This window comes from Mesoplodon mirus (genome assembly GCF_964341445.2).
Source record: "Mesoplodon mirus genome assembly, chromosome: 15".
Lineage (NCBI taxonomy): Eukaryota > Metazoa > Chordata > Mammalia > Artiodactyla > Ziphiidae > Mesoplodon > Mesoplodon mirus.
The window spans coordinates 1,586,560-1,712,345 of NC_138991.1; the positions used below are offsets into that span (position 1 = coordinate 1,586,560).

The following is a 125,786-nucleotide window of genomic DNA, read 5'->3' on the forward strand; positions in this document are numbered from 1 at the left end:
TTCACATGGAGAAGAGGCAAGAGACCCAGAATGGTCAACACAATATTGAAGGAGAAGAACAAGGTCGGAGGGCTGACTACCCGACTTCAAGACTTACTAAAAAGCTATAGTAATGAAGACAGTGTGCTACTGGGGAAAGAATAGACACATAGATCAATGGAACAGAACAGGGAGCCCAGAAATAGACCCACACAAATACCGTCAACTGACCTTGGACAAAGGGCCAAAAGCAATACAATGGAGCAAAGGCAGTCTCTTCAACAAATGGTGCTGGAACCACTGGACACCCATCCACAAGCAAAAGATGAATCTAGACACAGACCTTACACCCCTCACGGGAATTAACTCAAAATGCATCCTAGACCTAAATGTAAAGTGCAAACTGTAAAACTCCAAGAAGATAACAGAGGAGAAAACCTAGATGACTTGGGCCTGGTGATGCCTTTTCAGATACAACACCAAAGGCACGATCCATAAAAGAGAAAATTGACAGGTTGAACTTCATTAAAACTAAAAACATCTGCTCTACAAAAGACAACTTCAAGAGAAGACGACAAGCCACAGACTGGGAGAAAGTATTTGCAAAAGACACATCTGGTAAAGGACTGTTAACCAAAATATACAAAGAACTCTTAAAGCTCAGTAAGAAAACAAACAACCCAACTGGAACTGGGCCAAAGACCTAAACAGGTGTCTCAGCAAAGAAGATATACAGATGGCAAATAAGCACATGAAAAGATGCTTCTCGTCGTATGTCACCAGGGAAGGGCAAATTAAAACAGTGAGATACCACGATATCACTCTCAGAATGGCCACAATCCAGAACACTGGCACCACCAAATGCTGGTGAGGATGTGGAGCAACAGGAACTCTCATTCACTGCTGGTGGGGATGTGAAATGGTGCAGCCACTTTGGAAGATAGTTTGACAGTTTCTTACAAAACGAATCATACTCTTACCATGTGAACTAGCAATTGTGTTCCTTGGTATTTACCCCAAAAGAATGAAAACTTATGTCTACATAAAAGCCCGCACACAGATGTTTAAAGCAGCTGTATTCATAGTTGCCAAAACTTGGAAGCAACCAAGATGTCCTTCAGCAGGTGATGGATGAAAAAACTGTGGTGCATCCAGACAGTGGAATATTATTCAGCCCTGAAAAGAAATGAGTTATTAAACCATGAAAAGACATGGAGGAACCTTAAATGCATTTAACTAAGTGAAAGAAGCCAATCTGAAAAGGCTACAGACTGTGTGATTTCAATTCTATGACATTCTGGAAAAAAACAAAATTATGTAGACAGTAAAAAGATCAGTGGCTGCCAGGGCTTGAGGAAGAGGGGTGAAGAGATAAAGCACAGAGGATTTGGGGGGCAGTAAAAATACTCTGTATGATACTGTAGTGGTGGATACAAATGTCCAAACCCATAGAAAGTATGTCACCAAGAGTGATCCCTAATGTAAACTGTGGACCCTGAGTGGTGATGAGGTGTCAATGTAGGTTCATCGGTTGTAACAAATGCACCATCTGGTGGGGGGTATGGTTAATGGGGGAGGCTGTGAACATGGGGGCAGGGGGTATATTATGGGAAATCTCTGTACCTCGCTCTCAATTTTTTTGTAAATTAAAAATTTTTTTAAAAAATAAAATCTTTATGTTAAAACAAACAAACAAAACACTATTCAGAGGTGAGCTATATAAGATACTGAGATTTTATTTTCCCTTTTTGCACAATTTTTGAGCACTCTGCGGTTAATGGTTGTCTTTTTTTTTTTTTCATTCTATATTCTTATCAGTACATAATTCCCAAACGGATCAGCCTTTGTCTACATCTCTTCTCAATCCAGCCGAGGCCTCTGGGAGACCTCCCGCCGGGCCACCCGGCTGCACCCCTGTCCCTGGTGACCCCGTGGGGACCCCTTTCTAGAGCCCAGCCCCGCACTCCCTTGGCTGACGCCCTGTTTGCTACAACACAGACCCTGCAGCCTGCCTAGGGAGCCCGCCTCGCCCATAAGAACTCGAGTCCACCTTAATGCCTGGCAACAAGCGCCTAGGTAGATGCTTCCAGGCTTGAAGTCACGGTCTTGGGAACGCAGACTTTGCTCCACCGCCCTCCAGCCTCCAGAGTCACTGAGGAGAATTCTGAAGCCCTGCTGCGTCCTGATCCCTGCCTAGGACCTCTCCTTCCTTTCTGGAAGCTTCCAGGATTGCCTCTTCACGCCAGGTGCTTGGAAGCGTTGCCCCAAGATGCCCAGTTGCGGGGCTTGCCCATCGCACAGTTCTGGCCCCTCAAGGTCCTTTCCTTGTGGACACATGCATCCTTCCATTTGGGGAAATTTTCTTATATTATTCCTTCAACTGTGGACAAAATCTGCCAAGGTTGGAATCACTTTGGGATCGCCCTGTTCATACATCTGTTTAAGAAATGTGTGTGTATGATCCAGCAATCCCACTCCTGGGCATATATCTGGAGAACATTCTAATTTGAAAAGATACACACACCCCAGTATTCACTGCAGCTCTATTTACAATAGTCAAGACATGGAAGCAACCTAATGTCCATCAACAGATGAATGGATAAAGAAGATTGGGTACATATATACAATGGAATACTACTCAGACATAAAAAAGAACGAAATAATGCCATTTGCAGCAACATGGATGGACCTAGAGATGATCATACTAAGTGAAGTAAGTCAGACAAAGACAAACATCATATGATATCACTTACATGTGGAATCTAAAAAAATTATACAAATGAACTTACTTACAAAACGGAAACAGACTCACAGACATAGAAAACAAACTTATGGTTACCAAAGAGAAAAGAGGGGGAGAGATAAATTAGGAGTTTGGGATTAGCAGATACACACTACTATATACAAAATTGATAAACAACAAGTTCCTACTGTATAGCACAGGGAACTACATTCAATATCTCGTAATAAACTATAATGGAAAAAACGCTTAAAAAAAAAAAGGAAATGTGTGTGGAGCACCCACCACGTGCCCAGTGGTGGGACAAGGAGATGGCATCCTGAAGTTACCCGGACCATCAATAGGCCACTGAGACCTGCACCATGTGAGACTGTGAGAGAAGGGTCTGACCCAATCTGCAGTCCAGGAGGGCTGCCCTGAGGAGGTGGTGCTTGGGCCAAGACCTCAAGGATGCCCAGGAGTTGGCTAGACGGAGGGGGAGAGCTGGCCACAGAGGATTCCCGTCAGGTGGGCATCAGTGGGCCCGTCCAGGAGGGATCAGACCTCAAGGCTCTGAGGGGGCTGCTGGCTGGCTGGGCTGAAGAAGCAGGAGTTTGGACCAGGGAGCCATTAGCAGCAGGCGGAGAAGAGGAAGGGTCCCACGGAGGGGACAGCCCGCGCTGGCCGGCCCTGGGCTGTGTGCCTGAGCTACCCCATCCTGAGAACAATCTGGAGAGGCGGAGTGGGGCCAGCCTCTCTGCAGATGAGCAAAGGGCTCACTGCCCCGAGGGGCCTGCAGCAGATTCCACCCTGAGTCCGTAAAACCCTGAGAGCAGGCACCTCCTTCCCCTCACCCTTGTCCTGTCTTTATTTCAAATGTTGATAATTTGTCCATCATGGGATTTCTTTCCTATGAATTTTGATCTTTTAAAATAGTGTATCAAAATATCATTGGCTGGGCTTCCCTGGTGGCGCAGTGGTTAAGAGTCCGCCTGCCGATGCAGGGGACACGGGTTCATGCCCCGGTCCGGGAGGATCCCACATGCCGCGGAGCGGCTGGGCCCGCGAGCCATGGCCACTGAGCCTGCGCGTCCAGAGCCTGTGCTCCGCAACGGGAGAGGCCACAGCAGTGAGAGGCCCGCGTACCGCAAAAATATATATATATATATATCATTGGCCATTTCTTTAAAAACTAAACATGCAACTGCTATACGAACCAGCCATTGCATCTTGGGCTTATATCCCAGAGCAATGAAAACTTGTGTTCAGGACTTCCCTGGTGGCTCAGTGGTTAAGAATCCACCTGCCAATGCAGGGGACATGGGTTCGATCCCTGGTCCTGGAAGATCCCACATGCCGCAGAGCAACTAAGCCCATGCGTCACAACTACTGAGCCCGCGTGCCACAACTACTGAAGCCTGCGCACCTAGAGCCCGTGCTCCGCAACAAGAGAAGCCACCGCAGTGAGAAGCCCGCGCACCTCAACGAAGAGTAGCCCCCGCTCGCCGCAACTAGAGAAAGCCCACGTGCAACAGTGAAGACCCAACGCAGCCATAAATAAATAAATAAATAAAAGAAAATTTGTTCACAGATACTTATGTGTGGTCACCCACACAGGGCCCAGACGTCCTTCAAGGGGGAATAAATGGACATGTGCAGCCTGTCCACACTGCAGAGCTCCATCATGCAGTGGTAAAGAGGAAGAAGCCGCTGCATAAGTGCCAGTGACTCAGGAGGACCTCAGGGCGTTATGCTGGATGCAAAAGCTAGTCCCAGAAGGTCACACACAGTATGATCCCATTTATAGAGTATTTTTGGAATAACAGATTCTAGAAATGGAGAACAGATTAGTGGCTTCCAGGGCTTAGGGACAGGGGCCGGAGGGAGCGGGTGTGTTTATAAAAGGACAAGCGTAAGGTCACAAAGGGTGCTGGGAATGTTCTCTGTCTCAGCTTTGGTGGTGGGTCCAGGAAACTACAGAGGAGATAAAACCATGAAGAATTTAAGACACACACCAGTGCAGGTAACGTATCACCAATGAAGGCAGCCATGCCTTCCATGTAAAGGGCACACAGGACCTCTCTGCATTATTTCTTACAGCTGCATGTGACTCCACAACCATCTTGATAAAAATTTCATTAAATCAAAACCCAGAAATGTATGTTACGTCTCTTGTTTGCTGAGCTTGTGGTGTGCCTTAAGTTTTGCACCCTCTCCTCACCCAGATCCAGCCCTGGTGGGACCCTGTGACCACACAGACACCCCTCCTCTCCTCCTGACCCAGACCTATGCAGGCCCAGCTGGATCCTTCGCCAGGTCTCCTGCGCAGCCCAGCTCAGAGCCAGGGTGCAGCCCTTCAGCCTGGAGCACGTGGGCGTGGAGCCCACTCCACAAGCCCACTTCTCATCTTCCTGCAAGAATCAGTTGCACCCAGACTCAGGGAAGATGGCCCTCCAGCGCTTTGCCGCAGTTGAAAAATAAAACCAATCTCAGAAATGGAAGCAATGTGAAAGTCTATGAGTAGAAATGGCTAAATTCAGTGAGTTCACTCGCAGGGAGGGATGCCCTGGAGCTGTCAGGATGGATGAGGGGGATCGGGCTTCTAAGACTCGCCTGATCCTACAAACTGCCTGAGCTTTGCTAAAACTAGACTCCCCGGCTTCACCTCTGACCTGCTGGCTCCGAGTCTCCACACCAGCCTGGACATAGATCCATCCATCTATCCACCCGCCTATCTGTCCATCTATCCTTCTATCCACCCATCCGTCTATCCATCCATCTAACTGTCCATCTACCTCTCTATCCGTCTATCCATCCATCTCTGTATCCATCTACCTCTCAATCCATCTATCCACAGATGCATCTATGTCTCCGTCATTCTGTCTACCTGTTCCATCTGTCTGTCTACCATCTATCATCTCTTGACCTTCCTTCCATGCACTACAATAGACACAGAAAAATTTGTTTTCAATAAGGACCCCAGATGACTCCAACATCAGGGTGTGCAAAACATGCTGCGCTAAAGACTGTGTGTGCTTCTCATTAGCTGTGCTAAAATGCACAGGTAAGTGGTTACACAGAGAAAGATCTGGCAAGAAACAGTCAGCCCAAGCACAGGTTACCCTGGGAAGGGGACGAGAGGTGACAATAAAAAGAGACTTTGGTCTTGTTTGTAGTGTTTTACTGCTTTGCAAGGTGGGTCATCCTTACAGTTCTTGTGTTATCAAAAGGAATTTTAAAAATAGGGTGCCAAGTGTTGAGGCCAAGTGGAGGGAGGGCTGGGGGTGCCTCACCTTCTCCCTCCCCCAAGAAATCCCAGGCACCCTTCACCCTCCCAACTGCCCAGGCCAGGCCTACCGCCGGCCGCCCCTCCCCCAGCCAGGTCATCCAGAGCCTGTCTGCAGTGAGGGTGGGGACCGCAGCCCCAGACATCACAGAAGCCCCACCACCACAGGGCCATACTAATAGGTGACCCATTTATCTGGGGGCCAGTGCCCCACACCCGGCTCCCCACACCACCCTCCCACCCCATCCATCAATCCAGTAACCCAAACAGCAGGCAGAACAGGCCCGGCTTTTGAAGGTACATTTGCAAAAGCCTTTGAAGCCTTATCTCCGACCCCTCCCAGCACAGGGATAAAAGCGCAGGAGAATGCCTCACCTCTGGGCCAGCATTTTGCCTCCAGCTGTCTGCTGGGGAAGCTGGGCCAGGGGCCCGGGAGCCCTGGTTCGCAGCTCCAGCCCCCAGGGGTGAGAGGAGAGCTGTCTGGTGCAGAGAACCCCTGCGCTGGGTTCTGGGAGCTGCTCCTGACTCCCTGCTCCCCTGGCAGGGACGGCCCTACCTGCTCCAGCCTCGATCTCAAGCTGAAGACTGGGGGGCCGTGGAGCAGCCCCCGAGCTCCGACACCTGAGTTCCGACACGGCGGCAGTCTCCTGGACAACATGCCCTCCGAGGGGCGGGTGACGCTGGTTAGATCATCCCATTCCCTAGCTCCTAGCTCCCTAGGGCTTCAACTTTGAATGAATTCATGCATGATGTCAGGGTACAATCCCACCTAATCCTCACATCCACCTGCAAAGTGGGCATCTTTGTCTCTGGGTTACAGACAAGTAAACTGAGGCTCAGAGAGTGCTTCTGGGCGCCCGATTCTGCCAGCCAAAAGTCTCCTAAGCAGGAGGGAAGTGTTAGCATCAGGGTCACGACCATGTGTGCCCAGAGCCCAGGACAGAGCTCTGTAGATGGTGAGATGAAGAAATGAGTGAATGAGTGAACAAACGACTGGGCAGTAGCTGGGTACCTGCCCCCACCCCCAAACCCTCTCCCCAAACCCTCCCCCAGTCCCCCACTCCAGACCCTCCCCCAGACCTACCCCCCAGACCCTCCCCCAGACCTCACCCTCAGACCTCACCCCCAGACCCTCCCCCAGACCTCACCCCCCAGACTTCCCCCAGACCTCATGCCCAGACCCTCCCCCAGACCTCACCCCCAGACCTGACCCCAGACCTGACCCCCCAGACCTCTCCCCAGACCCTCCCCCAAGACCTCACCCCCAGACCCTCCCCCCAGACCCTCACCCAGACCCTCACCCCCAGACCCTCCCCCAGACCCTCACCTAGACCCTCCCCCAGACCTCACGCCGAGACCCTCCCCCAGACCCTCCCCCCAGACCTCCCCCCAGACCCTCCCCCAGACCCTCCCCCCAGACCCTCCCCCAGACCCTCCCCCAGACCCTCCCCCAGACCCTCCCCCAGACCTCACCCCCAGACCTGACCCCAGACCTGACCCCCCAGACCTCCCCCCAGACCCTCCCCCCGACGCCCCTCCTCAGGCTGGACGGTGCCCCCAGCTGCCCTTGCTCTTCCTTCCCCCTTCTTCCGCCCACGGCCCCAGAGGCAGAGAAGCTTTGCCTGCTGCTCCTGGAAGCTGCTGGCCTACCCAGTGGTGCCTGCACCTGAGCCCTGGCCAGCTGCGGCTCTCCCGATGGCCCCTCAGTTGCGGCACAGCGGGACGGGCGCCCCAGACCTCACAGGGCGTTTTCCTGGACTTTCGTGTCCAAAGAACTGATCCAGCCTTCCCAGGCAGGGCCTTGGCGGCGGTCGGTCAGATGAACGGAGAAACTAAGGCCTGAACCAGGGTCCCCCAAGCTGCCGGCCTTGGGAAGGGACCACATCACCCCTCCCTGACCTCATGGACCCCGCCACCCCGCGGGCACTCTCCAGCCACTCAGCTTCGCCCCCCTGTTCCCACCCTACGTCACCCTTCAGCCCTCTCCTCCCTCAGGTCTCAGCGGAGGCGTCCTGCTCTGCACCCGATCTCAGGGTGCCCTCACCCTGTCACAAACAGGCCTTTGCTTCCTTTTCCCCACGGCACTGGCACCAGCTCCAGCTCACGTGACCAGGGCGATCATGTATCACCAGGGCCCACACTCAGCGGGGCTCTGGAAAGAGGTGCCTCCCTCCTGTCACAGCCTGCAGACAGCGGTGCTCTGTGAACAGCCAGGCGGGACCTAAGGCTGCTGTGTCCTCCCAGCTCACCTGCACCAGGCTGGCCCCACCGCTCCCAACCCACGTGGCCTGTATTAACACAGGAACGAATGTCATATGTTCGGTGTCCGCACACGTCTGGGGCGGAGGGGGTGAGCCGGAATGAAGCTGTGCCCCCCCCCATCTCCCCTGCCCCTGGGGATTACTGGTCCCTGCACAGTGGCGGCAGCAAGGGCAGGAGGTGTCACCTGGGAGTGTCAGACTGATGTGGCCGTTGGCCTGGCTGGACAGTGAAGCTTTATTATCTTCGGGTCTGGGTGCCGGGCAGGTGTAGGGCTGGGAGAACAGCCAGCCCACCTGCCCCGGCAGGGTTTCTCAGGGGGCACTCACTGGGGCCCTGTATGTTCTCCCCGACACCCGCAGACTCTGGGCCCTGACAGCTCCTCAGGTCAAGGTCGCTTCCCCAGAACCGCAAGGCCCGTGGCTGCAGTGCATGAGCTCCTGGTCTCCCAGGGGCAGTGGGGACCGTCCCAGACTCCTGGATCAGCCCCCTGCCCGCTGCCCCTTTTCCGGGCTCACAGGCTGCCAGGCCCTCTGCGGCCCCCTGTGGGCTACCCCCTGACGATGGTGGGCAATGTCATCACCTCCATCTTCAAGGTTGGGGTGGGCCACACGGGAAGGGGTGGGAGTGAATACTGACTGTGCAGCCCAACCCTCCCCTGAGATGGGGGCTCCCCGAGCCCCCCACTATGTGGCCAGAAGAAGACAGACATGTTTCTTCCCCTCAGGGCTGCAGCACCCTGGGGGAGCAGGGCCTGTCACCTCTGACCTGCAGACAGGGTGCCTGGTGGTGGGTGCCAGGGTTGCCTTGGAGGCATAGGGGGGCTCGTCCTGGCAAGGCATCCAGGAGGGGCTCACCTGGGCATCTGAGCCAGGCTGTAGCACTAGGAACCTTATCAACAAAAGAGCAATGTTTATGGCGCACCGACTGCATACCTGACCTGTGTGAGTGCTGGCTCTGACCAGGTCTCCATCTGGGGGTTCAGTCTAGGAGGAACTGAGCCCTGAAGGGGGGTATGGATCCCCGAGGGGACAGGCGGTCTGATGGGACCAGCAGAGCTTCCCAATGTCACAGCCAGACGCCTCCCAGACTCTCTTAGAAACAAGCACACCCACAGTCTCACCCACTTCAGAGGGTCTCAGACCCTCCGCCCCTACCTTGCAGACCATCATGGACCCCAGTCCAGGAGCCCCCAGGCCAGACATGAACACACAGAAGCGGGGGGAGAGGTTGAGAAAGAAGCTTGTGGGGGGGTGTACGAGGCGGGGAGGGTGCAGCCTGGGACCCCACCCAGGAGAGGCCCGCCCCCCAGGACCTGACTCCCCATGTGCACAGAGGGGCTGCATCGTGGTGGGAAGGCTGAGGTGCTGCTCTCAGACAAACCTGGGTTCAAGTCCTTCAGCGGGTGATGTCCTGGGCTGGGCACCTCACCTCCCTGGCCTCAGTTTCCCCCTGAGAAGAGAGGGCAAAGGTGCTGCTACAGGAAAGCCCTTGGCCTCTGGCCCACATTCAAGGACAACTGTTGTGATTCCAGCAGGACGGGGGGAATAGGGGGCCCCGGCTGCAAAGCCGGAAGACACCTATTCGTCCTCCAGCCCGCACCCGCCGTGCAAACAGGTCGGCCAGAGGGAGGGGACAGGACCCCCTCAGGGATGTCAGGTCCAGCTGCTCGCTTCCCCAAGACAGGTTGGGAGCAGTGGCCTCTGCGCAGCCCAGCGGCCACGCCAGAACCCAGACAAGGCCCAAAAGAAATCAGGGCACACAGCAAATGAGGCCAGAGCCCAACGCCGGTGCCCTGCCCCAAGGCCAGGCTGGGGCTGGGGCTGACCGGCAGGCAGGGCAGGAGCCAGGGGCTGGAGCTGCTGGGCAGAGCGTGGGCAATGGATGGTCACACCCGGCCCCCGGCCCTAGAGAGCATTTCAGCTTTTTAAAAATCAACTCTATTCTTACGAAACTAAACATGCTCTTACCATACCATCTAGCAATCACGCTCCTTCACACTTACCCAAAGGATTTGAAAATTATGTCCACACCAAAACCTGCACATGGATGTTTATAACAGCTTTATTCATAACTGCCACAACTTGGTTGCAATCAAGATGTCCTTCAGCAGGTGAATGGATGAATAAACTGTGATACACCCAGACAGCGGAGTATTGAATAATATTCACCTGAATAGCATTAGAAAGAAATGAGCTATCAAGCCATGGAAAGACGTAGAGGAAATGTAAATGCATTTTACTAAGTGAAAGAAACCAATCTGAAAAAGCTACAGCCTGCGTGATTCCGCTCTGTGCCATTCTGGAAAAGGCAGAACTATGGAGACAGTGAAAAGATCAGGGGTTGCCAGGGGCTGGGGGGAGGGAGGGGTGAACAGGTGAAGCACAGAGGATGTTTAGGGCAGTGAAACTACTGCGTACGACACTGTAAAGCTGGATACATGCCATTATACATTTGTCCAAACCCGTAGAATGTACGTCACCAAGAGTGAGCCCTGGTGTAAACTGTGGACCCCGAGCGGTGATGAGGTGTCCGTGTAGGTTCACCGGTTGTAACAAATGCACCATCTGGTGGGGGGTGTGGATAATGGGGGAGGCTGTGTATGTGTGTGGGTAGGGGGCATATGGGAAATCACTGTGTCTCCTTCTCATTTTGCTGTGAACCTAAAACTACTCTAATAAATAAAGCGTATTCATTCTAAAAAAACTTTATTGGGGTATCATTTGCATAAAACATAAAACACACTTTTTAAGTGTACGTTGATGAGTTTTGCCGAACAGGCACTCCCTTGTAACAACCACCACCACAATAAGATACAGGACTAGCCATCAGAACTGGGAAGTTTCTGCTGCTCTTTGTCCACCCCGACCCTGGACCCTGGCAGCCTCCCACCGCCCCTGGCTGTTCCCTCCTGGGCTCTTGTCAGCGGAGTCAGGCGGTGGCCCCCTGCTGAGCAGCGCCCTGCCCCGGGCGGCGGGATGCCTGACATTCACCGCATTGCTCGTGTGTCAGAGGTGTTCCTCCTCCAGAGCCACAGTGTGGATGGCCCGAGGATCGCTCATCCACGCGCCCGTTGAGGCACGGTTGCATAGTTATGGACACGGCGCTGTGAGCACCTCAGGGCCCTGGGTTGTGGGGTAGCTGTGAGCTTGTCTTTAGGAGACCAGAGCTTTTGCTCAACTACTAACGTGGTCCAGGCGGAGCCCCTGCCCCATCCACTGACCAACATGGTGAGCACCTCCTGGGGCGGTCCCTGGCCCGGCCGCCATCGTGAAGACGATGGCTTTCATTTTCATGAGGCCGTGGCTCAGGGAGTTTGGGTAACTGGCCCAAGGTGGCCCAGCTCTCAAGGGGCAGAGTCGGGATTCAAACCTGGCTGAGGTGGGGGCAGGGGAACAGGGCTCAGTTAGGCTGACCCTGGCTGGTCTGAGGGTTGGCCCTGCCCTTGCCTCTGCCCTCCCCATAGGGACACCCAGACACACACACACGCAAAGCGACACAGCCCACACTCACGTCCACAACCCCTACCTTGCCCGTGGCATACCAGCCACACAACAGGAACACACCAGACACATGAACACACAAGCCAAGGGATGAGCACACACATGCACATGGGCCCTAGGGCACAAACACCCCTCAGCATGCAGACACCTCTCCTGAGGGCCCAGCCAGGAGGCATCAGCAAAGCTCCAGGGCCCAGCTGGAGCCTGCGGGGTGCCCGGCTGACCGCTACTCCCCTGAGAGCCCGGGTCCGGCCAGCAGTGGCCAGCAGAGGCCTCACCAGGGAGCAGGAAGTGCCTCTGGGACCTCACCAGGGCGCTGGTCTGGAGCCTGGGTCCTCCCCCACTGAGCCCTGAGCACTCCCTGGGGTTCCCTCAGGCGCCCTTGGGGGAGGGCTCCTGCGCAGAGCTGAAGATGGGGGGGAGGGGAGCACAGGGCAGGGGCTGGCTGGTGGAGGGAGCAGGGGAGTGGGGGAGGGCTGTGGGCGAGCGGGGGAGGGGCGGTCAGCGGCTGCGGCCCTCGGAGGCCAGCTCTTTTCCGCACGAGTGTGGCCACAGTGTCGCCAGGCGGAGGACAAACATGGAAAACCGAAAGGCCTGGCTCCTCCTGCACTCACCACCCCACAGGGCACCCCAGGCTGCCCTGAGACCCAGAGGTGCCCACCCACCTGGGCCACCTGCCTGCTCCCCTCTGGGGTGGGAGCGCGGAGGGGGCAGCGCCTGACAGGGGCCTCCAATCTGGCAGGGCCACTGCCAACCCCACTTCTGGATGTCCATCTACAGAGCTCTGATAGGGACAGGCCTGCCGTCATTATCCCCAGTTTACAGACAAGGAAACTGAGGCCAGAAAGGTCAGCCTGCGGGAGCCAGGGGGAGAGGCAGGAGGCACCGCTGCCGCCCGCCTCTGCCCCAAGGTGACGACTGCTCCCTCCTGCCCGCCCTGCCTGCCCCCGCCGCCCTGCCCCTCGCGTCCGTGTCCAGGCCCTGGATTCTCCTTGCTGCCCGGCCCACTCCGGCCAGAGGCACGGACCAGGCGGTAATTATGGGGAAACAATCCCATCTCTATGAGGGTTCAGACCCGACCCGTTTTGCCACTTTCTGTGCGACGGCAGAACCCGTTGGGCGGCTTTGGGCAGTCTCTGCCTCCCTTCTGCTCCTGGCCGGGGGAATCGAAAACCTGTCAAGCGGGTTTGGCCAAAATTATGTCTTGTTCTCAAGCAAGTTCACAGTGCTGGCTTCCATCTCTCGGGCGGGACATTCCGGATCGGAGCGGAGGTCCACGGAGGTCCATGCGGACAGGGGGCCCTGTGAGTACCTGCAGCAGGTTGGGGGCAAGGGAAGGGGGTGCATGAGCTGGGGTCACTGTCGAGGCGCCTGCCACGAAGGCAGAGGCCCAGCCCCTGCTGGCTCGGCAGGAGGTGGGCCCGGCAGCGGGGCTGGCCTAGGGGGCACAGCCACCTGCTCTGGGGCACCTGGTCCAGGGGACCGCGTGGGGGCAGGGGCCTCAGTGGGCTTCCTGGGCAGGGGGGCTGGGTGAGCCAAGGCTGGGCCTGGCACTGCCCGTTGTCGGGTGAGGGTCTGGGGGCACCAGCAAGGGGCCAGTGGTCTGCCACTTCATCCGGGACCTGACTCACTGCCTAGACCCTCCCGGGTCAGAAAGGGTGCAGCCGAGGAGTGCGGGGTGGTGCGTGGTGCAGCCAGCCCCAGCTCAGAGCCGGGCACGGTGGGACACTTGGCTGCCCTCAGCTTGCTGTCCCCTGGGAGGCAGCGACAATGGCTCCTGGGGCCTGGGGTCCTGCTCAGCTGCCCCAGACAGGCCTCTGGGAGGCAGCCCACAAAGGCACAGTGGCCGTGGGGCCGGCCCATCTTTCTTTTTCTTTTTTTTTTTTTAATATTTATTTATTTACTTATTTGGTTGCACCAGGTCTTAGTTGTGGCATGCGAACTCTTAGTTGCAGCATGTGGGATCTAGTTCCCTGACCAGGGGTCAGACTTGGGCGTCCTGCATTGGGAGCGTGGAGTCTTAACCCCTGGACCGCCAGAGAGGTCCCCCGGCCCATCCTCGAGGAGTCGGGTTGCACCGGCTCGCTGTTACCTGAGCCACCCGGCGACACCTCGGCCTCGCTGAGCGAGCGCGCACCTGCCTTGCGCCTCTGTGCATGTGTGTACACGTACGTGCAACCCACGAGTATGTGCACACACGTGCAGGCAGCTCTCCCCGTGCCCGTGCAGTATTGTGTGTGCAGCGGGGGAGGTGGCTGAGGGCGGCACCCACGTGCTTGGCGTTTCTCTGGTGTGTGCATGCATGTCGGGATACTGTGGGGATACTGTTGTGTCTGTATGTGTGGGTGTGGGCGTCACACATGTGTGCACGTGTGTTATGGCTCTATGTGTCTGGCGATGTCAGAAACCATCCCGGCAGTGGCACCTCTGTGGACTCAACCTGCCATCTGAACTTGCCCAGGAGGTTGCCAGGAGGCTTCACTGGCCATGTCCCTTGCAAGCTGGTGACTGTGGACAGGTGACATCACTCTGAGCTGCAGATTCCTCATCTGGAAACTGGGGACTGCCGGGGCCACTCCGTGGGCAACATGAGCCCGGTGACTCACTGCACGTGACACTCCTGCCGGGCGCCTGGACATGGGGGCTGGCAGGCGGGCCCCTGACCACCTGTGGTCGATGGGCACTGGAAGCCCACCACATCGAGGAGACCCAACGGCCCAAGGTGGTGGCGCAGACTCCCTCCAGCCTCCAGGAGCTGGGCCAGGACACCCCACTGTCTGTTTTGTGGCCCAGGACACTGAGGCACAGCCAGGACAGTGACTTGGCTAAAGTTGCCAGGGAAGGGGCTTCACCCATCACCACTGAGGCCACACAGAGACACTAGAGCCTCTTACCTGCTTCGAGCCTCAGTGCCTGAATCTGTAGAATGGGACAGGCAGAGCCTTCTCAGAAGGCCGGGCGAGCTCCAATCACATGTGTGGGCCGAGCCTGGGCACACAGCAGGTGCTCCATAAATGCTCGTGCCAAGAACATTCAAAGGGCTTGGACGGTGTGCCTGGTCCTGCATGGTCCCTTGGTGACAGGCAGGCTGAGTGTCCCTGGGGTCACTCCGCTTCTTCAGAGGAGCTCTGGGACGTTGCAGGGCCCCTGCAGTAGACGCCACATGGCGTGCAGAGCCCCGGCCCAGTGCTTGGCTGACTGGACGCTCCGGAAACCGAGGCCACTGCTATGGTTACTGCTGTGTCATTGTCCTTGTGTTACGGGAAGGTGGGTAGACAGATGAGTGGCAGAGAAGGAGCATAATCGGGGGCTGGGTGCTCCTGCACCCGAGGGACCTGCTGGAGAAGAGGCTCCAACAAGGGAAGGCGGCCAGGCACTGAGGAGTCTGGGGCCCCGGCGGACCCAGGAGCAAGGCAAGAGCCTCACCGCCGTGGGCTTTGCTGCTCAGCCAGGCAGAGCCCGGCCCAGGGCCACAGCTGGCGCTTCGGTGGCCTCCTCTGTGCAGGGGGTCCAGGGGGCACCTCCCCCAGACACGGCCACCAAGACCCAGCGGACCCTGTGAGTGTCCGCTCAGTGAACGAGTGTGTGCCATCACTGCTGGAATCTGAGGCCTCTGCCCTGGACTCAGGGTGAGGGGTGTTCTTGTCCTCTTGCAAAGGGCGTCTGTGGCAATGGCACTTGAACTTGTCCGAGGGAGAAGGGGCTCCTGTAACCTGCACCGCTGGACTCCTGGGGCCGCCTGCGGGGGAGGTCTTGGTGGGGGCACTGCACGCGGTGGACGCAGGGTCTCCACCCGCAGTTAACTGAGCACCTGCCTGTGCTGAGTACACGTCACCCGGACACGTGTCACCTGGACACACGTTACTTGGTGGAGCCTAACAACAACCTGATATGGGGATGGAATTACCCCCCAGATGAGGAAACTGAGGCTCAGAGAGGTAAAGCACTTGTCCCAGTCACGCAGAGGGTAAAGGCAGGACAGGGGTCTGTGGGCTTGGAGGTCCTCTGCCCTGTGTGAGTGGCAGGTGGGCAGGGTCACTGGCGCAGCTGACCCCCGGCCCTTGCCTCCCACCTGCTCCTTCCGGGGCTCCTCCCAGCCTGAGCATCCCAAGTAGGAGGGGCTGGGATCCCCGCAGGACCCTGGGGAGCAGCTCTCAGGCCTCTGCTCCCAGGCCCACCCCCAGCCCAGCCGGCAAGTCGGGCCACCCTCCCCTGTACGCAGGCCCCCCCGGCCCAGAGGCAGCAGCCTGGAGCCCCACCCACAGGCCTGGGGGAGAGCCCTCCTGCCTGGAGTTCCCTGAACCCCCAGCGCCCCACCCGGCGGCTCTGCACACCCGGCAAACACAGCGCAGCCACCGGGGAGGGCTGGGCCCCCAAGCCCTGGCAGGAGACCCTGTGCACTTCTCCAGAGGGGATTCTTCCTACTCACAGCCACCACATCCACCTTGGGTGGGGGCCCGCCTCCCTCCTCCTCCTGCCGCTTCCTTGGACCCTCCCCGCACCGAGGGTGGGGCTGGGACAGGGGCTGCCCCAGGAGACTGTCTACTTCACAGGCCAAACGCCCTTCTGTCTCTTGCCTGCCCAGGGAAGTCACACCACCCCCATGGCACTGTCACCAGGGCCTGGATGGGAAATGCGGGGCTCCCAGCAGGATGCATCCCTTCCAGCTGTGCCCCCAGCCTCTTACGCATCCTGCCCAGGACCCATGTCCATGCTGCTTCCCTGCCCACCGTGGAGGAGGGTGTCTCCCCCTGCCCATCAGAGACCCCGAGAGGGGCAGCCAGGCGGGGCCCTGAGTGGCTGGGGATGGTTTGGATACAGAGAGGAGCCGGGGTACGGGGGACAGAGGGTGCCCTGGGCCTTTACCAACGGGGCCTCCACACCACAGCGTTGGCATAGGGAATGGTGCTGCTCTCTCACTCAGACCTGGTGTCCACAGGGCCTCTCCCAGCCCCAAGGGCACTGCAGGCTCCCCGGGGCGGCTCCTTTCCGAGCACTGGCCCAGCCCACATGCAGCAGCAGGCAGCAGGCTCCGGCTCTGATGGGGAAGAACCACCTGACAGACAGGTCTGGGTGGAATTTCAGGTGCAGTGGCTCGGCCCCTCCCTGGCCAACCTCCCCCAGCCTGCAGGGAGCCCGAGCCCACGGTGGGAGGGGGTGGGGGGGGTGGGCCCTCACAGTCTTATCTCCCAGAAGCCCCACCGCAATATAAAGAAGTGCAGAGCCGGCAGAGCAGGGCCACCTGGAGTGCGTACCTGCTCCACGGTGGTGAGGGCACATCCTCAGCACCAGAGTGAACTCAAGCCCCGACCACCGCTTCCCACTGGGTGGCCAGGGAGCGTGACTTGATCTCTCTGGGCCTCAGTTTCCCCATCTGGAAAGTGGGCTCCTTGCAACATCATCAGGGTTAGATGGGTTCAGGAAGTGGGGCCGGGATTATCACGTATACCCCGCTCGAGCCCTGGTCTCCCCCAGCTTCTGCAATTCAGCATCTTTTCCCCTAACCTGCCAGGACATCCCTCTGGCTCCTGGCCTCGAGGAGGGGGACCCTCCCAAGCTCCCCTTGCTCCCAGAGCCCTCACCCACACGACACAGAGCCGTCAGGCAACGCCCCCACTCCCCTGGCTGTCGCTCGGGGGTGTCCCAGAAGCCAGGCCGGTCTACAGTGAGTCTGGGGAGCTCCACCTTCCCGCCGTTCACCCACCCCCAGCACACCCCATTTGGCCCTGCCCGGCAGCTCCCGTGGCCAGCACGGGACACAGGACTGCGCTCTGTCCTCTTGCTGGTCCCAGCCTCGCATCTCGAAGTCGAGGCTTCCCTGGTACTCTGACCTTGACCTGGGGTTCGAGGACCCAGTTGAAAGCCAGGCTCCACTGTCAAGTCTCCCCTCAGGCAGCTCGCCCTGGCCCCTGGCTTCTCGTGGGATCACAGGGCCTGCTCGCCTCAGTTACTGATCCCACCTCCCCAGGGTGCCCGCTACCTCAACTTCTGAGAGCCCAGAGCAGTTGTGCCTCTTCTGCACTCCCGGTGAGTGAATCCCACAGCGGGCACCCCCCACTCTGTGGTGTCGGAACCGTAATGGCATGGGACATTACTGCTCCTGCCACCATTTGAGGGTTTCCAGTTTGGGGACTGTTGCTGCAAACACTCCAGTCCTGGGGCAAACTGAAATGCAAGCGAGACCACGCCTCTCCCTCAGTGTGCCCTGGGGGAATCAGGCATGACCTCCCGCAGGGAGCTTTGAGCAGAGGTCCCCAGGGCTTGTGCAGAGAGTGCCTCCTGGGGAGAGGCATGGAAGGTGGGGGGCCAATACAGAGCCGGCAGTGCACCAGAAGTGGGGTGGTGGCTTGGGCCAGGCGGGCGCCGTGAAAGAAAGAAAGGTGAGGTTCTGGGGCAGGTTCCGGGAGTGTACAGAAGGCAAACCAAGAACCGCTGCTGACAGATGGGGGTAGGGTGCCGGCAGGTGAGTCGGGAGTGCCAGGACCCCAGACGCTCATTTTCAGGGTCAGCTGACCCCCAGGGCTCCTCAGGCTGAGGACAAGGAGGGAACAGAGGGGCTGCCACCACCTGGCCTGGAGACAGTGATGGTGGGGGTCTTTGCTGGTGGCATCTGCGCTGATCTGGCTCTGTGAGCTGTGCGTCTGACTCCCAGCTCTGTGACAGATGGTGACACAGAGCTGGACAGTGGCGGGCAATGGTGGCCTCGGTACCCACCACCAGAGGTCTGCCACAAGGACTGAAGGGCTCTCACCTGGTGGAGGGTGGTGCCTGGCACCACGGTAAGGAAGCTGTCACTGGGCTGAGCCCTGGCCTCACACCCAGCTCCAAGGAGCTGGACCCCATGGGACCCCGCAGGATACTCACCAGTGCCCACTAGAAAGGCACCGTGGCCACTGCCAGAAGGAAGAAAGCGTGGCTCAAAGGGGCCAGAGCTCACGGTGGTCACACTGCGGGCAAAGTTTGTCCAACTCCCAGCTTAGGCTCTCAACCCCACACTCTTAATTTTCAGCAAACACTTCATGGAGGTGAAACACAGGCAGGAAAAAGGGCCCAGGCTACAAGGGGCGGCTGGGTAGACTTCCACCTATGCATGGTCACCAGCTCCTGCAGGAAAAACAACCAGCCGGCCCCCAAAGCCCCCGCCATGGCCCCACGGGGCCATCCATGTCACTGCGGGCACCTGGATCCCACTGAGTGGGCTCTCCCATTGGATGAACGCACCCTGGCTGACTGACCCGCTGGCTGGGGGCAGGCATGGGCATCTCCAGTCTGGGGCCTCATCAACATGCATTGCATGCACCTTTGTAGCCCCAGCACCAAGCGGGAACTGATGCCTTCAGGCATCTGCTTTGCTGTGAGGACTGGATTAGGTAGTTGAGATTAAGTGAGAATGTCCCATCCCTCTATGTGCCCCTCAGGTATGGACATGACCCAGTGGGTGGTCACCAGACAGGACTCCCACACCCACCGGGACCGGCACCCACCTCCTCTCCAGGTTACTGCTGGACCCTACATCCCACAGGCCCTTCCTGAGCTAATGTGACCGTCTCTGCACTTTCTGCTCCACAGGCTGGAAACGGAGGGGCAGTAGAGGCCAAGGGGCCACCCCTACACCTGGAGCACAGAGGGGCCTGGGCCAGGGCCAGGGCCACGGGAAGCCATGGAGACCTTCATGGAGTCGCTAAACAGGCTGAAGGACGTCCATGAGAATGAGATCACGGGTGAGCGGCTTGGGATGGACAAACCCTCACCCGGACAGCAGTCTAAGGGCCAAAGCCAGGCCGGGGGTCTCCCACACACCACTTCCAAATCTCGCCAAACCTGGGGACCTTGCCTTCCAGGCCCAGAAGGAGAGTCCTGACCCAGAGCCCAGAGCTGCAAGCGGTCAGGAGCCCAGCCTCAGACCAGCACCCCCAATCGCAGCCCTGGATGGGTGGTCCCTGAAAGGTCAGCTAGCATCAGAGCAAAAACAAAAAGCCAGCCTGGTCACAGAGAGCCGAGAAGCTCTGGCCAAAACCGGCCCCTTTCCCAAGGTGGGGACCTCAGTGTCCCCCAAAAGGAAGATCACCTACTTCCCTACTAGCAATGGGATCTCAAGGCTCCAGAGGCCTGTCTAGAGCTTTCCAGGGTGCTGAGCCGAAATCCCTCTACTCCCCTCCAGGACACCCAGGCTGAGGTCTGCCCGGGCGACACATCTGTCCGATTTTCCCGCCGGCAACAGGGCTGCAGCCAACACCACTCCCTTCACTCCAGTGCCCGGGCCAGACCCTCCCGAGACCTTTCTGAGAGTACTCACAGACACCCTGAAGCCCGAAAGGGCCTGGGTCACCTCCCCCAGAGACCCAGAGGGGCAGGGGCTGCTTGGGCTAGCCTACGGCCCAAGCCAGACCACAATGAGGTGGGGAAGAGGGGGTCTGCTGGGGTCTCCCCCAAGGGCCCATTTTATTTCAACTCTGGCAGCACCCAAAAAACATTCCTCTTGGGACTTGGCCAGGTAGCTGGTCACTCCCAGCATCAGGGTCCCTCCTCATCTCCAGCCAGACACCAGAGCCAGAGACCTCGGGGAGGGGCGAGGCTGGGCCCGGACAGGGTCCCAGGCAGCCAGGAGAGGGGGCAGAAGCTGTCAGCAGGTGCAGACTGGGAGCCCGCCGAGGGGGCGACCTCAGGGAGTTAGTGAGGGGACCCAGGCAGGCGGCAGGCGTCTGGAGAGGGCCCTGCCAGACAACCGGGGACAGGAAACACCCCAGCTCTGCTGCAGGGGTGGCAGCACGTCTGGGCCTGACCCGCTGCTCCTTTCCTCGCTCCTCCAGGCCTGCAGAACAAGCTTCTGGAACTGAACTCAGAGAGGTGCCGGTGAGTGAGGACAGGCCCTGGGCCAGCAGATGGGCAGGGCAGCGGCTCCCCAGCTGCTCACGCGCACGCCCGCAGCCCCAGGGCCCCCGGAACGGCCACCAGCTGTGATGCAGAAGCAGACACTGAGGCTCGGCTTGGGGGGTGGGGGAGTCTCTGGTCCAAGGTCCAAGCCCCTCCCCCACTGAACAGGGACCCTCCAGGGGGCTGGGCAAGCAGCATCCATGCAGGGCGCCTCCGGGACCAATCATTATCAACAGGAGGACTCGTCGTGAGTCCGAGAGACCCGCTGGCCGGCTCCCCAGGTCCCCATTGCACAGATGAGGCTGCCGGTGTCACATGGATGAGACAGGGTCCCCAGGGAGGCCGCCAACACTCTCGCTTGGGCGTGCTGGCATTGCCCTCGCGAGGCCCCACTTCTCAAGGCAGTCCCAGGCCACGGGAGAGGCTGGCGGGGCAGCGCGGGGCCCCGGCAGAGCAGCACGCGCACCGTGGCTCATCCCCCCCCAACACACAGGGACGCCCAGAGGGCGGAGGAGCTCTGTGCCAAGAACCGCCAGCTCAGGGAGCAGCAGAGGGCGCTGAAGGAGAACCTGCGGGCGCTGGAGAACAGGTGGGGGCGCCTAAGGCCGCGCTCACGATGCGGGCAGGGCGCACAGGGAAGCCCAAGAGGGTTCTGCGGAGAACGCATAAACTAAACCACCGCAGGACGTCTCAGAGCCTTAAGTCAATTGCATTCTCAAGGTTCCTTCCCAAACTCAACGGCGCACGGAGCACTTAGTCCCCACGGGAGGGGTGAGGCGGGGCTTCCACGGAACACACTTTGGGAAAGGCAGGGCTCGTCCAGGGACGGGGGCAGTGCGGGTCCCAGGCTCCCTGCTCAGAGCGGCCTCTCGCCTCCTCGCCCCCGCAGGCTGCGGGCCGGCCTGTGCGACCGCTGCATGGTCACCCAGGAGCTGGCCAGGAAGAAGCAGCAGGAGTTCGAGAGCTCCCTGCTCCAGAGCCTGCAGCATGTCTTCCTCCTCAGTGAGCCTGGCCCCCGGGCGTCCCTCCCATGGGGGCCGGCGACCCCCCAGGGCCCGCTCAGCCCGACGAGGGGTCTCGGGGAAAGGGGAAGAGGCGATCTGGGCTGCGCCATCGGTGGGGGGGGACACCCACACCCCAACTCACAGACAAATGGTGCAAAGTGCCCCGCTGGCGCCCACATGCCCCCCACTGGTCAGTTACCCAGGCAGGGGGCGTCCCTGTCCTCTCGGGGCCTCAGATCCCACCTTCCCATGATGAGGAGGGTCCTGCGGAGCCCTGACGTCTCATAGGGTCTGCCGATGAGGACACGCCCCTTTCTCTCGGCGCGGGGAGGGGGTGTCCCTGGGGTCTGGGGCCAGGACAGGAGGGACTCCTGGAGGCTGTGAGGGCCCCACCCTGCCCTGCTTCCCCTCCCCCAGTCCCTCCTAATCAGCGCTTTCTGCAGCAACCGAGCTGACCCGGCTGCAGGAGGAAAATGATGCCTTGAAGGAGGAGGTGAAGCAGCTCCGGGGCCCAGGGTGAGTGGGGGAGGCACCAGGGCCCAGCAACCCTTACCCCGCACACCTCAGCCACAGCAGGCACCCAGCACGTCCACGGGCCCCGGGCACGCGGCACAGAGGGGAGGGGCTCCCGCAGGCCAGCTCCCCAGAGCAGATGCGACCTCCCCTGGTCTGCAAGCACAGGTCCTGGAAGCAGAGCTGGGCCCCAGCACCCACGGCAGCTCTGATGCCTGGGCTCCACGGGACATCGGTGTGAGCCGACCATGGTGGTCTTTCCTGGTCACCTGGGTCCCCAGGAGGGTGCCCTGGCCTTTCTGATCGCCTCTGGGACACTGTCCTCCCTTACCCACCCTGTCCTTGCCTCCCCTCTCGAGACAGGGCCAAGCCCCAGTTCAGGGAGGGCGCCCCAGACCCCACGTCACCCCTGCTGTTCCCCTCCCTGGGCACCCGGAAGGCCGTCACTGAGAAGCCACTGGAAGGCCATGAGGAGATGGAGGATGGCCACGCAGGTGCGGGTCCACGGGGAGGAGGGGCTGTTGGGGGGCGGGGGAGGCCAGGAGGCTGGAGCCCCAGGACCGGGGAGCCCTCTGCACTGAGCTGGCCCCTCTGAGCACCTCCCAACCGTCCTGCCCTCTGTTTCTCCTCCCACAGAAAGGCCGGTGGGGTACGGGACGTCTCCAGTAGCCAAAATCTCCCCGGGTGCCAACCTGCCTGAGCCCCGGGCCCCGGACATGGTGAGGGAGAGGGACACGGAGCCCACTCCTTCCTCTCCCCGGGCAGCCCGAGGCAGGAGGCTGGCAGCCGCCAGCACTGCTGTGTGCCACGCACATGGCCCGTGCCAAGCAGGGACCCCTGAGCTCCTTGTGACATGGGTGGAGGCGAGGCTCAGAGTGGGTGGGTGACCTGCCCAAGGTCGCACAGAGAAAAGGGCAGAGGGCAGCAGCCAACCCCACCCAGGCTGACCCATCCACCCCGTGCAGAGCCCCCAGCACATCTCCAACCAGCTACACGGGACCATCGCCGTGGTGCGGCCAGGGTCTCGGGCCTGCTCCGCCAACCGGGGATCCGTCAATGGGACGTCCCCACTGCCGCCCCCCAGGAGCAGCCCCCCAAGCCCGCCTGGAGAGCACAGCCTCCCGCTGGACAGGTGAGGCCCAGCCCACCGCCGCCACCAGGAGCAGCCTCAGTCGGGCGCCCAGTCTCCTACTCTGGTCCCACCTTTGGGGAGGGGTCAGTAGCCCAGGGGAGCCCCTCCCTTTATCCCTTCAGGAGCCCCACCCTTCCCTGGCTTGGCCCTCCCAGCTACCCTGCCCGGAGCACAGTTCCCACGTGGCCATCTCCTGAATGGCCAGAGCAAGACTGGGGGTACATGGGGGTTAGAGATGGGGACCGAGAACCCCCGCAGAAGAGCCCACGCAAAGGCTCTCATCCTGGTCTGAGACCACTCTCAGCGTCTGAGAGGAGACTGGGGGCGGGGCTGCAGTGGGCCCACGGGTGGGCTGGGCACTCTAGGGGACTGGGCAGGCAGCTGACGCCCAGAAGAGGGAGAGGCCCTGGTGGCCGGGTCCCTCCTCAGAGCCCCCAGACCCCCCAGGTCAACTCTGCCGGTGGGGGCCCGGGCGTTCCCCTCCCCACTACCCACCGTGTGACTGGGCGCTCGCCTCACCTCCCTGGGCCCCGGTCCTCCCTGTGAAACGGGGGTGACCGTGGGCCGTGGTCAGCGGGCTCCTCCTCGCCCACAGCTTCCTGCAGGCTTCTCTGCCCTCTGCCAAGCCCTGCGAGTCCCCGAAGCACTCCCCCCAGGCTGACCACCTCTGCCACCTGAACCGCCAACTGGCCCTACCCCGTAGGAGCCCTCACAGCGGCCCCCAGACCCCGGGCCTCAAGGCCAGGGAGGCGGAGGCCTGGGAGGAGCCCGCGGGTCTGCTGGCCCTGCCAGGCACCCTGGCGGGCGTGCGGGACCCGCGGCTGGAGGGAGCACTGCACCTGCTCCTGGCCCAGCAGCTGTGGGCACGGGGGCGGGTGGGCGGTGCCGGGCTGAAGGGCCCACCAGTGCCGGGGAAGGCGCCACCCTCCCCGCCTGCCGGCCCCCGCTCCGAGGGTCCCGGGGTCGGGGCGGCCGGGGCAGCCCTGCCCAGAGGGCAGCACCCACAGCCCGCAGGCCCAGGCAGTCCCGGGGCAAAGGAGGCCTCGGCCACACAGGACTATGTCCCAGACAAGCCCTTGGACCTCTCGGAGTGGGGCCGGGGCCGGGACGGTGCCCCCAAACCTTCCAGCCAGGCAGGATCACTCAGCCCCACAGGTGCCCACACGCCCAGCCCCAAACCACCCCTGGGAGTAGAGGCCGCTGCACAGCCTGGGGTCCAGGGACGCGGCAACGGCCCCGAGGGCGCCGAAGAGCCTCCGACCTCCACGGTAAGGGGCCAAGCCCTGTTCCCGGCCTCCATGCGCCCCACCCAGAGCACCCAGCGGCCCTGGGCTGCTCTCCTCCCTCTGTTCCACCAGCCGGTTCTCAGGGGGAGAGCCTGGCCGCCTGAGTCACACCGCACGGGAGACGGCTGACCCTCCAGCCCCGGCCAGGGTCCCGCAGGCTGCGCCCAAAGCCGGGCGAGGGCAGGGAAGTTGCTTCGTGTGAACTCAAGTCACTTACTTGCTTCCCCCCCAGGAGCCCTCACATTCTCTCCCAGGCCCCAGCCTGCCCTCTCCACGTGGGCCAGGAGATGAGGACACAGGGAGGCCGAGGCCGCCCCCCTGCCCGCAAAGGCCTGATGGAGACGGCCACCCGGGTGAGGATGAGTACTGACGTCACGAGACCACAGGAAGTGGTACCACAGTGGGGAGGGAGGTGCAGTGGTCAGCATCAGCTGGGGGCCCCTGTCCCGGGATGGCTCAGCCCCCTGGGCCTGACCAACCAAACCCTGGGTCTTGGACTTGGTTACCCCCACCTACAGACCCAGAAAGCAGTTGGGGGCTCAGGGAGGGCATGTTTCTGACCACAGGCAGTGAAGGGAAAGCATCTTAACAATTAGGGCTTCCGTGCAGGTAGGGAGTTCACCGTCACCCAGCAACCAAGCCAGGGGACACCCCAGTCAGTGGGGTCATTGTACGGGTGCTGGAGACACTGGGCCTGGATTCGACCCCAGGGCAGGTTCCTCGGTCCCTCTGTGCCTCAGTTTCCTCATCTGAAGAGTCATTGCCACTGGTCCTAGTACAGCAGGTTAGAGGCCTGTGCTTCCGCTAGACTCCCAGGCCACCTGCCTGGCCTGACCCACACCCTGCCTCCTGCAGAGCTCAGCAAAGCCCAAGGACAGCGGCCAGAGTCGGATGAGCTAAACAAGCCAGACACCTCGGACAGCGAGGTGGGTGCCCGGCCACACAGCGGGGTGGGGTGGGGGCATCAGGGCTGCCCCAGGCTTCGGGGACGGTCCTCAGCATGACCACACCCCCACCCCATCAGGTGGGGCTGAGCACCGAGGCGGGGGCCACGCGGAGCTTGCCAGCCGAGGGACCCAGGGGGTTCTGCGCCACGGAGCGTGGGCGGGGCCCACAGAAGAGGAAGCGGGCCTCAGACCAGTGGAGCAAAGGTGGGCGGCCATGGCTGGGCGGGGCGGCCACAGCACTGATGCCCCCACCCCACCTTTCTGGCTACTTGGAGCCCAGCAGCCAGCCCTGGAGCCTCTCCCGGAGCAGCCCCATAACAGAGACCCGGGTCAGGCCTGCGTGAACCCTGACTCCACTTCCTCCTCCTCGCGGGCTGGCCCTTTCACCCCCAGCATGTTTCCCTCTGGAAAAGGGGCGATACCAGGGTTAGCGTGAGATTCCAGGGACACAGCCAAGGATGGTCGTATCGTCTTCGTTGTCACAGGGGAGAAGGGGCGTCCTGGGCCACGAGCAACCCCCAGGCCTGGTGGTCCTGAACCCCTCCCCCTCTCCCAGTCCCACCGAGATGGGGTGGGCACTCCTGGACCCTCTTGTGCACCTTCCAAGAGGAGCAGCAGCAGAGGGTGCTGCCCCAGGGTGTGGGTGTGTTTGTTTCCTCTGGGGGTTCGGGGGCCGCTCGTGTGCTCGCCAAGGGTGGTACCTCTGGGCTTCCCCCACCCCCCGCTCCAGCCTCGGGTATCAGGACATCCTCCCACTTCCTGCTCCGGCCACAGTGGCAGCTCAGGCCAGGCCTCCGGGCGCCCACGAGAGCCTTAGAACGCCTGAGCTAGCTGATACTGCATGCTGCCTGGTGTTTGTCCAAGCAGGCCTGCGTCGCAGGCTGGGCTGTGGCCGCCACAATGCGCCACTGTTGCCGGGAAGGTGACCGCAGCCTGTGTTTGTCGGGTGAGCGGTGGAGGAGGCCAGCACGCCTGTGTGATCTCGTGGCACATCCCGCTGGGCATTTTTGGAAGCTGTCCTGGTGGGCGCGGTCCGAAGGGGTGCGCCGTGTCCGCCCCCCCCCCCCGCCACTGAGTCAAGCCCACTCCCACCCTCACCCCCCAACCCGGGCCAGGGCAGGGCCTCCCCAGCAGGCACCCACGCCCCCGAACACCCACAGGGGTGATCAGTGAGAACAGGACCCTTGCCCAGTTTGTGCCACATGGCTCAGCACCAGGGGCAGCGGCCTTGCATCTTGTGCACATGGAGCGGTTCAAGACAGCGTCCAGTCGTTACTGCCTTTGGGCCTCATGACCCAGCCCAGTGATGAATCAACACTGTTTCACAGATGGGGAAACTGAGGCTCAGAGATGGGGTAACTTGCCCAGGGTTACGGAGCTGGTACGTGGGGTCAGGATTCCAACCTGTTCTGTCTGACCTAGAACCTAGAGCTGGTTCTGCATCAGAGATGGGCCTGAAGCCCAGCATCTCGGCAGGTCCCACCTGTAAGGGTCTCAAGGACCAGATGCCCCTTCCCTGTGGCCGCAGAGGCAGGCCCATGGAAGCACCTAGCCCATGTCTTGGGGATTCTGAGAGCATTTCCCTGTGAGCTCGGCTTATCCAGAATGTCCCAGACCCTCTGCAAGGTGGCAAGGGAGGCATCGGGGCCAGGCTGATTCTAGGATCACACACCTGGAGAGAGGGTCTGTGCTTCCACCAAATTCCCAAGGCTCACCCTCCAATCGGGCCACCCTGCCCCGGTGTCCGTTGCTGTTGCAAACAAGTGTGGGCTTTTGAGTTCCCAGAAACTGCCCACGAGGCCCTGGGTGAGAGAGCCCAGTGTTGCTGCCAAAGAGGACACACAAGGCCACCACTGCGCCTCCTGGTCTAACCTCGGTCCACTTCCCACAGCCTCGAAGAAGCCGTCCTGAGGAATAAGGAACCTAGGGGAGCCAGGAGCCCGAGGGACCCCAAGGACGGCAGCCCCTCACCCAGCACCAGCAGCTGGGAAGAGAGACAGGGGCACCCCAGCCTGCCCAGCCGTGCTCCCCACCCGACTGCCCGCGGCCAGGACAGCCCACGCCGCCAGCCAGCAGACGGCCCCAGCAGCAGCGTAGTGGACTGGGTCCTGGCCCACATCCAGAGGGGTTGGGAAGGCCAAGAGGGCTGGTCTTCTGAACCCCTCCATCTCAGAAATGGTCTTGCGCCACCCTCAGCCCAACATCTGCTCCCTTGCAGGCAGTAGGGGCCTGGGAGGCCTGGGTGGCTCAAGCTCCAGCCCAGCCCCGCCCCCACCCCTGCTGTGCACAGCAGCCCTTCCTGGACAGTGCCCCCTCCTCCCACCAACTCCACTAGCATCCTGGACTCAAGGGGCTGCGAGCCTGGCCGCCCACTCCTGACGGCGCATGGAGCTCTGGGCAGCGGTCTCGGGCGCCCCCTCGTGGAGTCCCACAAACGGGTGCTGGGCAGTGAGGGCGCAGGAAGGCTGACGGCAGCACCTGGAAGGGGCGGGGGGCCGGTCCCGGGGCACCCGGAGAATAAAGTGTCATGAAGGATGGCGTGTGCAGCTGGCAGGGTCGGGGGTCATCCGGGCTTCCACCTGCCTGGGCAGGTGACGCAAGAGGCTCTTGAATGTGCCCAGGGCTGGGAAATCACTCCCTTTCTGAAGGGCAGGATCAAAACCAGCCCCATCTGCAGAGCATCACAGGGAGCAGGGCAGCCTCTGGGGAGGGCTGTGGGAACACAACAGCGAATGTCCACCAGGCCCCGCACAGAGCCCCTCCACACTCTGGGTCCCTGGTCCACTGGCCTGTGAGTCACCTGCACCACCACAGGGCACACAGGGCAGCTCACCCAGGCTCCCACCCGACACAGAACCTGGAAGAAGACCACGCCCACTCCCCCCGCCCCCACCGCGTCCCTGCGGCACCACCAAAGTTTAACAGAATGCCAGTTGGCAGAGGAGAAAAGTCTACAGGGCCCAGCTCCATTATCGGGCAGCAGACAGCATGGCTTTGGAGCTGAGGGCCAATAACCAAATAACAGCCCTCCATCGCTTCATCCTCCCACCGCCCCTTTTCATTTCCCTCATCTGCCATCCGCTTAACTATTAGCTACCAGTTTGGCAGCCCGCCCCCGCCCCAACCTGCCAGGATCCTCCTACTGGTAACAGCTGTCCAGCAGGGTCAGGCCCTGGGGCCCTGATCCATAATGAAGATACTAGCCTCCCGCCCGCTAGGAGGCGCTCTGCAGGCCAGGGCTGTGCCTGCCCCGCCCCCCGACACCTGCACGGAAGAGAGAAATGCGTGTGCCGTGTATGGTCCCACGCAGGAGCATTCACAGCTGCGTGGGCAAACCACACGGCAAGTGCCGGTCTCCAGCCGCCGGGAAGACCCAGCGCTTGGTGACAGCCCCGGGCTGAGCCCACTCAACCCTGACCATACCCTGAGGTGTCCCCCACATGAAGGATAAGTAAGCCCACAGGCACACAGCCGGACAGAGCAGGCCAGTGGCACAGAGGTGGCTGCAGGACCCTGCCCCCCAAGACACAGGTGGGCTCCTGGGGTTCCCAGAAGGCAGCACCTGAGCATGAAGCCACCGGCTCTGAAGTTGGGGGTCCTGGTACAGAAGAGGAAACAGGCCTGGCACCCCCCAGACTCAAGGTCGCTTTGCTGCTGACGGCCGTTTAGGACTCTGTCTGGGGCTGAAGGCCCAGCACCGCCTGCCTGCCTGCCACCCCAGGCAGATGCCTTCTCCCCTCGGACTCGCGGTGTTGTCTTCAGTCACTGGGGGAGGCCAGGGGGCACCGCTGGCCATTCCTAGGGCTCCCGGCGGGTGGTACAGCTCCAGCGCCCGCACGTCAGACCGCCGCCCCGGCAAAGACACACACCCCAAGAGGGGAAGTGCGCTGGAGCCTAAAGACGAGGCTTTAAGAACGCTGACCACGAACGCCACAGCCCAGCAAGTGGAACAGAGCACTGGCGCCCCGGGGCCGCGACTTCCGAGTCAGGGACTCGAACCCGCGGCACCTCCTCCGCTCGCCCAGAGCCAGGCCTCGCGGGCCCGGCCGGCGGGCAGAGGCGCTTCTCCCGGCTCCCCGTTGGCCGCCTCGGAACCCGTTCCAGGACCCAAGGGAGCCGCTCCCCCTCCGCCCCCGGGGGCGCTGCGCTGGCCAATGGGCGGGCGTGACGGCGATGTATTTGCATACGGGTGCGCCCCGGCCAATGGGCGGCGGGCGCGGGCGCATGCGCGAGCGGGAGGGCGGTGGCGGGCGGGCGGGCGGCGGGCTCAGTCGGAGGATGGCCGCGGCTGCGGCGGGTGGGTCACAGGGCCAGTCCCCCGGCCCCGCCGCCCGGGCCGCGCCGCAGGCGCTGCGGCGGCGAGGGGATTCGCGGCGCCGCCAGGCCGCGCTCTTCTTCCTCAACAACATCTCCCTGGACGGGCGGCCCCCGAGCCTGGGCCCGGGCGGCGAGAAGCCCCCGCCGCCGCCGCCGCCCGCCGAGGCCCGCGAGCCGCCCGCGCCGCCGCCGCCACCGCCGCCGCCGCCGCCCGCGCCCCCCGCCGGCCTGCCCCTGCCCGGACCCCCGGGCAGGGCCTCGGCGCCCCAGGGCCTGCTCAGCCCCGCGCCCGCGCCCGCCGGCTTGGGCCTCGGCCTGAGCCTGGGTCTGGACGGGCAGCGCCAGAGGTGAGTGTGGCCCGGGTCACCTGGGGCCTGGGGGGCGGCGGGGTGGCCTGGGGCTGGGTCACCGCGGGGGTCGGGGTCACCTGGCGGAGTCACCCAGGGCTCAGGGTTGGGGGCCTGACAGCCCGGGACACAGGGTCGGGGTGACCTGGGGGCCATCAGCACAGTGAGCAGGGTGGCAAGGTGGCCCTGGGCTGGCTCAGCTCATAATGGGGTTGAGGTGACCTACAGAAGTTCAGGATCAGCTCGTGACACAGGGTTTGAGTGACCTGTCAGCATAGGACTTGGAGATCGGGAGATGACCCTGATCCCCTGTGAGCCCCAGACACAAGTTGGGGTGTCCTGGGCCCTGTCAGTGAGGGACAGAGGGTTGGGGTGTCCTGCACCTTGCCAGCCCCAGAAGGGAGTCTTGACTGGGCCCCACCATCCTAAGATGTCAGAGTCACGAGTCATCTGCAAGCTGTCAACTCCCTGGACACGGATGTTAGGGTTTCCTCGGGCCCCGTGAGTCCCCAGACTTAAGGGTCATGGTCCCCTTAATTCTGCCACCCCTGAATACGGGGTCAGGGTCCTCTCAATCTTGTCAATCCCCTGAACATGGGTCTGGGGTTCCCTCAGCCCCCAGACACAGAGCCCTGTCAGCTCAGGACACACCCCCCTCCCCAGCCCACTGTTACCAGTCCCGCTGACACAGGGACTCACAAACACCCCCTCTGTGTTCCCCTTCGTTCTCTAAACTGGGTGACCCCCTCCATGTGGGCCAGGGATCTTCCCTGTACTGTGACATCTAGCCCCAGAGTCTCCCACACCAGGCCAGACCTCCCAGCCCCCCATCCCACAGCTACTGGTCACTGGAGGCCCCCCATTACCCCTGCCTCCTTTGTCCCCTCTGAGCTCAGGGCCCCTGGGCCTGTCACATCCCAGATCACAGGCACTCCCCCTGCCCTGATTTCATTTCTAGGAACGCCTTAGCCCATCTCAGGGCCACCCCACCCCTAAGCTCTGCCCCTCTAGTCTGTGCCCCCTGCCCCAAAGCCTGCTTTCCTCAGCCGGCAGACTCTCGCACAAAGTGGTCCTGTCTCCTGGCAGCCATCAGCCCGAGGACAGTCCCCGCTTCACGCCAGGTCCCATTCGAGTCACTCCGACACTCCAGGGCAGAACGGCAGGGACATCACTGTGTGAGGCCTCGAGGGTCCCACTCACCTACAGCCAGGCCTGCGCTGTGCCCTCCTCTCCCGGTCCCGCAGCCCTGTGTGTGGTGCTGGGCAGGCCGTGTGTCATTCAGCAAACAGTTCAGGCGCCCTGGTTGGGGGCCAGGCCATCCCTGTGAACCAGCCAGGCCAGCAGCCTGGCCCACGAAGCTGTTCGAACAGGAGGATGCAATGAAGCGCCTGTAACCAGGAGCCTTGCCTGGCGATGGTGCTTGATGGCGCTTGCGCTGCTTCTGAAGAGCGTGTGCAGGGGCCCAAGCTCTGGAGGACACAGAACAGGCTGGGATGTGGCACAAGTCAGGTGCCCTTCGGTGTTCCCGCTGCACCCTCCACGGCCCCTGTGTCCCTCCTCCCCTGATCTGGCCCGTGCAAGGAGCCCTCTCCTGCTCCTCCCTCCCCTCCTTCAAATCCCCGTTCAGGGCTTCCCTGGTGGCGCAGTGGTTGAGCGTCTGCCTGCCGATGCAGGGGGCGCGGGTTCTTGCCCCGGTCCGGGGAGATCCCACATGCCGCGGAGCGGCTGGGCCCGTGAGCCATGGCCGCTGAGCCTGCGCGTCCGGAGCCTGTGCTCCGCAACGGGAGAGGCCGCAGCAGTGAGAGGCCCGCGTACCGCAAAAAATAAAACCAAAAAACAAACAAACAAATCCCCGTTCAGATGTCGCAGGGCCGCGCCTGCCCACCCAGACTCTGTCCCTCATCGATTTCTGCTGCCGAGCACAGGGCCCAGCCCTTGGGCCTGAGAGTCACTGACCCTCCCCTGACAGATGGCAGGCTCCTGGGGTGGGCACTGTCCGTTTCTCTCTGTGCTTCCTGGGCCCAGAGGCAGGGCGGCAGATAGTCGCTGCTGAGTAGCAAAGGGGGCTGCCAGCTATAGGCTGTGGACTTCTAGGGTAAGTTGTTCTGGGGAATGGAGAGAATCCTGAGGGTCTTTTCCCAAAGTCTGTGTCATGAGTGTGGTGGTCTGACCCAGGCTTTGGGGACAGACCTGGTTGGAATTCCAGCTCCACCTCTCAGGAGCTCTGTGACTCAGAGCAGGTGGCACAGCCTCTCTGAGCCTCAGTTTGCTTCTCTGTGAGATGGGTTTGTGTTGGGTACTTCTGTCGAGGGGCTCTTGTGAGGGGCTGGATGCCAGGGCTCAGCGAGGCCGGCTGGGGAGTGAGGGCTCGGGTTACATCCCGGCTGCCCAGGGTGTGCTCACAGCTCAGCCCACGGTGGGGAGTTGGTGTTTCATGCTCAGGGCACAGTCTGGTGTGGCTGTTTCTGCTAGGCCAGTGAGTGAATCATCAGAATCCTTATCTTCCTCCCTAGAACTTTGCTTTCATTTCAACACTGTGGTCATCTAGCACTTACCGGTTTCTGGGCTTCTCCAGATGGGTCAGACACAGGCTTGCAGGTCGTCTGCCTGCCCCACCAGACCGCTGTGCCCTCCTCTGTCATGTTGGCCCTGCTCTCTCCAGGGGGAGGCCTGGGGGCTTCAGACAGCAGCAGGGTTTCCTCTCACAGCCCTGGGAGTCACAAGCCTGAGTCAGGGTGTGGGCAGGGCCTTGCTCCTGGGAGGGCTCCGGGGTAAGGGTCCCCCAGGTGTCCTGGGCTTGTGGCCACAACCCTGCAGTCTCTGACTCCGTCCTCACACAGCTTCTCCTTGGTGTCTCTGTCTTCACCTGGCGTTTCTCTCTGCTTATAAGGACACCCTGATCCAGCTGGTCATTGGATCAGGGCCCAGCCTAATGGCTTCATCTTAACTTGATCACACCTGTGAAGACCCTATTGCAGATGTGGTTGTAGTCACAGCTGACAGGGGTGAGGACTTCACATATTTTGGGGTCACTGTTCAACCCCCAGCAGTCATCATTAGTGTCCAGGGCACTAACAAGGGGGAAGGTGAGCCGGGGGCGTGGCCGGCTTAGCTGGGAACAGAAACCCTTGCGCTTCTGAAGGGTTTGCGCAGGGTTGGCGCCGAGAAAGGGCCTGGGATTTTAGCTGCCGTCTTAGCCAGGAGCCGCCTAGCGCTCTGGAGGCTGCCGAGCGCCTGTCCAAATTAAAGCGATTTTGGTGGAGTGTCTGGCAGTCTGTTCACATCACTGATTTGGGGGTTTCTTGCTCTCCAGCTGGAAAACGGCTGGAGGTGGTCACCGAGGTTGGAGCCTAGAGGGGGTCCAGAGGCCTTGCTGAGATGGAGGCCGGCCCAGGACCGCACATGGGTCCTGTCACCCGGGGAAGCTGGCAGGGACTTGGTGAGACAGGGTACCTAGGATGACCCACTCACTCAACAAGGATGCACGACGGCCTGTGATGTGCCAGGCCCCGTGCTCAGGCCGGGTTGGTGTGGTGGGCCGGCCGGACAAGACCCCTGCCCACGCTCTCCTGGCAGGGGAGGGTTCAGTGTCGTCGTGCTGGCCCCTGTCAGCGGCCTGCCCGTTCTCAGACCGTCTGAGCCCACGTACAGCAGCCCCTGCACGTGGCCCCTGACTCGGACTGAGTGGTCTCCCAACTAGGCAGGAGCCCTTCTTTTCTCAGCTGGGCCGTTTTTTCAGTTACAAAGTGAAGGAGTTTATCAGACAGTGGAAACAACGTCTAAAAAGTGGCGATTTCTCTTCCTGCCTGTCTCTGGGGGAAGGCGAGTATGGGTCACCAGTTTGTAAAGGGGCAGCTGTGAAAGTGAGCCAGTGGGGTGGTCGCCTGTGCCATATTGACAGCCTCCCCTGTGCCCCCGACCCCGTCTTCCCTACAGAGTCCAGCGCAGGCGGCCTCGGGCCAGTCACCGCCATGTGGGGGACACCATCCTGTGTGCCTTGGACAGCTTAGCCGCGAGGGCCTCCTGGCTCCCTGGGACTTGCATTTGCCCAGACGTCAGGGAGTGGGAGGGTGTTAGCTGAGGTGGCAGGAGCCCAGACTTTGTTCTTTGTAGTTTGTTTGTAGCACTTTTTAAACAGAGGAGTAACGGGTGTACAGGGAGAGGCGCGCACAGCCTGACCACCGACCACCAGGACTCGGGGCGTGGCACCGCCTGTCGCCCCGCAGGTTCTCAACCAGGCCCTGCACACACCGTTTCCAGGGGCCTGCTCCCAATGGGGCCCATGGCGGGATTGCTCCCAGTGGGTGTCGTTTCGGGTATAGGTGCTGGAACGTTGCTGTCGTGCCTACAGGCCCGGGCCGGCATGTGGTCCGCGTTGGGATTCTGAGCTGTTTCCAGAGCGGCGAGTGCTTAGGGGTGCTGTCCTCCCAGGGCCACGTGGGAGACCGTGGAGGTCCCGCCTCGGGACTCCTGAGAGGCTGCCTCCTTGGTCGACCGGCCAGCAGTGGGTTTAGAAAGGGCGCCGCCTAAGGAAGGGGCCGGCCGCCAGTCCCCGTCCTGGGACGAGCGAGCCTGCAGCTGCCTGGCAGCCCCCGGAGTGTCCCCATCCTAGCGGGGCGCTCAGCCTCCCTCGGGCCGCGGGGCCAGCTCCTCTGGGGTGGGAGGTGGGAAGGGGGGGCTCGAAAGCAACGACCCCTCACTTGGCCAGCCTGGTCTGTGCTCAGAATTCAGGGTACCCTCGTCAGCGTTGTCCCTATCTCTGGACCCAGACCCAAATAGCATCATGCAGACACAGGCGAGTTCAGGAAAGGAGCCCTGAGAGCACGGAGCAGCCTTGATTCCAGCTCCCCCAACGCGGTCAGGAGGGCGGCACGGGGGCGGGTGGCAGAATCCAGGGGCAGAGGCAGCGCCGGGGGGCAGGGCGCAGCTCCCAGCCCATAACCCCCGCCAGCTCTGTGCCTCAGTTTCACCACCTGTACGCTGAGGGCTGTGAGGACTGAGTTTACGTATAAAACGCTTACAGAGAAGGAAATGTAGAAGAAAACCACAAAGACAGAGATGTACGAAACCAGCTGGGATCAGGTGTTGAAGCTTGGTGGGCTGAGAGAGGTCTCCTGGAGCGAGCTGGGCCAGAGGTCAGGCAGCCGGGGAGTGTGGGTGCTGACTGTGCCCCTGGGTTGGCCCCCAAGGGCTCCTGGCTGCCTCGGTGGAGACTGCCGCTGGCCTCTGGGCCCTGTGAGCGAGGTCCCAGGCACGCAGGAGCTGTCGGGCCTCACCTGGGAAATTACCTGAGGAAGCGAGCCTGAGAAAGCCACAGGGGACTGCTGCCCGGGGCCTCTGAGGCCAGCCGCGGGGCAGGACACACACACCTGTCTGGGGCGTTCCCGCCTCCACCAGGCCGGCTTCACTTCCCGGCACGGGTCCTGCAGTGGGGCACCCTCTCAGGGCAGGGCCTGCCCCATCGCCCACCGTGGGACCGGTGCTCACCGGCCCCTACCCCAGGCCTCCTTGGTTGCTGGGCGTCTGCCTGACGCACCCCTCCTGCTGCCCCCTTCCCACCTGGCCTGAACTGGGAGAGGTGGCCTGACCGAGCCAGGCCTTGTTTGGACGCCAGGGGTCCTGCTGGGGGGAGGGTCCCGTGAGATGCTGCAAGGAAGGCGGCATCTGGGCAGGCTGCAGCTTCCGGCAGCGGCTCAGCAGCGAGGCTCAGCCTCTTAGGAAATGGCTGCTGTTGACACCTGGGCCCTGGGCACCTGCCCAGCCCAGGCTGAGTGTGAGACCCGTGTTCCTCCATCTCGTAAACCACGGCGACCTGAGCTCCAGGAGGAGTGGGGCAGCAGAGCCCGCCTTCTTGGCTTTGTCCTGAGCGGTCCCTGCTGGTGGCCTTGGTGGCAAGACCCTGGGAGTGTGACCTTGACCTGAGGGTGCAGCCTGCGCAGGGTTTCTGGGCCCAGTGCCAGGTGGGAGGCTGCCCTCCCGAGCTCCCTGTGTGCTGGGTGCTGGTAAGGCCTCCTCCTGGGATGGTTTTAAACCAGACCAAACACCCGGTTTGTCTCTGGAACAACCCCAGCGCTGTCAGCACCTCAGAGGGCTGGGGGGAGCCCCCGACTGTCATCGGGCTGCTGGTCTTTGGTTCCCTTTTGTGGTCACCAGGACACACTCCTCCCCAACCACCCAGCATGTCTGGGGGTCTCTGGCCTTCAGCCTCAGGCCCGACCTAAGGCCATTTGTGTCCCCTCCCGAGGAGTCGCTGAGGCCATCTCCCCAGCCCAGGGGGCCTCCTGACCACGCAGCCACACATCTGGGTTCAGACTCCCCTCTGCGTGGGTCTAATAGAAGCACTTTCCTCCCTGTCCCTGGGCAGGGCTCTGTTCCGGGAAGAGCTCTGGCCGCCAGGCCTGGACGGTGCTGAGGAGGGGCTGCGGGTTGATGGGTTTCTGGCTCCTTTATGCTCCCAGGGGTGAGCTGAGAGGCAGGAGGCAAGGGCAGGGGAGCACCGCGAGCTCAGCACGCCCACTGTGCTTCAGCCAGGCGACAGGCCCAAGCAGACACCTCCCTGACAGGCATACCAGGACTGCTGCTGCCCTGGGGAGGGGGAGGGCCACGTGTGAACTGAGCCTCGAGTCAAGGGGGACGTAGCCACGGGAAGATCTGGAGAAAGAAGGTTCCAGACTGAGGGAACAGCCCCTGCCAGGGCCCTGAGGCCGGGGGCGGGGGGCTGGTGCAGGGAGGGCGGCCCAGCCGAGTGGGCAAGGCTTCTAGGTGTCCTGGGCCGGGGGCAGCACTGGCGGCAGCTCCACATGCTGAGGTGGGCGGGAGAGGGTTGGCAGGACGTGTGCTTGTCTGATGTCCAGCCCCACCACGTCCCCTTCCCGGGACCCCTGGCTGAGCTCCGGGAGGCGGTGGGCACACCAGGGCCCGGCCAGCCATCCCTCCCGGTGCCACGTCCCCCTCAGGTTCTTCTGGCCTTGGGTGGCCCTGCCCAACACTCAGACCTCACTGCAGACCTGCTTCTGGCCCATGGCCTGGGGGCCCCATCGGGGCCTGAGAAGCAGGCTGGGCCTCTGGGAGGAGGGCCCATGAGGCAGCCTCTGGACAGTACCCTGAGGCCCTGCCGTGTCCTCTTTACAGAAGGCGCGTAGGCTCCCAGCGCTGCTCCCTCGAGTTTCTGGAAGACACGGTGGGATGTGCCTCGGTTCAAAGGTAAGGAGCCCCGCGTGCCGCTTGCACCCCCGTCCTTTCTCCTGGGGCCAGAGAGGCTCCCAGGAGGGGAAGAGTGACCTGCTTTTCACCTGCAGAACCAAACATGCCTCTGGATCCCCGAGACACAAAGGCCTGAAGAAGACGCACTTCATCAAGAACATGAGGCAGTACGACACCAGGAGCAGCAGGTGCCAGCGTGTCCCAGCCCAGCCCAGCCCTGGGGCTGCCCACTGCGTCCTCCCTCGAGCCTCGTGGGGTCCGGGGCCCTGCCCTTGTCAGCAGCCCTCCCTTCAGTGCGCTAAGGAAGCGCTCGGCCACACGGCCCAGCCCATGTCCCTTCGGAAGTGGACCCTCTCCCCATCCCACCCTCTGCCCTCCATGTTCACCAAACGCTGGGGTCCTCAGCACGTCCTGGGGGAGGAGCCACCCGGCCACCGCAGCCTGAGTAGCAGCAGGGACGCTGGAAACCCAGCGGGAACAGGCAGAGTGGTGGGCTGTGTCCGGGAGAGAAGGGAGCACGGAGGGCATCTGGCTTCCCTGAACCGGGCTGCAGGGTGACAGCCAGTGCCCAGCACAGCCCTCCGAGGCCCTACGTCTGTAGGAGCCCCGTCCCTCATGCCCCGTGTCCCTCACACTCTGCCCTCCTGGCTTTGAGGCCATCGTCCTGACCCAAAGCGTCTCCAGACCGTTCCCCTTCCTGATGGAGGCCGTGCCCAGGCACCTACCAGGCAGCCCTGGTCAGGCAGTGCTGCGTCTTCCCTGCGGTGGCTGTAGCTTGGACAGTCCGGGACCCCCCAGCATGGTCCCCAGCATGACGGGCTTGGCCCAGGAGCAGGCCCCCGGCAGACTGAGCGCCGGGCTGGCTTCAGTGGGCCCTGGGTGCCCAGGGTCCCAGCCAGGGGAGGGGGTCTTCCACCGTCATCCTCTCTGCTGAACTGGGGCCGGGCTGGGCAGAGCCACGCCCAGAGGAAGGAAAGGCCGTCCTCCCTGCCGTGCGCCCCACACAGCGGCCCCTCTCCGGCCACTTTGTCTCGGGACATGGAACTGGGCGCTTTCTGATGCTGTGAGGCTCCTGCCCCGCTGGGATGCCTGAGGATGGGCTTCCCTGACCAGCCATCCTCGGGCACGCGCCTCTGCCTCTGGTGTCTGCACGGCCTGGCCTCTCTTGTATGAACCGCTGAACCACCATCCTGGGCGTCCCCTGATGCCTGGGGCAGTTCCCGTCTGAGTCCAGGCGGGAAGGGAGACGCCTGCCGCCCTGCCCTGACCCCGTCCTTCCCCGCAGGATCGTGCTCATCTGCGCCAAGCGGTCCCTGTGTGCGGCCTTCTCGGTCCTGCCCTACGGAGAAGGCCTGCGTGTCAGGTGAGCGGCTGGCCCCCACCAGCCGGGGGCTCCACACCGTCACAGCCTCACACGGGGCCAGCAGACCAGCTTCTGCCGAAGCTGCTTGAGAGCTTGAAGGCCATTTGGGTCCTGGTCCTCGGGGAGGGGCGCGTCCGCACTGTTACCTCGTTTGAGCTGCTCAACGTTGGTGCCTGGGATGTTCCTCCTGGCGGGACACTGCTGTGCATCCCGTGACCAGTCCAGGCAGCTGTGCCCAGCGCGGAGCCCCGGGAAGAGGGAGATGGCTGTCAGGGTGGGGACGGCGCGGCAGGACCTGTGTGCCCGAGGGTGTGGCTGCAGCTGGAGGGCGCACCCCTGAGAAGTGACTTGGGGTGAAGCCGAGGTTGGCCCACCACCAGGGAGATTGAACAGGAAGGGCCTGGGACCCGGAAGGAGCTGAGACTGAGCCGGCTCTCACAGCGGGAGTCCTCGTGACCCTGCTGAGGCTGCTACAGGGCCTCGAGGGTGTAGAGGTGGGGCGCTGCGGGCCCCTGGGGCTCGGCTCCCGCCTGCACGAGGTCGGGGGCGGGGCCGGCAGCTCTGTCCCGTCCCGTGCGTTGCAGTGACCTGAGGGTGGACAGCCAGAAGCAGAGGCATCCGTCCGGCGGCGTTTCCGTGTCTTCCGAGATGGTTTTCCAGTTGGAAGGCGTGGAGCTGGGGGCGGATGGAAAGGTAGGAGCAGACGCCAGGTGGGGGCATGGGCCTTACGTGTGTCTGTCAAGGAAGTAGACTCAAAGTTGTGTTTCACTTGAGTCCTCCAAAACGTAAGGTCCCACCAGAGGAAGCCACGCAGCCTGTGCAGACAGGCCGGTCGCCTCGTGGGGGCCCCCGAGGCAGGGAGGAGCTCCAGCTGCAGATCCCAGATGAGGGGTGGGGCATTCTGGAACCTGCAAGGGGGGAGCAGCGTCAGCCCTGGGCGGCGGGAGCTGCAGCGGTCAGGAGGGACCTGGCTGGACCTCTGGTCCTGGACGGGGCGGCGGGGCTAAGTCCAATGCACTGCCTGCCAGGTCGTGTCTTACGCCAAGTTCCTGTACCCCACCAACGCCCTGGTCACGCTCAAGCCGGACAGCCACGGCCCGCCGCCTCAGCCCCGGCCCAGTGCCCCCCGCGCTCTGCTGGGGCCCAGATGCAAACCCGTCCCACCCAGGGCGGCGCCAGCTGGCTCGGAACTAGGTAGCCCAAGGGCCCTGACCGGGGGCAGGGCAGGTGGCCCAGTGCATCCCATCCAAACCCACAGTCCTCAGCCCAAGCCCGGGGAGCGGGTCCGCCGCAGCCTCTCAAGAGGGGGACCCCAGAGCGCACGCCCTGCGCCGCGCCTGAGCCCAGCCGCAGAGAACCTGCACCCACTGATGGCTCTGGGCGGGGACCCCTCCTCCTCAGGACGTCCTCCCCGCCCCCGGCCCCCGAGGAGGGGGGCCACGCCTGGAGCCCCTGATCCCCCTCTCCTTGTCCCACGATGACACCCTCAGCACAGCTGCTGCCTGGCACTAGGCCGGGGTTGGCCGAGCCGCTCACCGGGGCTTGTGGTGGGTCAGGGCTGCCCTCTGCTCGCAGGGGCCGACGCAGGGGATGCCCTGGAGTACAACCCCGACCTCCTGGATGACCCTCAGTGGCCCTGCGGCAAGCACAAGCGCGTCCTCATCTTCGCGTCCTACATGGTAGGGGCGCCGCCCAGGGCTGGGCTGTGGGCCGGCACCGGGGGCAGGGGCAGCTACGCACCCTGGGCCCAGCCTCACCCACGTCTCGGCACCGTTCTCGGGGGCCCGGGCCTCACGGTTGCAGGCCCAGGTGGCGTGCAGACGCCCCTGGGGCTGCATGGGGACGGTCCTTATCCGTTGCAGACCACAGTGATAGAGTACGTGAAGCCCTCCGACCTCAAGAAGGACATGAACGAGACCTTCCGAGAGAAGTTCCCACACATCAAGCTGACGCTGAGCAAAATTAGGAGGTGAGGAGGGCTGAGGCGGGCGTCCTCAAGCCCGCTGCCCGACAGGGCCTTCCGCGAGCTGCTGCCAGGCCAGGTCTGCGCAGATTCCTGAGCTTGATAAAGGGATGCGCCCCTCCTCAGCCCCCTCCCACCATCCAGCCAGGCCAGTGCCAGCAGCTCCCCTGCCACCTCCTTGGTCAGGTGCCCTCGGTGCTTCTCATACCTGCCCACACCTGCAGGGCTCCTCCTCACTGGCGCCCACAGCCCCTGAGCCGGGCCCTGTGACCGTCCCCGCTTGATAGATGAGGAGGTTGAGGCCCCACAGCCAGAGGGCCAGACTCTGCCTCAGCACGGCCGCACCTCAGGGCCTTTGCACTGCCCTCCCCTCCCCACACGGCCCCCTCACTGCCACGGGAGCACGGGGACTCTGTCCTCCGGGGGGTCCCCTTGAGGACAGTTGGGTGCCGAGGGCCCAGCCGAGGGCTGAGTGGAGACCAAGACCAGCCTGCTGCCCGCCCACCAAGCCGTGGGCTCTAGCGCCGGGCCACAGCCTCTGGGAGGAAATGGCGCTTTTCTGGTGGCCCAAAGGCACACCCCTCAAGCAGGGACGTGGCCGCCTCCTGGCCCCAAAGCCCTTGGCTCCCGTGTAAACCCGCAGTTTGAAACGAGAGATGCGGAACCTGTCTGAGGAGTGTGGTCTGGAGCCCGTGACAGTGTCCATGGCCTACGTGTACTTCGAGAAGCTGGTCCTGCAGGGCAAGCTCAACAAGCAGAACCGTAAGCTGTGCGCGGGCGCCTGCGTGCTGCTGGCCGCCAAGATCAGCAGCGATCTCCGCAAGAACGACGTGAAGCAGCTCATTGACGTGAGTATGCGTGTCCCATCCCCCCCTCCCGGTGCGGCGGCGGGCCGATCACCACCCACGCCCAGACCCGGCCGCCCGGCCACCTGGCCGGGAACCGGAGGAGGGGCTGCAGCTCAACCCCTCTCTCTTCTTCAACACAGAAGTTAGAAGAAAAGTTTCGGTTCAACAGACGGGATCTCATTGGGTTTGAGTTCACGGTGCTCGTGGCCCTGGAACTTGCTCTCTACCTTCCCGAGAGCCAGGTGTTACCTCATTACAGACGCCTCACGCAGCAGTTCTAGCCTGGCCCGGCCCCTGCGGGCGCTCCTGGCATGTCGGCCGGACACGCGGCCCTCGCCGGCTAGTGCCACTGCTCCCCCACGCCCTCGCTTCCCTGGAGGGACACGGCTTCCATTCCAAAGCACACCACACCACCGCGGTGTCTCGGAGAGCCCTGCTGCGTTCCTCCGTGAACAAAATGTGGGGCTCTGTCGTTTCTTTTTTTCCTGCGCCTGGTCTGGCACCAGGACTTCGATGCGCGCTGGTGGATCCTGACTTCACAGCTTTTCTCCTCTGCATCACCCAGCCGTCTGCTACCATCGTACCCACTGCAGCAGCATCTCACGGAGACCTGGCTCTCCAGACCTCACTGCCCGCGCGGGAGTGCTAGCGTCAAATTGTTGGGGCATTAATCTCGGCTGTTCGGGGTTTTCGGACGTGAAGACCGCACTGTGGAATCCCCACTCCCCGCCTCGGCCCGGCTCCTTCCCAGCCCAGCACGGCCCCCTCGGGGGCTGTGCACCCACCTACCCACGTCCACACACACAGCTCTGGCGTCAGCCTAAGCCAAGGAGAGCAGACCCCTGGTTGGTTTGGGTCTCATTTTTTTACTCTCGGACTTCTGTTCTTCCAAGGATCACATCACTGTGAGGTCCTGATGCCCTGTTGGGGGTCACACACCCCAGCAGGCCTCTGGGCACAGAACTAGCCCACCCCACGCAAGGATCCGTCTCACCGGAAAGATCCCCCTTGCCCGCGACACTTGGACCTTCAGGATGACTGGATTGCTGGCTCTTGATCTTCCTAAGCAATATTGTGGAGAAACCGTGTTTACTGTCGTGTAGGATTTGGTTCTGTGGGTCTTTTTTTCCTGAGGGAACAGAAACTGGTTAAATGGCGTCTGCTGAAGTTGTGACTTGAATCACACCTGATCCTCCAGTGGGGAGGAGACTGACCACTTCACAACCCTGCCTCCCCGCAAGGGTCAGGCCAGCCTTCTTCCTCCCGGCAGGAAGTGGGAGCCGCCTTGGCCGGAGGAGCCGCCACACCAAGCAGACCCCAAGGGCTGGTCGTTGTCCTTCTGGGCAGGTGTGTGCCCGGCACGCCAGCTTCTCTACGCTACACGTGGCCCAGTTCATCCACTTGCTGCCCCACCAGAAACACTGAAGACCGCGGGCTGGAGCTTCTCCTTCACGGGTCAGCTGCTCTCAGAAAGGACCGTGTTGGCTGGGCCATTAAGCTGCTTCCCTACTGCTGTCCCATCAACCTGTCACTGGAGGGGCTCCGGGACAGCCCCACCCTGCATCCTACGCCTGTGCACTGGTGCTTTTGCGGAACGGAGAGGCCAGCCCTCATCAGAGTGCTCAACCGCCAGCAACTTGAGACCCCAGCAGGGGCGCAGGACGGCGACTCCCGCCCTGCTGGCTGCTGTTCCTTCTTCCTCAGTCAGTCACTTGGGCTGAGGGAGGAGAGGAGGCAACTGCAGGATGGAGCGCGAAGCCCAAGTCTGTATTCTGACCTTATTTATTGAGGAGTGCCTCTTCCCTGTCTTCCCCAAGGTGGCTCCCAAACCTGACGTGCACCAAGGAGGGCGTGAAGGATGAAGCTGCTAGGCCCCAGGCAACTGTTCTGCAAAGTGACCTGTCCAGCCAACACAGCGTCTCAAGGACACTCCTGTTACAGGCACTGCAGGGGACCGACTTAGGAAACGTACGTCCTGGTTTACAATTAGCCTTTAGGGACACGTCTTCCTGGAAATTTCTATACAGATGTTAGAATGGCTGATACAGTAACTTTACAGTAAGTTTGCCTGTTTATGTAGTGAGAATTAAGTCATTCACCAGACCCGTCTGTAACCTTCCCTTTAGTGCATTGTGTCCTTTTTAATGTCAACAGCTGCCACTGTGTGGTACTCAAATGAAGCCAGTATTTAAGGCATTAAACCTCAGACTAAAATGTCACCCCCTAGAACCAGCCCAGACATCTGTATCCAAAGGCCTGGGGCCACTCCCTCAGTGCCTAGGAGGCGCTGTGGACTTAAACGAGCGCTTAAGTGGCCATGTGACCTCACCGTCTAGTCAAGTGTCATGGATCTGTTTGCAAAAAGTAATGTATTTGTGCTTTAAGTAAAATTTGGTTTTGCAACATGTGTCATAGGCTGCCTTCAGCCGGCCCCCCCCTCCCATCACAGCAGAACACCAGCCCGGACCCTCCGGAGCCCAGAAGAGCCCGCCCCCCCAAAGCACAGAAGTGAAACAACAGAGAGGCTTTCACTCTTTATTTATAACACACATTCCACATCCAGGATCCTCTCTAGTCAGAAGTTCCTGGAACAAAAGGAAGAACTTTAAAACCTGGTCTCCAAAGACATCCTGGGCCTCTGTGCCCAAACCCCAGTCCTCTTACTTTGAGACGATGCCGTCAGCCTTGGCCAGTCGGAGAATGGAGTCATCTGACTCGCCCTAGGGGAGAACGCACATTGGGACCAAGCGCCCTGCTGACCAGAGGTCCAGCCACGCTGCCGTCCAAACCGACCCAACGTAGACACGCTAGCACCAGGCAGACCCCTGGGGCCCGAAAGAGCTGTGATAACTGGGAGGCTCCACGGTCGTCGCCTGTTTTCTCAGGGTGGGCCCTTTCCTGGGCCCCCGAGCACCCTTTTCCACCCCCAGGAAGGGGCTGGCAGCCAGCACAGTACAGTGCAGCAGGCTGCAGTCTTTTCTGCCAACAAACCTGCTCAGGTTGGGAACAGGGAGGGAGATGCCACTCCGGCTCAAAGGCCCGCTGACCAAGGCCGGGGAATACTCACCATCCTGCGAATGGCCCCGCAGATGGCATAAGTTTTAAACTGGCCGTTGAACCTGCCTGTCACCTTGTCAACCTATGAATCGAGAATGAGGGGGGGTCACAAAGAGGTGCACCCAAACGCCTTCAGGTCTCAACCTGGGGTTTGGGCCTCGCCCCCTCCCCAGAGGACAAGCCGCCCCGCCGCCCGGCTCACCTCGGCCACGTTCATCTGGATGGACGCGTGGTCCTTGGCGCCTATGATGCGGTTGCTGGCAGAGCTGCGGGGGGAGCGCAGTGAGCGGGGACGGGGCTCGGCGGGCGAGGGGCGGCGGCGGGGGGATGCAGGGACCGGGGCAGAGGATGCTCACCATTTCCGCGGCACGTACAGGTCCACGAACTCGCCGGCGTCGTTCTGCATGTTGAGGGAGCGCCTATGGAGGCCCCCGCGGCGCCGTGAGGGCGGGCCGTGTCCGCGCGCTCGGGTCCGTCCCCGCCCCGCACCGACCCCGGGCCCCGGGCCGCCCCCCCGCCCAGGCCCCGACCCCCGCACGCCCGAGTCCGTCCCCGCCCCGACCCGACCCAGGCCCCCGCGCCGCCACCCAGCCCGGGCCCCGGTCCCGACCCCGACCGCGGCCGCGAGACCTACCTGGTGGCACCACAACGAGCGCGAGCGCAGAAAGGAAGGGCCTTTTCCCCCGGCAGTGCTATTAGCGGGTGGGGCGGGGCCTCGGCGAGTACTTCCGGCTCGCGCACGCCGCCGCGACTCTACGCAGAGAGCAAGGCCGGCCGCTCTGACGTACTTCTGCTTCCGGCGGGTGAGAGCTTCCTGAGGTCTGGCGGCTGCAGGGTGGCCGCGGGCGAGCCACGAGGGCGAGTCCCCCTGCTGGGCGGGTGGCCGGCGCGGACTCGCGAGGGCGCCCGCGGGCGGGTCCCCGCAGCGGTGGGCTGCGCCCAGGGCGGGCGCTTCCCGTCGCCGGGACCGCCCGGTGCCCGCGGCCGCTCAGTCAGGACCTGCGGACCCGGGGGCCGAGGGCGGGGACGGGGGCCCTGGAATGGGCCGCGTTCGTCAGCACGTGAGAGTTGCGGACCGGAGCGCTTACCCCGGAGACAAGCCCGGCATCACGAACGTGGACGCAGGAGGGGTGCCGTTGGTTCTAAGAGCGAAGAGTGGGGAGAGCCCCTGGGGTCTTGAGGGAGGAGCGGCAGGGCTGGGGTGGGGGGCGCCCTCCCAGGACGTGGAAGACAACCCCTCGGGAAACCAGTGCCTGAGCAGGGAAGGAGCTCGGCCAAGCCTCGTGGCAGAACCAGGTCGAGCCCCCCCAGCCCTTCCCTCGCCCTGCACCATCCGGCCCCTGCCCAGGACCCCTCCCCCCACATCACTTCCACTCTGTTCTCCACGGAGCAGTCTCTCCTGGTGCTAAGGGTCCGTTAAGGAAGAAAACAGAAAAACTCCAGGCTGCAGAGCTGACTTCCCAGGGTCCCCCGCCCTGCGTTCCTGGGGGCGAGCCCTGCAGCTTCGACTAAAACATCCCCCTGGGCTTCATCTCGCGGGGGAGAGGGAAGGCCCCTCGGGGGTGGACTCCAGACCCTGCGCACTTGGCCTCCGCCTGCTGCCCGGGCTGAGCCTGGCCGTGGAGTCTCCGAAGTCCAAATGCCCCTTTGCTTGACACGCCCTCCCCATCCTCCCAGTCTGGCCTCCCAGCTCACTTCCCAGGGCTGTGTCTGCTCACCCTGTGGTGACGGGCAAATGCTCCCCATCAGCTTGGCCACACGGTGCCCCATTTGAGTCACTGCCAACTTCTGTGCGGCTGTGGGAGGGTTTAACATCTGGGCCTGGTGAGGGCTGAGGCCACCAGTTCCCTCGTACCCGGAAACCAGGGTTCGTGCGGGCAGTGTGTCTGCTGGGCGCTAGCAGCTGGGCATCAGGAGTGAGGTCACCGAGGCCAGCGCCCTGTAGGGAGGTCACATTCCATGTTCATGCCAGCCGTGAGAGGTGTGTGCTTTTTCCAGGACCCCCAGCACATGCACACACATTACGTGTTTATGTTTGTGGTTGTGTTACCGACCAGGGTTCTTGGCCTTCTCTAATCAATAGAAATTGATAAGAAGCCAGACAAGAAATTCAGGCAAGGCTTTATCGGGGCTCCTGCTGCAGCAGGGGGGAGCGGAAACAACAGGTTCCCTTGCTAGCTCCCCAGGGGAGTCGAGCTGGTTTCTTATATGGGGTGAGGATAGGGGCAGGTCCAGGGCTCGGGCCAGAGGGGTGGCTTAGGTGGTCTGCCCACCCCTTAGGTGGTGGGGTGTGCAGGGCACATGCGCAGGACTCTGCTTTTGCTCCCTGTGACCTGTTTTTGCTCCCAGCTCTTTAAAAGTGGCAGCTGGGTTTTTGGTCTTTTTGTAGCTTTCTGTCCATAATTTGCTTCCAGGGTGCATGTATGCTGCTATTTTTCATCCCATACAGTTTTTTTTGTACAATGTTTTGTAGCTCAAGGAGACATTTGTCCAGGTGCGAGCCCTGCAGCAAAGGGTCCCAGGTGCCAGCCTGTCTCATTTGGGGGTCTGCACAGCTGGCCTGCCTGTCTGTGTCAGTGTGTGGGTCAGCCCAGCTAGGCCTGATCATCAAGAGATTGTCTCTGGGGCTTCCCTGGTGGCGCAGTGGTTGGGAGTCCGCCTGCCGATGCAGGGGACGCGGGTTCGTGCCCCAGTCCGGGAGGATCCCACGTGCCGCAGAGCGGCTGGGCCCGTGAGCTATGGCCACTGGGCCTGCGCGTCCAGAGCCTGTGCTCCGTGGCAGGGAGGGGGGAGGCCCGCGTACCACCAAAAAAAAAAAAAAAATGATCAAGGTGGTAATTTCTATGTTATATGTATTTTATCACAATCAAAAAAAAATTTTAAGACTATGGGTCACGCACGCATGCACACATGGGCACACACACACACAAGACATCACAGTCTCATCTTCCCCGAGGTGGGATCCCAAGGCCAAGATCTTCAAAAGGAAGCCCTGTGACCCCACCCTCGGGCCTGTGAAATCTGGATGAGCACCCCCCCCTTTAAGAAACCCTGCAGACAGAGGAGCCAGTGGTCCCTGAAGGGAGCCTACGTGGGCCTTCCATCAGCAGGGTCTCCTGGCATCTGAAGTGGCCGGGGGCAGCTGCTCAGGCTGGAGGCTGCCAGAGGTCAGGAACCTGGGGAGAGGTGTCCCCGCATCCCACTTGTACTCTCCCCAGCAGCCACTATGGGGCGCCCAAGAGCTGCACCTGACCCTGCAGGCAGCCCTGTGAGAGGCCCATGGGCAGAGGCTCACCTGTCCACTCTCTGCCCACTTTCCTGCCAGCTGAAGGGGGCTGGCCACCTCCCTCAGATCCCTGGCCCCTTGCCCCTTGCCCAAGGGGTGACTTGTTTACTGAGTTTCCTGTGGGGTCTCCAGGTTGGAAAAGGGCCAGAGGCTGGGTGGGATGATGGGATTGGGGACGGGAGGACCTGGCACTTGAAGACACTGTCCTGAGCCCTTTTTGCAGCTCCCGGGGCAGCTCCCAGGGGCTCAGAGAAGCAGCTCTTCAGCAGGATGGTCCCCATCAGGATCCCCGAGCACTTCCAGGTCTACAGAGCATACACCTGTTACTGCCCCCTGCACCCGCCAAGTGCTCTAAGTCGCCCTGACTTCCAGTGTCCCATCAGGATGGCAGGCTGACTTTGCACCCTCCCTCTGCCTCGTAGCTGTATGACAGGTCACTTAGCTGTCTCCTCCTCCTCCTGGCTTTAAAGTAGGGACAGCGGTAAGAGCACCACCCGGGAGGGTTAACACATACGCGGTGCTCAGAGTGGACGTGGCATTCAGGAGGCCCTCAGCATCTCCATCGTCACGATCACCATCACTGCCACCTTCATCATCACCTCTATCACCATCACTGTTATGCTGTGACCCCAGGTCCCATCGCTATAGATTTGAACCCTGGGCTGATGACTCCAGAAGATGCACTATCACCACCCCAGTCTCACACGGGTCCTCATTCAGGCTGCCCAGCTGGGTGACAGCGGCCAGTGGTGTTGGATGGTGTCCGTGTGCAGTATCCGCTGCCCATTCCCCAGCACCATCCTGGGGACCCACCTCACAGACAGGTAAGCAAGGCTCTCAGCCTTCCTGAGGCGCCTCCCTCCTCCTCCCAGAGTGGCTGCTTCTGGGCCGGGTGGGGCCAGGTCAGCCTGAAATGTATTGTGTGTGGAAGGGAACCAGCCCCAAAACCAGGAAACCCTCCTTCCGGGCCTGGGCACGGGCCAGGGTGAGCTGCAGCTCAGGGCCAAGGGACAGGCTTCTCCCTGTGCAGACCCGGCCAGGAGCTGTGGCCACTGGCCCTTCCTGCCTGCCCTGTTCTCTCGGGAGAAGGCCCAGCTCACGTCAGAGTTCCTGCCTCAGAGGGGCTCCCAGGGGCCAAGGAGCACGCAGGCTCCCACCGAGCAGGTCCTGGTGCCACCGCCACCCAGCCATGATTCCCATCCTCTGGTCTCAGGGAGATAGGCAGACATCGGCCCTCCCCAGTCTCCGTGAGGCTCAAGGGAGGTCACAGCCAGCGTGCAGCCCCAGCACGTGGGCCCAGCCTCGGTGACCTGGGCTGTGGGGCCTTGGGCATCGTGACTCACAGGCTCTCAGAGCCGGGGGAGCCTGAGAGTGTCTGGCCAGTGTCACATCCTCTTCTATTTTACTTTGTCATTTTATTTTATTTGTTTTACCATATGAGATTTTTTATTGCGGTATAACCTAAACGTGGTGAGGAACACAAACCCTACGCTCCCACCCCCTGGGTGTTTACATCCGCGTTCACCCAGGCAGGCAGGGTGTGTTGCTGACTGTGCAGGCGCTGGGGCAGGTCCGGGTGGCGCCCAGGAGGCCCTCGCGGGCCCCTTCCCCAGTTACAGGCGCTCTGGAGGCGGAGTGGGGGGCCAGGCTGGGCACCGGACCCCAGCTGACACCCAGCGGAGAGGACTCTGAGGTCAGAGACACCCAAGAACGTCCATCTTCTGGCCCCATCCCTCCGGTGGGGCCGGGCTACAGGACCGAGCCAAGGACAGGAAAGGAGGCACTTCCGCCCCAGGCACGCACACAGCGTCCAGCTGCCTCATCCTAGTGGACATGCTGCGGGCTCAGCATGCTGGCCACAGGCCAAGATGTTCCAGCCAAACCAGTGGAGTTTCAGGTTCAAAGCAAGAAGGCTACAGAGAGCAGGCAGCAAGGCCCACCTTTACCCACCCCGGCCAGGCCTGCCGGGGCGGACACCAGGGTCTGGCTCCAGGCTGACCTCTGTCCCAAGCCCCGCCATCCTGAAGGGCCAGCACAGTGATTAAGGCGAAGGCCTGGGACTGGGCAGCCCTCTTTTCTAGTGCCGATCCCCCGGCCCCGGCCCCTCTCCTTTCTTTTTTTTTTTTTAAGATTTTTTAATGTGGACCATTTTTAAAGTATTTATTGAATTTGTTACAATATTGCTTCTGTTTTATGTTTTGGTTTTTGGCCGTTAGACATGTGGCATCTTAGCTCCCTGACCAGGGATCGAACCTGCACCCCTTGCATTGGAAGGTGAAGTCTTAACCACTGGACCGCCAGGGAAGTCCCCCCTCTCCTTTCTCAGCCTCAGTTGCCCCATCAGAAGGTCGAAGCTGTTCTCCCTTCCCCCATGGGTGGAGGTGAGGGTTCAACAGGACAGGGCAGCTGGGGGCCTTGTACACCTGTGGGCGGGCACAGATCTAGGGAGGGAAGGACCACTCTTCCACCCACCCCTTTGCTGCTGTTCTCTTCAGTGGAAACGGGTACTGCGGTCTATCTGTCTTGTCTGTCTGGGAGGTGACCTTGGACCGGCTCTTCCTGACCTGGGAGGAACCGGCAGCATGTACAGCTCAGGAAACTGAGGCCAAGGGAGAGGAAGTGGCTCCCCCAGAGTCACGGAGCCAGGATGCAGGGCAGGGCTCGAATCCAGCCTCGGGCTCTGGGGTTGGAGGGGTGGGACGCAGCGCAGCCAGGACGGGTCCTTGTGCCGGCGGAGAGGACCCCCACCTGACCCCCCGCCCGCCCCAAGCTGAGCCCTAAGGAGGGTTAATGGTGGGCTTTCCGGCACGGTGCACTCCGAAGCGGCGGGTTGGAGGTCCTTCACCTCCCTGCTCTGCCCCGGGGACGCCCAGCAGGGGGCCTGGGTGGACAGGGCTGCTTGTGGGGCCCAGCCCAGCCTCTGAGCACCAGGCAGCCGAGCGTGTCAGCTGCTGCAGAAACATGCCCAGGGACAGAGGTTTACTGGGCCTGGAAAGCCCAGGTGGAGAGTGACGGAATCCAGATTCCTGCCCCACGTGAACGGGCGCGGCCCGGGCTTGTCTGGCACAGCCCGGCCCCACAGCTCCTCTGGGCTCTGGGCAGCTTCTCCCCTCCCCGCCCAGCTCCACAGGCGCTCTGGGACTCTGAGGCCCCGGGATGTCCAGCAGGGCCCAGCCAGGAGGTGCCGCCCCCCAACCTGCTGTGACCTCGCGCAGGTGGCTGTGCAGGCTGGGACGCTGTCCTGGGGCCCCGGGCAGGCACTGGGCCCTGCAGCGTTCAGGACGGGTGATCCATGTCCTCAGGGAAGAGGACAATAAGCATCTCATCTCAGGAAGGTCTGGGGCACTGGGTCTCATCCAGGGACGGTTCCCCCCAGGACATACTGACTGTCTGGCTGACTGTCATGCCTGGGGGAGGGGAGGGTGCTACTGACCACTAGTGGGTAGAAACCAGGGATGCTGCTCAACACCCCACTGTGCCCAGGAGGGCCCTGCAGGGAGGCGTCCGGCCCAGGATGCCAGTGGGGCGTGGTCTAGGGCTCTGAAGGGCAACGGCCCATCTGAGGGGGCCGTAGGTCAGGTGGTCAGGGAAGGCCTCTCTGAGGAAGGGACACTGTCACGCAGGGACCAGCCCTGGGAGGTGCCACCCCTTCACACTGGTCACCCCAGAGCCCCTGCAGCCTGCGGAGAGGAGGACCAGGGGCTCATTCTGCAGTGGGGGCGGGGAGAGGCAGGCGAGGACCTGGTGCCAGGCCGAGGATTCCAGAAGGCGGAGGGAGGCCTCTTACCACTGCCCCCAGGCTCCCTGCTCCCCTGTAGCCTCAGCCACATTCTTCCCCCTGGGTGGGCAGGGTATAGGGGCTCGGTGCATTCCGGTGGAGATACAGGAGGCCCTGCAGGCAGCCTGTGCCAGCCTCCTGCAGGGCCCAGACAGCCTCCTGGCAGGCTCTGCCCCGCTCGGCTTCCTAGGGCTGGGGCCTCGCTGAGAATGCCTGGGGTCAGCTGTTGCTACAGAGCATGTGGGCACATGTCCAGCCAGGAGCAAGCCCTCGGGACGGGGACTGAGCACCTTGCAGATAAGGTCAGGACTGACCAACCCAGCAGCCTCCTGACCCCTGACCGGCGGGCTGGGTCGCACAATGCCTCGGGGTCACAGCGCTGGTGACAGGCAGCGTCCACATAGCCCCTCTGATCCCCAGTCTCCTGTCTGTAAAATGGGCTTTTGTGAGCATCAGATCAGGCGCCCGCCCAGCGCCAGCACAAGGGCACCAGAAACGGCAGCTCCCTAAAGCCCCACTGGGTGTGTGGCACAGAGACATGGTGGCGCTGAGGGACTGGGGCCAAAGACAGGCAGGAGAACACGATCAGCCCCATCGGCTCAGGGGCCCAGAGAGGTTGCGCCTCTGACCTGAGATCACGCAGCAAGCCCCGGATGGAGCACGGAGGCAACAGGAGACCGGGCTCCAAGGGAGGGGGTGACTCTCAACTCCCAGGCTTCACCTCCCTCACTACCACCCCCGGGGGGAAACCCAGCCACAGACCCCCCAGAGCCCCTCAGAGAAGGAGACTGTGCTCTCAGGAGACCCTACCACTGCGGTGAGCCTTCCAAGTCTCCCGTGTTTACATTCCTCTAGGAAATATCTCCCCAGGAGAGCCGAGGACCAATGTTTTGTAAATGTTGAAACTTGAGGCAAACAGAGGCCTGGAGCTGAGCCCACCCGCCGTCCCTACCTCTCCACACTGGCAGGGGGAGGCCCCAGCGGGGGTCCTGGAGGGGATGCCAGAACGGAGCCCTGGGCGGGCGGAACGGGGCCCTACCAGTGGTCCCTCCGCAGCCCCACCTTTCCAGACCCTCAAGCCCTCCTTTCATGAAATGGGCTGACAGCAGACTGGAGGTGGTTGCGTGTCACTTGCATCTGAAGCACTGGTGGCCCTGGGGGAGCCCCAGTACTTGGCAGGTTTCACGGTCAGGCTCCGAGGCACAAGCCTGCAGGCTGAGCTGCGTGTGACCCAGGGCCCCGTGGACACTCAGGGGAGACAGTGTGAGTCAGTCTCCTGTTTAGGGTTGAGTGTCTTGGGCTCCCCGCAGCCCTAAACACGGGCCTGCGCCTCCCGGGCGCTCACGGGAGGCACGGGACCAGCTGGCTGTGTGGTGGGAGCCGTCGGGCACCCAGAGGCACCCCTGCCTCTGCCATCTCCACCTGCCGTCACCCGCTCCTGCCTCCGCTGCGCTCCGCCCGCTCAGCCGAGCCTCGTGGCCCAGGCGCACCCCGAACTGCCGGCTCCTGGTTCCAGCGGCTTCTTCAAAGGGTCTGCCTGCCAGGCCCGGAGTTGTGGTGGGTGTGGAGCACCTCACTCCCGCTCGTCCACTGATGGGCATCTGGGCTGCTTCTGCCTTTTGGCTGCTATGGAAAGCGCCGCCACAGACGTTGTGCACGGGATCGGTGTGGATGCACCCCCAGAAGTGGGGGTGTGGACCCCCGGGGACGCTGCGTTTCCTCTCAGGAAGCACCACACTAGGTCCACAGGCACACCGTCTGCGTCCCCGCCAGCAGCGTAGGGGACCCGACTTCCTTCATCCTGGCCCGCACTTGTTACTGCCTGATGTTTTTACTCTGCACTGTGGCCCTCAGGCTGCACGAGAGAAGCGGGGGCCTGGACGCTGAGCCCTCCCCCCGTCGGCCTGCCCTCCCCCACCCGGGGCCTCCAGGCCAGTGTGAAGGTGATGGGGCACAGGTGTCCCAGCATCCAGCCACAACTGCCCAGTAGCTGCTTGGCATGGGGCTCGGGACATAAGATAAATGATAAGATAATGAAATGAAATAAATAAAAATATTAAATAGTCGTTGAATGAAGGAAGGAAGAATGTACCCCCAGGAGCTGGGCTCTGTAGGGTGGCTCAGAGCTGGGTGGGAGAAGATTCCTGGTGGAAGGTGTGGGTCGTGCAAAGGTCCTGGGGTGCGAGGGGGCACTTAGACTTTGTAAGGAGGCAAGTGAGGCTGGAACGCTGGGGGCAACAAGGGGGCGAGGGGCAGCTTGACGGCCTTGGAAGCTGCAGGGGCGGGGCGGGGGCACTGGAGAGTCTCCAGCACAGGCACGACAGGGCAGTCTGCCTCTGAAAAGCCACGTGAAGTGATGGAGAGAGGAGGGACCCCTTGTCACAGCTGGGGGCCCCAGAGTGGGTGGCTCTCAACCCCCGGGCAGCGTCCAGGCCAGGGCTCCCCGGGGCCCCACCTCACCCCCTCCCACTCGGCGCTGGGGGAGATGTCACGGGCTCCTGCCAGCCCGGGGGACGTGCCAGTCTGGACCACAGAGGACGGACAGGGCAGGTGCTGCCCCAGGCCTCCTGCCCCAACCCGGCCCTGGCGGCCTGGCAGCCCTTGCCCTTCTACTGCATCCCCTTGGAGCACATCCTGGACAGACAGACAGCTGTCAACCCCTCACCCTGTTGCCTCACGCTTCCTGGGCCACAGCACCCGAGCCTCAGTTTCCCCGAGAGCCTGCCGGCAAGATGCGCGCACGTGGCAAGGGCCGGGGGCCCCCACGCTGCCCTCGGGCCTTTGGCTCGGGGGAGGCACAGAGGGTGGTCTGGGCCCACCTCGCCTTCTCTGCTCACCTGAGCAGCGGGTGACAAGAGTCCCTGCCCTCCCACACTGGCCTGAGGAGTGGCTGCACCCAGCACCATGTGGGCCCTTGTCCCCCTCTGCCCGTGGCCTGGGGCCTCCCTGGGCCACAGCCCCGACGTGCAGGCAGTGGACTGTGGTGCTCCCCTGGACGAGGTAGACTGCACCTTCACTTGCCGTGTCCCAGGGCCGTGTGGCAGCTCAGGGGCCCAGGAGAGCTGTGTCCTCCCCGGCCGGCCCACTCTCCATCCCGGCCCGCAAGGGCCACCGGGACCCTGCGGCCAGAGCTTCCCAGGTGGGCAGACAGGCCTGGCAGGCAGGCAGTGGCTCTGCCACCACTGCTGCTGCAAATCCTTCTCCAAAGGCCCCGGGAGACACGGGGGAGGGGTGCCCGAGGGCTGCCCAGAGTAGCGGAGCTCAGCAGATCTAAGGCGGCAGATGGCCGGAAGAGAGACAGAGACACCAGAGACCTAGACAGACGGACAGAGGCAGGGAGACAGAGGGACAGAGACAGAGAGAGGGTAGGCAGAGAATGAGAAGCCCAGAGGAGAGAGAAGAGAGAAAGGTAGGGGTGGTGGAGGGAGAGGAGGAGGGCTGGGGAGCGGAGTCAAGGCAGGGAGGCTGAGTCCCAGTGGGGGCCCGGGTGTGGCACGGGGACCCCGGTGCTGCTCTGGGTGGCGGGGGGCCGCTGATGCCAGGCCGGGCCGGCCCGGGAGGAGGAGGCCACTTGCTGAGGGCCAGTGGCCTGGCTGGTCAAGGGCAGACCAGGGGCTGCTGGCCTTAAGCCCCACAGGCAGGGAGAGGGCCGTACCTGGTGCTGTTTGGGTGGTGCCGGGTGGTGCCGGGCAGGGCAGGCTGCCCTCGAACCTCACGGCTCTTGCCGGGGCGGGAAGCCCCCATGGTTCATCACAGGGCCCCCAACCAGATGTCCCAAAGTTGGTGAGGGGGTCAGACTAATGTGGCTCCCTTTAGGGGACTGCGGGCCCAGGAGGCTGTGGCCATTCCAGCCACTCCCCATGTGGGCCTGCTCTGGGCCAGGGCACAGCCCCGCACCCCTGCGCTTCCCGTGGGATCAGATTCCGCCTGGGCAGTGAGTCCTCCTGGCCATATAAGGCCGTCTGTGGGCACCTCTCGGAGAAGCTGCAGAGCCGTCACCCCGCGGGAACCATTTGGCCAGGCCCCAGGGACCGAGGCAGGGGAAGGGGCCTGCTGGAGATGGGTCCTGTGAAGGAGGACGGGAGGGGCGACCCAGGCCCGCAGGTGCCACCCCCTCCCTCTGTGCTGGGCATCCCCCCGCCCTTCATCCGTTTCCCCCCCCCCCCCAGGGCTGCCCAGTCCGGAGTACAGAGCAGGGAGGTGGTGAGCATGGGGGTGGGGGAGTACTAGGGGCCAAAGGTCAAGTAGGATAAAAAAATGACACTGCAGAAATGTCGGCCCCGTGGGTGTCTGACGTGGACGCAGCAGTCCCGTGTGGAGGATGCCGTGATTGATGCAATCTGTTGTTACCATCTTCCGGGGTCACCCCACGTGCTCCCCACCACACACCTGGGATCAGGAAGCCCGGATCCCCAATTTAACACCCCAGCAAGGTGCTGGGAGGTGCCCTGATGGCGTCCTTCCTCAAGGGAGGTGCCTGGGCCTGGGGTCCTAAGAGCAACCTCACTACTGAACCATCCCCTCCCTTCGCTCTCGGGAGATGGTTGGATCTCCAGGGAGGTCCCAGGCCCCCTCCCCAGGGCTTCCTAGGGCCCCCTACCTGGCCCACCCCCTCCACTGAGGCTGGGGCCTGAGATTTGCTGCTGAGCTTTGCCCCTCAAGCCCAGGGCTGGGTTGGGGGTGCCCGGTGAGCCAGGGAGGGGAGTGATGTGTTGCGGGGATGCAGATACCTGGGCGCATCACAGCCGGCAGCCCCTCCCTACACCCCCTTCCCAGCAGGCACTGCCTCTCCTTCCAGCTCACAGACCTTGGGCTGGGAAGGGGCCCTGGGGCACAGCCAGGGAGGCTTCTCCTGGGAACAGGAGGCTTCCTCCAAACGCCTCCCAAAGTCACACGGTCCTTCACAGCCTGGACGGACCTGCGGGGGGTGAACCCCAGAGGCCATTCCCTCAAGCAGTGGGCACTCTCTGGGCACCTCCTCTTCACCAGGCCTGGGGCTAGGGAAAGGCAGGACACAGGTGGGACTGGATTTAATAAAATGAATGCACCTGAGAAAGCAGGCCAGGCGCATACCTGATGGCTCTCTGGGGCGGTGCCTAGAGGCCCAGGTGGTCAAACAAAGAGGCAGGGGCTCTATTGTGTCCTGGGCAGAGGGACTAAGGCCAAAGTCCCCATGAGATAGAGGGGGAGGGAAGGCTGGAGGCTCTGCCGACTGGCCAGACAGGCGGGGCGTGGTTGGGAGGCCCCACAGGGCCCGGGGAGCTGCGGTGAGGGGCCTGGCTGTTACCCTAAAACAAGCAGAAGCCAGTTTGGCCTGGGAGGAGACAGGGTGAGGCACGTGTGCCAGCCAGCACCCAGCCCCAGCAGGCACCCAGCACCCGTAGCTGTTACCGCAAGGATTCCAGCCCACAGGGTGACTGGCCGGATTCCTTCCAGCTCGTGGTGTACTTAGCAAAGTCTGGCGTCCCCATGTCAGCGGACAGGGGGTCCCCTGCACTTAGCGGGAGCCGGACTCTGGGCTCCTGCCCGGTCAGGGCTCTCTGCTCATGGAAAGCATGCTGACCACCCCATGGGGAGTCATGAAACCCCACGTTTCTGAGCATCCTGGGTTCATGTGCTTTCTATAGGGCCAGGCCTTCCTGTCTATGCCACCAGTTGGGAAGGAGGTGAGCTGAGTGGGAGACAGGAGCTTTGGGGAACCTCCGTGGAGAGCCCAGGACCCAGGGGGCTGGCCAGCCTGCGTCTCATGGCACTGGGCACACCTAAGCCTGTCTGTGCCCCCTCCAGTATAAAGTCCCCCCATCAGGACACCCGAGGCTCAGGCCTGCAGTGGGCACCCTGGGGACTGGCCTGTGAGCTGGGCACACAGCAGGCAGAGGTGGACCCTCTGGAGCTCCAGGCTTAGAAGGCTCCCAGAGGGGGGCTCTTGGCTGGGCAGCATGGGGGTCAAGACCATCCGTTCCTTGTTGGGGTCAACCCCAAATCTGGTGGCCTTCAAGCTTCCCCAGAGCTCATGCCCTAGAGGCCTGGAAGAGCCCAGAGGTGGCCCAGCTGGGGCCACAGGCAGCGGGGAGACACTGCTCCTTCAGGAGCATCAAGGGGCCTGTCCCCAGACCCTCCTCAGCCGGGAATGCTGGGGCTCCGGCCTGGCCCCAGCCTCCTGGTGCGCGTTCAGCTCATCGAGGCCTGTCCTCTGCCCTCTGGCCTCCAGCCCTTCCAGGGGACCGTGCCAGCCCTAGGCCAGGGGAGGGTTCTGGGCTGAGCAATGGCCCAGAGGCCCGGGAACTCCCCGCCCCAGACCTGCTGGGTTTACAACCTTCTAATGAGCCCTCCTCTCAGCTGTGAGTCCTCAGGACGCCCAGCTGGGCTGCGTCCTCCCCTCTGCAGGACTGGGCTGGACCTGGGCTGCCAGGGCCCCCAGCATCAGCCTTGCTGCCTGCCCCGTGGCTGGACGGATGGGGGACATTTTCTCACCATCTGGGCTCCCTGGAAGGTATCAGAGCAGCCCTGGGGGAGGGAACGCGGCCTCAGATATTCCAAACCACAGCCTAGCTTCTGAAACCTCTTCCTGCCGAGACAAGCCCTTCCAGTCACGAGGAGAGAGCTCGGGGCTTCTTCCTCCCACGCGGCTGCACGGACCCACTTCCACAGTGCAGCTTCTCCCAAGAGAGCGGGCCCCGGGACAGGCGGTCAGGCACAGCCAGCGGTTATGATTGTGACATGGTGATGAGGCTGAGTGCAGTGAGGGGCGCCCCACGCAGCTGCTCCCCAAGAGGTTACAGTTACGGCTCGGGCTGAGGCACGTGTGCCCATGGCCTGGCCTGCTGGTCCCCACAGCTGCCCCGCAGATGGGGCTGAGCAGGGGCTCCTGGGGATGCCGTAGGAATCGGGGCAGCGGCCCAGGTGAGGGCCGCTGTCCTGAGGGCAGGCTCCCCTGGCCCAGGCCACACCGCAGAGGCCATATCCCTGGGCTCAGGGGGAATTGGCCAGACCCCCTACCTAGGTCCAGGAGCACCTCTTCCCCACTCAGGCTGCCACCTGTGCCCGACCTCCCCACAGGTCCCGGGGCTCCTGTTATCCTGGTGCTGGGTGGGGAGGGGCTCTGCGTCTGGGGTGTGCCCGCGGGGCATGTCCAGAGCCTAGTAGGACAGAGGTGGTCAATCTGCCTCCATGGCCCTCCCCCATGAGCTGACCCCACCCACTACCCACCTCCCACCTCTCAGGACTGAGCATCCCTCTCCTGGATTTAGGACAGAGGCTGGGGCAGGCTGCTGCAGGGGGCGGGGGCACTACATCAGGGACCCACACCCAAAAGGTGCCCGACACATGCGGGAGGGGAAAATGAATGCCAGCCCAGCTCCCTCTCCCTGGCTAACCACGTGCTCTTCACTGACCCCCGGACGTTGGAAACTGACCCCCAGTTTCCTAATTCATAAGTAGGAAAGGCAGCTGGGTGGCCCAGGAGTCAGAGCAAGATGGGCGACGCACTGGCTAGGCCATTTGGAAATGACTGGCTGGAAATGTGACCCGGGAAATGGGTCTCCCCCACCAGCCCCGCTGACGACCTTCCCCTAGAACCACCGCCGGCCAAGAGGTCAGTGTGTAGCCCGACTGGAATAACACCTCCATCCTCCAAGCCGCCCACTCCTGCCCCAGCTGGGTCACATAAGCTGGCACAAGGTGTGGGCAGCATGGGCACCTCGCCCAGCCCCTTTCACCACATTCTCCTCTGCCCACTTCACCCACCCCATCCCCCCAGGCCCGGGCCACCAGTTGCTCTGGGGCAGCTGTCTGCCAGGAAGCAGCTCGCCCAGGATTAACCCTCCCCGTGCTGGGCGCATTCTCGGGCAGCGGCCCCTCCCTCCCGCCTGCTCTGTGCCCTCAGATGGAGGAGGCCTGGTCCCTAGGAGGCTCAGAGGGCTCCCACCCCTCACCTCTGCCCGCTGGTCCCTCCGCGGGGGTTGGGAAGCCGACCTGGGGGGGTGGAGGGTGGGAGGTCGCCAGCCCCGGTCCCCAGGCTGACAGGTCCCCAGCTGCCAAGGGGGTGCCGGGGGCCAGAGTGCGTTGCTGTGATGTGTGTGACAGGGGACCTCTGGGCAGTAGGGAGGGTGGGGCTGGGGCAGGTCAAATCCCCCATCTGGAAACCCTGCTACTGCCCAGAGGCAGCTCTCTGGCTGCTCCTCCCACGGGATCATAAATTAGCTGGTGAGCTGGCCCGTCTGCGTGGGGGACTCAGGATTCCAGCATGGCCTGTCGCCCCTCCCCCACCATCTAGGCCAGCCCCTCCCCCACCCAGAGCCTCTCCAGCGGGGAACCACCTCTCCTCCCCCTCCCCCAGGTGGAGTTACAGAATTGCCTGGGAGCAGGGGGAGAGGAGAGGGGAGAGGGGAGAGAAGAGGGAGGGTCATCCCGCTGCCTATTTCTCAACTCCTAGAGAAGCGGCAGTCCAGCCCCTTGCGATAGGATTCGCAGGAGGCCAGGGACAGCCAGGAAGATGTGGCTAGTGGCGCAACCTTCCGGGAACAGCTGCTGGGGCAGAACTCCCACCAGGACCAGCTGGCTGCCACCCCACACATTTACTCGGCTCCCCAGGACTGTCCAGGGGGTCTCAAGTGGGACAGACACCCAGCTGGCCTGGCTCATAGACCGGGGGGGAGCTGCCAGCCTGGCAGCTGCACCTGCCCTATCAGGGCTTCCCCTGAGGCCGATTTGGGCCAGGAGCTGGAGGGGAGGAGACCCAGTGGCCGAAGCCACCCAAACGCAGAATCAGCTGGGACACAATCCTGAGCTCAGGCCTCTACGTCCAATCCCATTTCCCCAGTGTCCTTGAGTGCCTGCCCTGAGCAGGAGTGTTCGACTGGCAGACAGAGATGGTGGGGTCCACAGTGCCCCAAAGCAGGGAATCCCCAGGCACGAGGGTTAGCGCCCACCTGGCCCTGCAGCCCCAGCCCCCCACCGCAGGTGCTCAATAGATGTCCTCCTTCACAGGCAGTCTTCCTGGCACCGGTGGAGCCCTGGGCATCCTCCCTTCACCGCAGGGGGCCCCATGGGGCCAGTCCCTCCTGATCCACTTCCCTATTTTAGAGTATTTTTAAGCCAAACCTTGGGTAGGCGGGAGTCGGGTGGGATGGAACCTGACATGGCCCCCCCAGGAGGGCATGGAGTCCCTAATTAGGGTCTCCCTGTCCCTCGGCAGATCGGATTCCCTCGCTACCACCGCCACTCACAGCTGACAAAGAGCACCTTCCCACACACCTGCTGGATGGGGCAGATATGGGGGCCAGTATGAGGGGTGAAAAACCAAAAACTGGCTGGGGAGAGGCGGCGAGGCTGCGCTGCGCTCCGGGGTTCACCCCCTCAATCCCGGGGGGACCCCAGCGATCGGGCTCCCAGGCTGCGGTCGCTCGGGTCGCTCTGCCAGTTCTGGGGTTGCGGGTGGGGCCGGGCCGGGCCGTGGATGGGGCAGATGCCGGGGCTGGATCCGGAGCGAGCGTGCCTGACTCCCAGTCGCGGCGCCAGACCCGGGGCCGCCGGGGGCGCTCGGCCGCCGAGAGGTGCCCGAAGTTAGGGAAACAAAGAGCGGAGCCGCTGGACGGGGAAGAGCAGGCCGGCGCGCCCGGGGCCTGGGTGCCCGAGGGCGCGAGGGGGCCGCTTGGGACCGGGAGTCACGCCCCGGGGGCCGCCGCCGCGTCGCGTTCCCACGGCCCGGCCCGAGGCCAGCAGGTGTCCCTTCCGAGAGGCCGGCCGGGCCGGGGTCCCAAGGGTTAAGGCGGCCGGCCGCCCCGCCCCCTCCCCGGGGCGCGGGGCTCGGGCGCCCAGGCGGGCCGGGGCGGGGCCTGACGTCCGCGGGCGGAGCGAGCCGAGCCGAGCCGAGCCGGGCCGGGCGCCGCGCTGCAGACCCGCCAGGCTCCCGCCTCGCCCGCCGTCCCCGGAGCTGGAAGATGGCGAAGCCGGGCGCGCGGCCCCGCGGTTCCCGGGGCCCCGCGCCGCTGCTGCTGGCCGGGCTGGCGCTGCTGGGCGCGGTGCGGGCGCGGGCGGCAGCGGGCGGCGGCTTCAGCCTGCACCCGCCCTACTTCAACCTGGCGGAGGGCGCCCGCATCGCCGCCTCCGCCACCTGCGGTGAGGAGGCCCCGGCGCGCGGCACTCCGCGCCCCACCGAGGACCTCTACTGCAAGTTGGTGGGGGGCCCCGTGGCCGGCGGGGACCCCAACCAGACCATCCAGGTGAGCGCGGGCCGCGGGTCGGGCGGGCCGGGCCGGTGTGGCGGGGACGCCGGCGCGGGGCACGCACCGGGCTCGGACTCCGGAACTCCAGCCGAACTCGGCGAGGAGCCGCAGGGGCCGCGGAGAAGCCAGGTGCGGACCGCGGCCCCCACCGCCCGTCCCTACGCCCCGGTTCCGCCTTTCGGCGGACGGAAGGGACCCCAACTCGGCCCTTCGGGCTCAGCCAGAGAAGTGCGCGTGCCTCCGGGAAGGCGGCACGGCGGACCCGGGCGCGGCCGGCACCGCTCGAGTTCGGCGGCGGTGGCTGGCCGGAGGGGAGGGGCTGGTGCCTGGTCCCCGGCGGCCCCAAGTCCTGGGATCCCGGCGAGGGCGGGACTTGGCCTCCCCGGCCGGCTGCCTGTGGGATGGGGGCGGACCACTCCGCCTTCCCCCGGGACAGGCTGGAACCTGCTGGCGACGGGATGGGACGGGGATGGGGCGGGAGGGGCCAGACACAGCTCTCGCTCCCGCGGGTCTGGGGAGTCGGTGGGACCCTCAAGGTGGGAGGGGGACAAACGGAGAGATTTTTAACCGAGGATGGGAACACAGACCGGCTGCCGCTCAGCCTGGGGCGATAGGGTCTGCCCCGGAGGCTCCTTGCCACCCCGTGCTGGGCCCATCCTCCCACCCCTGCCAAACCTGAAGGAGAGTCTGGGGGCCCCAAGGCTGTTGTAACCTGAGCCTCAGCCTCCGGGGACTTGCTGCCACCTTCCCGGTAGGAGAGGCAGGGGGAGGGAGGAGGTAGTTGGAGAGTAGAGTGATGCGGTGGGTGATGAATGAGGGAGCCTCAGCTGGGGCCCCTTCCCTGCCGCCTGCCCCACCCCGCCCCCCAGGGAGGGAGGAGGGAGAGGGGGCCCTGGTGCAGCAGAGTCATCCAGGACAGAAATGTCACCTCCCCTCCCCGGGTTCCTGGACCCATGCTCTCCTCAACGTCCTGTACAGCTGAGCAGGAGGTCTCAAGCCCTCGTTTCAGGTGGGGAAACTGAGGCCTGTAAAGCCCCAAAGCCAGACCAGGATCTGGCTGGGGTGAGCGGGGGCGACCTGAGACCCCACTACGGGCCCTTAGTACCTCTGGGTGACATCAAAGGGGACGGGGGGGAGGAGTGGAGCTTGGGGGGGGGTCTCCAAAGCTGCTCAGAGCGCCTGGCTCAGCCCTGGCCACCCCGCCTAGATGCTCAGCTGGGATTCCTCAGCTAATCAGCCCAGGCGCCAAGCCATCTCCCTGTTGGAGAGAGGCTCCCTGTTGCCCACCTGTGCTGCCTGGCCCAGGCCCTTGAGGAGGGGCAGCTGCGTGGATCCCTGAGGGAGGGGCCATTCATTACCACCTCCCAGTGCTTAAAGGAGCAGCGCAGGAGCTGGTGGCCTGGGGTCAAAGGCCTTCTCCGTAGCTGTGTGGCTCCCCCCGCCCCAGCCTCAGGCTCCTCATCTGTAAAATGGGAACAACATGAGGGCCGGCCTCACCGAAGTTGTGAGCTTGGCCTGAAGGGCCGGGGAAGCTGTCCGTCACACGGTGACCACTTGGCAAGTGGCAGTGGCTGTGCGTTGCAAGCGAGGGGGCCCTGAGTGAGAACTTCAGCCCTGCCCTCCCAGCTCACAGTCTAGCAAGTTAGAGCTGAAGCTTCTCTTTGAAACTCTGTAGTGCTCAGCCATTGCACCCCTGTGCTGAGGCTGCCAGGGCAGAAAGACCAGCCAGAAAGACTGAAGGCCAACCTTAGTCAAGTTGCTGGACCTACTGGAGCCTCTGCCCTGTCCTCTTGGGGGATGGGATCTGCTCACCGCCCTGGCTTCCTGTTGGGTTGGTGTTTGGGCCTGGCCCACAGACGCTGGAGCTGAGTGGCCAGGCACACCTCTCTGTCCCAAGAGCCCAGTCTTGTGGGTGGGTCAGGGAGGATGTGGGCCCAAGGCTGCAGGCCAGCAGCTCCCAGGGCCCCCTGGGGGAGATAGGACAGAAGCTGGCCGGGGTCATGCCAACCGGGGGTGTGGGGTGAGCCCTGCTGGGCATCGGGGCAGCTAAGGCAGGCAGAGGGCACCTTGGGAGTCCGGCCCTGCGACTTCAGGTGGGCATCGGAGGAATTCTGGGCTGGCCCCAGCCCCGCAGGGTAAGTCGGGGGCTCGACTGCCAGCGTGGTGACTCACTGGGAGGGGAAGTCCTTATCACTGCTCCTTGCTTCCTCGCTCTGTTCCTGGCAGGACCCTCTGCAGCAGAGGGGCGGAGAGAGGCTGCTTTCCCCAGCCCCATCCGTCAGGCAGAGAGGTCGGCAGTGACCACGTCACTGAGCGGTCCCGCTGCGGCCTCATGGGGCGTAGAGTCATCTTCCCCTGATTCTCTGGGTGGACACGAGCAGACACGTCCCTTGGCTCCCTTGACCCTTGACCAAGGGAGCCTTCTTTGGAAGGCCCACCCCAGCCAGATGGCCCTACCCACCACCTCTGAGAAGCCTCCCAGCTCCGCCAGGCCCCGCACAGCCCACACGCACGTGCTTAGCGCTTGGTGAGCCCCTCTGAGCCCCTCCTCTGCCCACCCTCTGGCAGCTCCCACAGGTCTGGGAGCCAGAGCCCGGGTTCCAGTTTGGGGTTCAGCATTTGAGCTGGTAGTATGGCCTGCACGGATGGTGCCCCTTTTCTGGGTGTCCTCCATTGCTCCAGCCCCTCGGCATGGCACCTCTGGGTGGTGGCCTCAGGGACGCAGTTAAGAACGAGGCAGGTGCGCCTCCCCCCACCCCCCAGGAGGCAGGAAATGGAGAATTGCTGACAGCCAGACAGTTCCACGTCTCCTGTGGTAGAAGAAGTAAAGCACAGTGATGGGGCCGGAGTGGTCAGCTCAGCCTCTTGGGTGGTCTGGAGCTCTGGGGTTCTGCTGAGGAGGTGACAGCTGAGCTGGACGACAAGAGATCAGGGTGCCAAGGCCCCAGGCAGGAACAGAGTAGAGATAGGGTCAGCCAAAGCACCCAGCACAAGGGGTCCTGGGAGCCCTCTGGATGGGAGGCTCGGTGCCTGAGTCTGCTGCCTTCTGGTCTCTCCATCCTGGGCGCACCGTGGAAGCCAGGAGCACATGTGTCCGCGCCACGCATATGTGGAGGCTTGGGGGCTCTCTGTGGCTGCCGGGCCTGGGAGTGGGGCAGGGGATCTCCCACGCTCCCACCTCTGACTCCTAGGACAAGGTCTGGCCCCCTGGGAGGCTGGGAGGGGTGGAACGGCCGCATTTCCCAGACGTGGCCTCTCTGGGCCTCAAACAATGCCAAGTCTCCGAGGGCCGCCTTTGTGTGCAGAGGGACAGCAGGTCTGGTTTCCTCTGGGGTGGGAGGTTGGGCCTCCGCTGGGCCAGCAGCCAGGGCCCGGCTCTGCCTCTACCCCCACCCCCGAAGCTTTCAGCACCTACTCCTCCGCCACGGGGACAGCAGGCCAGGGTGGTGCCGGGAGCCCCCTCTTTCCCCCCAGAGGACAGGGCCCCGGCAGGTGGCTGGGCCATGACAGAAGCAGCTGCCAGGCCCCGTGTGGGATCCGTTAATCCTACAGTGGCCGAGGCAGGTGCCAGCATCGCCCCCACTCTTCACACTGGGGCACTGAGGCTCAGCTGCTGCTGTGACCTGGCCCAGTCCCAGGGCTCGGAAGTGGCACAGCCAGGAGGTCCAGGCCTCGTCTCCTGGCTGCCCACGTGCCTCAACTCGGGGGCCTGTCGCCACAGGCCGCCGAGATGGCTTAATTCCGCCTGTCTGGAGACCCTAATCCAGATGGCTCTGGGTGAGAGCCTGGTGGAGAGGTCTGGGGGATGAGCCAGTGGAGGTGGGGAGGGGCTCACATCGGGCTTGGGCCTTCCGGCTGTAGCCCCACCTTCCTTCCTCTTTAGGTCCCCCCCAGGCCCCATCCTGCAAGAGCCCTTCTGAAGCCCCCTGCAGTGGCTGGTGGTTGGGGGGCGGAGGTGGGCGAGAAACGTGTGACTTGCCCCTTGACCGGGCTCTTACCCCCTCAGCTCCAGCTACTTTGGCTTTCTTGCTGTTTACTCCTTGTTTGCTCTTCCTGCCCCAGGGCCTTTGCACAGCCAGCCCCTCTGCCTGGAGCACACCCCCACCTTATGGTGTAGGCCTCAGATGCCACCTCCTCAGGGAGGCCCGCCATGTTTTCCCACCTGCAGCGGGCACCCTGCTCCCTCCTTGCTCTCCTGTGTCCTCTGTAATGGGCGTGATCATCTCTCACATGAACCGTATCCCAAGTTGAGAATGTGTATTTGCTCTCAGTGTGTATTTGCAGGTGAATGAGTGACTGGCGCACAAGGGTCCACAGATTGGGGGTGCGGCCAGTGTGATGGGGTGGGAGGGTGACCAGAGGGCTAAAGGGTCCCACTCCTTCTTGTCCACCTGACCGCCCCCTCCCCTACAGGGCCAGTACTGCGACATCTGCACGGCTGCAAACAGCAACAGGGCGCACCCTGTGAGCAACGCCGTTGACGGCACAGAGCGCTGGTGGCAGAGCCCACCGCTGTCACGTGGCCTGGAGTACAATGAGGTCAACGTCACCCTGGACCTGGGCCAGGTAGAGTCCCTTTTTCGCCTGCTGCAGCCTGAGCCCTATGTCCCTGACCAAAGGGCTCACTGTGGGGCGAGGATCAGAAGGCGAGGTGTCCACCCAGAATGAGCTTGGGAGACTGGGCAGAGGCTGGGCACAGACGGGCTGCTGGTGGCAGGCCCATACAGACGGAGGCGTGGCGCTGGGCACCTTCCGTTTGTCTACTCAGCATCCTCGTGGTGCACAGGGAGAGAGGGGTGCCGGATGGGGGGCTTACCAGAGGTCACATGGAGAGTTAGGGTGAGGGGCGCTAAGGGGACAACATGGAGGTGGGGCTGAAATGCTGTGAGCCCTGGTGTTTACTCTGAGGAATTCCTCTGCAGGGAGCCAGGCTCCACTGGCGGGAGTGGGAGGGGCTCCAGGAATGCAGAGGAGGCCAGAGGAAGTGGACATTCCTAGGATACCTGTGCTGCAGAGGCCACCGAGGGGTTAGGTGTGCCCGCCCAGGCCCCTGCACAGGCAGGGGTGGGGGTGGGAGCCAGGCGTTTCCCAGTGACAAATGAGCCCCCCTTGGTGGGCCTGGGCTGCGTCCCACTCCCCATGTGACATTGTTAGGCGCCGGGCCTTGGTATCCTGGCCTGTGAAATGGGCCAACAGTGCCGATGCCTCCTTGGATGGGGTTGGCGGGGGCGGGGGGGTAGATGAGGCCAAGCCCGGAAGCAGCCAGCTCTGGGCCTGCCTGGGAGCTGGGCTACAAGGTCGATCCTGCTAGACCTCGCCTCCACCCCCTTCCCTGTTCATGGGGCCAGGGAAGGAGCACTAGACCGTGAGTCCAGGGGCCTGAGTCCAGGCCGGCTTTGCCGCAGTCCCCGTGTGTGACCTGGTGGTCTCTGCTCCTTGCTGAGCCTCCATCCCACTGTCATCCTGAGGGCATTCGAGGAGAGGTTGTGAAGCATCTCGGGTGAGCCTGGCTGGAGGGGCGGGCCCTGCGGGCAGGTTCAGGGGGCAGTGTTGGGTGCCTCTTGCCCCAGCCCGGAGGCCTGGCGGGCAGGTGGGCAGTGAGGGTGTGGGTTTGAGTCCCAGTAAGTGGCCGGGGATTTCCGGGGGGCCGTGGGTTATCTGTTAGGCCCCAGGAGGGGCTGCCCATCGCGGGCCCTGCCTGCAGCCCCGGCTCGGGGCTGGTGGTGCTGCCTGGACCAGGTCTGGGTGGGGCTGGGCCGATTTTGCTTCAGCTCACTGGGCTTTCACTGCATCTGCGCTCTCCTTCCCCCGGAGGCTGGGAGGGACCTCAGCAACCCTGTGTTCCCCCCCAGGTGCCCCTCTCTCTGGCACTGCCACGGGTGTGGGGGGGTGCCCATGGGAGGGGGAAAGGGAAGTGCATTCTGCCTCTGCCCCAGGGTCAGTCGGGGGAACTTGTGCTGAGCTGCTGGGCCCTTCTTGCCCCTCCTCTCCCGTGGACAAGCCTGGCCAGACTAGGGCAGGGCAAGGGCCCTTGCTGGGCGCACAATGGCCTCGTCTCCATGACAACCCCAGGGTGGCCCGGAGCAGGTGGGCACAGTGCCCTCCCTAGGTGCAGTGGATGGGGCCGAGGGGCAGCTCGGATGGCGCTCAGCTCCCCCTGGCTCTGTGGCCCCTGAGGCTCGGCGTCCATATGTAGGAAATGGGCCAGCGAGGTGGAGGCAGGCGGCACATCTGCTTTGTAGACTGGGCCTGGGCCGGGGAGAGGGTTTTACTGTGTACATCCTGCCCCTCCAAGCCGCAGTTTCCCCGACTGTAAAATGACGCAAGTGTAAAATGACTCAAATGACTTTGTAGACTGGGCCTGGGCCATTTCCAGCCCCGTTTGGGGGGGAGATTGACCCACCCATCCACCCAGCCATGCTTCCTCTCTCCCTGCCCCCCATCCATCCTTCCTTTTTGCCACCCACCCACCCACCCACCCACCCATCCATCCATCCACCCACCCATCCCCCAGCCCATCCCCCCATCCATCCACCCGCCCATCCACCCACCCATCCCCCACCCATCCACCCACCCATCCCCCAGCCCATCCATCCCCCAGCCCATCCCCCAGCCCATCCACCCATCCATCCACCCATCCATCCCCCAGCCCATCCTCCTGCCCATCCCCCAGCCCATCCACCCATCCATCCCCCAGTCCATCCCCCAGCCCATCCGCCCATCCATCCCCCAGCCCATCCCCCAGCCCACCCCCCTAACATCCATTCATCCACCAACGCTTCTTTCCATCTACTCAACCCTCCCTCCTCCCTCCTCTCTTCCTTCCCCCCTTTACTGACTTCCCAAAGCCCCATCTTGGTTGGGCCAGGGGGCTGCCAGCCTTGGTTGGAGTGGGAGCTGGTGAGCATGGGGGGTGCCCACCAGTGTGCTTCAGAGTTGGGTGGAGCGGAAGGGCCCGGTTTCCAGCTCCGTCGGCAAGAGAGCTCTCTTTCCCGGGCACGTTTCTGAGCCACTGTGGAATTTCAGGGGAGACTTCCGCATTCACCACCTTCCCTTTCGGAAAAGGAGCTTGTTGCCCCTTCCTCCCTTGGCCACTGTGCGACGACTGGGTCCCTTCAGGGTGCCCTGCTCACGGGGGTTGGGGACAGAGACCAGGTCCCGCGTTGGCCGAGGAGCCCCACGTGGGGTAGGCGGTAGGGCAGGACGGAGGTGGCATGGGCTGGAGCGCTGGGCGGGGGCGTCTCGGAGGAGTGAGCCCGACTTGTCCGGCCGGCCCTCATAGGGGCCCCGGGGTCTGTGTCCTCAGGTGCCCCCAGGTCTGGTGACGGCAGCAGCTGGGCCCTGAGGATGTCCCCGCGCAGGGCAGGACCCTCTGACCACAGTCCCTGGGGCAGATGGGGAGAGAGGCCGAGTGGGAGGGGCCTGGCTAAGCTAGTTCGACCCTGGGGGCTCCCTTGCTTTGGGGCTGGGCCACTGCTCGAGGCGCAGGTCCTGGGGTGGGGCTGGGGCTTCTGTGAGGAAGCGGGCTGAGGGGGCAGTGGGGCTGGGCACTCCCAGTGCAGCGGCTGCCAGGGGCCTTTGTTCTGGGAGCTGGAGCGGATGCCCTGAGAAAGCGGGGCGGGGCGGGGTGGGGCGATGGGGGCAGCTGGCCCTGGGCATCAGAAGGACTTCCTGCCCCGGGGAGGACAGAGAGGGCTGCGTGCAGCTCCTCCTCACCCCGGGGCGTGGAGCAGGGGCTGGTGGGGCCTGATCCCTGCGGCGTCCGCCTGTGCTGGGGCCTCGGAAGCCTGCTCGCCCTGTCTTCTGGTCACACCTCATCCTGTTCTGACCTTCCCCGTTCCAGGGTGGGTGAGGGCCGTTGGACCCTGTTCCCCGCATTCTGCAGGTGGAGAACCAGGCCCCAGGGGCAGAGAGCCGGCGGGACGGGCGTGCAGAGGTCTAGGGCTTCGCTCTTGCCCTGCTCACCACGTGGGTCTCGGCCAGGAACCCTCAGACCTGAGAGGACTGAGCTGTAGGTCTGAGGTTTGCGGGCTGCTGGCCTCGGAAGGGAGTTCTCCAGAGCGGGAAGTCTCCACGGCTGGTGACTGAGGGGACACTTGCCCGAGTCTCAGCAGTGGCCTGTCCTCCCGGGGGGCGCAGCGGGTTCTCGCTTCTCTCCTGCGTCCTGCCTGCCTCAGGCTCCCCATCGCGGAGCCTCACCCGTCCACGTAGCCCGGTGGCCTTAAGGAGCTGGGCAGGGTTAGGGCTGGCCCTGGGGGGCGTCCCGCACCCTCTCCAGACACCCGCTTCCTGGCCTGGCCGTGGGGAGGGGCTCTCACCAGCAGCCCCTGCCCCTCACCTGCAGGCCGCAGCCCTCATTCCCCAGATGCAGGTGAGGAATGCAGATCCCCTGCCGACTGAGGGCTGTGTTTTCTCCTTGCGCCCTGGGTGGGGCGGCGGCCCCTTGTCCCAGCCCTGAGAGGCTGGGGCTGGAGGGGAGTGGCCTGGAGACCAGGTTGGGGGGTACAGCGGGGGCGGAGGGGGTGAGGTGCAGAGCGGAGCTGGGCTGGCAGTGGAGCGTAGGCTGGGGGAGTTGGGTATGAGGCCAGAAAGTGTTGGTTGGGGAACTCTAGAAATGCCAGGGTCGGGGGTCTGCCCTCCCTGGGGGATGGCAGGGGGCGGGGGGTGCCAGCTGCCCCCCAGCGCGTGGGGGTGTGCGCAGCACCTGGGGAGACAGCGCCAGTGTGGAGGAGAGGCCTGGCTTGGCAGGGCCAGGCCGTCTGCGCCTCGGTTCCCTCCTCTAGGTGCGGGCGCAGAGAGCACCTGCTGGGGCCTTGGCGCCGCGCTGAGGGTCCCGGACGTGCTGGCTGTTTTGCGGCTGGGGTGCCCCGTGCAGGTCCGCCCTGCCCGCCCCGGTTCTGGGCCACGCACCCTCCAAGCTGGCCCGCTCAGGGCTCCCCGGGCAGGCCTCCTGGTCCTGGCGTGCCCGCCAGTCTGTTGGGTTATGAGGTCATGGTCACTGGCCTGGCTGTCCAGACCTAGCTGGGCGCTCGGCCACGCGGCCAGTGCCCCAGGAGGGTCAGTGGGTGGCTTGAGGGAAGTGGCAGGAGGTGTGGCTGGGCTGGCCAGGCTCTAGCTGCAGTGCCCGGCAGCCAGGACAGGTGCAGGGGCTGGGCCGGACGTGGCCCCTTGAGCTGGGCTCCCGCGGAGGAGAGAGCGGGGCGTCCGGGATGGCCTCCCCACCGAGGGTCCTCGGGCCGGCACAGGCCCCACCTCTCCTCGTGGGAACCACGAGACCCTGCCTCTCTCTGCTTGTCGCTTTGCTCGGAGGACGCGGGGCCAGAGGGGCCACCCGTGCCTGGGGCTGGGGGCCGTTCGTCCTCGGTCCCCTGGCCATCCTGGCACACTCGTCTGCTCACACTGGGCACACACAGACACCCCTGCCACCCCACACTGACTCCCCCAGGCTCTGGTGGCCCCCAAGGCTTCTGTTCTCTGTCTGTTTTTTATTTTATTTCTTTATTTATTTTTGGCTGTGTTAGGTCTTTGTTGCGCAGGCTTTCTCTAGTCGCGGCGAGCGGAGGCTACTCTTCGCTGCAGTGCGCGGGCCCCTCATTGCAGTGGCCTGTCTTATGGAGCGCGGGCTCTAGGCGCACGGGCCTCAGCAGTTGTGGCTCGCAGGCTCAGCAGTTGTGGTTCGCGGGCTCCAGAACACAGGCTCAGTAGTTGTGGCACACGGGCTTAGCTGCTCCGCGGCATGTGGGATCCTCCCAGACCAGGGCTTGAATCCGTGTCCCCTGCATTGGCAGGTGGATTCCTAACCACTGCGCCACCAGGGAAGCCCCCTCTGTCTGCTTTTAAACAAATGCCGTGGTATTGGTTTCTGGCCATACAGCTCACACCTGAGACTAAACTGTTTGGGTGTCGGGGTCCCTGTGGGATAAACTCCACTTCCTGCGGCCTGGGACTGCCCATCTGGCCTGACCTGGGCCAGGCTGTAGGAGGATGGGGTGGGGGCAGGGCCTAAAAACCCCCCTTCAAGGCAGGGGGCCCAAGACAGCCCCTGGGCAGTCGGTGGGGGGGTCTCTGAATCCCCCCAGGCCCAGCTCCGTTGAGGTGCTGGGCCACGTGGGCATTTGCCCTTCACCCTAGCTGGTGGGCTCCTGCAGAGCCATCGGAGCCCTTCCACCCCCACCCAGCCCCTGAAAGTCCCCCTGCCCTGCTCTGCACACCGGTGTGCTGGGCTCCCGGCCCCGCAGTCGGGGTCTCTGGGGCCTGTGCCCACCCTCTCTACATTTCAACGTTTTATTTTTCTTTCCGGCAGTGGCTCTTCCACTCCAGGAGTTGCATCCACATGTGGCCTGTTTTCAGGCTCCCGTTGTGTGGGTGGCCATTCTTATTTACCCAGTTGGGGGCCCCAGTAGACACGCCTGCCCGGCCAGCCCCCCTGCTGCAGCGTTCCTCTTTATCAAGGCTTCCAGATGGGGTCTCTGCAGAGAGGGCAAACCTGGGGGTGCCGGGTCAACTGGATTCAGCACACAGGGCCCCAAAGGCCAGCCCAGCAGTCTGGGGCGGGGGGTCCAGGAGGGTGGGGAGCCGGCCCGGACGCCTTGCCTAGGAGGGGCTTCCTGCCACCGCCCAGCCACGGCCTGGGACCCTGGCCCGTCCCCGGGAATCGGCACGGGGCCCTGCTTCCTGCAGGGCCAGGGCTGAGTCACAGGCTGCCTGGTGATTCATGCCGCCTGGCCCAGCGGTTGGGGGCTGGGCCTCTCCTTCCCCAGGCCCGAAATGGGCCGGGGCAGAGGGGACGTGCGCTGGCCCTGATGACCTTGTTCTCCCAGGGGCTCCAGCCCCAGCCCAATCCCTGGGACGTGGGTGTCTGAGCTCAGGAGGCTGCCGACCAGCTGTCACCTCCTGCACTGCCATCCCTGGGGCTACAGAGACCCTCACGGGGTCTGCAGCACGAGTTACCTCTCTAGCCCTCCCTGTATGTCCTGACTCCAGCCCCGCCCATGTTCACTCCCCACCCTACACCTCTGCCTCTGGGCACCAGTGTGTGTGGTGCGGCTCTGGGTGGTGCCTCTGCGGCATCCCTGCCAGGTGGCTGCCAGCTTCTGCTGGCCTCTTCCCTTTCAAGACTTTCAGAGCCTTCACACCATTTTGAAAGGGCCAGAACCCTGAGCCCTGGTCTCTGACTTCTGTGTTTGTCCCACTGCCCCATGCCCACCTAGGGCCATCTAGCCACTGAGGCCTGAGACCCACCCAGGGCCCCCAGCTCTGGCCCCAGGGCTCTGCAGCCTCCTGCCACCCCCCCGCCAGGCAGCGGACACGGGGCGGATCCCCTCCTGGCGAGCCCTGGCCCTCCGAGGTCAGGCTGCATGTGGGGGCCATCAGGGGAGCCGTGGCCGAGAGGCGGGCCCGGCTGCTGTCCTGGAGATGTGCCTGCCCCAGAATAGCCAGATTTTTAAAAATAACTCAGGAGGCTTTTGTTTGGCTTTTGCTTTAAAAGACTTTTTTTCCTTTTGTACAGAACTCTGTAGCAGCGGGAAAGGTCAGCCGGTGTTGGCAGCCGAGTGGAGCCGAGCGGGCAGGGGCGGCATGGGCAGGGCCGTGTCCAGGGAGGCCAGGGGTCTGCTCCTGCTCCCGGGTGGTGCCCAGCGTGGCTGTGTGGCCCTGGGAACCAGGACCAGGTCGGGGACAGATGGGGAGAGCTGAGCACATGCCTTCCCGTCACTCCAGCCTGGGCCGGGGCCCCTGTGTGACAGCCAGATGACCAGGTGGACAGATGGACAGGAGGCAAGGGTCTTCCTTGGAGCGCACCCAGCGTGCCGGCCTGGGGGCGGAAGTTTCCATACTGCCCGAGTCCTGCCCGATTAGCATCTCCGAGTCAATATTTGTGCAAGTGCTCTCAGCTGGGAAAAATGCGACCGGCCTGTCGACCTGGGGGAGGGACAGAGCTGGCCAGCGGAGGGTGCAGCCTGGTGGCCTCAGGGAAAGGCGGGGGTGGGCCCCAGGGGGCTTGGCGGGAGGCTTTAATCTCCTTGGGGGCCTTCCATGCGGGCCGTGCTGCCGCCCCCAGAGCAGCCTATGTCCACTGCACACCCAGGCCCCCCACGCCGCCATGCCCCCCTTTCTCACAAAGACCCCTCCTGGCACAGGGGCCATCTAGATCCCCAGGGCTCCCTGGAATGCCTGAGAGTTGGCCAAATTGCCTGCCGGGTGTAGGGTCCATCTCCCCAGAGGCTTGAGCCCCTCCCCTGGCTGGGCAGGGCCAAGTGGAAGGTGACCTCAGGGCCTGGCAGTGGGTGAATCGGCCCTCACTCCCCCCAGCACCCAGGGAAAGGCCATTCTTGGCCTGACTTGGGCCCCTCCCTGTAAACTCCAGGCCTTCCGGGAAGGGCAGGACTCAGAATGGGCGTGTCTCAGGGTCCCAGGACCTTATGCCCCCTGCCCCCCGCCCCACCCTGCCATGCCTGGATTCTTAGCAGGCTGGCCTCCTGAGGGATGGGGCCATGAGGTGTACATGCTCCCTCCACTGTCCCTCGAGGGGGTCATCACAGCGGCTTCAGGCTGACCAGGGGTAGGGGGTGCCTGTGTGCCTTGGGCGGCCCTGGAGGGGTTCCCCACTCTGCCCCATGTGGCCATAGGCTCGGGGCCTGGCTAGCTGACCGAAGAGCAGCTGGTCCCGGGCAGAAGTCCAGAGCAGTGGACACCAGAAGGGAACCTGCTCCCCTGGGCTGGGCAGGGCCCCAGTGAGGGGACGGCGGGCGGCTGGAGGCGTGACGTTGCCCTCAAGGCTGGTGGGCAGTTCAGAGCCCACCTAGGGGTGCCCCTGTGAGCAGGTCTGGCATGGGGGTGTGGGCTGGGGGTCTCCAACGGGGGCAAAGGCGCCGTCCACGGATGGCGTGCTCACTAGCTGTGTCTCTGCCCCTCGTCTGGGGCCCCCACTCTCCGTGTGCAGGGTGGGTGCCCAGGTCTCCCACTGGCCCTGCCCGGCTTTCCTTGGAGCGCAAACTTCACGCACAGAGACCAGCCTGGACGATGGCCCCGTCTTCGGCTTTGGGGCGGGGGAGGGGTTCACTGGCCCTCAGAGCTGTTGAGGTCTGGAAACCACAATCCCTACCCGGTGGTCACCACGTGGGGCAAGCTGAGGCTGGGTGGGCGTCAGGGTGCTGCCCCCAGAGGTGTGTGCGGGGTGCACAGCCGACATGCGCTCTGCTCACGTGCCCACCCTCTCTGGGGTCTCAGTGGCTCATCATCGAGGCCACAGGCCGGGCAGGTGCTTCCGCCTGAGCCCATGGGCTGTTCTCAGTGGCCCCAGAGCCCTTTCCTCGGGCCTGTGCCAGGTGGGGCTGGGGGCCCCAAGGCTAAGACCTGCCAGGCTGCAGGGCCAGGGGGCAGTCAGCCAAGGAGGGGCCCCACCAAGCCCCCAGGGGCACAGGACATGGGGACATCCAGGGATGCTGACCTCTGGCCAGGAGGAGAAGAGAGACGAGGGATGGGCCCCTCCCTGGGAGTGAGGTCAGGCCGAGACCCAGGGAGAGAGCAGCAGGTGGGCCCTGGGGGGTTCCGGACGCCTCTGGAAGAGCAGCCTCCCCGCTGCCTGGCCAGGTGCCCCCCCGACAGGCCGGGGCTGGGTTGGCAGAATTTCCCCGCGCCAGCTTTGGGAGGGCCCGTTTTCGTCTGTCTCCCCGCTGGGGGCTCCTGACAGTGGTAGGCAGAGTCCGGGCCCTGGTTGCTCCATGCTGGCTGCCCCTGCAGGCCGGTCAGCGGGTGAAACGGGCGGTCCTCAGTTGGCTCTGAAGATGATGGGGGCGGTGACCAGGGTGAGGCCATGATGGGGGCCCCCATCCCAGGACAGGGGTTTACCGGCCTGCTGTGCGAGGAGGCCAGGCTCCTGGGAGCTTGGGACACTGTCTGGCCATCTTCCCAGGCCGGCCACCAGAGCTCTGGGGACAGTGGGATGAGCTCCTGCCTTGGCCTTGCCCAGCCCCACTTCCTGGGCCCAGGAGACAGGCTGCCTGCACGTGCCCCATCTGACTCCAGTCCCTATCAGGCCTGTGTGCAGACTCACAGCAGGGCTCTCCAAGCTCCTGGGGTGGGGCTGGGGAGGCAGGTGGGGCTGGGCCCTAAGGCACCCCCAGGCCCAAGAGGGGAGCCCTCTGGAAATGCTGGGTTCCACCGGTCACCTCTGTGTCCTGGTGCAGGCCTCAGTGGCCAGGGGCTGGCCCTCCAGGTATGGGGGCGCCCAGGTGGCATGGAAGGGATCTCAGGGGCGTCTATACACTCACCACCCTGCAGGTTTTCCACGTGGCCTACGTGCTCATCAAGTTTGCCAACTCCCCTCGGCCAGACCTCTGGGTGCTGGAACGGTCCACGGACTTCGGCCACACCTACCAGCCATGGCAGTATTTCGCCTGTGAGTCTCCCGGGGCCAGGGGTGTCCCCGGGGTGGGCCGCACGCTCTCTCAGGGTCTCCGGACAGCAGGCCTGCCCTCACGCCTGGCTCCTGCGTGGGTCAGGGCTGTCGGGTGCGTCTCCCCGAAGGCTGGTGGGGGTTCAGTGGCTTGTGTCCCTGAAACAGGCATGGCTGGGTCCAGGGGCCCTCGGTACCAGGAGTCTCTCATGCCATCTCCAGGTTCGCTCTGGACTGGCCTTATGCTCCGGCAGCTCCTGAGGTGACAGAGGCGGCCAGCTTAGCTGCCCGGTCAGGAGAGCACGGGAGCCCTGCACCCCTGCTCACTGGCCGGTTGTTCCATGTGCCACCCTGACCAATCATGTCGATGGGGATGCTTCGATTGGGCGGGCCTGGGATATGTGTCCCCCCAAACTCCAAGGCCCGAGAGTGAGTGCGGGGCGGTCAGTCCTATGAAGGACAGTCAGGAATGGTCCCCCTAGGATGGGGATGGCAAGGGCCACCCAGGGGACACACTTGTTCTCTGCAGAGAGAGGGACAGGTAAGGCCATGTGGGCTTGGGGCAGGGGCAGGCTGAGCCCTGGCCTTGCCCTCCTGAGGAGCTCCCCTGTCCTCCCAAGTGTCACAGTCTTCAACGAAGCCTCGCGGGTGGGCGGCCTTCCCGCCTCGCGGTTCATGCTGCCTCCGGGTTGAGGCCATGAGGCTCCAGGGAGGTCCGGGCACGCAGGGCAGCAGGGCGCTGCCATCGGGCCTCCTCCGAGGGCCTCCCTGGAGCGCCGCGCCCTCACCCTCCGGCGGTTCCCGCAGCCTCCAAGAGAGACTGCCTGGAGCGGTTCGGGCCGCAGACCGTGGAGCGCATCTCGGGGGACGACGACGTCATCTGCAGCACCGAGTATTCGCGGATCGTGCCCCTGGAGAATGGCGAGGTGGGCGGCGCGGCGCGGCAAGGGGGTGTGGCCGGGCGGTCCCTGCCGGAGCCACGCCCACGCCTGACCCCGCCCCTCCGCAGATCGTGGTGTCCCTGGTGAACGGACGCCCAGGGGCCATGAACTTCTCCTACTCGCCGCTGCTGCGTGAGTTCACCAAAGCCACCAACATCCGCCTGCGCTTCCTGCGCACCAACACGCTGCTGGGCCACCTCATGGGCAAGGCGCTGCGGGACCCCACGGTCACCCGCAGGGTGAGCAGGCAGGCGGGGCTTTGGGGGCTGGTGTGGGCGGGGCCCCGTGGGCTCGGGGTTGAGATCTGGGGGCAGGTGTGGGCGGGCGCTGACTGCCCCGGCGGGCGCAGTACTATTACAGCATCAAGGACATCAGCATCGGCGGCCGCTGCGTCTGCCACGGGCACGCGGATGTGTGTGACGCTAAAGACCCCACAGACCCCTTCAGGTGAGACCTGTAGCTCCCTGCCCCGCCTGAAGGAGAGGAGGCCTGGTTCCATTGCCCACCATGTCCCCCGCCCTTGTGACCCGCGCTGGCCCCTCACTGCTCGGCCTCAGTTTCCCCGTGTGCACTGTGAGGTGGAACGGCAGTGCCTGGAGCCTGGCTTGGGCCTGTTTGCCGAGCTGCCGGCAGAGGTGGAGTCTTGCCTGGACCTGCAAGCCAGCTGCCCCTCCCCCAGCTGCCCCCAGCAGAAGCCCCGGGCCCTGTGGAGGGGAGTCAGTGAGAGAGGTAATCCGCCTGAGGCTGCACGTTTCTGTTCTCTGGGATAGGGGAGGCCCCCCCCGCCTTCCTTGAGAACACAAACGATAACACTCCCTGCTGCCCCCAGCCGTGATCACACCCCGTCACAGGCAGGGGCCAAGGCTCGGGACGGGGAGTAGCCCAGAGACCCCCATCTTAGGGGGTCAGCTCAGGGCTGACAGCTGGGACAGCGGAGGGCTCTGAGCCCCACCCAGAGTCAGCCAATAAGGCAGGGCCCAGGAATCTGCATCTTTGACAAGCTGCCACTAGATGCTACGTGCCTAAGTGGCTCCAGCCGCCCTAAATGCAGCGGTGAGCACGCAGCTCAGTTACCAGCTGGGCCTGGCGCTGAGCCAGCTCTCCTCCTGGCTGGCAGCCTCGCGGCGGCGCGGTTCGTTCATTTGCTCCTCCCTCCCTCCTTCCTTCCTCCCTCCTTCCTTCCTCCTTCCTCCCTCCCCCCTCCCTTCCTCCCCCCTCCCTTCCTCCCTCCTTCCTCCCTCCCTCTTTCCTTCCTTCCTCCTCTCCTTCCTTGCTCCCATGCGTCAGCAGCTGTGTGTGGCGCTCACACATGCTGCCCCAGGAGCACCTGTTCTGGGCAGGCCTGTGCCCAACGCAGAGGTCCCAGTGGGGCTGAGTGCGCTGGGGGTCTTAAAGCAGGTCCAGGGCTGGACAGGAGGTGCTGGGAGAGGAAGCAGAGCCTGTGATGGGGAGCCCGTGACCAGGCTCCCCAGCCCCTGACCCCGCCCCCGAGGGGCACCTCCAGCAGGGAGCGGGCGAGCTTCTCCTGCGGCTTCCCTCGCCTCAAGATCATGCAGCTCCCCCTTCTGCTGGGGTTATATTGCTGTGTCCACACCCCAATTGATAGGGGAGGCGAATGAAGCCCAGACAGGGCAGGAGCTCACCCCCACTCTCACCGTCAGAGCTGCACCAAGAGGTGAGCCCCAGACCTCTTCAGGCATGGCTGATGGGTCTGACGATGGAAGAGGTGTGATCGCACTCCCTAGAGGACTCAGGCAGGCCCTCAGGACCTGCCTGGCCTCGCCAGTCTCCGCGCAGGCCCCAGGCATGGGTTCCTGCCCACAGTTTCAAGCACTGAGCTCGGGCGCAGCTAATTGCTCTGGGAAATTAAGTGCCGAGTGGGAACTCGTGTTGGTTGGGAAGGGCACCTGCTGGGTGGCCAAACTGGCCTCAGAGGAGAGGTGGGCCTGCCCTTGCCTGTTAGGAAGACGTCGGCATCCACCCTGACTCGCCTGCACCTGGGCGTGGACGGAGCTCAGCTCACCCTGCAGGTGGGGCTTGGGCGGGGCGTCTCCCCCAGAACCACAAAGGCTGGCACCCCTCACACACGGTGTCCTGCAGTATCAGCCTGCCCTGCCGTCTCTGCCTTTTCCATGAGGGCTCTGCCCCGCCCACCAGCCTGTCACCGTCCCTCTGCTTCCACTCCCCACCCCAGAAGCTCTCTCCCACCTCCGCCGCCACGGCCACCGTTCTGAGTGCTGACTACCTGCCCAGTCTGTACTGAGCCCCCCATTCATTCTCCCCCATCCCTTGGTTTGGAAGTTACATGTTTTGTTTCTATTGGTGTTTTAGTTGAGTCAGGCTAACAAGATGCCAAAGGCTGGGCGACTTACAAACAACAGAGATTTACTTCTTGCAGTTCTGGAGGCTGCTGAGGGCCCCTTTTCCTAGTTCATAGATGGCTGTCTTCTGGCTGTGTCCTCACAGTGGGGAAGGGCTGAGGGAGCTCTCAGGGATCTTCTTAAAAGGATGCTAGTCCCATTGCCGAGGGCCCTACCCTCATGACCTAATCACCTCCCAAAGGCCCCGCCTCCAAACACCATCGCTTTTGGGGTTGGATTTCACCTGTGAATTTTGGGTGGACACGAACATTCAGTCTGTGGCAATGGGTGATCACGCTACATTTCTTTTCTAGTTCTGTTGATTGCAGTGGTAGCCCTCCGTCTTCAACAGGCATACTTGACCTTGCCAAATGCAGATTTAACTCGTTGTCTCCCTGGTGACCCAGGGCCCCAGAACACTAACCCCAGGCACGGTATCTGCACCCAGCAATGGGTGCCAGTTCCTGTTCTCTGTCCTTCCTTGGCTCCCAGTGCATCCCTGGGGACTCAGTTTCCTTTTCCTTTAGTACTTCCTATGAGAGTCTGTTAGTCATTGAATGGCTGTCATGCCCTCACTCTTGGGTGATCCTTTAGCTGGCTGTAAAATTCCTGGTCGATGGCTGGCCGGGTCTCTCGACACTTGGGAAATGTCCTTTCAGTCTCTTGGCGTCTTTCGGTGGTTGGGAGGGTCTGCTGTCCTCCGCACTGCACCACTGTCCCTCTGTGGGGTTTATGCCTCTTCTGGGTGTTTCTGCGATCTTACCTCAGTGCTCGGCGGGTTTACTCTGCATTGTTGAGTAGTGGACATATTTCCTGTTGCTCAAGGGTCGTGCTTTCTGAATTTAAAACTATGTGTCTTTGTTACTTCAGGACCATTTTTGGCCATTGGCCCTCTAGGACTCTCAGCTCTTCCCTCGCTCCCTCCTTTCTCTTTCTGGAATTCCTGTTATACAGGTGGGAACGTGGGTGGTTTCCTTCGGTCTCGGGACTTCTTGTATTCCCACCTCTGCCTCCTGAGCTGCTCTCTGGATGGCTTCTTCAGTTCATTGAATCTCTCTTCAGCTGTGTCTGATCCACTGTGTAGCCCATCCTTTGAGTCTTTAATTTCAATCATTTTATTTTTCATTTATAGAAGTTCTGATTGGTTTTTTGGTCACATCTGCCTCTTTTTCATAGCATTGTGGTTTTTATTATGTCTTAGATTCTTTTGGTTATAATCTTTAAACACTCTCTTTTTATGGTTTCTACTCAGTTGCTCCATTAAGTGAAGCTCCTGGGGTGCAGCCCTGCTGTTGGTTGCGTCAGCTGACCCTCTTGGGTTGTTTCTCTGCAGGTTCTTCAGCGGGGCTTCATCCGTGTGATGGCTATGTGCCCTGGATTGGGAAGAATCCCTCCAGTGTGGTTTTTCAAGGGCTTTGGACAGACACCCCACTTTTTGTGTTCATTTCTTAGTTTAGGGGTGCCCTGACTATGTAGATTCTTGAAACACCAAACACCGGCCACAGGTTCTCGGTTACAGATCCTCGGCGCTTCCTGTGCTGTCCTCTCTGCGGCAGGTTATTCCTGCTTCCTTCCTGACCACCGGGGAGCAGTGGGGCTGAGTCCCAGGGCCCTGCAGCTCCTCGTGGGGGAGGGGCTCGAGCATGATTTGGAGCTCTGGGTCTCTTCTTCTTGGACTGGCTCCTGGGGGCTGCTCAGGACCTGCCCAGCACCACAGCTGTGGTGCTGACCCAGGACCGAGGGGCAGACGGCCCGGGGATGGGGCTGTGATTCCTGCTCCCCGCCTTGGCTGAGCTGTGGAGGTGTGTGCCGGAGATGGCATTCTGTGCAGTAGGTGGCTGCAACCTCGGTCCTCGGCTGTGGCCAGCTGTCCGCCTGCCCACTGAGCCAACGGGAGCTGCTCTCCAGGACAGCAGGCAGGATTCCAGCTCTCTGACTGGTGTCCACCCCCGGCTGGAAGAGGAAGCCTTTCTTGGCCACTTGCTTCTGGGGAGGTGCCCTGGATACACGGGGGCATCTGGCTGAGTCCAGGGCTGCCTGCTGAGCGAGACCTGGGTCTCAGAGCTGGCCCAGGAAAGCCGTAGACTTGGCCTCGGGTCCTGGCCATGGTGGAGAGGGCATAGCTAAATCCTGAAGGGCCCAGGACTCCAGGCTGACCTGCAGACAGGGGCCACCCGCGCTGACCACTCAACACCCTGCCCCAGCTCCCACCCTCCGTGAAGGCCCTGCACAGCCACGCCTTTCTCGTGTCCCTGTGGGTCCATGGCAGATCTGAGTGCTTTCTGTGCCCGCATGCCCCCCACAGGCTGCAGTGTGCCTGCCAGCACAACACGTGTGGGAGCTCCTGTGACCACTGCTGCCCCGGCTTCAACCAGCAGGCATGGAAGCCGGCAACCACGGACAGCGCCAATGAGTGCCAGTGTGAGTGCCCCTGCATTTGCTCACATGCCAGCGCGGTGCTCACACGTGCGCTCACACGTGCACACGGTGCACACGTTCACACAGGCTCTTGCATGCACGTGCTGACGCCCACACGGTATACTCACATGCACACACATACGTTCACACATGTACACTCTTGATACTCAAGTATACACACATGTGCTTGTGCACACTTGTGTGTACGTGTGCACATGTGCTAACAATACGTACACGGCTCACGCACATTCACACGCTTAAACACGCCCACAAGCGTGCTGTTGGCACACGGGCCGCATGGCACGTTCTGTCCCCTGAGCCAGGCCACTTCTGGGGTCACCGTGGCTTGCGGGATGTGCCCAGGGGTCCCAGTTGGGCGGGGTCACGGAGGCCTGCTGACAGCTGAGCCCCCGCTCTCCAGCCTGCAACTGCCATGGCCACGCCCACGACTGCTACTACGACCCCGAGGTGGACCGGAGCAACGCCAGCCAGAACCAGGACCGCGTCTACCGGGGCGGAGGCGTGTGCATCGATTGCCAGGTGGGCTGGGGCTGCTGCCAGGCTGGCGGTGGGGATGGGGGCTCCGGAGACCCAGGTCTCGCGGGTGGGCGGGGTCCGTGTGAGGTCAGGCGTGGGGCTGAGGATGTAGGTGGGGCTCTCGTGGGGGCGGGACTGCCCCTGGACTCAGCGGCCCTGCCCTGCCACAGCATCACACGACTGGCATCAACTGTGAGCAGTGCCTGCCCGGCTTCTACCGCTCCCCAGACCACCCACTCGACTCACCCCACGCCTGCCGCCGTGAGTGGGGGCGGCCCGGGTTGGGTGGCCTGGGCGGGGGCATTCCAAGGGGTGTCCAGGAGCAGGGTCTGCCCAGGTCGGGGCGTCCTGGGGGCCTTCGCGGCTCTCTGGGAGGCCACGGCTCTCGTCCCACCTCCCAGGCTGGGGAGGCAGACGCTGCCCCTTCGCAGGGCCCGCAAGCCCTGGACTTGGGTTCCCCTGACTTCCCGCCCCCGCCCAGGCTGTGACTGCGAGTCGGACTTCACGGACGGGACGTGCGAGGACCTGACGGGCCGCTGCTACTGTCGGCCGAACTTCACGGGGGCGCGATGCGATGCGTGTGCCGAAGGCTTCATTGGCTTCCCGCGCTGCCACCGTGAGGGCGCGGCCTGGGGGCGGGGGCAGGTCCTGAGCCCCTGAGCATCCCCGCCTGCTGGGCTTGGATCCGGGGTGGGGGACCCCAGTGGGGGGACTCTTTCGTCCTGCCCGTACCTCCGGTGATGCCGAGAGACACGGGTGGCCGGGCACTGAGCCAGCCTGGCTGACACTTGCTGTCTCCTTCCTCAGCGGTGCCCTCCTTCTCTCACAATGACACGGGGGAACAGGTGCTGCCGGCTGGACAGATTGTGAGTAAGTGTCCCCTGAGGTCTCCATCGTGCTCTGGGCCCCACTGGAGCTGTGGGGCAGGAGGGGCCACACCCAGGCCCACAGAGAGCGGGTATTTCCGTTTTGTTCACCATGTCTTGGCTTTTAATTTCATGCAAATATTACATATTTATGCTAGAAGACCTTCAAAAACATAGGTGAGCAGAAAGCTAAAGAAGAGAGTTATGCAGAATCGCATCTCCTGCAAACAACCCCTCCTCCCTCTGCGTGCGTGCTGTTTTTATAAACATCCACGTGCGCTGTGTACGCTGTTGTGTAATTGCGTCTTCCGCCCACACCATCGTGTAAACACTTCATTTCGTGTTCCACGTTGTGCAGACAGATGTAGCTCTTGCTCAACCTGCCCTCAATTCTTGGAAATTTAGGTTCTTTCCAGATTTTTAAAAAATAACACTACAGTAAACCTCTTTGCAGCTAAAGCTTTCCATGAATTCTTAACTACTTCTGTAGCACACTTTCCTAGAAGAAGGCTCTGGGTCACCACACATGCATGTTTAGGGACATTCTTGGCTGCAGGTTGCCCAACCGCTCTCCTGACATGAAATCGTCTACCGGGTGCAGTGGCAACAGCTGCGCCACGTGTGGGGCATTGCTGTCACTACACGGCAACATTCATGATCGCAGAAATCTTCTCATTGGTCCACTTTCCCACTTTTCGGTTTTTCTAGAATTGGGATGCGCCTTTCAGTTGGCGGCATATTGATGTCTAATTGGTTGGCATTTTCCTGTCACAGCAGTACAAAATAGTGGTGTGGCCTATAATTGGTTCTGTCTTAGATCAGATGCCATTTGGTATCTCCTTGGTTTTAGCTGTGTTTCTTTGCCTTGTTTGCAAGGTAGAATCTTCCTTTTTTTTTTAACGTGTAAGTATTTACTTACGAATATATTTTGTTTACTCATTTGTATATATATATATTTTTCAGCCGCACCACGCGGCCTGTAGAGAACTTCCCCGACCAGGGACCAAACCCGCGCCCCCTGCAGTGGAAGCACAGAGTCCTAACCACTGGACCGCCAGGGAGGTCCAAGGTTGAATCTTCTCTTGCGTTTCTTGACTCCTGTTGCTTTCACTTGTGAATTTCCCATCCGAGGTTGTGGCTCAGTTTTCTTTTCACTTGTTTGCTGCTGTGAGCTTTCTGTATGAACTATATCATCTGTCCCTCACGCGTCATGTGCTTTTCTCCCGGGGGGTAATTTGCTCTTCCGGGTATTTTTTTCACGTGAATCTGTTGACCTGGTTCCTCCTGGTGTCTGACTCGGTCATATATCAGTGGAGGTCCCTGAACCCAACTATTCGCATACCTCTTGGTTCTTTGGCGGTTTTCTTTTTGACGTTTATGTGTGTAGTTTTTCATCATGGGGTAAACCAAGGGTCAGCAGATTTTTTCTGAAAAGGGCCGGACAGTACATGTTTTAGACTTAGAGGGCCGTGTTTTCCCAGTTGCAAAGCTTCAGCTCTGCTGTTGTATGTTGCAGCTTGGAAGTGGCCGTGGACCATGTGCAAGTGAATGGGCATGGCTGTGTTCCAATAAAACTTTATAAACCAGGCATAGGCACCTTGGACTGAAGTTTGCCAATCCCTGGTATAAACTGTTGAAAATTCCTCCTTTCTCCACTGGCCCTTGGTGAGCCCTCGGTAATTGTGCTGGTGCGGCATTTCACTTTTAATCTGTGAACCGTAGGATGAATTCTGCTAATATCCTTCCTACTGTGGACCCAGCATTGTACGTAAACGTTTTGTGTCTATATTCATGAGTGTGGCTGGGTGAAAGCCTTCTTGGTTTTTTGGTACCATCTTGTTTTGGTTTTGTAATTCATCTTGTAGAATACTTGAAAAACAACCCATACTTTGTTATGCTCCAGAGCAGTTTAAAAATCACAGGAATTATCAGGCTTCCCTGGTGGCACAGTGGTTAAGAGTGAGCCTGCCATGCAGGGGACACGGGTTCGATCCCTGGTCTGGGAAGATCCCACATGCCGTGGAGCAACTAAGCCCGTGCACCACAGCTACTGAGCCCGTTCGCCTAGAGCCCGTGCTCTGCAACAAGGGAAGCCACCACAATGAGAAGCCCATGCACCACAACAAAGAGTAGCCTCCACTCGCCACAACTAGAGAAAGCCCACGTGCAGCAACGAAGATGCAATGCAGCCAAAAATAAACAAATAAATAAACAATAAATTTATTTTTTTTAAATCACAGGAATTATCCATTTCTTAAAAGCTTGTTAGAAGTTACTTAAAAAACCATCTGGTCCTGATACCTGTTTTCCCATGGAGAGCTTAGGTGATGGTTTTCTTTTCTTTTATTATGTGTGTTTATTTTCTATCTCATTGTAAGTCATTTTTTAAATTTTTATTTATTTATTTATTTATTTTTGGCTGTGTTGGGTCTTTGTCTCTGTGCGAGGGCTTTCTCTAGTTGCGGCAAGTGGGGGCCACTCTTCATCGCGGTGCACAGGCCTTTCACTGTCACGGCCTCTCTTGTTGCGGGGCACAGGCTCCAGACGCGCAGGCTCAGCAGCCATGGCGCACGGGCCTAGTTGCTCCGCGGCATGTGAGATCTTCCCACACCAGGGCTCGAACCCGTGTCCCCTGCATTGGCAGGCAGATTCTCAACCACTGCGCCACCAGGGAAGCCCAGTCAGTTTTGATTATTTATATTTTCTTAGCAAATTGTTCGTCATTTAGATGTTAAAACGTATTGGCATAAAGTTATGCATGACATTCTGTACATGATTTTTAAATTTCCTTTCATTCCTTTTGTCTATTTTTCTTTTCTTTTTTTCTTTTCTTTCCTACCTTTATTACACCTAACAGAAGTTTGTTGAGTTTATTGGTGTTCTCAAAGTGCAGCTTATTGATCTGCTGGAGTTTTTCTCTGTTTAGTTTGGAAGAGAGATTTTACTTCCTAATACGGAAAAAAAAAATTTTTTTTAAGTTTTTTTTTTTTTTTTTTTGCGGTACGCGGGCCTCTCACTGTGGTGGCCTCTTCCGTTGTGGAGCACAGGCTCCAGACGCACAGGCTCAGCGGCCATGGCTCACGGGCCCAGCCCCTCTGCGGCATGTGGGATCCTCCCAGACCGGGGCACGAACCCGTGTCCCCTGCATCGGCAGGCAGACTCTCAACCACTGCGCCACCAGGGAAGCCCTAAGATTTTTTTTAAATTATTTTTTGGCTGCATTAGGTCTTTGTTGCTGTGCACGGGCTTTCTCTAGTTGCGGTGAGCGGGGGCTCCTCTGCATCGTGGTGTGCGGGCTTCTCATTGTGGTGGCTTCTCTTGTTGCAGAGCACGGGCTCTAGGTAAGCGGGCTTAGAAGCTGTGGCTCGCGGGCTCGAGGCACAGCCTCAGTAGTTGTGGCGCACGGGCTTAGTCGCTCCACAGCATGTGGGATCTTCCTGGACCAGGGCTTCAACCTGTGTCCCCTGCATTGGCAGGCGGATTCTTAACCGCTGTGCCATCAGGGAAGTCCTAATATAGAAAATTCTGAACTAAAACCATCTTTTTTCTTTTTTTCATTGCAGTATAACTGGCCTACATTATTATATTAGTTTCAGGTATATAACACCACGATTTGGTATTTTTATATGTTGTGAAATGATCACCACAGAAAGTCTAGTCAATGTCTGTCACTACACGTGATTACCAGTTTTTTCTCATGATGAGTACTTTGAAGATCTAATTTCTTAGCAACTTTCAATTATGCAGCAGATTATTCTTAACTATTGCCACCATGCTGTACATTACATCGCCGTGACTTGTTTAGTTTATACCTGGAAGTTTGCACCTTTTGACACCCTTCACCCATTTCACCCAACCCCCAATCCCCACCTCTGGCAACTACCAATCTGTTTTCTGTATCCATGAACTCGATTGTGTGTGTGTGGTTTTTTTGGGGGAGGGGGTGCAGGGGTTAAGATTCTACATATAAGTGAGATCATACAGTATTTGTGTTTCTGTACATTTGTTTGATTTATTATTTTTATAGTTTCTTGAATTAATTATTATTTTTAGTCTCTTAATTATCCACAAAAGATTTAAAGCTTTTTCTCTCAATCAGGGATGATTTTATTCTGCAGGAAAATGTCTGGAGACTTCTTTGGTTGTTATAACTGGGGGTGGGGGGTGCCACTGTCACCTAGTGGGTGAGGGCCAGGGATCGTGCTAAATATCCTACAGTGCACAGGACAGCCCCCATCCGCACAATAAAGAGTTATCCAGGTCAGAATGTTACTGGTGCCAAGGTTGAGAAACTCTGGGTTAAAGCTATAAATTTGCTTCAGAGTGTAGCTTTGGCTAGCTGTCCCATAGGATTGATAATGCTGGGTTCTCACAGCTGTTCCTTTCTAAACAGTGTATTACTTCAGTTTTCATTTTCCTTTTGATCCAATTTGTTCAGAACAGCGTTTGTCACTTCAGGTGGTTAGGTTTCTATTCCATCCTTATTTTGATGGTTCAGTCCTAGTTTTACTGCGTCATGGTCAGATTTTATTTATTTATTTTTAATTATTATTTTTTTAAATTTTATGTATTTATTTTTGGCTGCCTTGGGTCTTCATTGCTGTGCATGGGCTTTCTCTAGTTGTGGCGTATGGGCTTCTCTTCGTTGTGGTGTGTGGGCTTCTCTCTCACTGAAGTGGCTTCTCGTTGCGGAGCACAGGCTCTAGGCACACGGGTTTCAGTGGTTGCAGCACGCAGGCTCAGTAGTTTCAGCACTCGGGCTCTAGAGCGCAGGCTCAGTAGTTGTGGCGCATGGGCTTAGTTGCTCTACGGCATGTGGGATCTTCCCAGACCAGGGATCGAACCCATGTCCCCTGCACTGGCAGGTGGTTTCTTAACCACTGCACCACCAGGCAAATCCAAGCCCACTCTGCTGTTAATTTTTGTCACATTCTGGGAACAGTGTACTCAGTTTTTCTCTCTATGACAATGGTTTTGCCAAATTCTCCTCCCAGTTACAATAGTTTTAGTTTTCAGCACCCCTGGACCATATGTATCCTGCTTTTCGAGCTTTGCGTATGCTACATCTCTTGAGGCAAGTCCTTGTTCTCAACACACAACATCCCTCTTTGTCTCCATGAATGCTTGTGCCTTGGGCTCACCACGCTCCATGCCCCCCTTCTCTGTGTCTGTGCCACCCAGTCTCCCTTCTGGAAGCTCTTTGTTTCCTCCAAATCCTTGGTTCAAGGTGCATTCTTTCAGAAGGACATGACTGGATGCTCCTTCAAGAGTCCAACCGATGCCTTTGGGTTTATCTTGTGAGACGAGATGTGGCCCAGCAGAGGGACTGTGGCTGCTGTCAATTTGGGTCACACCTGCCCCAGTTGTATCATTTCTCTCATTCTGCTTAAATTTTTCCCTTCCCGACTTTTGCTGGATTGACCAACAAAATGTGTTTTGGTTGGTTTGCGTTTTCTTCTCCAAGGGTTTGCAAGTTCTGTTTCTGTCTTCTGGTCTGGCCCGAGGTTACCCTTATGCTTTGACAAATACTGAACCATTATTCCATGTCAGTAACAAAAATTAAATAGTATTACCCCCTTTCTGTGCATCAGTTAAGACATTTAGCACACTTTTTCTTTCTATTCCTAATCCCCAGAATTATTTATGAAGAGTAGAATTTTCTTTTCACCTTGTTATGATTTTGTTTTTGCATTTTCTCTGGTTGTGTCAATGCCTGCAGTTGACTTGGTTTCTGCATTATACACAATTGTTATGTGTAGCGGTCCTGATTTCACCTCATGCCACTGTTTTCCCAAAACATCAGCTTTCCCTTGTTGGGATTTTTTTTTTTTTTGCGGTACGCGGGCCTCTCACTGCTGTGGCCTCTCCCGTTGCGGAGCACAGGCTCCGGACGCGCAGGCTCAGCGGCCATGGCTCACGGGCCCAGCCGCTCCGCGGCGTGTGGGATCCTCCCGGACCGGGGCACGAACCCACGTCCCCTGCATCGGCAGGCGGACTCTCAACCGCTGCGCCACCAGGGAAGCCCCCTTGTTGGGATTTTTAAAGTCTTTTTCGTTTTGCATGAGTGCGGTGTCAAGTGTAAGGAAAGGAGTTTTGTGGGGAAGGGAGGTTTTTTATTGGGGGGATGGGCAGCTGGGGTCCATGGGACCCCTGAGACTCCTGCCCCCACCCCCCGCAGACTGTGACTGCAGCGCCGCCGGGACCCAGGGCAACGCCTGCCGGAAGGACCCACGGGTGGGGCGCTGCGTATGCAAACCCAGCTTCCAGGGCACGCACTGTGAGCTCTGTGCCCCGGGCTTCTACGGCCCAGGCTGCCAGCGTGAGTCCAGCTCCGTCCCCATCTCTGTCCCCTCGTGGATCCCAAGAGCCCAGCCCCTCTGTGACCACCTCCTCCCTGCAGCCTGCCAGTGCTCCAGTCCTGGCGTGGTGGACGGAACCTGTGACCGCGACTCGGGCCAGTGCACGTGCCGGGCAGGATTCGAGGGGGCGGCGTGCGACCGCTGTGCCCCTGGCTACTTCCACTTCCCCCTCTGCCAACGTGAGCGCAGTGCCCCCGGTGGCGGGTGGGAGGGCGGCCGGGGTCTCGGCCTGCCTGGCTCAGGGCCCCGTGCGCCTCTCGGCCCCGCAGTGTGTGGCTGCAGCCCCACAGGGACCCTGCCCGAGGGCTGCGATGACGCTGGCCGCTGCCCGTGCCGACCCGAGTTTGACGGCCCCCACTGTGACCGCTGCCGCCCGGGCCACCACAGCTACCCCGAGTGCCACGGTGAGCAGAGGGCCTCAGGGGCCCCGGGTGGGGTGGGAGGGCCACCCGCAGGCCCCCAGGGCCTGACCCCGAGTCCTCTGCAGCCTGCGCCTGCGATCCCCGGGGTGCCCTGGACCAGCTGTGTGGGGCGGGTGGGGTGTGCCACTGCCACCCCAGCTACGCGGGTGCCACCTGCCAGGAGTGCAGCCCAGGCTTCCACGGCTTCCCCGACTGTGCCCGTGAGTGCCCTGGCGGGAGGGGGGTGGGGGAGGGCGGGGGAGGGCGTGTGCCCACCGCGTGCTCACACCCCACTCTCCTCCCCCCTCCCCCAGCCTGCCACTGCTCCCCCGAAGGCTCCCTGCACACAGCCTGCGACCCCCACAGCGGGCAATGCAGCTGCCGACCCCGAGTGACGGGGCTGCGCTGTGACATGTGTGTGCCCGGTGCCTACAACTTCCCCTATTGCGAAGGTGAGGCTGGTGCCGTGTGTGTGTGTGTGTTGGGTGCTGTGCATGTCATGTGTTGCATGTTCCCGTGACCGTCCCTGTGCTCTGTGTGCGCTCGCGTGTGTTCGTATGGTCCAGGTGCTGCGATCACACGAGTGTCCGTGTGTTGTGCATGTGCATTCACGTGCTGTGAATGTCTGTGCGTATCTCCACATGGTTCTTGGATGTGCCTGTTTGCTTGCATGTGGTCATGTGCTGTGTCTTCATGCTTGTTCACGTGCTTTGTGCGTGTGCTCACATGACTGTTCACACGTGTTTGCCTGTTGTGTGTGCTCATTGTGTGTTCATAATCACATGCTGCGTGGTGGGGGGGGCACATGCCCTCACGGCTTTGGGGACCAGGGCCTGTAGGCACACGTGGTTTCTTGCCTGTTCACTTGTGTGGGAGGCGTGTGTGTTGGCTCCCATGGAGCCTCGGGTCCTGGCCAGGCCTGGGGAAGCCCTTGGCCGTCGGGGTCAGTGACCGAGTAATGATGTTGGCCTGGGCATCTCTCCACAGCTGGCTCCTGCCACCCTGCTGGCCTGGCCCCAGCCGATCATAATCTTCCTGAGGTGAGCCCAGGGCAGCCCTCTGGGGCCGAGGCCATCAGTTCCAGAGGGACCATCCCTTCCTCAGCTGCTCAGTTGCCATGGCAACCTCAGAGCCCGTTTGTTCCCTGGCCGCCCCTCTGTCCTCACTGCAGGGTCCTGCCAGAGACGGGACAGGGCTCCAGGGCTGAGGGTCTGCGGGTAGGAGGGCAGGGGCCCACTCTGACCCTCAGTCTCATCCTCTCCCAGGTGCACATCCCCTGTAGGTGCCGGGCTCACGTGGAGGGGCCGAGCTGCGATCGCTGTAAACCCGGGTTCTGGGGGCTGAGTCCTAGCAACCCTGAAGGCTGCACCCGTGAGTCTGCCCGGAGTGGGTGTCGGGGTGCTGGGGGAGACCCCTGGGGAGGGGGAGGGCTGGCTCCACAGAGCCGGGGCGGGGGTGGAATCCAGGGCCTCCTGCCCCGTGCTGCTCTCAGGCCCACTCTGCCCCTCCCCCAGGCTGCAGCTGTGACCCCAGGGGCACACTGGGTGGAGCTGCTGAGTGCCAGCCGGTGAGTCTGAGGGCCCAGATACTGGGGGCTGTGGGAGCTGCGCGTAGGGACCCTCCCCTGCCTGGTCTCACCTTCTCCCTCGGCCCCCAGGGCAACGGCCAGTGCTTCTGCAAGCCCCATGTGTGCGGCCACACCTGCGCGGCCTGCAAGGACGGCTTCTTCGGGCTGGACCAGGCCAACTACTTCGGCTGCCGTGGTAAGCGGCCGCTTACGCGGCCCTCGGACCACATCCTGGGGGATGCTGAGGCCCAAAGAGGGACAGGGGGCAGGGACCCATCCAGGGCCTGGGCATGGCATGGCACTTGCCAAGCTGCTTCTAGATGCCCGGCCAGACCCATGCCGGGCGTGGGAGTGAGGAGGCAGGTTTCACCCCTCGGCGCTCCCCGCCTCCATCCCTTTCCCCTGGCGGCAGGCGTCACTGACCGATCCCAGGGCCCTTGCCCCTGGACTCAGAGCCTCTGTTGTCCAGGGACCCAGGCAGCCCCTGGGGGAGGTGAGGCGGCTTCTCAGCCGAGCCGCTCTTGGCGGAGGGTGGGTGGAGCACCGAGGCCGGGCGGGGGCTGGGCCGCGTTGACTTGCTCCCTCCCGCCACAGGCTGCCAGTGCGACGTTGGCGGAGCTCTGGGACAGGGCTGTGAGCCGAGGACAGGCGCCTGCCTGTGCCGCCCCAGCACCCAGGGCCCCACCTGCAGCAAGTGGGTGCCCCCGCCCCGGCTGGGCGGGCGGGCGGGCAGGGGGCTGGGGCGGCAGCTTGTCCCCCGGGCTTCCTCCTGGGGGCCCTGGTGAGTGGGCAGGGCCAGTGCCCGCCCTGCCCAGACCGGATGCCAGCTGCCCTGACCGGCCCTGCCGTGGCCAGGCCGGCGCAGGACCACTACCTTCCTGACCTGCACCAGCTGCGCCTGGAGCTAGAGGAGGCGACCACGCCCGAGGGCCACGCCGTGCGCTTCGGCTTCAACCCTCTCGAGTTCGAGAGCTTCAGCTGGAGGGGCTACGCGCAGATGGCACCCATCCAGGTGGGTGCGGTGCTGCTCCATTCTGGGGCCTGGCTGAGTGCCCGCTGTGGCTGGCCGAGTGGGCGGGCAGGCCCCTGAGGTCACAGGGCCGGGCTGGGAATGGCCAGGGAGGAGCAGCCCCGACGTTCCACACCCACCCCTACCCACCGCAGCCCAGGATCGTGGCAAGGCTGAGCGTGGCCTCCCCTGACCTCTTCCGACTGGTCTTCCGATACGTCAACCGCGGGCCCGCGAGCGTGAGCGGGCGGGTCTCCGTGCACGACCAGGGCAAGTTTGCCACCTGCGCCAACTGTGAGTGCGGGGGGCTACCCCCCGGGCCCTGCCCCACTCACGCCTCGCCCTAGCCAGCCCCGCCTTGTCCCCGCACGTGGGTGGGAGGCCAGGCCCTTCCCGCTGGCCCGGGGGAGGTGCGGCCTGGGTGGCCCTGCCGTGTCCAGGAGGCTTGCCGTCCCCACCCCCAGGCACAGAGCAGAGCCAGCCCGTGGCCTTCCCGCCCAGCACGGAGCCTGCCTTCGTCACCGTGCCCCAGAGGGGCTTCGGGGAGCCCTTCGTGCTGAACCCCGGCACCTGGGCCCTGCTCGTGGAGGCCGAGGGGGTGCTCCTGGTGAGGCGGGGCTGAGCGGGCTGGGGCAGGGTGCGGGGCGGGGGCCACGGCACCTAACCTCCCCCCCCGCCCCCCAGGACTACGTGGCTCTGCTGCCCAGCGCCTACTACGAGGCGGCCCTCCTGCAGTTGCGGGTGACCGAGCCCTGCACGTTCCAGCCCGACGCGCAGCGCACCGGGGACCAGTGAGGGCCGGCCGGTGGGGGAGGGGGCGGGCCTGACCCTTGCTGTGCTCAGGCCACCTGCCCCGTGCTCACCAGACTGTGCACCCCCCCAGCTGCCTGCTCTACACCCACCTGCCCCTGGACGGCTTCCCCTCTGCCGCTGGGCCTGAGGCCCTGTGCCGCCACGGCAACAGCTTACCCCGGCCCTGCCCCACGGAGCAGCTCAGCCCCGCCCACCCGCTGCTGGTCGCCTGTCAGGGCGCAGATGTGCGTGTCCCCGGGACCCCACGGGGGTGGGCTGGGTCAAGACCTGGGGGGACGTGCCCATGGCCTGGCGGGGAGGGGGTGTCCACTTTGCAGTGACAGGACCCAGGCGCAGGGCAAGAGTGTTGGCGGGCAGAGCATGGGGGGCTCAGCTGGGGGCCCAAGGCCCGCCCGCCGGCTCGGGCGGCACCTGCTGCCTTCTGGGGCTCTGGCCTTGGGAGTCGGTGCCTCGGGGCCTCCTCCGTACACGGGGTACGGACGGCCCAGCCCTCCAGCTTATTGTGAGGAGGTGGCAGGTCGCTGGTTCACTTCAGGCACCGGACACTCTACAGTGATGAAGCCGGCGGGCCACGGGTGGGCAGGGTGGGCTCAGAGCAAGCGGAGGTTGGAAGCCGAGTGGCCGCAGGAGTGCCCCAGGCAGCAGGGATGGCGGGCACACAGGCCCTGAGATGGGGGACGAGGCTGTGCGGGGAGGGGATGGGAAGGGCCGTGTTCAGGAGTGTCCTGTTCTCCAGGTGGGGGGCTGGGGCGGGGGCCTCACAGTGCCCTGTCCCCCCAGGTGGACGTCCAGCTTCAGGTGGCGGTGACGCAGCCAGGCCCCTATGCCCTGGTGGTGGAGTACGCCAATGAGGACGCCCGCCAGGAGGTGGACGTGGCTGTGCACACACCCCAGCGGCCCCCCCAGCAGGGGGCGCTCACCCTCCACCCCTGCCCATACAGGTGTCTAGGGAGTGGGGAGAGGATTCAAGCCCGGGGGGCCAGTGGAGGGCTCCGGGCTCCAGGGCTGCCCTACCCACTGACCACCCCTACCTGTCCCCCAGCACCCTGTGCCGGGGCACCGCCCTGGATGCCCAGCACCATCTGGCGGTCTTCCACCTGGACACGGAGGCCAGCGTCCGGCTCACGGCCGAGCAGGCACGATTCTTCCTGGTAAGGCCCTGACCCCCTCACCTACACAGGCCGCAGGACCCCACTGTGGGGTTAGGTCTTTCCGAAGATTTTCAGCACACGCAAAAGTAGGAGAATGTGATGAGCCTGGGTACCCATCACCAGTGCCATCTTCAGCTCACATCGGGTGGAGGTTCTTCCAGAACCCTCCTCCTGCAGGGTTTTTTCCCTGTGGGTATGAGATGTAAATTTATAAACAGCGCTCATGGTCACATAAGGGGACCATGATGCGCTGGAGTCAGAGCAGGAAGAACAGTCTGAACGAGAGGCTGCTCGTTGGTGTAATTTACAAAAACACCTTGTGGACCTGAGTCAGGAAGGGTCCGTACAGGGTGGGTTCTGAAGCTTGGGATTCACTATTGTTGTGGTAACTTGCTGCTTTTTTTTTTTTTTTATTAATCTGTTTATTTATTTTTGGCTGTATTGGGTCTTTGTTGCTGCACGTGGGCTTTCTCTAGTTGTGGCGAGCAGGGGCTACTTCTCGTTGCGGTGCACAGGCTTCTCATTGCGGTGGCTTCTCGTTGTGGAGCACGGGCTCGAGGCACGCGGGCTTCAGTAGTTGTGGCTCGCGGGCTCAGTAGTTGTGGCACGCGGGCTTCAGTAGTTGTGGCACGTGGGCTCAGTAGTTGTGGTGCACGGGTTTAGTTGCTCTGCGGCATGCGGGATCTTCCCAGACCAGGGATGAAACCCATGACCCCTGTGTTGGCAGGCAGATTGTTAACCACTGCGCCACCAGGGAAGCCCGTAACTTGCTTCTGTGTCAGCTTCACAGAGTTGAAAATTAAATCCCAAGGCTAAACATTCCGGGCAATATTAATCGTTAGTTCGATGCCCAGAACCAAGCATACGCGTTTATTCAGTAAGTGACAAAATGGATGACGTTGTTCTCATCTGAGTATTCCCTAGTCTCACTGTTACGTTTCCCTAGGCCTTTAAAGGTTTTATCAGAGTATCATACGCACATATTTTTATGAAAGCGTCAAATTTTGAAAACAGACTTGTAACAACAAAGCGTAATCGCACGCCCCACCTGCGCGTCTTCTCAGTCTACTTCCCGGAGTCGGTCCGTTTCTTCCACGTTGCTAAGTAACGCATATGCTACATCGCTTCCTCCTCGCTTTTCGACGTCGGAATCCTGTGGTTCTGTCCCCATGCACACTTGGGATACTTTAGACTCTCCATGAGCTGTACCCACAGCCCAGTACCCAGGCCAGGAAGCAACATGGCCCCACCCCCGACGCCGCTCAGTCCCCCCGCACCCCTGCTGGGGTAACCGCCTCCAGATACTGACAGCACCGCCTAGTTTGCCTGTTCCGGAACTTTCTATAATTGGAGTCACACAGGTATTCCTTTGCGCTGCCTCTTTGGCTGACGCCATGGCAGGGAGGGATGGAGCTGTCGCTATGGTCACGTGGTATTCTGTCTTTGCTGTCGGGTTTTTCTAGACCCCCTGAGGTGTCACGTTTTGCCGTATCTGTCACACACGTTTCTTCGCTGTGATAGACAGTATAGGACGGAGATGCCTGCTCAAGAACCCCCGCTCGCTGAGCGCCTGCCTGTGCCGGGTCCCCGGCCCTATGACCACAGACGGCGGTGGAGTGCAGTGGGAGGAAGAACGGCCTCCCGGGGAGCTGGGAGGTGCTCCAGGCCCAGAATCCACAGCCGAGGGCTGGGGTCTGTGCAGCCGGAGGAGAGGCAGGCGGAGTGGGGGCCGGGGGCTCGGTGCAGAGAGCAGGACCGGCCTGGGTGCGGGTGTGGATGGGCTGCCCCTGCTGCCACACCCACACCTGTCCCCCGCCTGCAGCACAGTGTCACCCTGGTGCCCGCGGAGACCTTCAGCTCAGAGTTCGTGGAGCCCCGCGTCCGCTGCATCAGCAGTCACGGCGCCTTCAGCCCCAGCAGGTAGTGGGGACGGGGGCGGGAGCCCAGGGCAGCTGCAGGGCGGTGGCCGGGACTCGGGGACTCACCCCTGTGTTCCCCACCCCCCAGTGCCACCTGCCTGCCCTCCCGCTTCCCGAAGCCGCCGCAGCCTGTGGTGCTCAGGGACTGCCAGGTGCTGCCGCTGCCGCCCGGCCTCCCACTGACCCACTCTCGGGAGCTCACGCCGGGCGCGCCCCCGCCCGGGCCCCAGCCCCGGCCCCCAACCGCTGCGGACCCCGATGTGGAGCCTACCCTGCTGCGCCACCCCCAGGTGCGCGCCGGGGCTGGGGCCAGGAGGGGCCGGGAAGGGGCTGGGGTGGGACTTGCAGCCCCTGGTACCCCTGCATCTCTGCCCACTCACCGGAGCCGCTCCCCCCCACACAGGGCACCGTGGTCTTCACCACCCACGTGCCCACCCTGGGCCGCTACGCCTTCCTGCTGCACGGCTACCAGCCGGCCCACCCCGCCTTCGCCGTGGAGGTCCTCATCAACGGGGGTCGTGTCTGGCAGGGTAAGCGGAGGGGCGGACCCTGGGGCGAGGAGGCTCTCGGGGTCTCGTCCACACAGCCCATCGCGTGATGCCACACGTGACGTGGATGGGGCGCGTGCTGGGTCCACAGCTCACAGGGGCCGTGGCTTGGGGCCCGCTGCCTGGCTGTGACAGGGCCATGTGCCCCATCCTGCCGTCAGCTCTCACACGAGGTACCCCAGGGCCCCCTGTGTGTGGCAGGCCTTGCCCCTCACATCTGTGCCGTGACTCAGAGGTCACCCTGTCCTGCGCTCGGGTGATCGAGGGCTCGCTGTGGGACCCGGGTCCGTGCACGTCTGTTTCACTCTGCTCTGACGAGCCCGGGGGCCTCGTGTGTGACCATGGCCGATTCACGCAGCATGAGTGGGCCCAGCCACGTGGTTCTCCAGGCGGGTCACACACGCGTGTCTTGTTCAGGGACGCATGGTCCTCGGTGGTGGGTGCTGCTGTTGGGATCCTCTTCTCTCTGGTGACTCCAGGAATGTCCCAAGCCCGGGGTGAGGCCGTGGGGCGGGGTGCTGTATGTGTGCTGGGGGCACTGACCTGCCTTTCCTCACCTCCAGGCCATGCCAACGCCAGCTTCTGCCCGCACGCCTACGGCTGCCGCACCCTGGTGGTGTGTGAGGGCCGGGCCGTCCTGGACGTGACCGACAGTGAGCTCACTGTGACCGTGCGTGTGCCCGAGGGCCGCTGGCTCTGGCTGGTGAGTCCTCGGGCTGGTAGCCACCCTCCGCCTGTCGTACCACTGTCGGTCGCTCTGCTAGAGTGTGTCCCCTGCTTGCCGCGGCCCAACCCTGAGCCAGGTGCCAGGGGCAGCAGCCTCTGGGGACCTCCAGGCCCATCACGAGAAGCTCCTGAGGGGGGTCCAAGAGCCAGGATATTGCCCAGCAGCTCCCTGGGGCCCTGCTGGTCAGAGTGGCCTTCCTGGAGAGGGAGGCGTCCGGCAAAAAGGGGTGGACGGGGCGCCAGGAGCCTGGGCCCTTCCTCACACTCCCCAAGCTTCCGTTTGGCCACAGAGGCTGGCCTCCCCTCTGAGTGGCCCCCAGGAGGGACCCAGCACCTGGCAGCCTGGCTGGGGCCCCGAGCCAGGGTGTGATGTCGCCACCGCTGTCATAGCTGCCCGGCCAGACCCTGGCCTGTGGCAGAGAAGCCCTGGCATTGGCCCCTGCCGGTGGGCTCCGGCACCCACCCCCGACCTGGACCCTTTGCTGGGCCCGCGGGGAGGTGACCAGGCCTCGATGCTCTAGGAGTATGTGCTGGTGGTCCCCGAAGATGCCTACAGCCCCAGCTACTTCCGGGAGGAGCCCCTGGACAAATCCTACGACTTCATCAGCCAGTGCGCCACCCACGGTTACCACGTCAGGTGGGCCGGGCTCGGGGCCGGGGGCAGCAGGGTGGGGGCCAGGCTGGGCTGTAGCTGGCCTCACCCCCCCGCCCTCACCCCAGCCCCTCCAGCTCGTCCTCCTTCTGCCGCGATGCCGCTGCCTCCCTCTCTCTCTTCTATAACAACGGGGCTCGGCCGTGCAGCTGCCATGAGGTGGGCGCCGCGGGCCCCACGTGTGAGCCCTTCGGGGGCCAGTGTCCCTGCCGCGCCCACATCATAGGCCGTGACTGCTCCCGCTGTGCCACTGGCTACTGGGGCTTCCCCAGCTGCAGGCGTAAGTACCCCAGTCCGCGGGAGCGCCTCCAGGAAACAGTGGTCAGGAGCATGTCTGGAGCCTGGTGGACCAGCCCTGCCGCGTCCTGTGTGTGAGGGCCCAGGCCACACAGGGCTGTCCAGCAGGTCCCGGGGACTAGAGAGCAGTTCTGCCCAGCTGGCGCCACGTCAGAGGAGCTGCCTGGGGCTTGGGGCCCGGAGCTGGGTGGAACCAGGCTGGGGGTAGGGTGGCCTCGCCGCCCCCCCACCCATGCAGTGTCCCCAGGTCTGCCGTCGGGTCCCCTGACCGGGGCCTGTGCACGCGCCCCACAGCCTGTGACTGCAGCGGCCGCCTCTGTGACGAGCTCACGGGCCAGTGCATCTGCCCGCCGCGCACCGTCCCGCCCGACTGCATCGTCTGCCAGCCCCAGACCTTTGGCTGCCACCCCCTGGTCGGCTGTGAGGAGTGTAACTGCTCGGGGCCTGGCGTCCAGGAGCTCATGGACCCCACCTGTGATGTGGACAGCGGCCAGTGCAAGTGAGCACCAGGGTGCGGGTCCCCGTGGCCTCGGGGCAGTCCCGGGTCACCTACCACTGAGCCCTGAACCCACCCAGCCCCTGGGAGTGTCCCCGGCGCTCAGGGGGGCACCACCTTGGTGGGGGGCACCTCTGGTCTCCCGTGTCAGTGTGAGGGGCCAGGTGGAGGAGAGGCCTAGCGGCTCCTGAACCCTCATGGCAGGTGCAGACCCAACGTGGCTGGACGCCGCTGTGACACTTGTGCTCCCGGGTTCCACGGCTTCCCCAGCTGCCGCCCCTGTGACTGCCACGAAGCAGGCTCTGCACCTGGAACATGCGACCCCCTCACAGGCCAGTGCTCTTGCAAGGTGAGGGCGGTCTGGGGCCAGACCTGCCGACCCGACCCCACCCCGTCCCTCGTCTCGCCTTCTCAGCGGACCTTCGTTCTCTCTGGGAGGTTGGAGCTTCCTGGCACCTTTGGGACAGTCAGCCCAGTTGTGGGGTGACAGCCAACACGGGCACACGGCTGACCGCCCTGCCCTGTCGTGCCCTCCTGCCCCCAGGAGAACGTGCAGGGCCCGCGGTGTGACCAGTGCCGCCTTGGGACATTCTCCCTGGACACTGCCAACCCCAAAGGCTGCACCCGCTGCTTCTGCTTCGGGGCCACGGATCGCTGCCGGAGCTCAGCCTACGCCCGCCGGGAGGTGTGCGGGCAGGACGGGAGGGGACTCAGGGAGGGGGTCTGAGACGTAGGAAGTGGCCCTGTGATACACGAGGGCATGCGCCTGTGTTACCCACCCACGTGCCCTGCAGTTCGTGGACATGGAGGGCTGGACGCTGCTGAGTGGTGACCGGCAGGTGGTGCCCCACGAATGGCAGGCGGAGGCAACACTGCTTCGCGCGGACCTGCGGCGCGTGCCTGAGGCCTTCCCTGAGCTATACTGGCAGGCCCCACCCTCCTACCTGGGGGACCGGGTGAGCAGGCCGATCGGCCCCCGGGAGGGCACCTGGAGGGTGTCCAGGACCTCCTGGAGGCCTGGAGGGGATGGCAGTGAGGATGCTGGTGTCCAGGGAGGGATAGGGTGCCTAGAACCACTGCTGTCGGCTCTGGGCCCATGGACAGGGTCCGGCCAGGTCACATCCCTCTGTCCGGCCTCCAGGTGTCGTCCTACGGCGGGACCCTCCACTACGAACTGCACTCAGAGACCCAGCGGGGAGACGTGTTCATCCCCACGGAGAGCAGGCCGGACGTGGTGCTGCAGGTGGCCCACCGGGTGGTGGGCAAGGGCGGGCAGCGGGCACAGCCGAGCCGGGACCGTGGGCAGCCCGATTCCCGGCCCTCATCCGCCCACACGCCTCCCCAGGGCAACCAGATGAGCATCGCGTTCCTGGAGCCGGTGTACCCGGCTCCCGGCCACGTTCACCGCGGGGCGCTGCAGCTGGTGGAGGTGAGCGGCCGTCTCTGGCCCCCAAGGCTGCAGGGGCTGCTCTCCGTGTCAGAAAACAGGGCCCGGGAGCGGGCGGGACCCTCGTCAGCACGCCTATTTTCTAGTTGCCCGTGGGGGTAACGCTCCTGGGCCGAGTGCTGGCTTGCAAACCCCTGATCCCTGATGGGTGAGCAGCTCCTCCGATGCCTGGCCCTGGGGTTCCCTCTGCAAGCCACCAGCCTGTGGCTTTCGTCCATTTCCTTTCCGAGGGGTTTCGTGTTATTCTCGATGTTCACCCTGCATCCTGGCTTTAGAGCTGCGATCGTCTTCTCTTGGTCTGTACTCTTGTAGTCTGTGTGTCTTTCTGTAAGATCTTTTCTCATGAACAGACGTTCTCGCATCTGATATACTCACGTCGTTCACTTTTCATTCACAGTTAGTGTTTGCGTGTGTTTAAGTCTTTGCCTCTCAGATCAGAAGTCACTCACCTGTACCTCGTGTCCCCCACCACGTGCCCTGCATGCCCCCATCCCCCCCAGGAGGGTCTGTCCTGGGTTCCTGCCGCGCCCCATTGCGGCGGCCACACTAAGGCCCTGTCGTGGCCGCGCAGGGCAATTTCCGGCACGTGGAGACCCGCAGCCCTGTGTCCCGCGAGGAGCTCATGATGGTGCTGGCTGGCCTGGAGCAGCTGCACATCCGCGCCCTCTTCTCACAGACCTCCTCGGCCATCTCCCTGCGCAGGGTGGCGCTGGAGGTGGCCAGCGAGGTGGGCGGGGGACCTCCGGCCAGCAATGTGGAGCTGTGCATGTGCCCTGCCAACTACCGCGGGGACTCATGCCAGGTGAGGTGGCGGGGACAGGCACCAGGCTGCCGGGCTGTCCCGTGCACGCACATCCACCCTCCCCCGAGCGTCCACGCCTGGCCTCCGTATCCGTCTCCCCCCACCCCTCCTCCTACCAGCTGGGTGTCACGCTCCCGGCAGCTGACCTTCCCACCACAGGCTGAGCCGGCCGCTTGCTCATCCGTCTGCTAATCCACTGTCACCTGCCCCCTGCCCGGCCCCCCGTGCACACAGCTGCTCTGCATCTGTTCAGTGCCCAGTCCGTCCCACATCCACGGTTTACCCAGACAGCATCCACCGAACCCCCCTCCCCTCCCTCCACCTGCTTGGAAGAGGTGTTTGGAGGAGAACAGGAGGTGGTCCCCTGAGCCCGAGGCCTCTGTGTGGCTTTGTGGGCTGTGACTTTGTGCCTTCAGCGGTCAGGCTCAGGAGCGTGGTCCCCGGCCTGCCCCCGTACCAGGCTGGCCCTGCCTCCTTCCCTGACCGCTGATGCCCACCCGCCCCCAGGAATGTGCCCCTGGCTACTACCGGGACGTCAAAGGTCTCTTCTTGGGTCGCTGCATCCCCTGTCAGTGCCACGGCCACTCAGACCGCTGCCTCCCTGGCTCGGGTGTCTGCGTGGTGAGTGGGGCCCTGCAGAGGAGGGCAGCCACCAGAGGCGCAGGGAAGGGAAGACCAGGGGCCCTTTGGTCAGTAGTTACGGGTTCGCTGAGGTCTGGGGGAGGGGAGGTGCCCTGGGCAGGGCACCCGCTGGCAGTGGGCGGAGTCCTGCAGGGTGGGGGTGGGCGAGCTGGCGGGAAGTGAGGCCTCCACTGTCGGTGCTGATCTGTTCCCTCTGCCCCAGGGCTGCCAGCACAACACCGAGGGTGACCACTGCGAGCGCTGCCAGGCCGGTTTCGTGCGCGGTGGATCTGAGGACCCTGCGGGCCCCTGCATCAGCTGCCCTTGCCCCCTGGCTGTGCCTTCCAACAAGTAAGCTGGGCCAGCCCCTCCAGGGCCCCGACCATTGACTGGTGGACCAAAGTCCTTAAAGACCCGGAATGGAATACCACCACCCCCTACCTGGTTGGGTCAGCACTGCCTTCTGTGGAGGTCGGGGCATCCGGGGTGGGCCCATGATGTGGGGACCCCCCACCCCGGCTTACCTGGTGCTCACCTGGAGCGTGCTGCGGTGTAACGACCAGCTCCGTCTCTGCAGCTTCGCCACGGGCTGCATCCTGCGAGGTGGCCGCACCCAGTGTCTCTGCAAACCCGGCTATGCCGGGGCCTCCTGCGAGCGGTGAGCTGGGCGGGCGGGTGCCTGAGTGGGGCGGGGTCTGCATGCATGGCCCCGGGGGCGCTGCGTTGCCTGCCAGCACCAGCCCCTGACCCCGCCCCGCCAGGTGCGCACCTGGCTTCTTCGGGAACCCCCTGGTGCTGGGCAGCTCGTGCCAGCCCTGTGACTGCAGCGGCAATGGCGACCCCAACATGCTCTTCAGCGACTGCGACCCCCTGACGGGCGCCTGCCGCGGCTGCCTGCGCCACACCACCGGGCCCCGCTGCGAGAGCTGCGCCCCCGGCTTCTACGGCAACGCCCTGCTGCCCGGCAACTGCACCCGTAGGCAGGGAGGGTGGGGCTGAGGGGCCTCTGGGTGTCCCCCCCGGAGCAGGCTGTGTCCTGGGCCGGGCCCAGCGTGGACAGGGTGGGCCCGGCCAGGTCCCCAGGACTCACGGTCAGGCGACCCCACGGCCAGACCGGGGGTCATTTGGGGACTCTGGCCTCTCCTGAGGGAGGGCACCCCACGAGGGCTCTGGCAGGTCCTCTGGTCTGGACCTAGGTGGAGCAGGGAGGTGATGAAAAGTGAGGGTCTGAGTAGGTGCCCGGTGAGGGCTTCCCAGGATGGGCGGGAAGAGGCCGGGGTGGGGGTCAGGGCTACCGTCACTGCCACCCTTCTGCAGGGTGTGACTGCTCCCCATGTGGGACGGAGGCCTGCGACCCCCACAGCGGGCATTGCCTGTGCAAAGTGGGTGTGACCGGTCAGCACTGCGACCGCTGTCAGGTAGAGCCGCCTCGGTGGGGCGGGGCCTTGGTTTTATGGGTGGGGCCTCGGTGTGGGGGTGGGGCTTTGTGGCTTAGGGGCGGGGCCTTGGTGTAGGGGAGGGGCTTGGGGCCAGAGGGGTTGGGTATGGGTGTAGGGGCAGGACGTCACGGCTGGAGGAGCAGGCTCTCAGGGCTGAAGGAAGCTGGGTCTTAAGAGCTGGGCAGAGCCCTGACTGCAGTTTGTGCCCCCAGGAAGGACACTTCGGCTTTGAGGGCTGCGGGGGCTGCCGCCCATGTGCCTGTGGACCAGCTGCCGAGGGCTCCGAGTGCCACCCCCAGAGTGGGCAGTGCCACTGCCGGCCAGGGACTGGGGGTCCCCAGTGCCGCGAGTGTGCCCCCGGCCACTGGGGGCTCCCTGAGCAGGGCTGCAGGCGTGAGTGCGGGCCGGCGGGGCACCTCGGGGCAGCGAGTACCCCAGGGCCCTCAGCCGGCCACTCACCCCACCCCTCCCACTCCAGGCTGCCAGTGCCAGGGTGGCCACTGTGACGTGCACACGGGCCACTGCACGTGCCCCCAGGGGCTCAGTGGGGAGCGCTGTGACACCTGCAGCCACCAACACCAGGTGCCCATGCCAGGAGGGCCTGGGGGCCACGGCGTGCACTGCGAAGGTGTGTCCCTGCCCTGCCCACTGCCCCCAGCCGCCTGACCACACCCGCCTCCCCCGACCCTCCCAACTCCATCTGGGATGGTGCCGGTCCCAGTCCCATGCTGACTTGGTGACCCCGACGTTCACCTCCACTTCCAGATCAGTTCTCTGGTCCCAGCTCTCCTTCTCAGTTTTCTGAGAGACTCCACGGCTGTCCTCCTGTTGACCCTGAGACCCCCACGCTGACCTCTGACACCCACTAACCTCATCACCCTCAGCCCAGCTCAGTACCCCGTTCCATCTCCGCAACCCCTAGTGACTCACTTCTAGCTCACCGACCCCATGACTCCCCGGTGGCCTCAGGCCCCCCCTCACCCCATGCCCACCTGCCCCCTGCCTGCAGTGTGTGACCACTGTGTGGTCTTGCTCCTGGACGACCTGGAGCGGGCCAGCGCCTTCCTCCCCGCCATCTGGGAGCAGCTGCATGGCATCAACGCCAGCTCCATGGTCTGGGCCCAGTTGCACAGGCTGAACGCCTCCATCGCCGACCTGCAGGTACTGCCCGGCCCGGCTCGGCCCGGCCCCCCAGCCTCCCCTTCCCAGGTCGCAGGCTCTCACCTTCCCCTCCCTGCAGAGCCAGCTCCGGAAACCGCCTGGCCCCCGTCATGAGACTGCACAGCAGCTGGAGGCACTGGAACGACAGACCTCAAGCCTCGGGCAGGACGTGCAGCAGCTGGACGGCCAGGCAGGCGCTTGGGGAGCCCTGGCCCGGAACCCACCCCCTGGAATGCTCCTCCTCCAGGAAAGCCCTTCCCCGGGACTGCTTTCTCTCAGCAGGCCCCTCCCCAAGAGGCCTCTCTCCCCAGGCCCCAAACCATCCAGCATCACCCCTGACCTGCAGCTCAGGCTCGAGGCCTGATGGGGTGCTTCATCCACAGGCCACAGGGACCCGAGCCCAGGCCGGCCAGCTTCTGGACAGCACCGAGGCCACGCTGGGCCGGGCACAGACGCTGCTGGCAGCCGTCCGGGCTGTGGACCGTGCCCTGAACGGTAGGAGCTGGCCCACCTGGGCAGGGCAGGGAGAGTCAGGGCAGGGGGCGTGCCTCCAGGGGGCTTGGAGGGTCTGGGCTGGGAGGTGGGGGCACGTGGGAGGTGGGGGGCACGTGGGAGGTGGGGGGCACGTGGGCCCCGCAAGACGGGCCAGTGCCCCCACCCACGGGCTGAGCAGACGGCAGTGGTGGGGATACTGGGGGGGTGCCCTGGGAGGTGATGGGGTTGTGTGCGAGAGGGCCGGGCAGGCGTGCAAGTCGCGGCCTGGAGCCAGGAGATCTGGGGGCCATCCAGGGCACGCCGGGTTACACGGGGGTTGTCTGAAGATGCTTGGCTGGGCATTTCTGGCTCGGAAGCTAGTGGCAGAGGTGTGCCTGGGCAGCAGGCCAGCCCTGGGCCCTGACAGCCCGCTCCCCAAACCCCCACAGAGCTCGAGTCCCAGACGGACCGCCTGTCACCAGCCAACGCCTCAGCCCTATCGGGTGAGCAGCTGCGCCGGACACTGGCCGAGGTGGAACGGCTGCTCCAGGAGATGCGGGCCCGTGACCTGGGGGTTCCGCGAGCAGCTGCTGAGGCCGAGCTGGGGGAGGCCCAGAGACGTGAGTGGTGTCAGCCCCGGCAAGGCAGAGATGGGAGGGGTGAGGACCCGGCTGGGGGCTCTGGGGCTGAGGTCAGCCTGGAGTGGCATCCCGTCAGCTTGGGAGGGTGGATGGGGACTGGCAGGCACTGGGAGTCACTGCCCAAGTGACCGTTCCTACACTGGGCCTTGGGCAGTGCTGGCCCGTGTGCAGGAGCAGCTGACCAGGCGCTGGGAGAGGAACCAGGCGCTGGTAGCACGCACCCGAGACCAGCTGGCCCAGCACGAGGCCGGACTCATGGACCTGCGGGAAGCCCTGAACAGGGCGGTGGGCACGACACGAGAGGCGGAGGAGCTCAACAGCCGCAACCAGGAGCAGCTGGAGGAAGCCCTGGTAGGAAGCCTGCCCCATAGCCCCCAGCCCTGCCCCTCCCCCTCCCCTCTCACCCTCATACTCATCAGCCGCTACCCTGTCACCCCACCCCCTTATTTTCCTGCCTCATCCTTGTCCTGTCACCTCCTCCTCACTCCCCATCGTCTCCAGCAACGGAAACAGGAGCTGTTGCGGGACAACGCCACTCTGGGGGCCACTCTACAGGCCGCCAGAGACACCCTGGTCCGGCTCACTGAGCTTCTGCACGGCATGGACCAGGCCAAGGAGGTGAACGCCCCCCCGCTCCCAAAGGGCTGCACGCTGGGCGGGGGCAGGCACTCCCAGATCAGGTGGGGGTGAGTAGGGGATGGGGACGAGGGTGCCCCCCTAACTCACCCACCCCCCAGGAGTACGAGCACCTTGCTGCCAGCCTGGATGGGGCCCGGACGCCACTACTCGAGAAGATGCGGGCCTTCTCCCCGGCGAGCAGCAAGGTGGACCTGGTGGAGGCCGCCGAGGCCCACGCGTGGCAGCTGGACCAGCTGGCGCTCAACCTTTCCAAGTACGGGGCCCAAAGAGGGTAACCGGGGTGGGTGCAGTCGGGGCCTGGAAGTGGTATAGCTGGTCTGGGAGGGCTCTTAGAAGGAGAGGCCGGTGTCCCTGCAGGGGCTGGGCAGAAGTCTGGGCCCAGGGTGGCAGGAAGAAGCAGGATAGGCACACAGGGCGGTGCAAGGCCGGGCGTCCAGAGCCGCGAGGCAGGCCATCCCAGCAGCCAGGCAGGCGGAGGCCCGCGAGGTGGGCGGACCCCCCCACCCACACCCTGGGATCCTCCCCGCTTCCCCTCACAGCATCATCCAGGGAGTCAACCAGGACCGCTTCATCCAGCGGGCCGTCGAGGCCGCCAATGCCTACAGCAGCATTCTGCAAGCCGTGCGGGCCGCCGAGGGTGCCGCCGGCCAGGCGCAGCAGCAGGCGAGCCGTACATGGGCGGTGAGGCCCTGACGCCCCCCACAGCCCCGGCGGGAGCCCCTGTTCCCTTGCAGCTCCACCGGGCAGGTGTGAACTGCATCTTGTTTCTGTGTCTACAGGTGGTCGTGCAGCGGGGCCTGGCGCCCCGAGCCCGGAAGCTGCTGGCAGACAGCAGTGCCCTGGAGGAGGCTGTCCTTGGGGAGCAGCGGAGGCTGGGCCTTGGTGAGTGCCGGGTCCAGCTGCGTGTCCGGGCTCTGTGGGGACCCTCGCCTTCCGGCCATGTGGGTCGTCACCGTGTGGATCAGGGTCACGGCTGCCCTCTGTGGGAATTTTCCCCACTGCTCGGCAAGTGCATCCCTGGGAGCGCTGCGAAGGCCCACCACCCACCCTGGCTTCGTGACAGGCCCCCAGGATGTGGAAGGGCCTCGCGAAGGGGCCGTGGGGACTGGCTGATGGTTTTCCTGCTGTCCTGGCTGAGGGCTGTGTGCGTGCCAGGCCGTCGAGGAGGAGCAGGTGGGGAGCGGGGAGTGGGGTGCACCCTCTGCTGCTAGCACCTCAGGGCACTGGTGGCCATGAGCAACGGCTCAGCTTTTCTGAGCCTCCATTGTTTCACCTGTAAAATGGGAATAATTGCCTTGGCTGTGGGCCCAGGAGGCTGCCCCAAGACTTGGGTGCCAGTGCCACCCCCTGAGCCGAGGGCCCTTGTGCCAGATGTCTCCGTCTGACTGTGTGCGTGTGAGCCTTAATCCTCCCTGGTCAGGAGGGAGGACTGAAATGGGCTGCGCCTGCACCCTGGGGGCGGGGGCTCCTCGGGACTGAGGCTGCCTGCCCCGCAGCGTGGGCCACCCTCCAGGGCACCGGGACCCAGCTCCGCGACGCCCGGGCCAGGAAGGAACAGCTGGCGGCCCGACTCCAGGAGGTGCAGGCCATGCTGGCTATGGACACAGGTAGGGTGGGTCTCCTTCCTGCCCCTGCCCTCACTGCTTGTCCCCAGAGCTGAAGAGACACCTGCCCGGATAGACATCAGCCAGCCCGCCCAGTAGGCTCTGATGGTGGACATGTTCACACTTGCGCCGTCCGGGGCAGTGGCCGGGGCAGCTGAGGGGGGCCCCTGTGTGGGCAGCTCCAACCCTGGGGACCCTCCCCAGCCCTGGGGATCCGCTTCTGGTCGGAGACAGACGCCAAACGAACGTAGCCCCGGGCAGCAAGTGAAAACTGGAAGGGGCAGGGCGCGCCCAGAGACAGGTGGCACAGGGTAGGCGGGAGTGTGCGGCAGGGACCTGGGGCATCTGGCGGAGGTGGGGAGGGGGGAGGTGGAGGCAGCAGCAGAGGCCGGAGTGGCTGGAGCCGAGGGCTCGGGGGCCGGGGGGCCGGGAGGGCTCGGGGCAGAGGAGGGAGCCCCAACGGCTCGAGAGCCGACCTTCCCCACGAGCCTGGGTTGGGGCCACGGGGACTCTGGGAAGTGGGGGAGGGCTCGGGAGAGATGGCGTTGGCCGGGGTGGGGGGGCCATGTGGGGGCCATGGGGAGGCGGGGCTGAGCCGACAGTGGGTGACGCAGCTGTGGCAAGAGAGGCTGGCACAGGAGGGGCCATCTGGGAGAGGACGGAGGGTGCGTGTCCACCGCCCTGAGGCTCTCACGAGATCGGGGGCGGGGGTGACATCCCTGTTGCTGGTCTTGTCAGGGGGGTCTTAGTGGTCTCCCCAGATGGGGATGAGGCCCCCTGATGGTCCTCGCTTGCCCCCCTGCTGAGCCTGCACACTGCCCGCCACAGATGAGACAAGCAAGAAGATAGCCCACGCCAAGGCTGTGGTCACTGAAGCCCAGGACACGGCCGCCCGCGTGCAGTCCCGGCTTCAAGACATGCAGAAAAACGTGGAGCGGTGGCAGGGACAGTACAAGGGCCTGCAGAGCCAGGACCTGGGCCGGGTGGTGCTCGACGCAGGCCGCTCAGGTGGGCCCTGGCGTGCGGTGCCCTGACAGAGGGCGGGCCGGGGTGGGGAGGCCAGGGGCTCAGGGCTGCCTCCCCCGATCCGCACCCCCATGTAGTGTCCACCCTGGAGAAGACGCTGCCACAGCTGCTGGCCAAGCTGAGCCTCCTGCAGAACCGTGGGACGCACAACGCCAGCCTGGCCCTGTCGGCCAGCATCGGCCGCGTGCGGGAGCTCATTGCCCAGGCCCGGGGTGCTGCCAATAAGGTGGGTGCGAGTGCCAGGGCCAGGTGGGCATCTGGGAGACCAGGAGGCAGACGCTGATGGGCTCTGCGCCCCGCCTCAGGTCAAGGTGCCCATGAAGTTCAACGGTAGCTCAGGGGTGCAGCTGCGCACCCCTCGGGACCTCGCCAGCCTCGCCTCTTACACCGCCCTCAAGTTCTACCTGCAGAGCCCAGAGCTGGCGCCCGGCCAGGTCGCTGGGGACCAGTTTGTGCTGTACATGGGCAGCCGCCAGGTAGCGGGCGGGCTCGGTGGGCTGGGTGGAGTCGGGCGCCAGGCCGGAGTGGGTGGCCCACGCCGGGTCCCTGTCCCTCTGAGTCTCCTGCCGCCACAGGCCACCGGTGACTACATGGGTGTGGCTCTGCGTGGCCAGAAGGTGCACTGGGTGTACCGCCTCGGGGGAGCAGGCCCCACGTCCCTCAGCATCGACGAGGACATCGGGGAACAGTTCGCAGCCGTCAGCATTGACAGGTGGGAGGCCCGGCCCGCACGGTGCTCCCCCCACCGCCAGGCGTGGCCGCGTGGCCACGCCTCCCTCTCTTACCTCTGCCCTCAGGACCCTCCAGTTTGGCCATATGTCTGTCACAGTGGAGAATCAGATGGTCCAAGAGACCAAGGGTGATACAGTGGCTCCTGGGGCCGAAGGGCTGCTCAGTGTGCAGCCTGATGACTTTGTCTTCTACGTGGGAGGCTACCCCGGCAACTTCACGGTGAGCCCGGTGTGGCCTGGGTCCGCGGCCACCCCGCCCTGCACCCCTGTCCCAGGAAGTCCTGCTCAGGGTCTGGCTTCGGTCCGTCGTGCTGTAGCCCAAGTTCCTCCCCTTGGGTCTGTCCTGGGCAGGGAGGCTCCCTGACCGTGCGCTGTGCCCACAGCCCCCCGAACCCCTGCGCTTTCCCGGCTACCGGGGCTGCATCGAGCTGGACACGCTGAACGAAGAGGTGGTCAGTCTCTACAACTTCGAAAAGACCTTCCAGCTGGATACAGCTGTGGATAAGCCTTGTGCACGGTACGTGCGGCCTGAGCCCCCCTCACCGCGGCTCAGCCCGCCCTCGGCTGACCCTGCCCCCTCTGACCCGCAGCTCCAAGTCGACCGGGGACCCGTGGCTCACGGACGGCTCCTACCTGGACGGCTCCGGCTTTGCCCGCATCAGCATGGAGAGCCAGCTGAGCAACACCAAACGCTTCGACCAGGAGCTGCGGCTTGTGTCCTACAGCGGGATCCTCTTCTTCCTGCGGCACCAGGCACGTCCGCAGTCCCAACGGCCCGGCGCGCCAGCCCGCCCGGCCCACGCTGACCCTCCCCTCCCCCGCCAGGACCAGTTCCTGTGCCTGGCCGTGCGGGAAGGCAGCCTCGTGTTTCTCTACGACTTCGGCGCGGGCTTGAAGGAGGCCGACCCGCTGCAGCGCCCGCCGCCTCTGACCACGACCAGCAAGGCGGTAGGGCTGGGCTCGGGGAGGGCCCGGCGTGGGGAGGGGCAAGGGGGCCACAGCTCTCGCCCTGAAGGTACCACCCCATGATGGCGCTCCCCAGGTCCAGGTGTTCTTGCTGGGGGGCAGCCGGAAGCGCGTGCTGGTGCGCGTGGAGAGGACCACGGTGTTCAGCGTGGAGCAGGACAGCACGCTGGAGCTGGCCGATGCCTACTACCTGGGGGGCGTGCCACCCAGCCAGCTGCCCCCGAGGTGAGCCCTGGCCCTGGGGTGGGGTGGGCGTGGCGGGCAGGGCCCGGGAGAGGCCACCCCTGACGCTCGCCCGTCCCGCGGACCGTCCCCGCAGCCTGCGGCGGCTCTTCCCCTCCGGAGGCTCGGTGCGCGGCTGCATCAAGGGCATCAAGGCTCTGGGCAAGTACGTGGATCTCAAGAGGCTGAACACGACGGGCATCAGCTCCGGCTGCACCGCCGACCTGCTGGTGAGCCCCCTCCCTCCCCCAGTTGCGCGCCCTCTCCGGCCGCCACGGGCCCTCACGGTCGCCCTGCCCGCAGGTGGGACGGGCCATGACTTTCCACGGCCACGGCTATCTGCGCCTGGCGCTTCCCAGCAACGCCGTGCCCCTCACGGGCAACGTCTACTCCGGCTTCGGCTTCCGCAGCAGCCAGGACAGCGCTCTGCTCTTCCACCGGGAGTCCCCGGTGCGTCCACCCCGCCACCTCTGGGGCAGCGGGGCGGGGCTGGTGGCCCGAGGGAGGGAGTCTGAGCCCCCGGCCTGGCCCGCTGACCCAGCCACTGTCCCCAGACCGGGCCATGCGAGGTGTCCCTGCAGCAGGGCCACGTGACCCTCCGGCTTGCAAGGACCGAGGTGAAAACGCGACGGGGCTTTGCCGACGGGGCCCCCCATTATGTCACTTTCTACAGCAACGCCACGGGGTGAGTCCGGCTTACCTGGCCTCTCTCCAAGGAGGGGGCGCAGTAGAGCCGGGGGGCGGGGGGCAGGGCGGGGGAAACACTGCTCTCCTTGCCAGGGTCTGGCTCTATGTGGACGACCAGCTTCAGGAGATGAGGCCCCACCGGGGGCCGTGGCCCCAGCCCCAGCCTGAGGGGTCGAGTCAGCTCTTCCTGGGGGGCTTGCCCAAGTCCGACGCCCTCCGTAACTTCAGTGGCTGCATTAGCAACGTTTTCGTGCTGCGGTGAGCTGAGCGGGCCCTGGGAGGGCTGGCGACGACCCGCCGGCCCGGCCCAGCACTGACCCGCACGTACCCCCTGCCCTCCGCAGGCTCCTGGGGCCGCAGCGCGTGCTTGACCTGCAGCAGAACCTGGAGGGCATCAACGTGAGCTCAGGCTGCGTCCCGGCCCCTCGCACCCAGGCCCCAGAGCAGAGCCCGCGAGGACTGCGGGCCACGGTGTCCCAGAAGGTGGGGACATGGGGCTGGGGTAGGCAGAAGGTGGCCTCCATGCATTCCTGCATTCCCTCATCCCCATCCGACCCCCCAGGCCTCCCGCCGCAGCCGGCAGCCCGCCCAGGACGCTTCCTGCTCGCCACCCTGGCCCCGCAGGGCCATACGAGACGCCTACCAGTTTGGGGGTCCCCTGTCCAGTCACCTGGAGTTTGCACACGTCCCGCCCCCCACCCGTGACTGGTAAGGCCAGGGGCGGCGGTGGGGAGAGGGGGCTGCCGGGGGGAGGGGGCAGCCGAGGCTGATGACCCCGCCTGGCTTCCAGGTCGCAGCTGTCCATGCTCATCCGCCCGCACGCCCCCCGAGGGCTCTTGCTCCTCGCTGCCCCTCTGACGGCCAGCAGCCCTTCCCTAGCCCTCCTCCTGAGCCACGGACGCTTTGTCGCTCAGACGGAAGGCCCTGGGCCCCAGCTCCGAGTCCAGAGCCGCCATCGTTCACGGACTGGCCGGTGGCATACAGTGAGGGGCTGGGGGGAGGGGACGCAGGGGCGGGGTAGGGCGGGGCGCTGGCCCTGGGGGCTCCCATCCTGATGTGTCTTCCCACTCCCAGGTGTCTGTGCGTTGGGAGAAGACTCGGATCCAGCTGGTGACGGACGGGGTCTGGGCCCAGAGCCGGGAGGGGACGGGCCGGCGGCACCAGGGGGAGGAAGGCCCCCGGCCACACACTATCTTTGTGGGGGGCCTCCCTGCTGGCGGCCACAGCCCGCAGCTCCCGGTGAGAGCCGCCTCACCCCAGTCTCCCACCCCTGCCCCGCTGGACACTCTCCGCCCTCCTCGGCACCCCAGGCACCTGACCCAGCTCACCCCTCTGTGCCCACACAGGTGGCCATCAGCCGCTCCGGGTTCAGCGGTTGTGTGAAGAGACTGAGGTTGGACGGGCAGCTCCTGGGGGCTCCCACCCGGGTAGTGGGGGCCACACCCTGCTTCTCCGGTCCCGTGGAGAAGGGCCTGTTCTTTGCAGGCAGCGGGGGAGTCATCACTCTAGGTCTGTCCCCTGCTGGCGTCCCCCAGTCCCCTACTTGCCTGGGCTGGGGTGGGAGTGACGCCCAGAACAGGGCGGGGGGGCCTGGGGCTGAGGCCTTCCTCCTCTCACGGCCCCTCCCTGCAGACACCCTGGGGGCCACACTGCCTGACCTGGGCCTGGAGCTAGAGGTGCGGCCCCAGACAGCCACCGGCCTCGTCTTCCACTTGGGTCAGGGCCCGGCGCCCCCCTACCTGCAGCTGCGGGTGCTGGGGAGGCAGGTAAGCGGGTTGGGCCGCGGCCTCAGGGCGAGATCTGGGTTGGTAGGGCCCTCCTGACCCGCTGCCGCCCCAGGTCCTGCTGCGGGCAGACGACGGTGCAGGCGAGTTCTCCACACTGGTGACAGTCCCCGAGGCACTGTGTGATGGGCAGTGGCACCGCCTAGGAGGTGAGCTGGGCCCTCCTGACCCACCCCCGCTAGGGGCGGCTGCAGACCCCTGGGGCAGGGGGGTGGGCAGGGACTCAAAAGACAGAGCAAAGGGGCAAAGGGCCCCTGGCCCTGTGGCTGGTGAGGGGCCCCCCGGCCCGGCCACAAGGAACCTGTGCCCGGCAGTGACCAAAGGCGGGAACAGGCTCCGGCTGGAGGTGGACCTGGAGAGCAACCACACCCTGGGCCCTGCGCTGGCCGCCTCGGCTGACGCCCCAGTGCCACTGTACCTCGGGGGCCTGCCTGGTGAGTGTGGCCTTGGCCTGGGGGCAGAGGGAGGGAGGGAGGCTGCCCCTGGGGACCAGGCACTGGGGTCACCCTGTTTTCCACCCCGGCGGGGAGACCAAGGCCTGGTGGGATGCCGGCCTCTGCTCCGACCCGTCTCCTTCCCTCCCCCACCCCCAGAACCCTGGACGCGGCCTCCCGCCTACCGCGGCTGCATGCGGAACCTGGTGGTGAACCAGGCCCTGGTCTCCTGGCCTCACGCTGCGGGCGTGCAGGGGGCAGTGGGGGCCGGCGGCTGCCCAGCCACGTAGCACAGCTGCCCCTCTGGGACCCCAGCCACCAGCTCCAGCAGCCAGGAGAGAGGGTCTTCAGAGCCCCAGGCCCGGAGCTCCCAGGCAGGCCGCCCCGTCGGGCAGGGTCCTGCCCCCTGGAACCCCCAGAACCTCCACACAACCCGCTGACAACACCGCCCTCGGCCGATTGTTTAGATGACGTTTGTGTACGTTTGTTTATGTAGGCTCCAGATTCTCCGGGTGATGAATCTTATTTCTGGGAATGGTTTAAGTTATGTCTGACTTTCTAAGGGAAAGGGTAAAACACTGCAAAATGGGGGTTTTATACTTTTTATCTTTCAGTTTAATTATGAAATTCCCCTTCCACCAGTTTTTGATGGGAGATCTGTAAGTCATTCATCCCTGCTTCTTGAAACAAAAATTAAAGTCACTTCTGTGTAACCGAGTGTCGACTTTAAATGGAGAAAAAGAAAAGCAGTCCAGCGGGTCTGGAGGTCCGCGGTGAGCAGGGCGCTCACGTGGGGAGCCCCTCAAAGTCCGTCAGAACCAGGGCCTGGAGGGGCTTCCCGCACCAGCTCCCGGCGGGCTGATGATGATAGGGGGACGGACGGGGCCGTCGCAACCCACCCCGGGCATGCAGACAAACCAGAGTTGGCAGATAAAAGAAAAGACTTTTATTGATAGCAAGTTGGGACAGAGGTGAGAGGGGTGCGCTCACACACGCCACTGCTGAGGTCGCACGGCCGGGAGGCCAGCCCTCTTGACAGCAGGCGACTCAATCCAAGCTCATGTCCTCCTCCTCGTCCTTCTTGTCCTGCCCGCCCCCCTCCTGCTGCTCGGGGCTGGCACTGCTCTGCATGGCTTTGGCAAATGCTTCCACATCTAAAACGAATTTAAAAGCACGAGGTGAGGGCCTCCCTGGTGGCGCAGTGGTTGAGAGTCCGCCTGCCAATGCAGGGGATACGGGTTCGTGCCCCGGTCCGGGAGGATCCCATGTGCCGCGGAGCGGCTGGGCCCGTGAGCCATGGCCGCTGAGCCTGCGCGTCCGGAGCCTGTGCTCCGCAACGGGAGAGGCCACGACAGTGAGAGGCCCGCATACCGCAAAAAAAAAAAAAAAAAAAAGCACGAGGTGACCTTTCTAGGCCCTGGCTTGGCCCTGCTGACCAGGGGGCTGGGAGGTGAAAATCAGCTGGAGGCCAGGGCCATCGGAACAAGCCAGCCCCGTGCTCCACAGACAGACAGGGGAGGCCTGTTCCTTCAAACGCCAGGAGAAAACCACCTCTGCCTCAACTGAGGCAGAGAGGCGGAGGGACGAGCACTTACCGCCCTTGTTGGCGGCCTCCACGGCCTCTGCAGGCAGCCCAAACTGGCACATGAGGGGGCCCAGCTGCCCCGAGGCCAAGGCCGCGCTGAACATGCCCAGGGCCTGCAAGGAAGAGCCAGGCGCCTGAGTCCATGCAGAGAACTGGGGGAGCCGCAGGGGCGCTCAGCGCTGGCGGGGGCCGTGCTGCAGTGGACACTGTCCCCCACTCCGAGCGCACAGCGGGGCACCCGGGCCACGCGCCTACCTGCTGGAACTGGGGCGAGGTCAGCGTGTTCTGGATCTCCTCCGCGGTCTGCGGCAGCGACTCCCCGGACGGCAGGTAGGGCAGCAGGCGCTCCTGGACATCCGCGTTGGCAAGGATGGGGGCCATGATCTCAGGCGTCAGCACGCTGGCCAGGTCCACTGGGGCACAAGCAGGCGGCCATCAGCGGGCGGGTGGGGGGGCAGCGGGCACCTTCACCCCCCAGCCTGGGGCCGAGGAGCACGTGTTACCTTGCTGGCTGCCTCCTGGCCCAGCCGGCACGTTCATAGTGGCTAGAATGCTCTGAAGGTCACTCAGCTGGATGGGCTGGGTCGGGCTGGCTGCTGTGCTGGCTCCATTGCCTGGACTGGGCGCGGGGCTCGGGCTGCTCACCGAGGCAGCTGCTGGAGCGGACGGGGCTGGGGTGGCGCGCGTGGAAGGGGCGGTGGAGGACGGGGTGACCGCTGCTGACGGGCTCCGGGAGCTGGCAAGAGCGAGGCCAGCGCTGCAGTGGCTACACGCCCACCAGGCGCCAAACACGTCGGTCCTGCCCCCATGCTCGTGCTGCCGGAGCCCCGGAAGAGCCGGAACCACGAAAAGGGACGGACCCACCCCCCCAGACACCTATTTTGCCCTTTGGCACCTCCCACGTCCGGCCCCCGTGGAGGGGACTCGGCCACGCCAGATGCGCGGCGTGAAGCTCACCTGGAGGAGGAGCTGCTCGCGGGAGGCCCTCCGCTCCCCAGCAGGCTGGCCAGGCCCGGCCCCGTCAGCGCCCCCAGGCCACCTACCAGGAGCAAGGAGACCAGCTCACACATAGTGCCCAGCCCGAGGGCTGCCCGCCCCCGCCCAGGAGCAGAAAGGGCAAGCAGGGGAAGGTGGTGACCACAGCGGGCCTGCGGGGGCCCAGGAGCAGCGACTCCTCAGGTGTGCCCTGGCAGCTGGATCTGCTAAATCAGATCACTTCTCCATCCCGTGACCCTACTAATGCACCTGGGTTCAAGGGAACATGGAGTTCAAATCCCCTACAAAGTAACCAGCGTTTCCGAAGTGTCCCAGAAACACAACGCGAGCCCGACAGGAGCCGGCAGCAGGCAGGCCAGCCCAGGAGACCAGGGGCCCCGAGCCCGCCTTCTCAGGCCCGGCACCTCAGCCAGCCGTGCTCCCCCGACGTATGGAACTGGGTCTTCCCTGGGGGCCCTGGAAGGCCTTGCCCACCCAGCTCCCAGGTCAAACCCTACGTCAAACCAGCCCCCTCCCCAGGGAGGCCAGGGCACAGAACATTGACAGGCGTCGCTCCGAGCCAATGAGAAACTGCGAGTCGTTCACCTCCGAACACAGGCTCCCGCGGGCCCACGGCACCTTACCCAGTCCTCCGAGGCCGGCGGGGCCGATGAGCTGCATGAGCTGGCTGTGGCTCATGTTCCCCAGCAGGCTCTGCAGGCCGCCCTCCCCTGCAAGACAGCAGGCGCTCAGGCCCGGGCCTCCAGCCGTGCGCATGCGCGCCGCGGCCGCCCCGCGCTGTGGGGCGAGCGTCTCCCGACACGAGCCAGCGCAGATGGGCTCGCACACCGCTGCGCCACGCGGAGACGGGGGCGTCGAGGGGGAACGGCCGACGGGAGCTTCTAACCTGGACACCTCCGCTTCCATTTAAAGACCACCGGCCCGCGCCACCAGGGATCCACGTGGGCGGAAACCTACTCTGACCTCACCGCACATCCGGGGAGGTGACCATTACCGCCCAGCGCAGACAGCTCGTGGCCTCCGCTCCCACTCGCCCCCAGGGCTCCGGGCATCGGCGGGTTGTTCAGATACTCGTTGACCTTCCGGCAGTGCTCCTCGTCCTGGTCCGTCTTGGGCTCCTGCGGGGAGGACACGGCAGCAGGCGCAGCTGAGCGGCCCGCCCATCAACAACCGTCCTGACAAGGGCCTGAGGCCCGGAGAGGTGGCCGCCTGTCCGCGGTCACAGCAAGGAGAGGCCCCGGCAGGGTGCACGGGGACAGCAGCCCGACGTGCCCGCTGGGGCTGTGCTGACACCCACTTTACAGGCGGGGAGACTCAAGCACGAGGGGCGCTCAGCACACGGCAAGGCCCTGACCCTCCAGACGCGGTTCTTTCCGCGACGGTCTAAAACCGCAAAGCCTTCAACACGCGTACCGCCGTGAAATCACCCGGCTACCACACCACTGGCCACCGACCAGCCAGTGGCCCTCCAGGGTTAGCTGGGCACTGACTGTGAGCACTTGGGTGTGGGCGGGGGGCGTCAGGCAGCACCACCCTGTGGGCGCCCCCAGAACTGTGAGACAAAGCACCCACGACTCATTTATCCAAGAGTCACTGAGTGTGTGCGCCGTGGGCCTGCAGGGTCACGGGGTGGGGGCCGGTGGGAGGCACACAAGACGCAGCCCTAACCTCAGAGCAGAGGGGAGCAGAAAACGCAGTGGGTGGTGTGAGTCTGACAACTGTTTTGGCGAAACTGTGGAGAAACAAGCTCTACACCAGCGACTGGCAAACCACGACCCCATCTGTGTTTGCAAATAAAGTTTTACTGGAACACGGCTGCGCCCATCATTTACTTCCCGTCCACGGCCACTGTCACACTACTTCAGCAGGTGCAACACAGACCATCCAGCCCACAAAGAGGAGAAACTTTCCTGCCCTGTTCTAGAAGGTGCTGGGCGGAGGGCAGCGGTACGACCTCTGTCAAAACGACAAACGCAGGTGCACACCCACTGCACGAGCAAGTCCACTTCCAGTGGGAACGAGGACCGCCCGGTGCACCGCCACCCAGAGACCCACACAGCACACCACGGGAGAAGAGGCATGACAAGGGACACCACGCAGGCTCACCCCTGCTTTTGGTCCAGGCTGCTCATGACCCTGGGGGGCGGGGCACTGGGAGACAAGCAAACCACAGGCAGAGACAGGACCCGGCCTGGAGGTCAGTCCTGTCGGTCAGCCAGGGAACTCCATCCTCGAAAGGGCACCCAAAGCCCAGCTACAAGTGTCTGGACTCTGGCGGAGCCTGTCCCCAATGCCCCCCACCACAAGGCGATACACTGGAATCCTTAGGTTCCATGGCAAGCATGGTCAGCACCAGCTGGTCTGTGAAAGCGAATTCTACCATCCGGCGAACAAGCTTCTAACCTAAGTTTACGATAGGGAGAAAAGACAAAATGCAAACAAAACCTACATACCTGCATCCAAAAGAAGAGCCGTTTGGACCCCGCCTTAAACTTGAGCACGTAGACCCTCCCGCTGGGGCACTGAGGCACGCGCTTGAACTCACAGTCGTCAGGGAAGATGATCAAATCCTACAGAGGGTAGAAGACAGCAGAGTCAGCTCCACGAAAACAGCACTGCGGAGCCCCAGAACCTCCAGGAAAACAGGCTGGACCCTGTGCCTAAGTGAGTGCGGGTGGGGGGAGAGGACACGGGACACGGACGCCAACAAGTCGCCACGCCCGTCACCAGCAAGGTCTCCGCAGGGCAGACAAACGAGGGTCTGAGGCACCGCACGAAGGTCGTGAGGGCCAGGAGAGGGGCTCGGTGCTGAGCAGGGAAGGAGCGCTTCCGGCGCCTGAAGGATTTGTAACAGAGGCGTTTGGGGAGCAACATTCCAAGATGCATTAAGAAGTCAACTCTGACCTGCTCTCGAACCTAACGAAAACCGATTTAGTCTGAAGAACAAAGAACACTAAATAAGATGACTGCTGGAGAAAGCTTTCGGGAGGGCTGTGATAAAGGTCAGGGTTTTTACATGGTTTCTCCAATTCTAGGCACCTAATCTTCAGTTGTAAACACACGTACGCGGACGGGAGAAATCTATATAATCGTTGAGACTAGGAAGCCCCACAGGCAACACAAAACAGCTGTGAGGGCACTAAACCAATGGATCCACGCTTCCCGCCAACACACTCCAAACTGTGAAACGGCTGCTCTGTGCCCAGAGCACGGTGCCCTCCTGCAAACACCACGCCGTCCTGACGACTAGACGCGAGTCCTGAGGATGAGGTTCAGGCTCCCAGACACTTACGTCTTCCACGTTCCCCGATGTCCTGTCTTTCCAGCAAAAGTGCATGAGCGAGTCCTCCGTCTGCTGAATGTACACAAGCCCTTTCCGTTTATCTGGGGTAACAGTAGTCCCTTTCAGCGACATTTTTCCGGCCCGAAACTCCACCAAATACTTGTTGGAGGACCCGCGGGAGCCTGGCACCAGGCTTGGAAACAGAGCGCCTGAAGTCGTCATCCTGAAAGAGGGACCAGCATGCAGAGCCGGTCACTACCGTGGTCCTCCTAACTACGGTCAAGGCCGCAGCACCTCCAGACGCTACGCGGGAACTGGAACGGGCTCCCCTGCTGGGAGCAAGGGGACAGGCCTCAGCCGCCCAACAGCTGCTGCCGAACTCCTCCTGGGGTGGACCGACCCCACGGTACCTGAGCCCGTGGAGCCAGGTCCCCAGCTTCTTGTGGTTCTCCAACCACGAAATTTACCTCTGCATCTAGACCCCATCACAGCGGGAGACCCTCGCCAACACCACCTTCCGTACTTTTTAAATAAACTGTCCTTTAACCTGCGGCTCCGAAAGATTTAAAACCTCGAGCTGGGCAGGCACACCGCTACGACACTGAATGGGAGACCACACTTGGGCCTAAACCTAGTTTCCATCGGACACACCGCCGGTAAACTGCAGCGCGGCCGGCTCGCTCCCTTCGGAGAGAAAACCCGAGCACCTGGGGAAACGCAGGCCCGCAGCCGGCCGACCCGCTCCCACCCGCAGGCCCCACCGCCCGACGCCCTCGGCTACGGCCGCGGCAGGCCCGGGACGGCGGCCGAGCTGCCCGAGAGTCAGGCCCCGAGAACCCCCGCCCGCGCTCGGCCCCCACCCGGCCCCCAGCCCCTCCAGCTCCCGCCGACCCGGCGCCCGCCCGGGGGCCTCAGAAGGCACAGGCCCCGCCCCTGGCCGCCTCCGTAACCGTCCCCGCCCCCGGCGACCCCGCACCTGGGCCGCGCCGAGACTCAGCAGAGAGGCGCCGTCAGGGCTCGCTCTTCCTCCTCGGCGCCTGCCGGGCCCCGCCGGAAGCCCCCGCTTGCACCCGCCCCACTTACCTCTCTCGCCGCCGATTGGGCCCCGTCAGGTGAGGGACGGGCGCTGTCCCGCGGGCGATTGGCGAGGGCGGCCGCCCATCGCGCCGCCAGGCCCGCCCCCGTGCCGGCGGCTCTCTTCCGGCGGAAGCGCGGGCCGGCAGCGTGCGGGCCAGAGCGGCCTCTATTGTTGCTGTGTCATAGGGGCGCGGCGGCGGCCCCTAGCGGCGGCGCCGGGAACGGCGAGGCGGGCGCGGGCCGAGCGGTGGGCATTGGACCCGGAACCCCCGGACCGCGGGGCTGGCCGAGCGGGGGCACCTGCGGGGAGCGGGGCGGGGTCTCTCAGGTTCGCGTCCCGGGGGATAGGTGACCGACTGCAGCCCCGGACGCTGGCGCGTGGGCCCAGCGCCCTCCAGACGAGCGGTGGTCTCGTGGGGGCGCGTGCGGCGCACAACGCGGGGTTTAGGCAGTGGTCCGGCCCCGCGCCCCCAGACCCCGCTCAGTAACTGCCCCCCATCCTCCCCGGGCCCTGGGGGGGTCCCCCAGCCCTCCCCCACAGTAGTGATGACATTACTGCCCTCCATCCTCCCCAGACGCACGTATAACAGCAGCGTCGCGGCCGCCCGCTCATCCCGTCTGATGGGTGCAGTCAGAACAGTGAAGGCAGCTGCCCTCCACAAACCTGGACTAGATAAATGTGAGGCACTGCCCTCCCACTGCTTTTGTTTTCCCCATCATTTACACCTCTGTACATTTCTGCAGAGCAGAACACGCACACCTGGAGCAGTGTGCCCTCCCAGCCCCACACTGACAGTGACATGTGACTCCCTGCTCCAGGCATGCTTGGTTTACTATCAATCTGTGTGTATGTAAAATTTGTTTTTAAGCTTTTTATGAAAGGTATGAAAGTGAAAAGTATTCTTTTATGCAACACTGTTTTTTTTATTCATGTAGACACATGTAGCTCTAACCCATCCGTTTTAACTCCTGTATAATATTCTGATGGATGGAATACCACAAGTTCTGTATCCATTGTTTTATGAACTAAAGATTCACTAATTTTTTTTGTTACAGAAAATCGAGCTGATTTTCATTTAAAAATATTATTTGTGTTAATAAGAAATGCGTTTGTTATTTTTAAATTAGTTAATATTTATTTTTAAATGTATAATGTGGTAAATATCCATAGATAAAACTCACATAACACAAAAGTTCTGTGGGGTTCTTGATAATTTTTGAGAATCTAGAGGATTCCAGAGACCAAAGCGGTGGGAACGGCAAGCCTGAAGCCATTCTGTGACCTGTGACCGCGGTCGCCACCCCCGCAGCAATACTGTCCTGGGCCTTGTGAAACCAGGCAAGAGAACAGTAAGAAAACCAATCTGGCTTCCCTGAGAAGGGGCCAGCAGGCAGGTGTCACTTGTCCAAAGTCTTGAAAAGTTAAAAAGCTGCCACCAGAGGCCACACGGAAGCCAACCTTCCAGAACCTGGAGATGGTGCTTCCCTTCCGGGCAGTGACCTCAGAGGGGCCCCTAATGCACATTTCCTCTCCCCGAGCCAAGGGAGCCTGTCCCCTGGGAGGGCTCAAAAAACACAGTATTATACACTTTCACTAGTTTCCGTGAAAAATCTACAGTAAGGAAACAAGCTACAGGTAGACGGGCATCGTGGAGGCCAGTCCGAGCGCCCACCCCAGCGTGGGTTCTGTGAACCCAGCCCGTCTGAGCCTCAGTGCCTCCCTCAGGTGAAAGGCAGGGGGTGCAGCGACTGTGGGCACAGGGGTGGCAACAAGGAAGCTGGCAAGGACGTGCCCAAACGTCTCACAAGGAGGGTGTCCAGGTGCCTGATGTGCAGGAAAGGGTGGTGGACGGCAGGATTCATAAGGAAAACGCAAATTAAAACACACCTATTAGGGCTTCCCTGGTGGCGCAGTGGTTGAGAGTCCGCCTGCCGATGCAGGGGACACGGGTTCATGCCCCGGTCCGGGAGGATCCCACATGCTGTGGAGCGGCTGGGCCCGTGAGCCATGGCCGCTGAGCCTGCGCGTCCAGAGCCTGTGCTCCACAACGGGAGAGGCCACAAAAGTGAGGGGCCCACGTACCGAAAAAAAAATTAAAAAACAAAAAAACCCCACACCTATTAGAATGGCTAAAAAAGAAGGAAAAGAAAATTGACAATACTAAGTGCTGTGGAGTCTTTGGTGTTGGAAATACAAAATGGCACAGAGCCACTTGAGAAAACAGTTTGGCAGGTGCTTTTGTTGCTGTTTTCTTTTTCTTTAACAATAGATTTTCTTTTTTAGAGCAATTTTAGGTTCACACCAAAACTGAGCAGAAAGTAGAGTGTTCCCACACAACCCCACAGGCTTCCTCACCATCCACATCCCGCCATCCACATCCCCACCAGAGCGGTGTGTTTGCTACAATCCATGCTCCTACGTGGACACATCATGTCCCCAAGGGTCCACAGTTTACATCAGGGTTCATGCTTTGTCTTGAATCCATGGTTCAGACAAATGCTTAGTGACATGTGTCCATTACAGCATCATACAGAGCATCTGCCCTACCCTGAAAATCCTCTGTGCTTTGCCTTGTCCTTCCCTCCCTCTTCCGTAACCCCTGGCGACCACTGATTTTTTTTTTCCAATTTGTTTTTATTGTGGTAAAATAACACATAACAGAAAACTTACCATCCTAATCATCTTTAAATGTACAGTTCAGTGGTAGTAAATACATTCATAATGCTGTGAAGCTATCACCAGCATCCATCTTCAGACTTTTCATTTTGTAAAACTGAAACTGTCTGCATTAGACACTGACTCCCCACCCCCTCTGTCCCTGACCCCAGCACCATTCTACCTACTGTCCCTATGAATCTGACGACCCTCAGTCCCTCCTATATATGAAATTATACAGTGCTTGTCTTTTTGTGACTAGCTTTTTTCACTTAGCATAATATCCTCGAGTTGCATCTGTGCTGTAGCACGTGTCAGAATTTCCTTCCTTTTTAAGGCTGAATAATCTTCTGCTGTATGTACGTCTACCTCACATTTTGCTTATCCATTCATCAGTGCATGGATGCTTGGGTTGTTTCCACGATTCAGTTATTGTGAATAATGCTGCTATGAACATGACTGAACAAATATTGCTTCAAGGCCCTACTTTCAACTTTGGGGGGCAAATACTCAGAAATGGAACTGCTGGATCACATGGTAATTCTATTATTAATTTTTTGAGGAACCGCCATACTGTTTGCCACAGTGGCTGTATCATTTTACTCCTACCAACAGTGCACAAGGGTTCCTGTTTCTCTACATCCTTGCCAAAACTTGTTGTTTTCTGGATTTGGGTTTTTTTTTTTTTTTTAATACTAGCCATCCTAATGGGTATGAGATGGTATCTCGTTGTAGCTTTGATTTTCATTTCTCTGATGATTAATGATGTTGAGCATGTTTTCACATGCTTATTGGCCATTGGTATATCTCCTTTGGAAAAATGTTTATTCAAGTCCTTTGCCTATTTTTGAATCAGGTTTTTTTTTGTTGTTGTTATTGAGTTTTAGGAGTTCTCTATATATTCTAGATATTAACTGCTATCAGATGTTTGATTTGCATATATTAACATCTGCTATCAGATGTTTGATTTGCAAGTATTTTCTCCCATTGCCTTTTTACTCTGATGCTAGTGTCTGATGCACAAAATGTGTTTAAATTTTCATAAAGTCCAACTTGTCTGGTTTTTTTCCTCTTGTTGCCTGTGCCTTTGGTGGTATATCCAAGAAATAATTGCCAAGTCCAAAGTTGTGAACTCTGTGCTCTATATTTTCTTCTAAGAGTTTTATTGTTTAGATCTTTGATCTCTTCTGAGTTAATTTTTGTATATGGTGTGAGGTCAGGATCAATTCTGTTCTTTGGCATGTAAATATCCAGTTTTCCCAACACCATTTGTTGAAAAGACAGTCCTTTCCCACTTGAACCTTGCCATTAAACTATACATGTTGATTGTGTTGATGGTTACAAGATGGTATGAATCTGTCAACTGCACACAAGGGTGAGTTTCACCGTATGTCAAGGTTTGAATTCCATGTCCTCTACTTACCTGCTCTGAAACCTCAGGCAAGCCCACCTTCCTGCGCCTCCCCTTCCTCCTCGATGGGTCCGACTGGATGGTAATTGTGGAGATTAAGCACCCAGGACACCAGGCCCGGGCTCTGGCAGGGCTGATGCTCTGTGGTCCCCACAGTCAGACACCATGGCCATGGTGGAGCCCCACATCTATGCACCTGGGCATTCCCAGGACATTAAAAGACGTGTGGACACTCTGTCCCTCTGCCAGGAGCCACCGTGGCTACTGGGATCACCACCTCCTCTCAGCTCACCCTCCTGGGAAGCGCACAGCTGCTGGGCACCTAGGGCAACAGGTCAGGCACAGTGACCTCTGAGTCAAGCGACCACTGTGTTCTGGGCATTCCGCTGCTTCCAGCAACAGGCTCCAATCTCCAGGAGGGAAGAGAGTCCATTAGGGCAGCAGGTCAGGCACAGGGACCTCTGAGTCAAGTGAACACTGTGTTCTGGGCATTCCGTTGCTTCCAGCAACAGGCTCCAATCCCCAGGAGGGAAGAGAGTCCATCAGAGCTCCTCGCTGCCCAGAGAACCCAGACCCCGTCATCCATCTCATGTGCCCCTGAGCCCCGTCTTCGCTGTAACAAGCAGTTTTCTGAAACAATCCGTTAACGGGGCCATCCTACAGAACACACAGGCCAAACGTCTGACGCCTGGTCTCAAGGACACATCCACAGCTGATTTGCAGTCCTCGCCAGACAGGCCAGAGCAGCAGACAGT

General features: G+C 62.7%; 5 protein-coding genes across 8 annotated transcripts; 3 read left to right on the top strand and 2 right to left on the bottom strand.

Moving 5' to 3' along the window:
* The first annotated feature begins 19,314 nt into the window (after positions 1–19,314).
* On the top strand, positions 19,315–27,609 carry RBBP8NL (RBBP8 N-terminal like). Its single transcript, XM_082644771.1, has 13 exons — positions 19,315–19,467; positions 20,557–20,599; positions 21,114–21,209; positions 21,510–21,622; positions 22,068–22,140; positions 22,501–22,631; positions 22,774–22,856; positions 23,103–23,269; positions 23,844–24,537; positions 24,788–24,918; positions 25,418–25,481; positions 25,580–25,706; positions 27,394–27,609. The coding sequence occupies exons 1-13, from the start codon at positions 19,407–19,409 to the stop codon at positions 27,411–27,413; spliced, it is 1,803 nt and encodes a 600-aa protein (XP_082500897.1). The 5' UTR covers positions 19,315–19,406; the 3' UTR covers positions 27,414–27,609.
* Positions 27,610–29,765: 2,156 nt separating this feature from the next.
* On the top strand, positions 29,766–43,946 carry CABLES2 (Cdk5 and Abl enzyme substrate 2). The gene is made up of 10 exons (XM_082644308.1): positions 29,766–30,166; positions 37,298–37,369; positions 37,465–37,557; positions 38,655–38,732; positions 39,317–39,425; positions 39,761–39,926; positions 40,308–40,411; positions 40,595–40,701; positions 41,339–41,543; positions 41,684–43,946. Exons 1-10 carry the CDS (start codon positions 29,781–29,783, stop codon positions 41,822–41,824), a joined length of 1,461 nt encoding a protein of 486 aa, XP_082500434.1. The 5' UTR covers positions 29,766–29,780; the 3' UTR covers positions 41,825–43,946.
* A 118-nt stretch (positions 43,947–44,064) lies between these two features.
* On the bottom strand, positions 44,065–45,337 carry RPS21 (ribosomal protein S21; the record flags this gene model as incomplete). 2 transcript variants are annotated; one of them, XM_082643494.1, is made up of 6 exons in its annotated part: positions 45,235–45,335; positions 44,957–45,019; positions 44,803–44,866; positions 44,611–44,682; positions 44,208–44,263; positions 44,065–44,128 (listed from the first exon to the last, which is right to left on the bottom strand). In XM_082643494.1, the coding sequence occupies exons 2-6, from the start codon at positions 45,004–45,006 to the stop codon at positions 44,119–44,121; spliced, it is 252 nt and encodes an 83-aa protein (XP_082499620.1). In that variant the 5' UTR covers positions 45,007–45,019; positions 45,235–45,335. The 2 variants fall into 2 exon arrangements, with proteins under 2 accessions (XP_082499620.1, XP_082499621.1); XM_082643495.1 differs by lacking the exon at positions 44,065–44,128 and having other exon boundaries at positions 44,204–44,263; positions 45,235–45,337.
* Positions 45,338–61,411: 16,074 nt separating this feature from the next.
* On the top strand, positions 61,412–114,736 carry LAMA5 (laminin subunit alpha 5). Of its 3 annotated transcripts, none has more exons than XM_082600326.1 (80): positions 61,412–61,887; positions 66,304–66,456; positions 76,171–76,288; positions 77,093–77,211; positions 77,295–77,465; positions 77,576–77,673; positions 81,892–82,007; positions 82,426–82,544; positions 82,712–82,802; positions 83,023–83,157; positions 83,349–83,411; positions 89,586–89,726; positions 89,808–89,945; positions 90,036–90,170; positions 90,254–90,388; positions 90,482–90,619; positions 91,155–91,207; positions 91,433–91,538; positions 91,682–91,734; positions 91,825–91,930; positions 92,329–92,428; positions 92,590–92,746; positions 92,899–93,013; positions 93,208–93,350; positions 93,428–93,534; positions 93,627–93,780; positions 94,337–94,497; positions 94,599–94,707; positions 96,530–96,627; positions 96,715–96,916; positions 97,030–97,156; positions 97,738–97,877; positions 98,422–98,537; positions 98,621–98,832; positions 99,144–99,348; positions 99,550–99,694; positions 99,890–100,030; positions 100,140–100,301; positions 100,487–100,588; positions 100,691–100,774; positions 101,364–101,594; positions 102,102–102,215; positions 102,439–102,566; positions 102,793–102,873; positions 102,977–103,191; positions 103,533–103,633; positions 103,867–104,047; positions 104,133–104,282; positions 104,664–104,815; positions 104,895–105,005; positions 105,199–105,310; positions 105,739–105,909; positions 106,085–106,281; positions 106,432–106,548; positions 106,668–106,822; positions 107,109–107,250; positions 107,349–107,451; positions 108,066–108,176; positions 109,002–109,181; positions 109,277–109,425; positions 109,505–109,675; positions 109,775–109,911; positions 109,997–110,150; positions 110,314–110,447; positions 110,521–110,683; positions 110,756–110,878; positions 110,973–111,121; positions 111,216–111,348; positions 111,422–111,568; positions 111,673–111,803; positions 111,899–112,063; positions 112,150–112,288; positions 112,368–112,513; positions 112,596–112,788; positions 112,880–113,044; positions 113,152–113,314; positions 113,438–113,571; positions 113,645–113,738; positions 113,904–114,023; positions 114,183–114,736. In XM_082600326.1, the coding sequence occupies exons 1-80, from the start codon at positions 61,606–61,608 to the stop codon at positions 114,311–114,313; spliced, it is 11,043 nt and encodes a 3,680-aa protein (XP_082456452.1). In that variant the 5' UTR covers positions 61,412–61,605; the 3' UTR covers positions 114,314–114,736. The 3 variants fall into 3 exon arrangements, with proteins under 3 accessions (XP_082456452.1, XP_082456453.1, XP_082456451.1); XM_082600325.1 differs by having other exon boundaries at positions 61,549–61,887; positions 92,899–93,037; XM_082600327.1 differs by lacking the exon at positions 90,254–90,388 and having other exon boundaries at positions 92,899–93,037.
* A 218-nt stretch (positions 114,737–114,954) lies between these two features.
* Positions 114,955–120,969, bottom strand: ADRM1 (ADRM1 26S proteasome ubiquitin receptor). The gene is made up of 10 exons (XM_082644793.1): positions 120,864–120,969; positions 119,897–120,110; positions 119,058–119,174; positions 117,599–117,722; positions 117,228–117,314; positions 116,566–116,647; positions 116,112–116,344; positions 115,864–116,021; positions 115,619–115,721; positions 114,955–115,177 (listed from the first exon to the last, which is right to left on the bottom strand). The coding sequence occupies exons 2-10, from the start codon at positions 120,107–120,109 to the stop codon at positions 115,071–115,073; spliced, it is 1,224 nt and encodes a 407-aa protein (XP_082500919.1). The 5' UTR covers position 120,110; positions 120,864–120,969; the 3' UTR covers positions 114,955–115,070.
* Positions 120,970–125,786: the final 4,817 nt, after the last annotated feature.

Coding starts and splice junctions, on each gene's coding strand:
- RBBP8NL (XM_082644771.1), top strand. CDS start 19,407: ATGGAGACCTTCATGGAGTCGCTAAACAGGCTGAAGGACGTCCATGAG. Junction 19,468..20,556: donor CCATGAGAATGAGATCACGG/GTGAGCGGCTTG, acceptor TCGCTCCTCCAG/GCCTGCAGAACAAGCTTCTG. Junction 22,632..22,773: donor GATGGAGGATGGCCACGCAG/GTGCGGGTCCAC, acceptor CTCCTCCCACAG/AAAGGCCGGTGGGGTACGGG.
- LAMA5 (XM_082600325.1), top strand. CDS start 61,606: ATGGCGAAGCCGGGCGCGCGGCCCCGCGGTTCCCGGGGCCCCGCGCCG. Junction 93,038..93,207: donor GTTTGCCACCTGCGCCAACT/GTGAGTGCGGGG, acceptor CCCCACCCCCAG/GCACAGAGCAGAGCCAGCCC. Junction 109,676..109,774: donor TGTACATGGGCAGCCGCCAG/GTAGCGGGCGGG, acceptor CTGCCGCCACAG/GCCACCGGTGACTACATGGG.
- CABLES2 (XM_082644308.1), top strand. CDS start 29,781: ATGGCCGCGGCTGCGGCGGGTGGGTCACAGGGCCAGTCCCCCGGCCCC. Junction 37,370..37,464: donor GGATGTGCCTCGGTTCAAAG/GTAAGGAGCCCC, acceptor TTTCACCTGCAG/AACCAAACATGCCTCTGGAT. Junction 40,702..41,338: donor ACGCTGAGCAAAATTAGGAG/GTGAGGAGGGCT, acceptor GTAAACCCGCAG/TTTGAAACGAGAGATGCGGA.
- ADRM1 (XM_082644793.1), bottom strand. CDS start 120,109: ATGACGACTTCAGGCGCTCTGTTTCCAAGCCTGGTGCCAGGCTCCCGC. Junction 117,723..119,057: donor GGCTCTTCTTTTGGATGCAG/GTATGTAGGTTT, acceptor TCCTCCCCGCAG/GAGCCCAAGACGGACCAGGA. Junction 116,648..117,227: donor CGCCGGCCTCGGAGGACTGG/GTAAGGTGCCGT, acceptor TGCTCCTGGTAG/GTGGCCTGGGGGCGCTGACG.